The 137306-nt window shown below is 31.7% G+C and overlaps 21 protein-coding genes, 2 long non-coding RNA genes and 5 other non-coding genes across 40 annotated transcripts in view; 13 read left to right on the forward strand and 15 right to left on the reverse strand.

Moving 5' to 3' along the window:
• The first annotated feature begins 9775 nt into the window (after nt 1–9775).
• LOC114180246 (uncharacterized) lies at nt 9776–16538 on the forward strand. 2 transcript variants are annotated; one of them, XM_028066540.2, is made up of 7 exons: nt 9776–10200; nt 10746–10946; nt 11046–11151; nt 11373–11493; nt 11640–12389; nt 13186–15067; nt 15735–16538. In XM_028066540.2, the coding sequence occupies exons 2-7, from the start codon at nt 10751–10753 to the stop codon at nt 16163–16165; spliced, it is 3486 nt and encodes a 1161-aa protein (XP_027922341.1). In that variant the 5' UTR covers nt 9776–10200; nt 10746–10750; the 3' UTR covers nt 16166–16538. The 2 variants fall into 2 exon arrangements, with proteins under 2 accessions (XP_027922341.1, XP_027922336.1); XM_028066535.2 differs by having other exon boundaries at nt 9777–10200; nt 10643–10946.
• A 1635-nt stretch (nt 16539–18173) lies between these two features.
• LOC114195548 (uncharacterized) lies at nt 18174–24178 on the forward strand. Its single transcript, XM_028086093.2, has 5 exons — nt 18174–18660; nt 18907–19063; nt 19539–19589; nt 19786–19878; nt 23726–24178. Exons 1-5 carry the CDS (start codon nt 18554–18556, stop codon nt 23795–23797), a joined length of 480 nt encoding a protein of 159 aa, XP_027941894.1. The 5' UTR covers nt 18174–18553; the 3' UTR covers nt 23798–24178.
• An 835-nt stretch (nt 24179–25013) lies between these two features.
• On the reverse strand, nt 25014–31828 carry EMB2421 (FAD/NAD(P)-binding oxidoreductase family protein). Of its 5 annotated transcripts, none has more exons than XM_028048841.2 (12): nt 31684–31828; nt 31134–31404; nt 30608–30690; nt 30395–30530; nt 29720–30207; nt 28534–28581; nt 28127–28301; nt 26938–27050; nt 26746–26842; nt 26390–26609; nt 26047–26194; nt 25014–25778 (listed from the first exon to the last, which is right to left on the reverse strand). In XM_028048841.2, the coding sequence occupies exons 2-12, from the start codon at nt 31333–31335 to the stop codon at nt 25377–25379; spliced, it is 2112 nt and encodes a 703-aa protein (XP_027904642.1). In that variant the 5' UTR covers nt 31336–31404; nt 31684–31828; the 3' UTR covers nt 25014–25376. The 5 variants fall into 5 exon arrangements, with proteins under 5 accessions (XP_027904642.1, XP_085531942.1, XP_027904651.1 ...); XM_085675816.1 differs by having other exon boundaries at nt 31134–31291; nt 31684–31698; XM_028048850.2 differs by having other exon boundaries at nt 31578–31686.
• Nucleotides 31829–33381: 1553 nt separating this feature from the next.
• URE (urease) lies at nt 33382–39117 on the reverse strand. 4 transcript variants are annotated; one of them, XM_028085190.2, is made up of 19 exons: nt 38975–39117; nt 38705–38838; nt 38434–38507; nt 38239–38284; nt 37822–37927; nt 37283–37428; nt 36971–37081; nt 36674–36837; nt 36193–36571; nt 35998–36106; nt 35654–35793; nt 35389–35526; nt 35217–35308; nt 35000–35129; nt 34770–34928; nt 34350–34514; nt 34002–34136; nt 33832–33903; nt 33382–33713 (listed from the first exon to the last, which is right to left on the reverse strand). In XM_028085190.2, exons 2-19 carry the CDS (start codon nt 38828–38830, stop codon nt 33492–33494), a joined length of 2514 nt encoding a protein of 837 aa, XP_027940991.1. In that variant the 5' UTR covers nt 38831–38838; nt 38975–39117; the 3' UTR covers nt 33382–33491. The 4 variants fall into 4 exon arrangements, 3 of the variants coding, with proteins under 3 accessions (XP_027940991.1, XP_027940981.1, XP_085531947.1); XM_028085180.2 differs by having other exon boundaries at nt 38911–39058; XM_085675821.1 differs by having other exon boundaries at nt 33382–33709; nt 33828–33903; nt 38705–39058.
• Nucleotides 39118–41158: 2041 nt separating this feature from the next.
• Nucleotides 41159–46399, reverse strand: LOC114177670 (ankyrin). The gene is made up of 4 exons (XM_028063123.2): nt 45997–46399; nt 43638–43913; nt 43363–43500; nt 41159–42927 (listed from the first exon to the last, which is right to left on the reverse strand). Exons 1-4 carry the CDS (start codon nt 46312–46314, stop codon nt 41374–41376), a joined length of 2286 nt encoding a protein of 761 aa, XP_027918924.2. The 5' UTR covers nt 46315–46399; the 3' UTR covers nt 41159–41373.
• Nucleotides 46400–51963: 5564 nt separating this feature from the next.
• On the reverse strand, nt 51964–53806 carry LOC114180516 (OVARIAN TUMOR DOMAIN-containing deubiquitinating enzyme 4-like). 2 transcript variants are annotated; one of them, XM_028066833.2, is made up of 5 exons: nt 53640–53806; nt 53168–53289; nt 52958–52998; nt 52345–52443; nt 51964–52272 (listed from the first exon to the last, which is right to left on the reverse strand). In XM_028066833.2, the coding sequence occupies exons 1-5, from the start codon at nt 53662–53664 to the stop codon at nt 52107–52109; spliced, it is 453 nt and encodes a 150-aa protein (XP_027922634.1). In that variant the 5' UTR covers nt 53665–53806; the 3' UTR covers nt 51964–52106. The 2 variants fall into 2 exon arrangements, with proteins under 2 accessions (XP_027922634.1, XP_027922631.1); XM_028066830.2 differs by having other exon boundaries at nt 53619–53805.
• A 1648-nt stretch (nt 53807–55454) lies between these two features.
• LOC114183089 (U-box domain-containing protein 45-like) lies at nt 55455–60448 on the reverse strand. Its single transcript, XM_028069946.2, has 6 exons — nt 60147–60448; nt 59233–59326; nt 58779–58964; nt 58494–58601; nt 56913–58072; nt 55455–56402 (listed from the first exon to the last, which is right to left on the reverse strand). The coding sequence occupies exons 2-6, from the start codon at nt 59290–59292 to the stop codon at nt 55610–55612; spliced, it is 2307 nt and encodes a 768-aa protein (XP_027925747.1). The 5' UTR covers nt 59293–59326; nt 60147–60448; the 3' UTR covers nt 55455–55609.
• A 7913-nt stretch (nt 60449–68361) lies between these two features.
• TRNAL-UAA (transfer RNA leucine (anticodon UAA)) lies at nt 68362–68444 on the forward strand. The gene has a single exon. It is a non-coding gene; the product is annotated as a tRNA-Leu (tRNA).
• A 1004-nt stretch (nt 68445–69448) lies between these two features.
• On the forward strand, nt 69449–72306 carry LOC114177308 (uncharacterized). Its single transcript, XM_028062596.2, has 6 exons — nt 69449–69612; nt 69947–69994; nt 70072–70178; nt 70789–70823; nt 71743–71827; nt 72028–72306. The coding sequence occupies exons 2-5, from the start codon at nt 69992–69994 to the stop codon at nt 71808–71810; spliced, it is 213 nt and encodes a 70-aa protein (XP_027918397.1). The 5' UTR covers nt 69449–69612; nt 69947–69991; the 3' UTR covers nt 71811–71827; nt 72028–72306.
• Nucleotides 72307–72874: 568 nt separating this feature from the next.
• LOC114175020 (nuclear pore complex protein) lies at nt 72875–76375 on the reverse strand. The gene is made up of 9 exons (XM_028059780.2): nt 75769–76375; nt 75616–75669; nt 75269–75328; nt 75064–75174; nt 74158–74223; nt 73961–74047; nt 73596–73697; nt 73355–73504; nt 72875–73198 (listed from the first exon to the last, which is right to left on the reverse strand). The coding sequence occupies exons 1-9, from the start codon at nt 76198–76200 to the stop codon at nt 73076–73078; spliced, it is 1185 nt and encodes a 394-aa protein (XP_027915581.1). The 5' UTR covers nt 76201–76375; the 3' UTR covers nt 72875–73075.
• Nucleotides 76376–78582: 2207 nt separating this feature from the next.
• On the reverse strand, nt 78583–80661 carry LOC114191658 (F-box/kelch-repeat protein At1g67480-like). The gene is made up of 3 exons (XM_028080974.2): nt 80593–80661; nt 79637–80506; nt 78583–79476 (listed from the first exon to the last, which is right to left on the reverse strand). The coding sequence occupies exons 2-3, from the start codon at nt 80164–80166 to the stop codon at nt 78849–78851; spliced, it is 1158 nt and encodes a 385-aa protein (XP_027936775.1). The 5' UTR covers nt 80167–80506; nt 80593–80661; the 3' UTR covers nt 78583–78848.
• Nucleotides 80662–86951: 6290 nt separating this feature from the next.
• Nucleotides 86952–89885, forward strand: LOC114162472 (small ribosomal subunit biogenesis GTPase RsgA 1, mitochondrial). Its single transcript, XM_028046385.2, has 5 exons — nt 86952–87844; nt 88438–88653; nt 88744–88938; nt 89029–89222; nt 89595–89885. The coding sequence occupies exons 1-5, from the start codon at nt 87209–87211 to the stop codon at nt 89776–89778; spliced, it is 1425 nt and encodes a 474-aa protein (XP_027902186.1). The 5' UTR covers nt 86952–87208; the 3' UTR covers nt 89779–89885.
• A 1310-nt stretch (nt 89886–91195) lies between these two features.
• LOC114165152 (large ribosomal subunit protein uL22y) lies at nt 91196–93816 on the reverse strand. Its single transcript, XM_028049836.2, has 7 exons — nt 93680–93816; nt 93552–93588; nt 93325–93365; nt 91882–92112; nt 91695–91797; nt 91558–91625; nt 91196–91477 (listed from the first exon to the last, which is right to left on the reverse strand). The coding sequence occupies exons 1-7, from the start codon at nt 93680–93682 to the stop codon at nt 91415–91417; spliced, it is 546 nt and encodes a 181-aa protein (XP_027905637.1). The 5' UTR covers nt 93683–93816; the 3' UTR covers nt 91196–91414.
• LOC114165396 (small nucleolar RNA snoR74) lies at nt 92399–92530 on the reverse strand. Its single transcript, XR_003599701.1, has one exon. It is a non-coding gene; the product is annotated as a small nucleolar RNA snoR74 (small nucleolar RNA).
• LOC114165403 (small nucleolar RNA snoR74) lies at nt 92628–92760 on the reverse strand. The gene has a single exon (XR_003599702.1). It is a non-coding gene; the product is annotated as a small nucleolar RNA snoR74 (small nucleolar RNA).
• On the reverse strand, nt 92858–92990 carry LOC114165388 (small nucleolar RNA snoR74). The gene has a single exon (XR_003599699.2). It is a non-coding gene; the product is annotated as a small nucleolar RNA snoR74 (small nucleolar RNA).
• On the reverse strand, nt 93088–93219 carry LOC114165393 (small nucleolar RNA snoR74). Its single transcript, XR_003599700.1, has one exon. It is a non-coding gene; the product is annotated as a small nucleolar RNA snoR74 (small nucleolar RNA).
• Nucleotides 93817–96937: 3121 nt separating the features above from the next.
• Nucleotides 96938–100877, forward strand: LOC114175533 (ELMO/CED-12 family protein). Its single transcript, XM_028060289.2, has 9 exons — nt 96938–97116; nt 98293–98402; nt 99178–99246; nt 99461–99576; nt 99676–99730; nt 99880–100000; nt 100179–100226; nt 100326–100420; nt 100560–100877. The coding sequence occupies exons 1-9, from the start codon at nt 97041–97043 to the stop codon at nt 100656–100658; spliced, it is 789 nt and encodes a 262-aa protein (XP_027916090.1). The 5' UTR covers nt 96938–97040; the 3' UTR covers nt 100659–100877.
• Nucleotides 97821–98867, reverse strand: LOC114175541 (uncharacterized). Its single transcript, XR_003602862.2, has 2 exons — nt 98706–98867; nt 97821–98155 (listed from the first exon to the last, which is right to left on the reverse strand). It is a non-coding gene; the product is annotated as an uncharacterized LOC114175541 (long non-coding RNA).
• LOC146889032 (uncharacterized) lies at nt 99127–99535 on the reverse strand. Its single transcript, XR_014996670.1, has 2 exons — nt 99399–99535; nt 99127–99326 (listed from the first exon to the last, which is right to left on the reverse strand). It is a non-coding gene; the product is annotated as an uncharacterized LOC146889032 (long non-coding RNA).
• A 3369-nt stretch (nt 100878–104246) lies between the features above and the next one.
• Nucleotides 104247–108620, forward strand: MAP65-8 (microtubule-associated protein 65-8). The gene is made up of 11 exons (XM_028049641.2): nt 104247–104630; nt 104721–104924; nt 105304–105555; nt 105659–105871; nt 106054–106209; nt 106284–106443; nt 106549–106700; nt 106794–106881; nt 106972–107045; nt 107798–107872; nt 108021–108620. The coding sequence occupies exons 1-11, from the start codon at nt 104547–104549 to the stop codon at nt 108297–108299; spliced, it is 1737 nt and encodes a 578-aa protein (XP_027905442.1). The 5' UTR covers nt 104247–104546; the 3' UTR covers nt 108300–108620.
• A 207-nt stretch (nt 108621–108827) lies between these two features.
• On the reverse strand, nt 108828–109575 carry NF-YC13 (nuclear factor Y, subunit C13). The gene has a single exon (XM_028049657.2). It carries the CDS (start codon nt 109549–109551, stop codon nt 108976–108978), a length of 576 nt encoding a protein of 191 aa, XP_027905458.1. The 5' UTR covers nt 109552–109575; the 3' UTR covers nt 108828–108975.
• A 152-nt stretch (nt 109576–109727) lies between these two features.
• Nucleotides 109728–113301, forward strand: LOC114178223 (mitochondrial import receptor subunit TOM20-like). Its single transcript, XM_028064012.2, has 6 exons — nt 109728–109927; nt 110363–110441; nt 110560–110729; nt 110823–110870; nt 112518–112601; nt 112940–113301. Exons 1-6 carry the CDS (start codon nt 109829–109831, stop codon nt 113063–113065), a joined length of 606 nt encoding a protein of 201 aa, XP_027919813.1. The 5' UTR covers nt 109728–109828; the 3' UTR covers nt 113066–113301.
• Nucleotides 113302–119626: 6325 nt separating this feature from the next.
• Nucleotides 119627–121683, forward strand: LOC114193880 (cytochrome P450 78A5-like). Its single transcript, XM_028083851.2, has 2 exons — nt 119627–120635; nt 120722–121683. Exons 1-2 carry the CDS (start codon nt 119673–119675, stop codon nt 121328–121330), a joined length of 1572 nt encoding a protein of 523 aa, XP_027939652.1. The 5' UTR covers nt 119627–119672; the 3' UTR covers nt 121331–121683.
• A 3616-nt stretch (nt 121684–125299) lies between these two features.
• On the forward strand, nt 125300–129680 carry SSP5 (SCP1-like small phosphatase 5). 4 transcript variants are annotated; one of them, XM_028086940.2, is made up of 7 exons: nt 125300–125499; nt 126285–126455; nt 126726–126862; nt 127193–127289; nt 127409–127906; nt 128520–128857; nt 129212–129680. In XM_028086940.2, exons 2-7 carry the CDS (start codon nt 126290–126292, stop codon nt 129425–129427), a joined length of 1452 nt encoding a protein of 483 aa, XP_027942741.1. In that variant the 5' UTR covers nt 125300–125499; nt 126285–126289; the 3' UTR covers nt 129428–129680. The 4 variants fall into 4 exon arrangements, with proteins under 4 accessions (XP_027942741.1, XP_027942748.1, XP_027942755.1 ...); XM_028086947.2 differs by having other exon boundaries at nt 125320–125499; nt 126262–126455; XM_028086954.2 differs by having other exon boundaries at nt 125323–125499; nt 127432–127906.
• Nucleotides 129681–130499: 819 nt separating this feature from the next.
• LOC146889033 (meiosis-specific protein ASY1-like) lies at nt 130500–131726 on the forward strand. Its single transcript, XM_085675855.1, has 4 exons — nt 130500–130816; nt 130917–130973; nt 131358–131454; nt 131560–131726. Exons 1-4 carry the CDS (start codon nt 130814–130816, stop codon nt 131652–131654), a joined length of 252 nt encoding a protein of 83 aa, XP_085531981.1. The 5' UTR covers nt 130500–130813; the 3' UTR covers nt 131655–131726.
• Nucleotides 131727–131780: 54 nt separating this feature from the next.
• Nucleotides 131781–135981, forward strand: ASY1 (DNA-binding HORMA family protein). Its single transcript, XM_028080457.2, has 18 exons — nt 131781–131814; nt 132019–132145; nt 132238–132307; nt 132407–132448; nt 132704–132832; nt 132915–133025; nt 133115–133157; nt 133238–133279; nt 133454–133578; nt 133713–133725; nt 133816–133892; nt 133992–134093; nt 134519–134669; nt 134809–134888; nt 134971–135028; nt 135219–135370; nt 135464–135601; nt 135718–135981. The coding sequence occupies exons 1-18, from the start codon at nt 131796–131798 to the stop codon at nt 135769–135771; spliced, it is 1533 nt and encodes a 510-aa protein (XP_027936258.2). The 5' UTR covers nt 131781–131795; the 3' UTR covers nt 135772–135981.
• A 1091-nt stretch (nt 135982–137072) lies between these two features.
• The window catches only part of LOC114162097 (REF/SRPP-like protein At1g67360), a 2093-nt gene continuing 1859 nt past the window's right edge, over nt 137073–137306 (forward strand). Inside the window, exon 1 of the mRNA XM_028045877.2 lies at nt 137073–137306. This exon is cut by the window's right edge and continues 15 nt beyond it. The gene's annotated coding sequence lies outside the window, so the exon portion shown is untranslated.

The raw sequence follows: 137306 nt of genomic DNA on the forward strand, positions 1-137306 counted from the left end.
GTGGGGAGCTGCTTAAAACTTTTCGTACAATTTTTTAAAATTTCTTTATCAATCTTTTTTTTGTTATCATTCAAAGGGATGCACTTCTTATGTACCACAAATTTGATTATAAGTTACGAAAATCATCCCTTATACTTGCATTAGGTGACTGGATTGAAGAGAAAATAAGTCAAACCAAGTAGGAAAATAAGTGGGACATAATATACAAATAAGTGGGAAGCAACATATCACTTTTGTACAATTATTTAAAATTTACTAATAATTTTTTTTTTATCATCCAATTGGATGAACCTCTTATATACCCCGAATTTTATATGTTACACAAATCAACCTTATTGTTTGAACTAGGAGGCTGGCTTGAAAAAAAAAAACAAGCAAAATCAGAAAGTCAAATAAGTGGGGCGTAATAAACAAATAATTGGGAGTTACTTAATACTTTTCGTAAAATGTTTTAAAATTTATTAATCAATTTTTTTTATCCAATGGGATGTATATCTCGTGTACCCGAATTTTATGATAAATTACAAAAATTAACCCTTATTGCATGCACTAGGTGGCTGGCTAGAAAAAAATATAGGTCAAACCAGATAGACAAATAAATGGAGAATAATAAATAAGTGGAGAGCTACGTATTACTTTTTGTACAATATTTTAAATTTAATTAATCAATCATTTTGCGATGTAGCTCTTATGTATCCCGAATTTTATTATAAGTTACAACAAAACAAACACTTATTGTTTACAATAGGTGGCTGGCTAGAAAAAAAAAACAAATAGGCCAAACCAGATAGACAAATAAATGGGGAATAATAAGTAAATAAATAAGTAGAGAGCTGCGTATTACTTTTCGTACAATATTTTAAAATTTATTAATCAATCTTTTTAGGATGTACCTCTTTTATGTTCCCGAATTTTATGATAAATTACAAAAATTAACCCTTATTGCTTGCACTAGTGGCTGGCTTGAAAGAAAAAGTAGGTCAAACAAGATAGGCAAATAAATGAAAAATAACAAATAAATAAGTAGAGAGCTGCATATTACTTTTTTGTACAACATTTTAAAATTTATTAATCAATCTTTTTGGGATGTACTTGTATCCGAATTTTATGATAAATTACAAAAATCAACTTTTATTGCTTGCACTAGGTGGCTGGCTAGGAAAAAATATAGGCCAAACCAGATAGTCAAATAAATTAGGAATAATAAATAAATAAATAGAGAGCTACATATTACTTTTCGTACAACATTTTAAAATTTATTAACCAAACTTTTTGGATGTACCCTTTTGTTCCTCAATTTTATCATAAATTACAAAAATCTACCTTTATTGCTTGTACTAGGTGGCTGGCCTGAAAAAAAAAGGTCAAACCAAATAAACTAATAAATGGGAAATAATAAATAAATAAGTGGAGAGTTGTGTATTACTTTTCGTATAATATTTTAAAATTTATTAATCAATCTTATTTGGATGTACATCTTATGTACCCGAATTTTATGATAAATTACAAAAATTAACATTTATTGCTTGTTCAAGGTGGCTGGCTAAAAAAAATAGGTCAAACCAGATAGACAAATAAATAAGGAATAATAAATAAATAAGTGGAGAGCTCCATATTACTTTTGGTACAACATTTTAAAATTTATTAATCAATCTTTTTGGGATGTACCTTTGATGTACTCAAATTTTATGATAAATTACAAAGATCAACCTTTATTGTTTGTCCAAGGTGAGTGGCTAGCAAAAAAAATAGGTCAAACCAGAGAGGCAAATAAATGGAGAATAATAAATAAATAAGTTGAAAGCTGCGTATTACTTTTTGTACAACATTTTAAAATTTATTAATCAATCTTTTTGGCATATTACTTTGCGTACAATGTTTTAAAATTTATTAATCAATTTTTTTTTATCATCTAATGGCATGTACCTCTTATGTACCCCAAATTTGATTATAAGTTACAAGAATCAACTCTTTTATTGCTTGCAGTAGATGGTTAGGTTGAAAAAAAGAGAGAGGCAAAACTACATAGGCAAATAAATGGGACGTAACAAAAAGATAATTGGGGAGCTGCATATTACTTTGCGTATAATGTTTTAAAATTTATTAATCAATTCAATTTTTTTTATCATCCAATGGCATGTACCTCTTATGTACCCCGATTTTGATTATAAGTTGCAAAAATCAACGTTTATTGCTGGTACTAGGGGGCTGACTTTAAAAAAGAAGAAGGAAAACTAGATAGACAAATAAGTAGGACACAAAGAACAAAAGGTGGGGAGCTGCTTAATACTTTTAGTATAATTTTTGAAAATTTATTGATCAATCTTTTTTTTTATTATCCAAAGGGATGTTGTTCCACAAATTTGATTATAAGTTACAAAAATCCCTTATTACTTGCACTAGGTGACTGACTTGAAAAAAAAAAGACTTAAAATTAAAAGAAAATAATTAGAAAAAACAGGAGCTGACATGTGACATGTACGGTTAAAAAACGTTGACTATGTAAATACAGTTAGTAAAAATGACTATATTGATCAAAATTTGACAAAAATAAAGACCTAATTGAACACAAAACGAAAATGATAAACAAACTGAATAAAAATAACAAAAATAAGGACGAAATTGTATATTTAAGTTTTTTTTATGTCACATTATTTAATAACGTTTCTATTAATTTGAATGAAGAAAATAATTGAGTAACTTAAAAAAATTAATTGTAATTTTAAAAAATAATGAAATCAAATTGAAAAAAAAAGACCCCTAAAAGTCTTTCCACTCTTTTCTTCAGAGAAAAAAAGCTTTATGCATTTCACAGTTTATAAATAAATTAATAATTAGGAGGTCAATTTTGTTTATCCAAATCAAATAAAGTCATTTAAGAAATTTACGTGTGAAACCGGGATTCTTGTATTGAGTCAAGATGAATAAAATAAATAATATATAAACAAATTTACAAATTTGTTATCTCCAACAAAAAAAAATTGAGTACAAAACTAAACTTTAACTATTGTTTACACTTTTTCGAGAAGCACATACTTACAAACAATGTATAAGAAGAGGAGAATGATGACAAATTGAAAAAGATATTTCTTTTGGAAGATCTATGATGCAACCATGCGACAAAAGTCAAATTTACATTTATTTGCATTCGTGCATAAGCAAAATAGCTTTATCTTATGTCAACATCGATGACCATTTTTCTATAGAAATATTCTTCTGCCATCATTTTCGTTTTTGTATTAAATATTTTCCACAACTCTCATGTTTAAATGTTGAACTAGTCGAACTAGGAATCGCTGCGCTACAATCGCAAAGTTGAAAAACATGTTTTGTTTACTTGACTACTACTTGTTTGATGTTTGTTATACATGTTAAACAGGGTTTTGCATCTCAAACAGTATTTTTACCTATTTTATTTTATTAATGTATATTTAGAGAGTTGTGTTGGAAGTTTCGTGTATTTTATTAATGTATATTTTGAGAGGTTATGTTGAAATTCTCGTATCAAGATAAGACAATTTTATAGTATATATATATATATATATATATGGGGTGTAGGTTTAAAATTTACTTCTAACATGGTATTAGAGTCATTTTTTAAAAAACTTATCCTAGAGAGATTTATTGGACATTTTGTTTCACCCTCACTGCTAACGGACCACCCATTAATTTCTAGAGCACGAACATTTTGTTACATGTTAAACTTCTTCTTACAAGCCAGCCGATTTTGTGGGATTGAGTTACGCTTAAAGCCTATTTCTAATATGGTATTAGAGTCATTTTTTAAAAAACTTATCTTAACATTTTATTGGACATTTTGTTTCACTCCACTACTAACCACCAATTAATTTCTAGAGCACGGACATTTTGTTACATGTTAAACCTCATCTTACAAACCCATTTTGCGAGGTTGAATTATACTTAAAGCTTATTTCTAACATGATATTAGAATCATTTAAAAAAATATATCCTAACGAGATTTATTAGATATTTTGTTTCACCTATGATTGACGGATCACCCGTTAATTTATATAGAATACGGAAATTTGAATTTAGAAATTATTGTTTTTGTTTTTTTCCTTTTTCCCCTGTTTTTATTGAATCAAATGAAGAAAACACATCGTTATCCAGTGGCAACTTCTTCAAATAGTTGATCATAGCACCGGACTATTTAAGTTACCATAATAGGTTTTTGTGGCAAAGAGGGAAAAGATGTCAAGTCTTAATCATTAACTATTCATCGACGCATATTTCACAGTCTCATGATAAAGGAATTTTTTCAAACTGAATTTTCAAAGGCTTTGTCCCCTCCATAATTACCCTACAAGCATAATTTTATGCTACACGTACCCTAATTTGTTCACCTATTTGTACGTAGTTTTGATAGATGTATGATTACATGCATAATTTATTATATATGTTGGACAATAAATATAAATAAATAGAGAGATAAATGAATAAATAAAAGTGTCGTATTTATCACAAATTATTATTATTTTTTGTCTCCGGAGGCACCTCTTCCTCACTTTCTCTCATTTCTCATTAAAACTTCCTCACTTTAATGAATACAATAAATTTATAATATTTATATTTAGATATTAGGCTTGGATTCATAACAATAAACTCTAATGACATTTTTCAAAAATATATACTTTCATGAATAATGTACACATTTTTCATACTTTTAAAATTGCTGTATAATTTCGCTATCAATATCTAAATTAATTAACTTCAGAAGTATACTTAGTTGTATAATATGTTTAATTTTTACAATTTGTGAAGAAAATCAATAGGCCTATTATGCTTATTTCGGGGGCAATACCCAACTCATTATAAAGTATATATATATATATATATATATATATATATATATATATATATATTCTTTTGCGTAATTTGTTTAAAATTATAACAAAAAGCTCTGGTTTTGACTGTTTTTTTTTTTATTTTTATTTTTAAAATAAACATGTTGATTTTTTTCTGGTGTGTTTAATCTCAAAATTAAAAAAAAAAACAAAAACTTGTTTTTTTTAAGAATTTTTTAATACTTATTAAATAAGCAATTTTAAAATTATATTTATTTTGTACATTCTTATTTTTTAATGAGATTAAATATGTTTTTGGTCCCTTAACGTTCAGTGAATTTTGTAATTAGTCAATTTTGAAATTTTAGACTAATTTAGTTATTCATGTCTCGAAATACGTGAATTTAGTATTTTTAATTCAATATTATTAGGTTTATTTGATATTTTGTATGTATTTCAGGATTGTCTTTGAGTTGTTTATACTATTTGACATATTTTTATTTTAATGTTAAATCAAATACTATTATAAAACGTGCTTAAAATATCAAATAAATTTAATAAATTTTGATTAAAAAATTAAATTAACGTATTTAAAGAAATTCTAAACTAAATTAATTTAAAATTTTAAAATAAATTAATTCTAAAATTCACTGAGAAAGAAGAATTACCTTATCGTTTTTAATTTAAACAAAATGAAAGCGTTTGAATCATTGGCACGTAGCCTTTTAAGTTCCCTACAACACGTATGAGTCAGGTCAATGATAACTATGTTGTTCTTCTAACTTTTTCCCACACTGTCCCACAAAAATCTATCTACTCTCAAACTTTCCTGCTACAATTGATTTATCGTTTAACACCATTTGGGCATTATATAAAATACTATTCTAGTTTAGAGCAATTTTAACTTCAAATCAACTAATTAGGACATGTCACTTGATTATTTGACAAACCCATCATCATTATTCCACTGACTGTGATAGTTCTAACTTTTTGGTGGAGCTTTAGTTTTTTGATTCATTATCGTATGTGCTTCCTCTCACTGATTGGAAATAGTTAAAATCATGATTATGTGTTTTTCAACTGCAATAACAGTTCTTAAATTTACAAGTATTCTGGTTGGAAGTGATACATTGGTTTGTCCCAATTGATAATTGGAACATGTTGTTCTGCTAGTAACTTGATTTGATCTTGTCCTTGTTTTTGGAAAAACAAAAGTTGATAATTTAGATCTTTGACTCACACTAATTTAACTGTTTTTTTTTTCTATTTTGAAAATAATAATATTTATTGTTTATATGAACTTAAACTATTTAACTGACTTTTTCTTATAGTGAATAAACAAAACTAAGACCTAACATAAAATTTAGTATATTTATTACATTAATCCAAAACTAAAATTAAAGTTATTTTTTTAAGGTTGACACTGAATATAAACTTATAATTTAAATAAACCATCTAAATTAACTTAGAACATATATAATCCCTGTCCAACTATATAAGTTAAACGGTAAATATAACAATTAGAATAATAAATTCGATTTATTATTCCACAACTATTCTCACTCATGGTTATTTATTACCTCACTCCATAACAATCCAATAGAGTAAGTAACATTCACCACACATTTAATACAGTTTCTCAGTTTCCATTTTTACGCATGTGTTTTTTCTTTTTTTTTTTTCATCCATTTTCAGATTCTGGGGGTTTTGAACGTGCCAAAAATCTGTCAATGTAGCATTTATTGAATTTGGTGTGGAATTCAATAATTTGTCCCAAACTTCATTGTAATCAATTCCAAGTCTTATTGCTTGTTATGTGCAGCCACTGTATAACGACAGATTCCAAATTTTGTTTTCAGATTTGGAACATATAGCAGACATCAATGCAACGTTTCACATCCTTCGCATACCACTCTATTATTTTAATTTCTAACAAAAAAAACAAAAAAAAAACAGTGTCCTATGAAAATAATCTTTTATTAGTTTCAGGTACTCATCCTCCTATGTTCTCAGAGAAAAATAAAATATAAGGGTCATGTTCTATCCTCTATAATATCAAACAATATTTTAACTCATTTTTTTTTATTCACTTTTAACTCATCACTTCAATCACTATTAGATCATCACATCATATCACTAAAAAAAAATGATATAATAGTGATTGAAATAATAGATTAAAAGTGGATAAAAAAAATGGATTAAAATATCATTTTTCAATATCAAATATCATATTCTACACTAAATACATGCTTAAAACATCTTCTATAATATCAAATAAGTTACATGTTACTTTAGAAAACTTGAAGTGAAATTAAAATTTATCTATAAGTCCAATTTTGATAAGTATTACTTTCTAAATTTAAAAAATAAACAAAGATAACAAAAGAGTAATAAATATTTTTACGTGTTAAATAATATTTCAGATTAACATTTGAGTTAAAACATGTTAAATGTTATAATAATCTCAAACATTAATCTGAAATACAATTTGATATATCTAAAAAATTTAACTCACTTATGTTAGAATAGTTATATGTATTTATTGTTATAAACTATAAAGCAAATCCAATCAAAATTTAGGATATAAAGAAATTTTAATTTTATATCAAAGTTTAATAAATAAAAACATATTTAATAATTTTACATTCTTTAACTAACGCCCTACTTAATAAAAAAATGTTAACAATTAATAAAACTATATTTTGTTTTAAATAGACTTTAACTTGAAAGGAATGTGTTGTTAGATTTTATTAAAATTCATTTTATTATGAAAATTAAATCAGTGGCATTGGTGTAAAATTGATAAGCAAAAAAAAAAAAAAAAAAGATAACTTTATAAAAACTAATCATAGAGTAAAAGGAAGAGAGACACTTAATGATGGTTTTGAAAATTACTTGATAATCCTATCCAACCTACTTTAAATGCACTTTATCCAATTCTTCATATTGTAAAACTACCCTTAAGCTTACTTGTAATCATAATTGTTACCCATTGCCAGCAAACAAATAATGAATATCACGAAACACACCAAAAAGTGTATCAACAATACCTTTCATCTACTCTACATCTCTCTACGTGAGGAAATGGTTCTTTCTACACGTCACTGTTGAGCCAGAGCACAAAGCAACTTGAACATGAAGATATTTTCATACAATTCACTAAAAAAATTGCATGCTATTTTCCAAAATAATAATCAATATATTTTATTTTAATTTCATACAATTGGGTGAACGACTTTTGTATGTTTAAATGTCTTTGATTGATTGGTTTATTTTATCTGCTGTTATGGCCAATTATATTAAATTACGTGTTGCTTGTATTTATGGTATTACTAATAAGATACATGTAAAGTTTAAAGTTTCTTAATTATGTAGATAATTTATTCACAGGAGTAGTATAAGTAATTTGTATATATATAGTTGTTTATAATATTTTTCATAATAACTATTATTTTTTCATGTTTTTTATCATTGTTTGTTGTGATCCTCACCTTTTGTTTTTGTAATAATTTTTGTATGTAATAACTATTGAGATGTCAGTATATCTAAGATATCATAATACAATAATAATTAACATAGACTTGTTTGGGAGTTAAAAGTAATTATTTTTCTTTTTTAATAGATTATTTCATATAAAGTTTTAAAAATATTTTCTAACTTTTTATAATGTTAATTGATATATACCAAAAAAAAACCTTTATTTTTGTTTCATATGTTAATGGATAAATTATATTACTTCTCCATAGCAATATTATAGTTAGAAAATAAAATTATATGCTTAAAAAAACCATGCATGTAATGATTGGTTAGTTTAGTTTGTTTCGGCTCACATTTTATATAGTATAATCCAAAATAAAATATAAAAGACGTGTTTTTTTTTTATATGTTCCTCAGATATTATTTTATCTTGAGTCAACACAGTATGATAAGTTCAGTAATATTATATTGCCAAATTATGCTTCATGTTATTATAGTCTCTAGTTTTTGTTTTACTATCTTTTGTTGTTTAATTGTTATTACAACTAACGAATGTTGGCACATTAATATTAATTGGACTGATCCAGCTGATATTGTCCTTAATGGTTTAGTTGTTGCTTACAATTATGTAATATATATTTATATATATAGTATTTGCCAAAAGATGTTTTGAATATGATAAATGTAACTAACGACTGCAAAATAAACTTTCATGTATGAATATTTCTCTCCCATTTCTTGCTGTGAAAGAGAATATTAAATATTGGTATAGTACTCGAGTTGTTTAATTTTGTAGATTTTTTTTCTCATATGAATGCTAATTATTATTATTGATTTGTTTCATGTACCGACATAAAAGTAGATGAAAAACGCAATTTCGATTAAAATGACATTAAACTGTGTTTAAACATAGTCAGATTAGGGTTCTATATATTGATTTTTGTGACACAGTAAGTGTGAAGTAACTTTTTTTTTTGTCGCGCGATAACATCTTATTTCAACTGTTTTATAAACTTTCCTACCAAATTCTAAGTATGCAAACACACGTTGTTCTAACTAGTTAACTAACTTTTATACCAACAAATTCCAGGTATTTTAATCGACTCAAAAAAACAAAGTGTGTTCTTTTTGACTATTTCCCTTTGATCCTATTTCTTCTCTAAATCATTCTTAATTTGATTGTTTGACTCTTATGTGTGGGTGAAAAAAATAAACCAAATTGATCACAACACTGTCATCACCGTCATACTTTGATCTCTATGAGCCATTTTTCCCGAAACAATTATTAGAAAATAAAAGAATCTGGATGAAACTCTTAAAATAATGATTACAACAGTTAGCAACGCTAACTATGCTAACATATATAATTACATGTATTTAGTTGCCTAAGTAAAAATGGTGTATTTGATTAAATTCCTAAGTTTATACGGTTTATATTAGTCACGTATCTAACTTGATTTGGGAAGTATCTTTGTTTAACGAAAAAGGATTAAAGAAAACTAAAAAGAAAAGGAAAAGGGGTAGAGAAAGAACTTGGATGCTTGCTGTTGAGGGAAGCAGCGAAATCCAAGGACAACAAAAACAAAGGTTTTGGGTATTATTCTTCCACTCTATAATTGTGAGTGTTTTTTAACAGGGAGAGTTAAAGAATTTGGCAGGGGGAGAGAATAATGGATCAAAATTTTATTTTTATTTTCACTTTGATGGCGTTTGTTGCAACCGTTGGATCATTCTAGTTTTCGATCTGTACTTTGGTCGCTTGGACATGGCCATGAATGCTATAGATCCGAGTGTCTAATACAACATTCGTCGCATTGTAATTGACATTTAAGCTCTGTTTTATCTTCGAACTTGGGATCTTAAGCGCACTCTTCCACATTCCACACTCTTTTGCAAGCAATTTTGGCTTGGAAATTTGGTAAGTCAAGCTCAACTGCCACTACTGTTACTCATTACAGTGCTCAATTTTACTACCTTGCTTTCAACTTCAATGGCGGCTTGGTGGGTCCCAAGCTTGAATTTTGGGTTTCAATTAGGTTCCTTTTTAACTCTGAACCCCACAATTGGGATCTGTGACTGGGAAATGTTTTAGGGTTTCTGGGTCAATTTGATTTTGGATATTTGCTGCATATGAATTGATTGAATGAATGCCGAGGAGGCATTGCATTTTAATGGTACAGTTGTTGCCACGAGTCACTATTTTAATGTGCCGAATTTGCTTTCATTCGTCTTGACTCTGATGGCAATGTGTATTGGGTATTTAGGGGTGCTACTAATCTAATCTAATGAACCAAGAGAATATTGTAAGTGGGTAATTCTTTTCTCGCTGAATTGATGGTTGGTGCTTAAATTTGTCGTAGGCTTGAGCTTAATTATGGGTTGCTCGTTGGGGTGTAGAAGGTTTATTGTTTTGGCTTGTGTGGAGAGCTTGGGGTGACACTTATGTGACACTGTATTTGGTAGTGGAGATGCCACCTTCCCCAGCATTGAGATTCTCTCCAGGGAGAGAGCCAAGAGCTGATGGTCACAAACGTGGGCGCAGTCTTGAGAGTGGATTGCTCTTACGGGAGAAGGATGATGATCTTACTTTGTTCAATGAAATGCAATCCAAAGAGAAGGAGAGCTTTCTGCTTCAGCTGACCGATGATTTGGAGGACTCATTCTGTAATTTTCTTTACTTACATCATACGAAGAGAATGTTTCTATTTTTGGTTGCTGCTTTTGGCTAACATTCATGCATTTTTTTTTTCTGGGGTTATACAGCTACAAAGTTGAAACATATTTCTGATGTTAATCTTGGAATCTCCATTCATGGCCGAGGAGAAAGCAGCGAGTTGCTTAATGATGGTGACAAGAACGATTACGACTGGTGGGTCATTTTTCATGTTTTAGCTTTACTAGTAGATTTCATTGTTTAATGTGCTCAGAATATAAAATTCTGATTCTGACTGTATCCAGTTACCTGTAGTTCTTGCTGTTAGTTATTCAAGTTTCTTGATTACAAAGCTTGAGACTTTGTTGTGAATCAGTTTATTTCTGATCATCACCATTTACCTCACTGATGTCATGTCTGTACCATTCATTTTGAAGGTTATTAACGCCCCCAGACACACCACTGTTTCCTTCGTTAGATGATGAGACATCACTGACTAGTTTTGGAAGCAGAGGAAGGCCTCAGAGTAAACCCATTTCCATATCAAGATCTTCTACGGTGAGCTTGAATGCATTTATATTGTTATATTCGATCATGGTTGTGTCTTTAAGGGAAAAAGTCCTCCGAATTTTTTTCATCTCAAAAAATGTAACTGTGCTTATATACTGATCATTCATCATATGTTCAATGCCCTCCTGTTTTAGATGGATAAAAGTCACAGAAGCAGTAGGGGCAGTGCAAGTCCAAATCGCTTAAGTCCATCCCCTCGATCAGGAGCGAATACATTGCAATCGAGGGGAAGGCCTTCATCAGTGCCAAATTCCAGTCCATCCCCAAATGTGCGATATGCCACTCCAACGAGAAGACCATCTCCACCTCCAAGTAAGCCCATGACACCTGCTTCCAAGCATTCCACTTATACTCCCCGTAGGATAAGCACCGGCTCCAGTGGTTCTGTTGTCTCATCAGGAGTTAGGGGAACTTCCCCAGTGAAGACAAATCGTGGAAACTCTGCATCACCAAAGATAAGGGCTTGGCAAACTAATATTCCTGGCTTTTCTTCTGAAGTTCCTCCCAATCTTCGTACATCATTGGCTGATCGACCAGCATCATATGTGAGAGGTTCATCTCCAGCATCCAGAAATGGCAGGGACTCTGCCTCCAAATTCAATAGGCAATCAATGTCTCCAACTGCTTCTAGGAGTAGTAGCTCTTTTCAGAGTCATGATAGAGACCAATTGAGCACACGCAGCAAAGGTTCCATTGCATCATCTGGAGATGATGATCTAGACTCTCTGCAATCCATCACAGTAGGTAGTGTAGACAGATTAAGTTCAAGAAGGGGTGCTTCATTTTCAACCAACAAAAATCCTACCATCTCCAAGAAATCAGCCAGGATTATGTCCCCAAGTTCAGCTCCTAAAAGATCATTCGATTCAGTTATCAGGCAAATGGTATTTTTTCATTTTATCACTTAAAACAACTTCCTTGGTTTGTCAGTGTTATAAATGGCAGATGGTGGAATGTGGCAGAAGGCCAAAATTCCTCCATATAAACATGCCATTGCTGCCAATGACGGCATGGAAATGCCATAGCTGGTCTCACTTCACAAATTGCCTATGGTTATTGGCAAAATGTCCGCCATGACATTCCACCATGGGGATTATGGGATTGCTATTTAACAGCATTGGTTAACCGGAATCGTGAAGTGTGTTTAATTTTCATCAAATTTGAGATTTAGTTCCTTTTAAAGCATTTTCCCCATGTTTCTGCCGACCCTCTGTCTCCACCCTCCTATGCACAACATCGAAAGTTGTCTGATTCAACTTTCTTTTGGGACTGCCAATCTTCAAAATATTTACATTTTTACCTGTGCTTTCTATGCTTGATTTCTAGTGCGTGCATGTGCTATCTGCATATATTTTTAAATTATATTTGATTACACAAGTATTCCAAAGTAATGGCTTCTTATTAAGTTATCTTCTATCTTGTTTGAGGATATGCATACGAAATAACATATTTGCACCAAGCATAATCATTATATCAGGGTTTTTTCTGTTGGTTGACACTCTGAAACCTCTGCTGATCCTTGTAGCAAAGTCAACACTTGGTTAACATTAACCACGGAAATCTGGATTTCTATTGGGTCTTTTATTTGTGCAACTCTCTCAATTATCTATTGCCATGATTAATAGTCAAATTTAATAAAAAATACTCAATTTTGTTAGTTACCGTTAAAATGCTATGCAGGATAGAAAAACTCCTCAGAACATGTTCAGGCCACTTCTATCCAGTGTTCCGAGTACAACCTTTTATGCTGGAAAAGCAAATTCTGCACATCGTTCCCTTGTATCCAGGAATTCATCTGTTACAACAAGCAGCAATGCGAGCTCTGATCAAGGTACAACCTTTGCACTGGACACGGAAGGGAGTGAACATAATCAAGATGATATGACAAGTGAAGCTGATAAGATACTATATCCTGATATGCATGAAGTGTTTGTCTTTGATAAGGTTGATGCATTAAATGCAAAAATTGAGCAAGAGATTAAAAGGGAATCAGTACATGTTATGCAAAATGAAACCACAGACCCAAAGACTGTTTTAGTTCCAATTGAATTTGCGGATTCTATATCCCACATTCACATTGACACTAGAGTTAATGAAAGTTCAGAAATTTCACGGGTTAGAGGCGGCATTTCTGATACTGATAGTTTTGAAAATTCTGCTCGCTGTTCTTATTGTGGTTGTCGTTATGAGGTCACTAATAATCCTGAGAAGAATATTGGGCTGTGTCCAGAATGCAGCAGGAAAACCTCATTGTTGCGAGTCTTCTTCCCAGAGACAACTTTGGCAGTATCTGAAGACACTCCATTGATTGCAGCCAACATTCCTAAAGAAGAAAAAACATTATCTGAAGCAAACCAATTGGAACTGCCTGAAGAGACTAACGTGGTTAACTTAAGGTTTCCCTATGGTGAGCAGGATGCTGAGGAAAGTCAAACTTCTTGCAGTGAACTAAAGCAGGATCACTCACAAAACAATTCTCTTCCAAATTCTTTGGGGGAGGGAGGCAGACAGACATCTGGCAACCAGCTAGAGATTAACCAATCAGGAGTTGATTACAATAAGCCTAATAATGGATTTGGGGATAAGCATCACTCAAGTGATCGCCCTAATTTGAATGTGGGCCCCACAGAAGGCACTGGCATTTCTCTATTGCTGAAAAGGACTAGCAACAATAAAGGGCCTGTTGTTCAGAGCAGGAGTTTTACTGCCACAACCATATCTTACGATGATCTGTCTCTTGCTAGAGACAGTGTAAGCAGTTTTAGAAGCACAAGACCCGGTAGTTATTCTGCCTCATCCTCAATTGATCTTGGCTCAACTAGGCAAACAGACTTTCGTGTGCAAAGGCAGTTGAGTGGCAGGAAACTCGATGTGGATGGTGGATATGACTTGAGAAACAAGCCTCCAAGCACTGCTTCATCCTTTTCTGGAACTTCAAACCATTCTCGCCATGAGTTAGGTCTTGCAACTCAAGAGACAGGCAGTACAGAATATGGTTTTGTAGAGGAGGTATCTCAAGTTTTTCAAGAAATGCCAGCTTTGGCAAACACAATGTCAGAGATAATTGATGCTTCTTCCATAGATTTAGCTGTTGAGGAAGATGAAGTTGAATGTGATGATAGTACTAGATTGAATAATGGTTGCAGCTCAGAATTATTAAGTCAGGCTACTGCTGTCCAGTCTGATGACAATCTAGTCACATCAATTCCAAATCATGGGGATTGTGTGCCACATGAAAATGTTGATGATTGTCCAAATAATGCCAAGGATGTCTCAGACACAGAAACATCAGCCAAGACTCCAGAATTATCCAGTCAAGAGAAACATGATGTACAGAATTCCGATGTTAATGAATTGGAGGCTTTGGTCACAACCAACTGTCCCCCTATTACAGAAGCAGAAATAGAAGGAGAAAACTGTTGTGAGAATATGGTTGACATGGTTAATGGTGACCTGTCAAAGAGGGCTGATGACTTTAGGGAACCTTCTGCTCAAAATCCTTCCAGTGATTCCTGTCCCACTTCTGTTTCAGAGGTCAATGTCTCCGAGTCCCATGGCTTTGGTATGATATCTACATCTACTGTATTAAAGTTTCAAATGAAAGATAGTATTACATTTACTGATAACTGACTGAGATAAGAATAATAACTTCTCACGCTTCTCTTTGAACTTGTTTATGAGGACGCCATACATAGCATAAATTTTGAGCAATTTTCTGAGATATTAAAATATGCAGAATAACAATCTAATGTCAGTTAATCTGCTTTGTCTCGAACAGATAGTTATGATTTTTGGAAATGTTGATTCATTTTGTGCAATGTAAAGTGAGTGGTGTATTTTTTGCACTTTGTATTCTGATACTCATTCATGTGTTCTGGGCACTTTACAGGCAGTTTTATTAGCCTAGTTTCCAACTTCTCGGTCAAGAGTAAGGCTTTCTGTGGTCTTTCTGGCTACTTTTTGAAAACAGCTTGCAATTTTAATTTAAGGTCATTTTACTGAGGATTCACCGGCAACGTAGCTGAATTTATATTTTCATTGTTGGGGGAACCTTAACTTGTATGAAATTCATGGAGCAAAGAACGCCTTTTTAGTTTTCTATCGCTTAAGATATTCTTCCTCTCTGTGTACATGGTGCCTGCAATATATTTTATCAGATGAAACTTTCTTAGGAAAAATATTTGTATGTGTCGTCCAATATCTAATAGTTCTTCAATGCTTTATGCCAGAGGGATCAACAGTTACAGTGGAGTGTCAAGGTGCAGGCAATACTAGGAGCTTGACACTTGAAGAGGCAACAGACACAATCCTTTTTTGCAGTTCCATTGTGCACGATCTTGCATATCAGGCTGCGACATTAGCAATGGAAAAGGAATGTTCCAACCCATTTGAGGGTTCTGAACCGACTGTGACCTTTTTGGGAAAATTCAATTCTGATAGAAATAGTCGCAGCCGCGCTGTCAGCAAACGCACTTCAAGATCCCAGAAGACCAAGATCAAGCAGAGGAGGGTGGAAACTGATGTCAAAACTCATTCTGGCAAGGCTGAGAATGATGAAAATATTGGCGAGTCTTTCACACACAATGTTGGGCTTCCTAACAAAGTAGACAGTATGAAGCCCCCGAAGCTGGAATCAAAGTGCAATTGCATCATAATGTGAGAGGACAATGTCAAAATTGTGCCTTCAATTCATGGCAGCATTTCTGCACTTCCTTTTGGCCACACATGGGAGATAAACCAAGTGCTTGTGCATTTATGGTTTTAGGTTGGAGGCTGTTTGGGATAATAACCACTGCCAATTGGTTTGTGCTGGTTCTAATATATTTTGTAACAAATGCCAAGTTGTGTTTGACATAATTGTAAAGTTATTTTTTTCCCTCCTTATTTTTGTTGGTAGGCCATAAGCTAAAAGGCATTCTGGAGGACTATGATGATGTGCCCCCTCCACTTGCTGCATTCTTGTTTGTTATTTTCATCTCAACTAGTGATCCATCAAAGCAAGTGTGAAGTAGAAGCATTCATATTCATTGTTACATTGTTGCTTGTCAATTCCTATTCTTTCTGACTCAAGTGAGTGAACAAAACTTCACGTGCAGGTTTGTCAGTGACACGACACTCTGTCACCACATGAAGATAGATTGAGATCCATTCGTGTATTTGTTTTTTCATGCACCTCTCTACCCGACAGAATAGTAGCATTTGACAGTTACACAATTTATCACATAACTTATTTTGAGAATGAATATATTAAAAATGAATAAATGAAAGAGGGGGGAGGGGGGATATGCTATTGTGCCCCTAAAATTAGATCAAATGTTAGAAATTATTAAACACAGTAATTAAATTTATAAATTATTTTAAAACAAAAACATTTAATTTCTTTTAATATTTTTATATAATAGATAATCTTAATATTGGGTATAACGTCTTAGCTAGTTCACATAGCAAATACAAATATGAGTGTATAAAACTGATTTGGAGGAGAGTGAATAAATGAATTTGAAGATAAAGTTTGCGAATGATTTGATAGACCTGACAGAAAGATATTTTAATAAATTTAGTGGTAAGATTAGATATTTGTCTTTAAGATTAAAATGAATAAAATACAAGATGTAGTTAGTTAAAATTAGTTTTAAAAAAATTTGGATGAATTTTTTATATAAAACTAATAATTGGTGTAATTAATTTAAAATAGAACATGAATGATTAAAATAATCTTAATTAAATATTGGATTATAGTATAAACAGTACTATTATTAATTAATTATTTTTGTCATCATGATTTTTATTAGTATTATATTTAAATATTGTATCATTTTCTCCATTAATATTATTTTTAGATATTTTATATTTTATTATTATTATCATTAAACTTATTATTATTATTATTATTTTATTGGTATTAGTTTTATTTTTGTTATTATGAGTATTAGGTATTGTGTATAAAGAGTTGTAAATTCAAAAAAAAATCAAAGGTCATTATATAAATTCAATAAGGGATAATGTTATCATGACTATCATTTTTTATTCCAGATCTTTACTATCTTCATAGTTTAGTGTGGGTCATTGATTAATGTATCATTATCTTTTTCTTTGAAATAATCAATTACTCACATTAAACCACATCAAAGAAATAAAAGATGAGAGTAAAAAAAAAATATTCATCTACTTGTCTTAAAGGAAAAAAAAATCTCACATCCCTCACTTCAATTCTCTCCATCATTTACCCAAAAATCCATTAAAAATAACAAACATGTCATCTTCATTCACATTTTTTTACAAATAGAATATCCATAAAAGGAAACAAGGGGTAATACAAGCTAGTGAAAACATTTATAAATAAAAATTGTCAAAAATTATAGTTTATGTATTGAAAATCACAGCAGAAATACATTGATAATATTATCCCATAAACACTCTAAAGTTTAATGTTCACAGGATATTTGTCAACATTTTTATAAAATAAAATACCAATTTGCACACGAACATTGTATTGTATGTTATTTATCCGTCGTGCTTAATAGTGTCGTAATTAAGCAGTGCGGAATATAATTTATTATTTTTCATATTGAAGGTAGGTAGCAACTAGCAACTTGCCATAAGAGAAAGATAACGAATTTTTCTTTTCGTTGAAACTATTTCGTCAATATTTTCTAGATGACATTTGGTGGCATGTGTGTCTTCTTTTCCAAGAACTTTCCATTATATGAATTTCCAAATTCCAAATTTTGGGTCAAAGCAGAATAAGTTGCGTTGCGGAAAAGTACTTGCAAGAAGAAAATCATAAAGAAAAAAAGAAAGAGAGAGAGAATTAAATGCATAGCATTGGAGGGCCTATTCTTAACGTAATCGAACAAGGGAAGCATATTCAGTTGAGAAAGCTGAGCTGAGCTAAGAAAATAAACAATTCAGAATTCGGAGCATATTCAATTCCTGTTTCTGCTTGCGTTTGCATGTAACATTTCTCAAAGGAGAAAAAGGAAAAACTGCAATTAATTTGTTTATTTATAAACAAAAACAATTTGACAAATAAGCAGAGAGAAGGGAGATGGTTGAGGTGTCAATTACGACGTCGTCAATAATGCACAATTACCCTCTCGTTTCCGCCATTGTTGCTTTCGCCCTCGCACAAGCCATCAAGTTTTTCACTACCTGGTTCGTTCGTTTTGTTTTTCCATTTTTTCTATCGTATTTCACGAATCCAGTGTCGAATACAATAGTTTAGAAAAAAAAATGATTTCAGTTTCTGGTTGGTCAATGATGTGTGAATTATGAATCTCTTTGGAAGAATTAAATTATAACAGTTGAATTGCAGCTATTTGGCTAATGATGCGTTTAATTGAGGGTTAATAATAATGATAATTTTTTTTTCTTATTGTTATGATCATGGTTAATATGTAGGTATAAGGAAAAAAGATGGGATCCGAAGCAACTTGTTGGATCTGGCGGAATGCCTTCTTCCCATTCAGCTACTGTCGCTGCTCTTGCCGCGGCAATAGGGTTCCATGAAGGCTTTGGAGGACCTCTTTTTGCGACTGCTTTGGTTCTAGCTTGTATTGTATGTCCTAGTTCTTCAAATCAATCATTCTATGGATATTTCATTCTTCTTTTCAAAGTGTGATGTTATAATGGAGATTCAATCTATTATTTTTCTTTTATCTCTCTGCTCTTAGGAAGTGGACATGTAAGTGTGGTTTGCATGATTCACGTTTGGATTGGTAGACAATAGGGTCAAATGGAATGGAATTGGTGCAATACATTCCATTCCATGCCGTTCAATTGTCCTCTAATTTCCCATTTCAATTAAGAGGAGGGCATGAGTTGGATATTTTTTATGTTCCACCATAGAATATAAAAATAGCGAAGTGATAACTTTCTTTCCTTTCATTCCACTCGCCCTTGAATGTTCAAACATAGTCACTTTAAGAAAGGATTTGATGTCCTATACATTGACTAGATTACACAGCAAGAAACTAATTGTTAATGACTAGCTTATGGTTGAGCGAGTTTCTGATATGGGATATTACTGGCAGGTGATGTATGATGCTACTGGTGTAAGATTGCAAGCTGGACGCCAGGCAGAGGTACACTCTTTTCCTTGTTTTACTTGTGTGCACCATATTCTGTCACATGTATTTCTTTCATGCCAAACGTGAGAGTCGAAATGCCACAAAGCCTTTTCTATTTGCCTGTGATTCCAGCAAAAGAGATGTTTTAATTTTTGTTTGGTTGGTTTCCATTTGTTTCTTTTACCGAGTTTAAATGGTTGAATTTTTCCAGATTTTGAACCAAATCGTGTTTGAACTTCCTGCTGAACATCCTCTAGCTGAAAGCAGACCACTCCGGGAACCACTTGGGCATACACCCCCTCAGGTTCACCATTTTTTATTTGTTCGCCTGTCATGATTATTTTATGGATCTTGGTCAAAGGAATTTAGTGTCATTTGCTTGTTTACACTCTTGATAGAATGACATTATTCTTTGGAAAGCTGTTTAGTATAAACATAAGGGATTTTTATTCATACTATGAAGTCTTTTGTTGATATGTAAGGAAAGCATCAGAATCGTAGATTTAATCAATGGAAATCAATCGGAAATGTACTTTGATCTGGTGTAATTAGGATCTGATTTTATTTCTTTCTATCTTTAGATTAGCTTTATAAGAAAGAATCTTTCCAGATAGATATTCAATGGGATTCTTCTCTGATATTTAGGCAGATTTTTCCTTGATATTTAAGCCTACATTAATGTAGAGTATTAACTTCCTCTCCCTATTTATTACTCCTCTTTGAATTAATTTGAATAAGGAAAAATATTCACTTCTCTGAATAGTATCAGAGCTCGATTTGAACCATCTCCAGTCTCATTGGTGACCCAGCCATTGAAGGAATTAAAAGCCTACTTCATGAGTTGCAACAAGGTGAATTTTCAGTCCTTGAGTTTCTCTCAGTTGACATTGGCAGAAACTGGATATATATGAAGAAAATGAGTGGAACTAAGTGGATGAGAAAAATAAGTATAGAGTACTGGTGGAGAAGGATAGAATCTATAATTGTTTATTGGGGGCTTAATAAGGATCATGATGAAGTACGTGGAATGATTCTGGGAATCAAGCCACTTGCAAAGGACAAGGAAATATTCTAAGAAGTGAGAAGAGAAGAAATATCATGTTGGGAGAATCTATTCCAATCCCATTCCCTAAAAGTTCAGAAATGGCAGCAAGATGCAAGCCATTATCGTCCAATACACAAGAAGAATTGTCCTTGGTGCGATGGTTGCAAGAAAAGTGGTCACACCAAGGACAATTGTTGAGACATTTATGGGAAACCTTCGGATGCAAAAGTGTTCTAAAACCAGGACAACAGAGGTAATGCAAGAGCCTATAATCATTAAGATGCAAAAGAACACCCTGGAGCATCTTCATTAAGCAAAGAACAATAAAAACTTTGTAAAAATTTCTCCTGTAATGGTGAAAAGTTACTCTTTGCATGCTTTAAGCACTAGCAAAGGAAAATAAAAATCATGGATCATAGACTTAGAAGCCTTAGATCACATGACTGGAGACATATTTGTGTTTGAAAATTACACCTTGTCATGATAACTCCACAATTTGAATTGCTGATGGTACCCTTTTAAAAGTTCTGGGTAGAGGAAGTAATTATTTTAAAGAATATACACTTTAGACTCAGTACTTTGTGTACCTAAATTGGACAGCAATTTGCTCTCTATTAGCAAACTTATGAAAGATTTGAGATGTGTTGCTAAATTATTTCCTAACAAGTATGAATTTTAGATTTTTGAGTCAAGGAAGATGATTGACAATAGTAAAGAGTGTGCATGACATTATCACCTATGGGTTGACGACTCTGAAAGTGAACCCAAAACCAACGTCTGCAATTTCTCAGAGTAATGAAAATTCTATAATGTTATGGCACTATTGTCTAAGCCACCCTTTGTGTATTTGGAAAATGTTTCCCTCATTATTTAATAAAAATCTGAGGAGTTTCAATGTGAACGCCAGTTATCTAAGCATATACGCAACACCTATTTACCCTAACCATATAAACCCTCTCATTCATTTTCCATAATTCATGTTGATGTATGGGAACCATCCTGAATCAGCAACGTTACTGGCACCAAATTGTTTGTTACAATCATTGTTGGCCAATAATAGTTACTTGGGTATTCCTTATGAATGAGAAGTCAAAGGTATGGTCGATATTTGAATATTTTCATAGCATGGTACAAACGAATTCCAAACCATTATAAAGGTAATTTGAATATTATCAGTCAATGTTGAGTTCCTACTTTTAAGACACATAGAGTTATACTCCAAAGCTCTAGTGTAGATATGGTTGGGAAAAGGGGTTGCAGATAAAAAATAGACACATTTTGGAAGTACCCATATCACTTATGTTGGCTACAAATGTTCTAAAACAATTTTGGGGAGGAACTGTCCTTACTGAAACCTACCTCACAAATAGAATGTCTTCGCATATTTTGGAACTTTAGCACCCTTCACTCCAAACTCTAGACCTTCTTTCCAACTAGTAGGATTTTCTCCTCCATTCTATTAAGCTTATTTGGATGCTCAGCCTTTGTTCACGACATAAGCCCTCACTGCAACAAACTTTAACCAAAATCCATCAAATGTGTTTTCCTTGATTATTCACTTAACATAATGGATACAGGTGCTACTTTCCCTCAACGCTAAAGTTTTACAACTATATGGATGTGACTTTCTTTGGGGATCAACCTTATTATCTCAAAGTTGAAATTCAAGGGAGAAGGCATTGATTTCAAATGAACTGGAAGAACTCCAACTCTTTGGATTTGAGACGGTTGAACATGCCCTTGATGCAACACCAACAAAAACACCACCAACAAATACCAGAAATACGGAGCTTATGGAACCAATAGCCATTTCAAATGTAGAAATTATAGAAACAACAGTTATCTTGAAACCAACAATTACAACTGTTTCAAAACTAGTAGCTGCACCTGATGACAATTGAAAGGTTTACTTTGGGAATAAGGCTCGATTTGGAAGCCAAGTGAATCACCTAATCATATGAACTGGTATATGAAGAGACTTTTGCACCAGTAGCCAAACTTAATTCAATCTGAGTCATACTGTCCTTGGAAGCAATTTAAGTATTGAGCAGGTTCCATCATGCAACCGAACAGGATGTATTCTGACTAAAGCTCTCTCAAGAAATACTTATGGAAGCATCAGTTCCAATCTAGGAATGATAGATTTCTACCACCCAGTTTAAGGGAGAGTGTTAATAATAGTCAAGGAAAGAATCAGAATCATAACTTTGATATACGGAAATCAATCATACTCATAATTTGATTTGGTGTAATTAGGATCTGATTTTATTTCTTTGTTTTTAGATTATCTTTATGGAAAGAATCTTTCCTTATATTCAGTGAGATACTTCTCTGATATTCATGCTTAGATTAGTGTACAGAATTAATGTCCTCTTGCTATTTATTATTCCCCTTTGTATCAATTTGGATAAGTAAAAGTTATTCACTTTTCCGCAATTGTTTTTATTAAATAATAATTAGCGTACACCATGTTATTTACTCAATATATAACTGCGATTGCTTAAAAAAATTAGGTTATGATCGTGTTAATTTTTGTCTTTTATGAACATCTGAATCTATGTTTTATCATTTTATATTATACTTTTTTTGAAATGTTAAGGGCTGAGGTTTTCCTTGTTTTTAATACGCTATTTCAGTACCATCAGGATTCTATTATACTCAAAATATCTGATATAGTAGTATAAGTGAATGACGAATCACACCATACAGAGATAAGAATGTGCCAAAACTATGGTTTCAAGTTATTACAAAAAAATAGTCATTACAAGATTGTGGCCTTCTCTTTGGTACACAATTTGGACACGCTCTGCAATACTTTTGGTTTGAATTATTTTCAGTTCCACTTATCTCACTGAATCTCACTCTCTCATCTCTCTGAATATTAGACAATCCAATTTATAAAATCATTAGCAGATAAGGCAAGTACTTTAAATTTGTTATATATTTTATAATTTATTTTGAAACAAAAAGGAAGGTCAAGTAGGTAGTCCAGTCTTTTAAATTAATGGTTTCCATGATCCGAAGGTTTAAATTGAGTTGATATTCATTTCTTTGGGACTCTTTAATTGTTGGTTTTCTTTTTTAATATTCTCAATACTTACTGCAGGTTGTTGCTGGTGGAATACTTGGAATCATAACATCAGGTATTGGTTATGTAATAACCATGGCTAGTACCTGAAGTTGAGGATTTGTTGTTGACATCCCCAGAGGACCCTTGTATAGGAATCAAAAACACCAGTGTCTTCTAGAGCCTTGTTCCCTCAGATAAAGTCTGACATGTGCTCCTTCATTCTTATCCCAGCCCGCAATCACTTAATCTTATTGTCATTTCAACAGTGACGATAAATTGAATTGTATTGATTACACTTTGATAGAATGGAAGTATGTCTTATGGGATCATTTCTTAACCCTAATATATGCTTCTTAGCCTGTTCAGTTTTAAGAATTTTTGGAATGGATTTATCTGTAAGCATTACTTTAAGTCATTTTCTTGCTGTTATCCTGGTTATATACAACTCTTGTGATATTACAAATGCTTTTTTTCTTTCCTCAGTCAAAAGTAGTCTCATTGGTTATGACTTGTGAATATGACGTTCTTTCAACCTATTTACGCTATCAATTTACTGTATTTGTGTTTGGAATAACTTTCACAATGCTCACGAATTACCTTCCCACATGATGGTTTTTATTTTTTTTATTTTTTTCTGGAAATGAATCCCAATTTGGCTTTTGGTTACAGTGCCCCCATCATTTCTAATATTTCTAATTGCGTCAATAAAATTTCATTTTTACCATTTCTAAATTGTACAATCCAAAATTATTTTTTAAAAGTAAAAAAATGACTTTTTAATAGTTAACCCAAAGTCTGGATTTCGAAATTCATTGTCCAAAAGCCAAAAATTACTTCAATTATGTGTAATTATGAAGGTGCAGGAAGAAACAGTTATGTTCATCTTAAAGCACGCAAGAATGTTGCTTTTGGTAAGGTTACAGTGCCCCCATCATTTCTGATATTTCTAATTGCCTCAATAAAATTTAATTTTTACCATTTCTAAATTGTACAATTCAAAATTAAATTTTAAAATTAAAAAAAATGACTTTTTAATAGTGTAACCCAAAGTCTGGATTTCGAAATTCATTGTCCAAAGGCCAAAAATTACTTCAATGATGTGTAATTATGAAGGTGCAGGAAGAAACAGTTATGTTCATCTTCAAGCACGCAAGAATGTTGCTTTTGGGAAGAGGTTTTTGCACTGTCATCTAAACATCGCTTGACACACACCAGATGTTATTAGAATCGTATAAATCAGAAAATAAAATATGAAACGGTTTTCAACCCAATGAATGAAACGGTAATTTGTAGTCATTCTCTTATTCCTGGTAGCAGCGTCATATGGCCATCAAGGAAAAACCACGAGTAATGGTAGCATTCAACGAAAATTCCATAAAATACACCGTATCCTGTGCAGGGATATAAATTTTAAAGAGAGACACTTCAAATTAGGCTCCTACCATTGAAGATCAGAGGAACTGAACGGCCAAATGTATGCTTCTAACCCTTGGAAAGTTGCTAGAACGTGTGGCCATGACCATAAACAGTTGAATAACTTTAAAAAGAAAAGTATTGTTAAAAGAATCAATACAAATAATCTGTGTATCTGTTTATTTTAACAGTGCACTCCCAGTGTAGCAGAAAAAACCCTCTGCATTTTGCTCTAGGATCCCCAGCAAAAAATCATCTTGTGTATTTGTTTATTTTAACTGTGTTCTCCCAGTATTGCAGCAAAAACCCTCTGCATTTCCACTCTAGGATCCTCAGCAAGTCCTGAACTTGTACGCCAGGCAATATGTTCATCAGGTCTAACTAAAATCGCCCCTCTGCTCGTCATGTTACACATATCCCACCAATTTGAAGTGGATGACTGAGCTTCAATAACATCTGCATAATTCTTCCAAGGTGATAATGATGTTTCACTTCCTTTCTCAAGTCCTTCAACAGAATCGGTAGACCAAAAAATACACACTTTCAGAGAAATTTCTTGTTCCTCAGCCACCTTGAATGCTTCACGAGCTAGATGATAAGATTCCTCCACAGGTGCGATGATGAGAACGAATTCAACTTTATCCCCTGACACAAGATCCAGTGTAGAAATAGTCTCCTACAAAACATCCTTACACTTTAACAAAAGAAGAAACTTGGCGTTTTAATCAGTAAACATCCAGTAGCTAAATCTGAATAACTATAAAATGAAAATTCAAAATTTTAAGGGAGGCAAAAAATAGTTTATTTAAGGTGAAAATTACTAATAATTAGTTTTTAAATAAAAGTAAATAATAATGTCTACTGGAAGGAAGACAAAAGAACTCTCTAATCATTTACATTAGGATGAATAGTCATGGATAATATATGTAGACAGTGCCACAAACCTCACATAACGGGTTTACTTTCACAAACATATGAGGCAATCTTGATCCTGGCTGGGCTGAAGGGGTGTAGTCCCTCCGACGCCCTGTTAGTACTTCTGGGGGACCCTCAATGTCATTACTCTCAGGCACAAGTGCTCCTTGTAGGTACCTAAGTTCAACAGCTGAGTTATACGTCCATCAAATGGATATTTTATAAATGATTCTCTAATAATAAAATTGATCCAACTGACTAATATGAACAAAACCTTATAAATAAATGAACAGATAGAGTTAGAGGAATATGTGAATAGAGGTATATAGCTCAATAATACAAAATGTGGAAACTAATTATTCACAGTGATACCTAAAACCAAGATCTTCAGCAGGGAACTGAAGTTGAAGGCTTTTTCCTTCTTCAAATATATGTTTTAGCTTAGCCAACCTTGAGGATCCAAGAGGGTTACTTTCATTTAGGACAAATTCTGAGACCTGTGCACGACCGATTCCAAAAATTCCATCCAAAGCTACCTTCTGAAGTCCGGATGGTAAGATGGAACCAATCCCATTAACAATAAATTGATGTACTGCAATTAAATGAGGACAAACAGTTAAATTTCAGTTCATTAGCAATGGAAGTGTTGAGCATCGTTCTTTGTAAGATTAACAGATTGATGATGAAGAAAACAACAGAAAATCATTAAATACGGTGATTATAAGTACCTGTATTTGCAATAGTTGGATCAAGACCAAGTGCAGCAGGAACAGACATGGCAGCTTTATAGTTTTCTAGACTTAATCTTGTATTGAATAAAGCAATCTGGCAATAATAGACAGCAACCAATTTCAATCAGTTTATCTAACGTAAAAAATTATACACATTCAAAAAAATGTAACAGGAGATAAAAGCACTACCGGTTTACGTTCGATTTCATAGGTATTTAACATTGAAGTTGGGGCAATACCCTTAATCACAGAAGCAATTTTCCAGGCAAGATTATGAGCATCCTGAATGCCTGTATTCATTCCTGGCATATCACATCAATATACTATGTCAAATTGCTTCATCTAAACTGCATCAACAAAAAAGAGTTTGAATCCAAAAGCTGTGATATGCCACTTGTTATGGTTAACCACATATTTGCTAGTGTACTTTATTCAGTAACTTTAAAAATAATATACAGGACTACTGCTACAAATATTTTTTGAAACAAACATTATAAAAAATATCCACATACTGACTTTAAACAAGTACATATCATGTGGTTAATTCATCCTGAGTACATGGATATGTCTTAGCTTCGTTGAAGCCCCAATAGCACACATCTAACTAGTATTCACTTGAGACACTAGATATTTACAGCATGTTTATTATTCAACTTTTCAATTATTGATTTCCTTTCCCATATTGGATTGGATTCCTCTTCTTTTCCTTAGGTGTATTTGAGGGTGGAGGAGTTTGTATGGTAAAGAGAAGGGTCAATTTTTCATTTCTAAATTTGGAGAATTATTAAATATTTATACCAAAAATTAAGGTATGTTTTTAGAAGGGCACATGACAATCTCTAATTTTAAAAACATTGTGAAATATGGAAAAATGACAACACCATGCCCATAAAAAGAAAGTCTTACAATTTGAACTTAGAGTCTAATTTAATTTCACAAAACCTGCTTGTAAGATGAAAGTTATCCAAGCCTTATAATACTAGTTAAGCTATATCCCTACCCTTTTAAGCCAAAGGCATAAGGAAGGTGTTAGGAATTTGCCTTAACTGTGGTCACTCCTACCTGGCCTCTATAACTAGACATATGACTTAAGTAGAGCTCAGAAAGCATGAACACTCATCACCTTATAAAGCAGTTTTGTACTTTGATGGGTTTGAGTTAAGCCATAAGCCTAAATTCAAAGAAAAAGATACAAGCAAGTTCTGCAAATGAAACATGAATCTGTCTCTTGATGTGACACTATCATGCTCCTAAGAAAAAAACAGGAAAAGTTCAGATTCTGCCCCATTTTGCATGGACCAAAGGTAATATTAATACAGATTACTTTTACTTATACCATTAGACATCTACTATCTGCAATGAAGATAAAGCAACTAACCAAATCCACCAGCAGGAGGAAAACGATGAGCGGCATCACCGGCAAGTAATATACGGTTGCCTCTACATATAAACCTCTCAGCAACTTCAGCATGCATGATCCATGGTTTTATATCTATTACATCTACATCTCCAAACTCTCGACCAACAAGTTTGCTGATCAATTTCTCACATGCCTACTATAAATCAAATATTACTTAGATAAACGTCTTATGCTTAATCATATCAAAAGGAATGAATAATATCATGCATGTTAGTTTTTTACTTTATATGCATACTACAACATATTGCTGTCCTCCTACAAATTCTAAATTTTAATGTCAAGACAGAAATTTTATCTATTATATTATGATTATGACAAATTTATTGAAAAAAGGGTATAAACCATCTTTGATGGGTGAATGATACCTTTGGACTGAAATCCTCAATTGTTTGCTGAGGTGGATAAAAGGGTATCTGCAATCATATAATTTGAATCATATATTTGATTCACAATAAATCAGTTGAAAACAATAGTGACATTTTTACAATTACTATAAAGCCTATCATACCCATATGGCACAATATCCATATCTCACGGGTGGATCTTAGTGAAGGCTATAGATGGAAGATTGGGGATGAATCTAACATAAAGGTTTGGGCTGAACCGTGGGTGAGGATGAGGATAGGCTTGGGAAGGCTTGATGATCCACTCCAAGATAGTGAATACTTAATTGTCAAAGACATTATGAACAGGGAGCAGAAAGTATTGGATGAAAATGTGATACAAGTTCTGTTTGACAAAGATGAAAAGAAAGGATGTGTTGAACACACACTGTACAAGTTGGTCAGGGAGGATGCAAGGATTGGGCTTGGGAGAACGATGGAAATTACATTGTTAAGAGCGCATATAACCTGTTCCAGGAAAAAGGGTTGAAGCCACTCATCTGCAAGTGGATGGGAATTGGATGACTATTTGGGATATGAAAATACCACCTAGGAGCAAGGTGTTTCTCTGGAGACTATCCAGGAATGTTATCCCTACCCGCATGGGCCTTAAAGATAAAGACGTCAAGTGTCCTGCTATCTGTCCTGTTTGTGAGGCAGGGCTTGAAAACCCTTGCCACCTGTTCTTTTGTTGCTGGGAGAGCCACGATTGATGAAAAAAAAAAAAGAACAACTGTCATGTGGGATTGTATCAGTGCTGCTGTAATGCCCAGCGGTCTACAGCAGATATTGTGTTTCACATTCTGGATAGATTCAACCTTGAGCAACAAGCTATATTCAGAAATGAAATGTGGGAAAGAAAGAGCAATCCGGATTTTCAAGTAATCTATATGGGAAATCAATTTCTGCCTGAATGAAATCAAGCACTTGCAAAGGCAGACAACAGAATTGCCCTGCAAATTGTGCAATGGTGTCCCCCAGGCCAAGGGATCATAAAATGTAATATTGACGAGCGTTCAATGAGAGACAGGGGATCAGTAGTTGGGGCATGTGCTGTAGAAATGAGAGACAAGCTCAACATTCATCATCACACTCTTACTTGTATTTACATTTTGATCATTAACGATATGAGAAGTACAGATTCTGTCAGAAATAAAGCATAACATACCTGCAATACAAATTCCCCTTGCCTGAGATCATGCGCAACAAGGACCCCGATAGCTTCAGTGTTGAAGATAAAAAAAAGCATACCAGGATTTTCCTCAAGCAAAAACTGGCCAAGGTCTCTGCTAAAGAAATGGACACTGACAAGTTTTTGCAAGTCCTTCTCACCTCTCATTTCTATTCCTACAAGCTTTCTTACAGTACTACCTGCACCATCTGTGCCAATAAGGATGTTACAGTGAATATTCTGTTCTACACGCTTCCCCTTAATGACAGAAGACGCAGTTACTGTTATAAAATCATCACTGGCATCAATGGATACACACTCGTGGCCCATCATTATTTTCTGTTCACAAGACTGTTCATTCCCTTCCAAGCTTTCAGGTGTACATATTTGAAAGCCTAGATTTTGAAGTTGCTTGAATAGTAACATAGTTAGCTTGTACTGTGAGAAGTGTGAAACGGAGACTGGGCTGACAACATGCTCAAGATCTGATAACAAGTAAAAGATATATGAATATTCTAAAGCTCAATATTGACAAAAATGAACAAATCATGCAGTCTGTTTGTTGATATACCGCATATTTTGAATGCCACATTATCAAAACTATACTGAAAATATATATCTCCCTATTGCTATGACACCAGAAATCGACTCTCATAAACTATGGAATAGCACCTTGAGGTTGAATGTGATCTACAGATCCAAGAATTGAACCAGAGAGGGAAGTACAATATATAAATTTCCTCCATAAATCTACTGGTGGTTGAGACCTTTGAATCTCTTCAACAAGGCCATCAATTTTGCGGAATATCTAAAATTGCACCACTGATCAAAGTAAATCACAATGCTCTTTTGGAAATAAAATAATTTATCAGAGAAATTTTTAACCTCCATGGATCGATTGTTGATAAAGTGTGCTTGAGGATGTTTAGAAAATGCCTTGTTTCTCTCCAAAACTGTGCAATTAACACCTATAAGAAAAAAGAGATACAAAAATCATGAGCAAATATCAACTTGAATTAAAGCATAGGAGTAATTGTATAAACAGAGGATTAACATGTATTGGAGCTAATTGTCAAACCTACTATTAATATCTTATGTAAATAAGTAGTCGATACTACTATCACATACAAACATGTAAGTATTTCATGTAAGCAATTAGATAAAATATATACAATGCGCTGAAATTGCATAATTTTTAAAAACTCAAGAATCAAATCTGCAATTAAAATTTTATAAGGACAAAAACTGCATATTCATAAGACTACAGGGATCAAAAGTGGATTTAAACGAAAAAAATACATGAACAAGAACAGTTTCCTAACACGCACTTTAATGTCAGATTTACGACAATAGAATCCAAAACATGCAGTTGTATCAATCAATAGGAATGCCTTTACCATATAGAGTCTACCTAATTTTGTGAGAAGAATAGAGAGAACAAGACCCACAGGTCCAGCGCCAATGATCAGAACTGGATGCACCACATCATTGCCATTAGGAACTCCCTCCTTTGAGAATCCTCTCCTTTGCATATGCTGAAGTGCGTAAAGTCTAATTCGAGTTTTGTCCCTAAAGGGGTAAGCATACCGTCTTATAAGCCTTAGAAACCCCATGACACTACAATTTAAAAGCCGGGCTCAATTGTTCTCCAAGAACAACAAGACTCAAGGCTTAAAAGTAATCTGGAAAAAGAATAGCAGAAGAATCATGAACAAGCTAAAGTAAAAACCTCACTACTACCACAAGCTATCATCATAATAATCACGACATTAAACGAAACAGTTCACGTCATTATTTGAATCACGAGGGTACTTGTAACAGCACTGAAAATGAAAGTAAAAGACAATTGAGCTACCAAGTTTCCAATGAAACATTGTCAACACACAACACTCAGATTTTCTATGATTCAGACATTGTATCAAACATGTTATGGAAGCTATAGAGCCAAGCAATTTGACTACCTTACTCCTTTCTCACAAGACCACGTGTTTACCCCTTTTCGGTTTTCGCTGCTTTGTAAATTGGAGAAGGGTAACCAAAATGTAGAGAAAAGTTGATTACACCGTTTTCCAAACTTGTTTAATAGTTTTCTGACATTCTTTAACAAAAAAAGTTATTAAATTCTACAATAATTTGTTACAAGTTGAATGAGTAACAATTTATGATTGAATGAATAAAAGTAACCAGGTATGTAAGACTATAAAACCTTTTTGTATTTTGATTTTGAAATGACATTTTTATTTATTCACTGGGGGATTTGTTAAGAAAGTCTAATAACAGAATTTAGAATTATGGTGAGGAGTGTCTCATTAATACATTTTATTTCTTTTAAAGCTGAACACCTTTAAATAATAAGATTTACACTAAATTGATTTAATAATCATTTTTTAAAATAAAATAACATGTTATTAACTTTTATAAAATCGATTACTATATTTTAATGCATTGTTATTATTTAATTTTATTTCTAGTTCCTAAATTTAGACTACAAATTTTGATTCCAAATTTCTTTTATGAAATGAGTTTTCCTCCTTTTTTTAAGTCCGAGAATTAGGAATGGTAAAGTGTATTTTGATTCACGGTCCAATATCAATTCACCCAAAATTTGATAGGTCATATTGATATTTTTAACCCACTAATTTACTTTGGTCTATCAACTTTTTTTAAATTAAAAAAATAATTCAAAAGATTAATTTTTCATATCATATTATTTAAATAATACAAATATATAATAATATTTTAAATTAAATTATTAACGTTTAGAATTTCAAATTCAATTATTAATTACAATAAAATAATTTAACATGTAAAAAAAAGTTATTTTAAATTATATCATCATATTAATCAATTAAAAACATAACAAAAATTTGATGTGTTATATATATATATATATATATATATATATATATATATATATATATATATAATTATAGAAACACAAAAATTAAAAGAAGTTAACATATGGATTCAGAGACTATTCTACCTATCCTACTAAAGTGGACCAACCCACATATCTCATTTTTAGGGGGTCAATGGTCAAAACTGACCAAAATGACTATCCATACCAAGTATAGAAGTTTCTCAAAACACAAACTAAATTGAATAAAATTTTATTAAATTTTCAAATAAACGAAACAAATAAAAAATAATGGAATCTAAACCTCAAACAATCAAAAATAATTATTCATGGAAACAAGTAATTATTTCAACCACTTGAACAAGTGTAGAAACCTCAAACAATCGAAAATAAAAATAATGGAATCTAAACCTCGTATAAGTTAAAACATCAATACCACCGCTCCCTCCCCCGGCGGGACATTTCAAGCATGAACAACACTGAACATTTTGATTGTGTTGATAAAGTTAGTTTTACTAATAAGCTCAACAATAACCTTAAAATTTGGATTTTTGACAAATGGTACCGCAAATCGAATGTGCTCCTCCATAAAAACCAACACACCATTTTCTCTTTGCAAGAGTGAGCATTAAAATAACCACAAGTGCTGGTTTTAGTCATTTCAGACTTAAAATAATAATTTACTAAAATCATGCCATTGGTTATGAGTTTGTAGGGACACAGTAATTTGTCCGATCAAATAATTAAAAAATATTTTCGCCTGTCCCAAATGAAAGTTCTAGATGCAATCATGCACCTAAAGTGAAAGAACCAAAAAAATTTATTGATTTTGAATATCTATCAGCATGATAATGTTCATGCTTACTTAATGGTTCTTTGAATAAAATTGTGGATTGCACACGCACTTTGAGTTTAAAAGAGGAAGTAATTTCTTGAAAGAGGAATAGTCTTGGCTGCAGTGCAGGTGAGAACCTCTCCATCTGCTGTAACTGTGTATGTTTCGGGATCCACAGTGATTTCTGGAAGAGCATTATTCAGTTTCATGTCGAGCTTGGTGAGTTTCCTTACATTTTCCACAGCTTCCACTCTCTTGTTAAGTCCATACAAAGCTTTTACCCCATTGGCCAAAGCTACCTGCGTGTGACAGAACAACATGTGATGTGAATTTTGAAGAGAAACGAAACAAACCCGCATAGGTCTCATGTTGTTTATGCACAAATCCATGAAAGAGAAAGAGGGGGGTGATACTTGCCTTGTTCACAAAAGCAATGGAGTGTGCACTACCAGCCTTGCCAAATGCACCAAACATAGGTCTCATAAACACCTACAACAGTTTGTTTCCTAGTTTAGTTGAAGAACTTCTATTTATAGATTGATAAAATTAACTTTTTTATAACTTTACAGAAGTGTGATTTATATTACTGGTTCAGGTGTTGGAATGCTTGCATTTGGGTCACCCATGTTAGAATATGCAACCTCACCACCTTTGATCACCATTTCTGGTTTTGCTCCAAAAAATGACGGCTTCCATAGTACAAGATCAGCTAACTTTCCCACCTGCAAAACTGGACCTAAATGAGGGGCAAGATGATAATAATACTATTATAAGGATCAGGTTTATAGCATAGCCAAGTTGATATAACAATTTGATGTAGATAACTATGAGAACAAAAAAAGAGTGTAGTATTTAGATGCACAATAGAAAGCTATCAGTTTTCTTGGAAAATTCATGTTCAAATCGATAAAGCACTATGCATTCAAACATCATACCTCAACTGAACCAACATATTGCGAGAAACCATTTGCTATAGCTGGGTTTATAGTGTACTTTGCAATGTAACGTTTGATCCGAACGTTGTCATTCTGTTCACCAGGTTGCAGTGGTCCTCTATGTGACTTCATTTTATCCGCAGTTTGCCAAGTTCTGCATATCACCTAAGCAACAAAATGATTCAACAGTATGATTTATCTATTTTATGAATATACTGTGAAAATTCAGGGGTGTCATATTAACAACTGTAAGAAACGAGTGCATTGTTCCACAGACACTTTCTGCACAAAAACAGTAACAGAGACCTGAAACCAAATTGAGAGAACTTTCACTCGTTTACTGGATTTAATTTGCCATCATCAACAATCATTCTGTTTCATTTTTCATAATTAATGAGCACAACTAAGTTAAGGAATGACCTCTCCAATTCGACCCATAGCCTGTGAATCAGAAGATATAATGCTAATTGCGCCCATATCATGCAAAATATCTTCAGCAGCAATTGTTTCAGCCCTTATTCTTGAATCTGCAAAAGCTACATCTTCTGGAATATCCTTATCAAGATGATGGCACACCATCTGTATACATCATCATCATGAGTGTAAATTAAGGAACGAATACACTATTAGATCTGTGATTTATTTCATACCAACATATCATGATGCTCATCTATGGTATTAGACGTATAAGGGCGCGTTGGATTTGTCGAAGATGGCAGAACATTCTTCACACCACATACTTTTATGATATCTGGAGCATGGCCACCACCTGCACCTTCACTGCCAATAAAATGTTCGAGGAAAATCCAGAATCAGCCAACTTAGACTGGTAAGCATATCCAAAAATATCTTTAAGTTAACACATACCTGTGATAAGCATGAATAGTTCTTCCTTTAAATGCAGCAATAGTATGTTCCACAAAACCAGATTCATTTAAGGTGTCAGTGTGTATGTTAACCTGTTATAATACAAGTTCATGATCAAAATCAAAAACAAATAACACAATTAAATAAGTAACTAAGTCAAAGAAATTTGTGCCTGGATATCATATTGTTCTGCAACAGACAAACAAGTGTCTATTGCAGCTGGTGTAGTTCCCCAATCCTCGTGCAGCTTCAATCCCATAGCTCCAGCGCTGATTATGTGATGCAGTTCATCAGGTTTGGCACTGTTCCCCTGAAGAAATAAATGGAGGATTTAATTAACTTCATACATACATCAAAATTTTCTACATAGACAAACAAAAAACTCAGAACAAGCATTATATATATATATGAATAAAACAGAAAGAAAAATAACAGACTTTTCCAGTGAAACCAAAGTTTAAAGGCATGTCATCTGTTGATTGTAGCATCATTTTCATCTGATTTGGAGCTGGTGTACATGTCGTAGCACGTGTTCCATCAGCGGGTCCTGTTCCTCCTCCCACTAATGTTGTGATACCTATATACAATGCAGAAAAGGACTGAATCAAGAAGTGTGTTTGTAAAATAAGAAATTTGGTTGTTACTGAAGTTTTAATGCATAAAAATGTGGCATAATCACAACCAAATTGTCTCGAACAAATTGCAAAACTTTCATGAATGCAATGCATTAAATGTTTACTGCACACTCTCAGAATAAATTGCTTCAAGTTTTGAAACTTACCACTTGTTACGGCATCATCTACTAACTGAGGGCATATAAAATGAACATGACAATCTATAGCCCCAGGTGTCAAAATCAAGCCCTCTCCAGCAATAACTTCAGTATTAGCCTAGATATGAGGGGTGTTTTGTAAATTGTAAGTGGTATCACGATAATGAGAAAGGAATTCATTTTGATATCTAGAAGGGAACTTACCCCAATTATCATATTATGAGATACATCATTCATAATGTCTGGATTTCCTGCTTTTCCAATTGAGAAAATCAATCCATTTTTAATACCAATATCTGCTTTGATAATTCCAGTATAATCAATGATCACAGCATTTGTTATGACAGTATCCAAGGAATCCTTAGGTAAATGACCACATGATTGACCCATTCCATCTCTTATGACTTTTCCACCTCCAAAAACACATTCATCACCATACACAACAAAATCTCTTTCAATTTCAGCAAACAAATCGGTATCACCGAGACGGATTTTGTCACCACTTGTAGGACCATACTTGTTGGCATATTCCTCTCGAAGTATAACTGTAGTTAATGAATAGTCTTCTCCAGTAACACCTTCCCTGAGAAGTTCATATTCTGGTGAGAAATCTTCTCAGACATGGAATTGTAACACATTTAAGAGAAGTTATATAATAACCACTTAAAAAAAAAATATCTTAAACCTAGCATTTTCCTCTTCTACGTGCCCAAATCCCCTTGTGGTCACAGCCTCCATGGCTGCAATGCAATTGGAATCATTAACTGGACCATCAGCAATGTTATTACCTCCTCTGATGACTTTGCTACCTCCAATGCTGACAAGTACAACACTTTTACATTCCCCTGGCTGAAAGATTAAATATTTTTCAATTAATCATTTGTAATATAATAATTGATTATAATGCAAAAACTCAATGAACTACACATTAGAAATTACTCTGGTAAATTTGAAAACTGGGATCAACAAAGTAGAATTTCACCTCAAAGCGTGTGGCATTCCCAGCGGCTATGTTGAGGCGCATGCCATACGCTTTCCTTCGATCAAAGGTCAAGTAAGGATTTACTTCAATAAAATGATAGTGGCTTCCAACCTGAAATTTTCAGAAGTGTTGTGAAATGGTTGCTATTTTTAACTTGTTTTTATGTAGGAAAAGGAATCAGCTAATAGATTAGCTGGAATATTTAAAACAAGTAATTTTACTATGTTATATGGAAAAAATGAATTAATCATTTTAAAGCAAAAGAAAAAAAAAATGATAAGGTGCTGCTAGGTGCAACACATAGGCAAACACCTGAATTGGCCTGTCTCCATTGTTGATAACTCTAAGAATTATTGCACGCCTTCCAGGGTTAAGAATCAGATTTTCACCTCTAAATACTATTTGTCCTGGAATTCTATGATCTTCTTCGTTCTCTGTAAACTTGTCAAGTGAAGGTACTGTAAACACAGTTTCCACACAAGAGAAATACAAATGTTAGTTAGAGGCTTCAATTTACAATTTGTGCTTCTGTATGTGAACTTCAAAAATTCTGAAACCACATGATAGAAGATCGCAAAATTTCAATCTGAACATTGTTTCACTATGGATATATAACTCACTAGGATAGGTTATAAATAATGACTCTGATATCATGTTAAGAAGTAAACTTTAAATCTAACTCAATTCCACAAAATCGACTTAATGAGATTTGCGTCCACTTAAATATGAGTTGATACGGGACTTCCAACATAGAGATATACATTAAGATTTTAAGCAAGTTTCTTTTTTAGGGAAAGATTATCCAAAAAAGTTTGAAATCATTTACGTTTGACTACAAAGTAGAGACATACCCGGAAGAAAAGAACCAAACAATGCTAGTTCAAGGTTTCCATTCTCGCAAGCGATTGGGTCATGAATGGTCACTAACTTAGTCCCATCACGAAAGGTGGCTTCAACCTACATTGAATTTCACTTAAAAACAGGATGCCAATAACATGTGACAAATTCTTGGTGAGACAACATAATTTATAACAAAAATTGAGCTATATCCTTTTCAAGATTTAATATCCAAAATAGAGGTTAAAGGGGCCATAAAAATAGTTTTTTTGAAAATGAAAAATTATTTTAAAATTATTATTCTTCGCAGGAAACGTTGAAGACCTCTTGTAGTAACAAATTGAATGATTATCTAACTTCATGCAATATGCACAAAACCATTTGGGAAAGTGTTTTGTACGGTATAACTACGTTGCCACAATGACACATACCTGAACACTTTCCACGAGATGTCGAACAGCTGGAAGAACTTGTTTCCTGTTAAAGTATGAGATAAATTTAGGTCTGTTCTAAAATAAAAAAACGGTTCCCAGTTTCTTTTCTAGGGTATTTAAAGAGAAAAAACTATAATCCAGCAAGTGCAAAACAAAAATAAAACACCAGAAAATGAAAAATTAACACAGTACCTTCCCAGAAGTTCTCTCCCAATGGACATTAACTGTGCAACACTCTTCTCACCATCACGAACAAATTCCAAAATCTATGCAACACACAAAAGATATAGTACCATACAAACAAATTAAAATAATTTCTAAAGGATTTTCAGCAGATAGAAAAAAAAGAGAAACTGTGTAACAGATAACCCATATTTTAACTTGGAATTAAAAAAAAAAAAAAAAAAAGAGAAGAAAAATTAAAAGGGTTGAAAATTTACACCAAAGAGGAACAGAAGCAAACCTGTGTTGCTATGAGAGCCACAGTTTCAACATAATTGAGTCTTAAACCACGAGCAAGACGCTTCTGTGCAAGGTAGCCAGCATTGTGAAGGTCTAGTTTCTCGATCTCCCTTGGACTTAGTTTCATTTTTCAGTCTTAAACAGAAGAAAACACAGAAATTAAATAAAAATAAAATCAGAAAAAATTACTGGGTTGTGAATGCTAACTAGAATCATGAACTCGAAGAAACATGTTTATGGATAAGAGCAGCCCAAGTCTTATGGTTCTTACGCCGCACTTCACTTCAAAGTGTAAAACATCACAGTACTATACTAATGTGATCAACAAATTTTTTGTTTGTTTGACGAGGAAGATGCTAATATAGTATTATGTTTTGTCCAAGTGCAATGTGGCATCGGGAATCAGAGTAAAAAGTAATCGACATAAAAGACAAATTTTCTTTTGAAATGCCACTGGTTCAACTCTTTTGAACTTAATTTTTTAGTTATTAAAAATAGGATTAGCGAATCAGATAACTGCCAATAGTTGGTGGGTTATATAATAAGTGGACAGTTTAGTTGGTGGGGGTTTCTCGGGTGTATAACTGTACTTTTTTTCATTTTATTTTTTAGTAATAAATATTTAACTGCTATATGGTTATCACTTTATATGTCTTTTTTTTTTTACTTAAAATATCTCTTCTACTTTTCATATTATTTGATTATCTATTTATATGTGATTTCAATTACATTAGAGTCGTGATATCTCCATCGTGAATCTCAAATTTAATATATAACTTTAACATCATTTACTTATTGAAAACAAATATGGTTACAATTCATAACATCTTATATAACATTCATAACATTGTATATTTTCATTTATATATATATATATATATATATATATATATATATATATATATATATATATATATTCAACTCAAATTAAAGGTTAATAAATTATAATTACAATTAATTATTCATTAACGTATATAAGAGTATCAAAATACAATATATTAATTAAACAAAACAATAAAGTGAGAGATAAATAATATTTGACAATTAAAAAATTATTCTCTTAAAATATATAAAATTTTCTCTCACTCAATAAGCACATGAGTTGCCAAATCAATTAAACGCAATATAATTTGACTATCAACTACTTCGTTCATCCCACCACCAAGTAAGCATATGTTATAATTTGCTCATCTACCAGTATGGATGACAAAACGGGCTAGAGCCCGTGTTAAAAGGAACGGATTGGGTTAAAGAGTTCAATCTGTTAGCCCGTTCTGGCCCATCTTGTCCAGTTCGTTCTGATCTGTTGGTTCGTTTTAAAAAATAAAATTAAATAAAAATAATTAAAAAGATTAATTTTTTACATTATATATTTTAAATGTATGAATATATAATAATATTGTAATTTAAATCATTAACCTCTACAAATTAAGTTTGAATTATTAGTTATAATTGAATAATTTAATATGTAAATTTAATAATTATTTTAACTTATCTAATTAAAAACATTAATTAATCAATTAAAAGTTTAAAAAATATTTTATTTGATTAAATATGACTTTAATAATATTTTATATGTATATATAAACAAATTTAAAAAGTAAAAAATTTGAAAAGAAAATAAAAGACTTTTAAAAAAATATAAAAAAAAAAGAAAAAAAGAAACTGGATGGCTCAGTCCAACCCAACCTGTTAGTCCGACTCGGCCTGTTAGCTCGTCCTATACGGAACGGGTTGTGATTATTGGTCGTTTCTATTTGATGGGCCAGCCTGACCCGATCCGTTTTTGACAGACCACATACGGGTCGGGCTGACCCGTTTTGCCACCCCTGTAGTAAATTTTGGTTAAACTAGAAGTTTGGTCTTGTAAATTCCACCCTTAAATTATAATTTTGTATCATTATATTAATATATATTAAATCTCACTTAAAATAAAATAATTAAATTATTGATATTTTAAAATATTTTGAAAAATACGAATTATATGTGATGATTTTGATCTATATAAATAAGACACGAAAAATTTTATACTAACATTAATTTTGTACATAGGTTATATCATTTTATATGAACTTTGAAAATGAAAACATGATTAAATAAAATCTATTAAATAATATAGTATTTACTAAAAGTTTCACCAATATAATTATATATTAATTTGGACATAATATCTAAATAATTTTGTTTGTTGCTAGTAAATGGCCCTTTAAAATAAAACATAACGGTTAAAAACTCTAGGGCATGTTTTCTGCAACAACTTTCTAGTTTTATTCTTTAATGAAGTGATTTAGTTTAAATTGTGTTAATGTTGTTTCAAGTATGAAATAAATCATGTTTAACTTTTTTATTTTTATATTTTAAAACCTTAATTTTAAATTTTATTATGTCTGTATTTAAATTTTTGTAAAATAATACTTTAGTATATATACACACACTAAAAATAATCATAACATCATTGGAGAGGATAATCATAAAATTGAACCTAATTTTACTAATGTAAATACAATCTACTTTTTACTTTCTATATACTCTAAGATTTAGAAAATTCTCTTTTATCATTTTTCACTAATAACATGGCATTCTATTAGATGTTTAAAGCTGAGATGGATATACATGTAGAACACTAGTACTTCCACAACCTTCTCCAAGTGTTTTTTAGCCATGGTCCCTTCAAACCTCACGAGCTCTTCTACCAGAAATGGCTTCTCTAGTTACTAATTGAATCCCCCTTACCCACAAATCAGCCATTTCAACCCCACCTTCACACACAAAATGTACCTGTTTACCTTTTGTAGTAACAACATAGAACAATCCTGGTTCCTCAACATCAAACTTCCTCCTACGATTCCATCGAAACTTCTCACTAGGTCCAACCTCAGCCTCTTTACAAATCACATTTCTCTTACTTGATTTTCCCCAACGTAAGATTCCAGCAGCACCAATCATCTGTAGCAACTTACCATGAGGTGAACCTTTGCCACACTTTGTATGCTTCTTCACACCAGCTCCACCCAAGACCAGTTTTCTAGCTAGCTCATCCAAAATCACACGTTCAGCATCATTTCCTGCACCATTTTCTCTGGAAAGTGAAAGGGCTGTCTCATGTCTCTCGTTCTCAATATCACATTCGGCTCCATGTGAGATCAAAAGCTCACACATTTCACCATGGCACCCTCTTGCTGCTAACATCAAAGGGGTGTATCCTTCACCATCAAAAGCGTTTACATCGTACCCTTCTTTTAGTAGTTTGTGAACAATGTTTGTGTCTCCGTAGCATGCTGCACGGTGGAGAGGGTTTGCCTCAATTGAACCATCGTCTACCCTTTTGAGTGCATATTCAAGCATCACCTTGTGGAACACTTCACTATTTTGGCTCACATCTACGAGGTTAAGTGCCGTCAAACCATACTTGTTTTTAAGCGTAGTCACGTCAGCCCCTGCATAAAGAAGCAACTTGAAAGCCTCCACGTTACACACTACTGCAGCTATCATAGCAGCAGAAAATCCATTTGCATTTTGCTCATTCAGATTCATGTTCCCATTTTCAATGAGTTTCTTCAAGCCCTCTATGTCATTTGCACGAGTTGCAAATAACAAAGCGGAGAATCTAGCGGCATTGCTTGATTTAACAACCTTCCCGGCTCTGATTATGTCTGATATCACTTTATGGTAGACTTTAGTCCACTGGACAAAGTTTGCAATTGAAGTTGCACAGTGATCAGATGAATTTACAATTCCCAAATCAGCACCTGCTGATGCTAACACCCCAAGGCACTTCTCATGTTTGTTCCTTGTGCAGATCATCAGTGCTGTATCTCCACATTTTGTCTGGGAATCCAAGTTACAGCCACCATTAATCAGGCACTGAAGAATGTTGCATGATCCAACCCGTGCAGCAATGTGAAGAGGGTGCTCCTTGGTTTCTTCAGTGGTTTTCACAGTCACTTCTGCATCAGCACCGTTGTTTAGAAGAATATTTACAGCTTTTTCGTTGTTACAAATGACAGCATGGTGCAAGAGACTCCTCCCAATGTGTAAGCTATTAGGTGAGAGATGGCAGAGCAGCATATGCAATATAGCACCGGTGGATTCAAAATACTCCACGGCACACCAAGTGATTGGATAAGCCTCAGCTAGTCCAACACCTACACGAAATTCTTCTCCTGTATCTGTGTCCCAGGACCATGCCCCCAGTTTGACCTTCATGTCAAGCCTCACTCCAACCTGTTTCCAAAAGTATGAATTATCATGATCATACAATAGAAAATAAGTGTACTTGATGCCAAAATATGACCAACACAATTAGATTTGTATAAAGATCGGTAGATTATATAATCAATTGAACCAGTTGCAGAACCATCATAATATCCCATATGGTAGCAGTAAAAGGTGATGCTTTTAATTATGCTCTTTTCATTTTCATATGACAGAGCAATTCGGTAAAATTGCCAGTGATGAATACATTTTGACCATACAAGGGTCTCTCAATCCATTTCAAAGCTAACAGACATCAAACATGGATGAAGTTTTCTGACATTGTAACGACACAACCAATATTAAAATAATAAAAAAGACTTGTTAATCAACACCATTATTGCTTTCAGAACCAGACATGTTTTTTCCATGTGAAGGTTACTTATGCAAGTCAGAGAATCCCACCTGCAACAGTAATCTAACAACATCAATCTGCCTGCTGACCACAGCAGCAAATAATGCATTGCAATCAACATTAGCATGAAGAAATGGCTTTGAAGATTGAAGCAAAGTCCTATCAATTGCATTGGCATCCACTCCATGCTGCCAACATATAGAACAGTGTCATTCAATAATCAAATATAATCTTTTGCATACATGAGGAGCTACATTACCACATCGATTATTCAGAAAAGAACACACTACACAATCCATATTATTATCAAGCAGAATGGTGTTACCTTGATGAGTACATCAACAACCTCAACGAAGCCTCTGCAACAGGCAGAGACAAGGGCATGAACTGCAACCTGAGGACGAATCATGTTGGATTGCATGAGTAATTCAACAAATCTGGCCCTCCCCAAATAGCTTGCTTCCATTAGAGCCTCCTCGCATGCAAGTTGTGATGCCCCAGCATTGATAAGGACCTCCAACACTTTTAGATGCCCTTCTCTCACTGACGCTGTTGTGGCATAGCCCCGGAACATTCTCATATTTACATTAGCTCCAACATTCTATCACATGAAAACATCAAAACTAAGTTTATTACGAACGACATAACAAAACTTAAAGCGTGTCTCTTCTTGTTTCATCCACATGAAAAAGATCTACCACATGAGCTACATGAATAAATACTTTCTACTATTACTAGCTTGATTTGCTTATCAGGGTTTTAGAAGGAGATTGAATTGAACACTCTGAGATGAAACATCTCGTTCCCATTCTGTTGCCTCTAATCTCTCTCCCGGTGCACTATTCTATTCCATAGATTGCTGATAAGATCTAATGTAAGGGGACAAGAAAAGACTTCAAACTGCATCATCACTAACCAACCAAGATGTCATGGACTAACTTAAAAACTGTAAGATACAATCTACTATCAAACACATGACACCACAACTAATATTTTAGAACTTTTCTGTGATGTCAGTGTATACAAATATTCCAGAGTTCAAAAGCAAATTTATGGAAAATAAATAGACAAATTAAGGATATTGTTCCAACATCGCCCTTAGAGTAATGCCAGACAAGATGTACGACATATATTGATGAATATCTCATAACAACATTTAAATGTGTTTTGGTTCAAAAAGTTTAAATGGAGTTTAGCGTTAGATAACAAGATCAAATTTGAGAGCTGACCTGTTATCCGAAAGAATAAGGATGAAAGATACTCCCAACGTAGATAAAAAAAAACGTCAAAATCAACCGAACCCACAGTTTTGCATTTCTTTAACAAAATTAATGACATTTTGTACAAAAGTTTAATTTTGCTAACCTAATTAATGTTTCATGCGTAAATTTCACATTTGACATCGCAAATGACTCCTTCGACTTTCAAATTTCGCGAAAAGCATATTCAACGGTGCGACTCTATGCACTAACACTAATAGGGCAAAAGAATTTACTCTATCATCCATCACGTAAATTAATACAAATCATATTTTTCTAATAAATAAATAATCAATAGTACAAAAATTTCTTCAAACATAATACATAATAACTAAATTTATCCAGACCCTACGGAATAGTCACATGCCTCCATGTGACTACAAAAATTAAGAAATGAATGGAGAATTATATATATTATATATACATATGCATATATATATATATATATATATATATATATATATATATATATATATATATATATATATATAATAAACAAACGTTTTAAGTTTTAAAAAACTAAGATAAATTAGGTGTACACTATATTTTGAGCCTTATTGAGGGCTGAATGCATTAACCGCCAAAGGAATTCTTCTTTTACCCTTTTTCAACACATGCATGAAAACGAATGGTTACTTTCTTATCTAACTTGATTAGTGCAAGCTGAAATTCACTTTAAGAAATTAAATATAATTTTAGTTTCGGTTAAAGTTTTGATTTTGGGAATGTCAAAAGAAAACTATTATCTACATATTAAAATCAGTTTTCATTCCAATAAAATAATATATTTTTATTTAATTTTTTTTATAAAAAAACATTAACCTAAATCTGAAATATGTTTTTTTTTTCTTTTTAACATTTATTTTAAAATAAATAAAATAATAAAATTTAGGAATGTCACGTGATACTGCAAACGCCACTTTGTCTAACCTGGCATTGTGATTTTGTTCAGCACAAAAGTTAACGAGAAAAATATTATAATAAAAACTAAAAAAAAAAAAAACAAGTTGGTTTTAGTTCATAATTTCACAAAGAAAATCCAAAAGCTTTTCTAACAAAAATCAAAAATCAAAAAATAAAATTATCTATGCTCTTAATTTGGCTTGGTTGCGAAAATTGAAAAACTGGTAAATAAATTAAACGGAAACAAAACGAAAACAAATCGCCGGCATTAGCACTTCCAATCTCACATAACGCAAAAGAAGGCACTGAAGTATCAACAAAAACAACAGCGAATATTTGCAAATACCAAAAGTGAAAGCACAATAAAACTTCGCCACGATTTTCAGAATCGCGTTTCGAGAAAACAAAACAAAACAAAAGGACTGTCGGAACACCTTCATTTGGTTGTGTCGAATGCTTCGACGTCGTTTTAAGAAACGTATCACAACAAAACACAATGAAAACAGCATCGAGAAGCGTTACCAGAAGCTTCCGAAGAAGTGTCAAATTCCCTGTGTGCGCGGCCAGGAACAGAGCGGTGAGCTCGGTCTTGAACTCCTCGTACGCCGAGTTAACTCGGTGAGGCGACTCGTCCTGCAGCACGATCTCCGTCGTTTTGGACTTAAACGACACCGTTCCGACAAAGTTAACGTCGACAGAGGGATTGGCGACACAGTCAAACGCAGCGTCGGTGTCGCCGTAATACGCCGCTTCTACGAGACGCTGCGAAAGCTCCGTTTCATAATCAACGGGAAAAACCTGTCTCCGAAGGCCCGAACCAGAATTTGCCAACACCATCATTTCCTTCTTTGTTCTTTTCCTCGGAACCTACGAATTTTCGTGTTTTGTTTTGTGAATGAATGTTGTTACTTGCTGTAACCAGGTACAGAGCAGGGACTGCATGTTTTTATATGCAAAAGAAACGTTTCGTTTTACTTTTAGGAAACTCTGTTTCACTATCTGAATAAATAAATAATTTTTTAATTTAATTAAATAAATCAATTACAGTTTGTGTTTTGGCTCGGTGTGGTTGAAATATTTTGACGTAGTTATGGGAAAATTATTTGGTAATTGGTTGTTGCAGCTACAATTTTATCCCATTCTCATTATTTGCGATTGGTATACCGGTTTTAAATCAATGTGGAGGCTAATCAGAGTTTAAAGAAATATTTATTATTATTAGAAAATATAATTACCGATTTGATATCCAAATTTTTTTTAGTTAAGTTGGCATTGTTAGCTCCAATTTAATGAAAATGATCAAATTAAATTTTTTAGATAAATGAATACTAAATTGAACAAACAAAAAATATAGAGATCAAATCGAACTTAACCAAAAAATTAGAATAACAAATAAGTAATTATACTTTATTATTATTATTATTATTATTATTAATTAACATATTTTATATGTACTATGTTTTGCTTAATATGATGTTTTTTTAGAAAATAATTGCTTATTTTAATTGTTATTTTATCAAATTAATAATGTATTAATTTTGTGTTGAACTACCTTAATCCATGATTAATTCATTAAAAGTAAATAAGTAATTAATCACATAAATTAATTTCATTTCTTAATACATGTGTCAAAATTTTAAACATGATATAAATAAGGTGGAATAGAAGGTATATGAATGTATATATTGCTGATAAATAATTATAATGAACGAGTTTTTCCTTTATCATTTTGCGTGATTAATTTTTTTTTCATAACTTTCTTTATTATTTCGTGATTTGATTGTTCTGAATTTATTTCAAGCTATATACTATATTTCTAATCAATGACTTTTCTTATTAACTTTCACAATTAAGTTTACCATTAATAACAACTTTATGTTCTACAAGACTTTCAATATATATATATATATATATATATATATATATATATATATATGGGATAACAGCTGGATGCAATTTTTTAACTTTTTATCCTTTAGTAAAAAATTACGGTTTCAATTTGATATTTTAGGGTTAGTAAAAATATTTACTATATTATTAAAGTCAAATTTTTATTCTGAATAAGAAAACATAAATTACATTTATAAAATTGTGTTTAAGTGTTTTTCTATAAACTTATTGTAAAATATCAGATTTTATTTAGTTAAACAAGTGTAATGAGTGAATTACCAAAATCCAAACAAGTTCATTCCTAATAATATAAAAGGTGGGGATCTGAGCTTTAAAATATGTATTTAAAAGCTTCATTAAATTGCACATATGCATCCTCTTACAAATATAAGTAGTTAAAGTTACCATTAATGATATGTTAAACCTTATCTCATTCATATTTTATGATTTATTATTTTCCTTTTCAAATGATCATCTTTATTTGTTAGTATTTTTCTTTCTTGTAAATTTAACCATTTCAGAACTGTATTGTGCTGTCTTCATTTTCTTTTATTTATTACATAACTTTTTATATCAATAAAGAAAATGATTAATGTATTAAGACTAACATTGTCTTGATTATATTAAAGTACGTAGACAATATTACGTGTATAATATCGAAATTAAGAAAGAAGTAAATTATTAAAATTTTAGTGAAGTTGATATACACCTATTAAGGTAAGATATTCATTAGAAAAAATAGATTGACATTTTCAACCATGTTATTTATTTATTATATACTTATTATTCATATCATTTTTTCACTTTTTCAGACAGTTAAAGAAGAGAAGAGAAATGTAAAAAATAATGAGATCTACGAAGGTCTCAACCACATAAAAAGAAAAGACATAGTATCGTAAAACCATCAACTATTATAACATATTTCGTCACTTTTGAGATGTCATATAAACTATATTTATATAATTAATATTTGTTTTTTTTTTGGGAATTTTTCGATTTTCAAATTTACCTTCTATTTTTTCTATCCAACAATACTTGCAGCTTTTCTTATTTCAGAGTTCAGTTGACCATAAATTTATAAAATAGGATTTTTTAAATTGGGTTAAGTCATTAGGATAGAAGACGACATTACAAGTAAAGTCGTTATCCACCCAATCGATTTCTATATTTTTTTTAAAAAAAATAAAAAAACAAAGTCGTCCTTACACAATATCAGTGCGATCTTTGTGTGCATGAACCTGTGCCTATGAACATTAATTGTGCAGTGCAAATTGCAGCAACGCATGCCTCTGTCAGCAGTTTTGGACAAAGTAAAGTCAGTATTAAAACGGTTTCCAATATGAAATCGTCACCACTGTAGTCGATTTCTATTTAATGGCCCCATTTGACAAAAAGAAATTGAAGAGACCAATTTTTACAATTTTGACTTCAAATACATTCTCAAATACAAAAAGAAAAAAAAAGTCAATACTTGCTTTTAATTAACATAAGTTAGCCACATGGAAAAAGAATAATAAAAAATATTTCTTAACAAAAATCAATAAAGATGGAGTGAATGACTATTTTAATAAAAAAACCTTTATTTGAGAAGTATCATCCTACTATATAAATAATCAAATTATACTTATAGTCCTGCTTGGTAACAAATCACAACTTAAATTAAAGAAGAAAAAGTATTTAACATTGAATAATTAAATGGATAGAGATTATATTTTATACGCAAAAAAATGGGTATAACTACCTATATCTCTGAGTCTATTAAATTATTTTTTTAGGACAGACAAAAGTTAAAAAAAACATATATTTATTTAAAAGAGTTAAATAACTTTTTAGATTTTAAAATGTAAAATTATCCCAAATTTTGATATAATTATTAAATTTTGATTTAATTTGGTTTTCAAATTTTAGACATAAATAAATATAATCCTCTTGATCTAACTAACATTTAATTTATTTATACAATGTAATAGTTTCAACTCAAATATCAGTTTATAATGTTTAACACAATATATATATATATATATATATATATATATATATATATATATTAATTTTCTAAATTTGGATAAAAAATATATTTAAACTTGCGAAAAACTATGAACATATTTAAATATTTTTAAATTACAATGTACTCGTACATATTTTCTATTGATTTTTCTAAAGTTAATTTTTAAATTTTGAGATTTGTTTTTCTTTCGATAAGTATTTATGTCATTATATTACGAAATATTTTTATAAAATTAACCACCTTATAAGCATAATGTCAATGTATAGATAAAATAAAATAGTTTTTATTACCATATAATAAAAACTCATGATTAATGTTTCTCTATGTTTTCACTATAAAAATCAACTATTTATTTCACACATTCGTTTTGAAGTAAAAGAGAACGTAAAACTATTTATACTTTGAATACATTACTTGTTTTCTTTTAACCTATCTGGTTGATATATTATAACAAGTAATTTTTGAAATATTGAGATGATAAAAAGGAGAAAGAGATAGGTGAAAGGAGACAAGAAATGTGGATGTTTTTCCAATGCAAAGCATTTTTCAACATATGATAACACCATTTTACCATCTTCATCACCCTAACCGGATTTGGCCTGCATTTCTTTTCTAACAATGCACCACTAAATCAAATAATAAAACCCACTTAAGCTTTTGACAATGTCATTATTTTATTTTTTATCTTTCGTACAGTGATTCTGACAGTGATTAACAAATAATCTATCCACATGCCTTATTTCGTTGATTAACAACTAATATATATATTTCAATGTTTTGCTATGTTTTTAAGAGAACAATGGTGGTTTTTACTTTGTTTTGTTAAAATTAATTTTAGGTATTTTCTGGGTTTTTACTTTATAATTATTTTTAACCAGTGGAAACTCCTATGTGTTTTTCTTTTGTGAATATATTTTTGTATTTTTTATCGTAAGTGGATAGTTTAGTTTGAAAAATAATTAAACTTAAATAAATAGTCATTTAAAAGGTAAAATATTATGAAAATTATTTTAATTTTAAAATGAATACATTTAAATAAATGTTCACTTAAAAAAATTTGTGTATACGACAATCCTTCAATAAGATAATTATTTTAAGTTAAAAATGATTAAATTTAAATAAACAATATAAAAACAATAAAGTAATTAGTTTTCAAAAAATAAAATTTGAAAAACGTTTAGACAAAAATCTCATCTATTAATGATATAAATAATATTTTAAGTAAATTCATAATTTATTTTAACTTACTAATTTTAAAAAATAAATTAACTTCTCCATTGAATGTGGGCCTGATTAAATTTGATTGCATGCAATGTCCAAGCAAGGCCCATTAACATCTAAAACATTGCTAACTGAAATGTGTAGAGGCTTCTCTCTGCACCTCCAAACACTCTTTTTTTACCTCAATTTTCTTTTTATTTTTCATTTTTCCCTTCAGTTAAAATAATTAATTTTTTTCTCTTTAAACGACCCACCTCAAGTGTTTTTTTTCAAGAGATCCGGTTCTTATTTTGTTCTACAAAACTAAATATCCGGTATTTGTTTTAAAAGTTTTTTTTTTCGATATACCGAATGTCAACATTCGATATATTTTTCTTTTCATATATACAAAAGTCGATATCCAGTGTTTAATTTTGTTTTACAGATATCGACATCCAAAACTTTAATTTTTTTGAGTTATAGTATGTCATTCAATAAATATATAAAAATCATATATTAAAGAGTGCAAGATTATCTTCTTTAAACGTTAGATTGTCACCGAGGTGTATTCACTTGAGGGGGTTGATTTAAAGGAGAAAGATAATGAATTTGAGTTGATTAGATCATGAATTTTTTGTTGTTTACTTGAAGAGAGTTAGAGGTGAAAGTGAGTAAATTTAAGAGTAAAGTTTATGACTGATTGAATTGATTTGATTAATTAAAGATTAAGTTTAATGAAAAGAAAAATAGATTATCAAATTACCCTTGATTTTAAAAGTAGTATAAAATTAAAATGAGAAAAATTACAATTATTTTAAAAGAAGTATTTAAATGAATAAATTAAAATAACATATTTTAATAATAAAATATCTATAAAAAAAATAAAATTAATAATTACTTTTTGAACTTTATTTTCTTATAATAATTTTTAAATTTTTGATATTAATTGTTTTTTTTAAATATCTTTCTAAAAGTTAACCTGTGTTGTGTTGCAGTATCAGATGGCAGCATGAAGACAACACTTTAGGCTACACGTGAATTACTTCCATAAAAATCAACACGAAAACAAAAAAAAAAAATTAATGGAGGATATAATCGTAATGTGACTGATATAATCTTCAAATCTTTTCCAAAAAAAAATTAATGGATAATATAATCGATAATGTGACTGATATCATCTTCAAATCTTCATGAGAGAGGATGAAAATATAAATTAATCCCTCTATTTCTTTTTTTTCTCCGTCCCTCTAATCCATTAAAGTGAACAGACCCTCAAGTTCACAAGTAATGGTGTGTGACTTCGAATTTTAGCGGGTCATATATGCACATTTTGTATTCATGGTATTCAGAAATTATGTGAGACAACATTATCATCATGTCACTCCATATCATATAAATTGACTAATAACTCTATCATTCATAGTATTCATTGTATGATGTAGAATTTCAATTAGTTTCCACAAAAGACATTCATATATAATAATATGTGCACATTCTCAACAGTTAGAGCAAGCATGAAGAATATCAAAGCTAGCTAAGACTGCACATAAGTAGAGGAACACTTCAATAATGCATCGTAGTGGCCATAACCATGATAAATAACTCCAATAGGGTTCTCCTTCCCATATTCCTCACCGTATTCAGCTATAACTTTAAGGTTACTCGAATTCTTATCCTGCATCACCACTGTTATTGGCATCCTACAACCACAACCATTATTAGAAAATTATCATAATTTGGAACTCATGCCACTTAGAAGAAATACACTTAACTGTAAAACATGTGAGGACATGAGAAGTTCAGGTTCTCCTCCCCATATGTGAGGTTTTCTCATCTGTACCGTATAGGTCTCAAAGTCACCTTCTAGAAACCTGTTTTACAAGTTAAAAACACAAAAATGCCTGCATGAAACTTCAAAATTATATACCGCTACAAGTGAAAATAAATTTATATTTTAAGGTTTTAGGTTAAGAATGATGTAAATATTTTATATAGATTAGATTGAAATCACATTTAAGTAATTTCTTCCTTTTGACTTTGTGATAAAGACGTGCATATAAGAGATTAATACTAATTTCAACTCAAAACTTAAGACGATGAGTTTAATGGTGGTAGTATTATGTTGTTTTTATCACAAAATCAACATGAAAAGATTACATAAATGTGATCTGAACCGAACTTAACCCACATATAGTATTAACTTCAATTCCAACCTAAATCTTACAACAATGGATTAATGGATATTTTTTTTATACCGTGATCAACTTTTTCATTTTTTTTCGAAACAAGACTTAAACTCATATTTGAATTCTCAAAACTTAAAACTTATATGAAGCATATGAAATTAGAAGATTCAGATGATTTATCATTTTTTACATTACTTACCACTCTGTGTCTGCCCTCCTCTTGATGAATTCATCAACAACCTACAGAAAAATAAGATTTGATGTTTTCCCAAATTGGGGTCAGAATAGATCAACGTGAAACAATCAATTTTGACGGAGGATATACATGATCACATAATTTTGAGCTGAAAACTAGTCACAAATCACAATCTATTTGCAATTTTCAGTTAGATGGGGGAGAAAACAGTACTTTGGCTCTAAGTTCATCTGCAAGTTCTTTTTGTCTACTAAGACTTGGAGATGGTTCACCTGATCTGAGGCATGCACCATACACCACAGCCCTAAACAAACATCTACCATCTCCTGGAATGCCTGCAATAATGAATATAATAAGAAAAAAAAAAATGCTGCAAGAAGTTCATCATAACAAATTTTCTATTGTAATCTTGCAGCATGCAGTGATGTATATGCATACTTTTCAAGTTCAGAGAGGTTACTCCTTTCGATTTAAAATTTGAGTGCCATGAATTACCACCTTGCAGTTACTGTGTACTAAAAAAACTACAAGTAACAAACCAACACCATAATCATTACCTTTTATTGAATGATACTTTTGTAAAAAAACTGATCAAGTATTACCGTTCAGAAGCAATTCAAGCAGAATAATAAAGTAGCAACAAAATGAAACTAGCAAAACATACGAATTATTGGGAGGTTGTTACCGAGCGATTTTTCTGTCTGTGGCATCACTTGGCAAACTAATGCCAAACCAGGTACTGCATAAATTAAGAAAAAGAATAACAGTATATTGCTGTTGTCTTTTTGAGTTTTTTGGAGTGTGGATTATCAGGCATTTCCTCCAAACTTTACTACTCCTTTTCATCTATTCTTTTGCTTGATTTGTGGCATAAATTTCAGCACCACACTGCAGAATCTGGTTCTTTTTTTCTTCTTTTTTTCCCTTTTAACTTTTTCTTTATACCCAATTCATTCTGCCAATAATCAAACGTTTCAGAAATCAATGGAACAGATTTTTTTTTTTTTTTAAAAATCCTGCATTTTGTTTTCTTTTTTGGCTGAGATCTCTTTGTGGCCGTGAAGTATTGACATTAGTGTTATTCATTGTACCGTGTGTTTAGCTTCACAATAGAATCGTCCAAATGTTGAGTTAAAGAATAGATTCTCCCTCTGTATTTGATTTTGAATTGAGACACTTTAGATAGAAAATATATATATATATATATGGAATTTTATAATTGACTTGTTTTTAGAATTAAAACTTCTAAACACTATTTACTTAATTAAAAATCAATGTTGATATTGCTCCCACAGACACACACATTGAACACTAAATCTGTTTTAGTCTAGTAATTGTAAGATCTATGTTTATTAAGGATTAATCTAATGATTTCAGGGTCGATTTCTAAAGTAGTGTTCGTTCAATAAAAATCAAATCCTACCAACGCATTAATTGTTGTTTGTAAGGTTTTTTTCTATACAAATCATTTTCCTGAGAAAAAGAAAAAGAAAATGACACGTTGGTTGTTTGAGTTGTTGCTTATTAGATAAATGCATTTTGAGTTAACATTTGAGTGTCACTGTGATGCCCGTCACGTGAAACTTCTTCAGAATCGAGTAATGATTTCAAAATTGGTGGGTGGCTCACACTAATTGCCAAATAATACAAACTCTGCAGCAAGAGATATTGAAGATGTCGCTTTGGTATTACACGTTTTGATGGAACTATCAACCAAACTGGTTGGACCCCCCAATAATTTGTGGACAAAGCTCTGCAACAGTGTGAATATTGGAATCCTATTATTCTCTATTGATAAGGAATCGGTTCTTTGGCCAACACCTTTGTTTCTTGTCTTGTGTGAAGTTCTTGTATTTTGTTCTTTATTTTGATAATTTAATAATTTAGTAATTTGTAACTTTAGGTGAAGTATAAAATGTTTCACTGAGTAATATGCCATAAAAGAATTTTCTTTTTCCGGTGAATATCAGTAGCTGATGTTTTTTATCGTGTTTTTAACTGTATAGAATTTTAGTGTAGTAATGAAAAATTTACCTTAACTTCGTCGCTAATTACCTATGCAGAAAACTGTCAGTTATTATAACTGTACATGCTTTTGCGAACAAGTCCCCACTCCATCGTCACTAATCATATTAAGGTAGTTATGCGTTTTTCTAAAAACATATATAAAACCCAATTCCCCGCCATAAATGTTTTTGTTTCTTTTAGGATTTCTGTCAACATTATGTCTTAACAGACAAAAAGAAACAAATCATTTTAGTAGTTAGAAAAAACCAAATCAAAAAGATACCTTGCAGCTGGCACACTACCAGGCGAGTAACATAACATGCAACAGCATCTATCATAAGATACTAGTTAGTTTCTTTGCACTGGTTTGTTTCTTCGACGTTAAGACATAATTCAAATTTACCTCAACTTTTAAAAGGGAAATCTAACTCACGAAGCTGGTTGAAATGCAAAAACTCTCTTTCCCCGCAAGAAGAAAAAAATGAGATCGATATTAAAAGATGGATGAGACAAAAACTCCCATAAATAACACATGCCTGTACATCTCATCTTTGGGAACCAAAAAGTAAGCAGCACCCGTGGAAACGGGTGAGAGGGTGAAAAGCAGGGCCCTAAAAGTTAAGAATCGAACAGAAATTTACATGAGACTTAACACTGGGAAACAGAATAGCTCTTGCTTTTCCAGAGAAATCTAAAAGCTTTCCCTACCACCTTTTTTCTGGATATTGATTTACATAGCGGTTTCGTTTCAGGAGGAGGCATAGAGAAATCACTACTTTCAGGTTCACATTGATTTGTGTTAACAGGTGAATGGTCCCGTTGTCGCTGCTCTCGGAAGACTGTCAAAAGTTTCTGAGCCTTTTCTCTTCCTCTTGATGTTCCATTTACCGATAATGCCACCAACGCAGGGATAACGCCTTCTTGCAGGACCATCTCACAGCATTCCTCACTCCTGTTACACAAAATTAGAAGACAAGAGGTAGCTTGCTCCTGCTCCGAGAGCTTACCGGTATCCAGCGTGGAAGCCAAGGCACTTATGAGTGCAGGAGCCAAAATCATTTGCTCTCTTCCTGGTGGAGAAACAGCCAAATTTATCAAAACAGCTAGGCATTTTTCTGTCAAAGCGCAATCACCCTGGTTTGCAAGAAGGGATTGTAGGGTTTCAATGATGCCAGATGAAAGGAGATGTGGAATGTTGGAGGACAATGTAGAAAGGTTATAGAGTGCATGGAGGGAATCTATCTTGCACTGGACTTCTGTCCTGGCGTGAAGAATCTGGATAAGGAACTGGACAGCCTGACTCGTACCAATCACGTCCTTGGCTTCTTCAAGGCAAGAAAGATTCAGATACAGGGCGGCTACACAACCATGGGAACTAGTTTTTGATATCATTTCTTCCAACAGCGACAAGATTCCTGCTGATATCATAATTTCCTTATTTCTGTCGAAAAAAGAAAAAGTGGGCAACCTTGTGTTATTAATGATTAAAAAAATAAGAGTAGACATTGAGCCAATTACATTAATTCTATTATTTCTCAGCAAACTTCATTGCGACATGCTGACTAAAGGGATTATCAATTTTCATCATACACTTGTGCACTATGCACGTCTTCTGTGTTTTTCTACTATGATAACATTTACAAACCAGAAAAAGGGATTTTTAATTTTCGAAAATAAGTTTAAAAGGTTTTTCTGGACCAATGCCACTGTATTTTACTGATATACAGGAGGTCAATCGAAAATGGCAGCAGCTGATATATGGGTTAAAGGCTATTTGAGGGCGAGAGGAGGAGCAAAAGTTCATTTTTTTGTGATACTGAAGATTTTTTAACCAAAAGAAAACAAAGCAATTATGGTATGGAATAAATGCAAGGTGTCAATTTTGAGATAACATAACTTTTAAGTTTGTAATTGCATTAAAAGCAGTTATACTTTACCATTCAATACACACCTGTTGTTATTCACAGCCAGGTTGAACAGAGCCATGGCTCCATTTTCAAGAGCCGTCGCATTCCTTTCGTGCATGGCTGATTGCAGAAACTGCATAAGTGCATCAACAAATCCATTAGCCCCCATAAAAATCCTGGCTTCCTCATCATCCCGCAGCAACAGCCTCAACTGTTCAACTATTTTGCACTTCCCCTTCCAATCGTCCCCTTCTGACAAGACTTTAAGAAAACTAAGATACCGTTCATGATCTTCCTCTTGTGCAGAAAAGTTCTCAGCTGCATTCCCCCTCATTTCCTCTGAGATACCACTCTCTTCTACAGGAACAACTTTGACACCCTTCAACTTGCAAGAGCCAACACTGTTTGCAGATCTTGAATTTGTGGATTCAGTATCTGATAACGCCAATCTCCAGTAGTTAAAATCAACAGATTCAGGAGGGCCTTCAGGAATAGGAACTCCATTATGTTCACACCAACTAGCCACAAGACCCTTCACACAGTAATTAGGAGTCAAAGAAAGATGTGAAAGTTTCTGTTGCGTCTTTGGGCAGGTCGTGTGCCCATCCCTGAACCATTTCTCGATGCAAACCCTTTCATATGTTTGCCCAGAAGCAATTATAACAGGGTCAATCATAAGTTGCAGAGATATTGGGCATCGTAACTCTTCAGGCAAAACGAGCATCTGCCCTGATTCCCTATTACTTGACTTAAAGTTAAAGGAACTAAGTTTTGAAAGCTGTCTGTCAAAGACATGACAATGACCACCAGTAATGCCATCCTCAAGAGATCTCTGAACAGTGGGAGAACAAGGCTGAGAACCCTGAGAATCATATTCATCAGAGAACTCACTTCTAAATAATTTGGAATATTTCCTCATAAGGTGTAAAAGGTAAGCAATAATTGATTCTTTCCGCTTGTCATCCTCAGCTCGAGCTCTTTCAATGAGTTTTTTAAGAGATCTTCTTTCTGCAAGTGCGGCTCTTGAAGAAGTGATTCCAATAGTAGTAGCAGCTAGATGAAAGCATTCCAGTTCACTACTGTCATTAGAGTCACTAAGCTTTCTTCCCTTTTGAAGCAATGCAATTAAATCATCCCCGACTTGCTTCTCTGATGGATCAAGTGCAAATACCGTATTTGCAAGTTCATTCACAATTTCATCAATCTGAACAAATGCCATTTAAAAAAAAAAAAAATCAAACTATGAAGATGACTTAAAAAGTGTACCATTTTGCATGTGCATGTGTTTAGATAAAAGTGTCAGAATGCTAAGAAAGCTGAATTCACAGTATTGCAAAATAACATGGCTTTTGAATATTGTGTGAATAATACGTGAAAGCTCGTAAATTAGGTTTCCCCTTGCTCAGATAATCAGAAAGCAATTAGCAGGGAAGAATAAAGGTGTTTACTTAATAGAGCCGGAATACAGGATCATGAACCCAGAATGGGGGTTACAAACATAAATATATATATATATATATATATATATATATATATATATATATATATATATATATAGAGAGAGAGAGAGAGAGAGAGAGAGAGAGAGAGAGAGAACCATATGCCATATTGTTGAAACTTCTCACCTGACAACCAATAGATTGAGGAACAATATCTTCTACCCCTTTAAGACTATCCTCAAGAGCACATTTAGCCTTTTCAAATTTTAGAAGAACAGAATCCGCGGTTATAGCCTGCATCATAAGTGAAGTTATTTATAAGATACTCCGCAAAATGTCTTACACATCAAATAACCTTCTCAACCAACATAAAATAACATGTAGGAAGAGCTAAGGTAAATTACATCTGCTTCACCCGCCAGGAGACAAAAATCAGAGAATAAAAGTGGAGTTGTACAATAATAATCTTACCAAGTAAAGTTTACTACATTCTGAGCAGTGCTGAAGAACATTCTTTGCCTTTTCTAAGGCTACATGCAATGAGCATAATGCCTGAATTCCAGATTTGCTCCTAGGCCTAGATGCTTCTAAAGAAGGAAATAATAACAATATCTTGCAGAGTATTGCAGAAAGAGAATTGCACATTTCTCCATGTAACTGCACAAGGAAAAAAATATATATTTGTTAGGTGATAGGTTACATCTCACTAAAGTCACACATTAAAACAAAATTATTCAAATGAGCTTCAAATAGTGTCTGTATCCAAAAAGAAATTGACTAATACAAAGCAATTTGTCTCCTTAGTTATACCATAGTATAAACACCTAAAACAACCTAAGTACTTGTTTTACAAGGTATTAATTTAAAAAAAAATAGCATAAGAATCCAAAACAACTTTTCAATAATCAAAGATATATCATCATACCTTGGCATCGCTTGCTGCAAAAAGATTTTCTTCAACCTCGGCAAGATCCATTATCCACATTCACTGTATAAACTTAGGTGCTAACTAACCTCAACTGTATAAATTAAGCAGGATCAAGAGGGTGAAAGAAATAAAGTTAGTAGAGTAGGATAAAAATTAATCCTAAACCAGTTTAGAATAAAAAAAAAAAAATCAGCCAAACTGCAGCAACCAACTAACTGAACATTCTACTACCAAAGTAGGTAGCAACTTCTTCAATCTTTTTATTTATACGCAAAAACCATAAAGTTTCACGCTATCTTCCTCACAAACAAATTTTAAAAAATGGTTGTTACGACTACGCATTCAATTTATGCAATGAACACGCGCCAAAGTAACCGAAAAGGATAAAGTCAAATCAGTGAGGAATTAGATTTGGTAAACCCGCTCTTAAATTTAAAATAAACAAATAACTGTCACTTTCTGTTTTCAGCATTTTCTCTGCATCCAAATAGACCACAAGACTGGTAAGATATACTAAACAGGAGAAAAGAATTTGTCGACATGACATCACCAAAAACAACACACCAACAGCTAAAATTCCACAATACACTGAATTAACACAAAATTGGAAAACACAACCACATCAATTGAACATTATTCCATCGACAGGAGAAGAGAAACGTCGATTGAAAACAAATTCAGGACGTTCAAATTTAAAATATAGATTTGTGTTTTCATAATTCCCGCAAAAACCGCGAACACACAATCACGAACTGAGATCTTCACTCGAATTGACAACACCGAGGCACCAGATCAGCTTCGGCGATAGAAATCGAAAAACATGTTAATCGTTTATATTTAATCTTCCGAAAGAGAGAGAGATTCAGAATCAGAGAGAATTAGTTAGGGTTTAGGAGAAGAGAAAGACGCACCAGAAGAAGAGGAGAGAATAGAGAGAACAAAATGAAGCATGTGAAGGCGAATAAAAACGCAGGTTCTTAGATTAGTAGAAATCGAGGATCTGTGAGCTAAGTTGGTTTTGGAGAGAGACAGGTATTGAGGTTGAAACCAAACAACAAATAGTTGGGAGGAAGAGGACAGAGGGGACAAAGGGAAAGAGGAAATGCAAACGCAGAAGAATGTGAGAGAATAGATCACACGTTACATTTCGCGATTTCCTTTCCCTTTGAACCTTAACAAACTCTGCCAAATTTTTTCATCAAAATGAAAAGTTTATATGCTTGTAGTTTTCATACTTTCGTCAATCACTACTATTTTCAACCCGAAATATGAGATATAGTTTATTTACGTTTATTAATAAATTAATTAGTTTAACTAATAATTCATTTCTAGTTATAATTTTTTTCTAAAAATAATATTAAAATTATCGGAACTAACTGTATTTTTTTTCGCTTCATCACTTTCCATTTAAATAATGATTAATATATGTGTTCGTCTAATAGTTTTATTTTCAGAATAAAAGACAATCTAAACATATATTTATTTTTCTTAAAATATTTTTAAAGATAAAATTGTGACAAAATTTAAAATTTTAAAAAATAATATTTCTGAGATAATATTTTAAGATGTCACTTAAGAAACTCAAGATCGAACGGAAATGGACATAGCTATATAATTTTTAAGAAAGATAAAGAAAAACACACACAATCACATATAAAATTGTAATACATGTTTTTCTCAAAAAATTTCATGTTATTTTTGTCTAATATTTAATAGATTTGAAATAAAATTTAAAAAAAAAAACATCTATAATCCTAAAAGTAAGACCAAAATAATGAGTACTTTAAAATATGGAGATTAAAAACATAAAAAATGAAATAGAATGATTAAAATTGTGAAATAAGAGCTAAAAGAAAATAAAAATTAAATATATTTTTTTCTTTTAACTTATTAGAATTAGTATTTTTCTAAAATATTAAATAATTTAACTCTCAATTTTGTAAACACGTGGATCTAATATTTTTAATTAAATTTTATTGAATATATTTGACATTTGAACGTCAAACAAATTTAAAAAATTTGATTTAAATAATTAAATTTATACATTTTTAAAGATAAGAGATTAAGCAAATTTAAAATTAAAAAAAATTAATTTTTATTTTTATTAAAAATTAAGAAACAAAAATCATATTTAAAAAAAAACAACTAAGATAATAATTTAATTTATTCAATATTTACGAACCAGCATAACTAAATTTTTTAATTAAATATAATTAAGATAAACATAAGTTGGGGACAAAATTTGGCTTTTTAGGAATGAAAATAATGTTGTTTCTCTCTCCCGCTTCACCGGCCGACACTTGCCGACCTCCATGTTTGTCGCGTAGTGAACCTGTCATTTGTCGTGATAGTTGCTCGGTAACAAAATTGTCCCTTTCGTTGCTTTTTTCTTTTCAAAAATAACCAAAATCTTCAGGATCTATCCGACAACTACTTTTTTTAAGACGTTGAGTACACAAATAATGGATCAAAAAAATATCTCCTTATGTTTATTCTTGTAATATCGTTTAACTGTTTGTAATGTCAATACTACGTTCCTAATTCGCCCTTGTTTTGCACTCCAACGTGATAAGGCGGTGAGCAAAATTTGTCTCCACCGTCGCATGGAAACTTGTGAATTCAATTAAAAAATAAGCATTTTCATGTGCTTCTTCTATTAAATTTCACTCAAGTTTTTTGGTATTTAATTAAGCCATTTTTTTCTTTTAACTGTTGTTGGATTAGTTTATCAAGTACTTTGTGGTGAGGAAATGTTCTTCAATATCTAAGAAAGTCTAATCTCTAACCATCACGATCGCTGATGTAATGTCTTAAAATAGCTTAATTTATAATCTATCTATCTATAATAATAAAAAGGGATTTCTCTTTTTTATTCACATTTCATAATATCCATTTTATCCTTAATAATTTTAAAAATTAATTGTTTTATAAATAATTTATTTTTAATTATTTTTCTATAAATCTCTTTTGTCTTAAATTATCATTTAAATTTTCTTTTTACATATCTTATTTTTTTATAATTTTATATTTAGCAACTATATTAAAAATTATATATTTGTTGTTGATCTTAACTTTTTATAAAATTAAAAAATGCAAATACACAGGCGCTATTTTTTATTTTCCAATTTTATCCTTAATTATTATTTTAAAAATTAATTATTTTATAATTAGTTTATCTTTAATATTTTTTATTTTTTCATTTTGACCGTTATTCTAAAAACCTTTTTTAACAGTTATTTTATTTAACAACTATTTTAAAATTTATTATATATATTTTAAAAATAAATATTATTGATCTTATAAAAATTAAAACATGCAGATACACAGGCGCGACAACGCCTGTGTGTTCGCTAGTGTATTTAATATATACTACGGACAAAATAAATAAGTTTAACTAGTCGGATGGTATCTATTTTGTTCGGATATATCACTTTGGTACTCACTTTTAAAAATGCGTCAATTAAGTCCTAATTTTTAAAAAAATGCATAAAATTGATCTTTTCGGGAAAAAAAATTATTGATGTTGTTAACAATATTGATATTTAGAATAATTTACAAATTTAAGTATTGATATTTATATTAAAATTTAGTGGTAAAAGTCATTAATAAAGTTAACAGAGTTAATAATTTTGTTCTGAAAGGGACCTAATTGAAATATTTTTTCAAAAGTTGGGACTCGATTGACATCTTTTTAAAAACGGGTATCGAACTGATACATCTGAACAAAAGTGGATATCATTCGACTAATTAAACCAAATATATAAAATCGAATGTTTTTGCTTTTTCTCTTCGTCTTTATTTATTAATAGTTATTCTTTTATTTGTTATCATATATTTCACTTTATTTTTAATATATATAATTTTAATTTAAACATTAGCTTAATAACATTACAATATTAAAACATTAACTTAATAACATTACAATATTATTATTACTAATATAATATCACGCATATTTAAAAAATCATACACACAAGTACGATAGCGCCTATGTAATATCATTAACAATAATTATGTTTTTATACATGATAATCTATTATTTAAAATATCAAAAAATATATACTATTAAAATAATGTCTTTAAAAATAACAGTACATTATCGGATAATGTAATATTTTTTTTCAATCGAATATATATTTTTATATTTTTGGGTTATATGTTTTCTTCATCATTTTCATTTTTCACTTGTTCTGTTTTTTATTTTTTATTTTTTTGTCCTTGTTATAGTCCCAGATGTCTTAGGTTCAAAATTTTATTAATTTACCAAACTAACCAATAATACTCACATCTTCTGTAAATTTTCTATTTACTGTTTCACAAATTAAGGTTTAATCTTCAATACCGTCGCACGTTTCAAACTCATCTGCGAGGATATTAAAGAAACTCCATTTTCGTGTGGTAAAAAAAAATAAAGAAAATAAACAAAGATAAAACAAACAAAATAAATAAAATAAAGATCGTTTGATCGAACAGAAAATAAATGGAGAAGAACAATAATTTTTACCCCAATATTTTTTTTATTATATTAAACAGTATAAAAAAATCGTCATTTGTTTGATTTTATAATTTTACGCCCTCATTCGTTTTTTTTTTCTCTCTTTCTTATGTCTGAAACAGTGAAGTGGATCTTTTTAATGGCAGCAAATTTCCCACGTAGGAGCATGAAAGAGCAAAGTGAGCAGAAATTAGTGTCTATATATTCCAAATGTGGGCACAGACCATACCACATTGCAGTGATTTTAACCACAAATATCACACGAATCCGTACGGATGGTGCGTTTGTCTTTACATTCATGAACTTTGAGAGGTAAAACTTTCAAATCATCATTTCTCCTACCCAATAATCGACTCATCACATACCTATAATTTGAACATAAATAATTACTAGGTTCAATGGTTATAGGAAATTTAAATTTAATTTAATATTACAAAATTACCTTATATTATAATGATATTTTCCCTTGTTTATATACTATAATTTAACTATTTTAATTAATATAAAGAATTATTTTTCACACAGAAAAATACGGAATGTAAAAATAAAAAATTCTCATAAGTTATATTGACTAAGATATATTTTTAATAATTTTATAAGTTATTAATTAAATGAATTTTGTTTTTATAATTGGCATGTGATCTCTAATATAGAGATGACAAAATGGATTAGTCTAACATGTTTTAATTTGACCCGTCAAAAATAGGTTGGATCACATTGACTTGTCAAACAAAAATAGATCACTAATAAGAACTCATGGATTAACATGTTAAATTATACTGGTCCATAATTTTTTTTTTAATTTGTTTTCAATTTTTTAATTTGTTTACTTTTAAAATTTATTTAAAATTTTAATTGATCAGTTAATATTTTTAATCAGATAAATTACAATAATTATTATATTTACATATTAAATTATTTTATTATAATTGAAACTTAATTTATAAAATTAGTGATTTATCCTATACCATTAAAAGTTAAACCATTAAATTTTAATATGAGAATGTGTAAATGTTTATAATATTTTAAGTATTAAAATCTAAAATATAAAAAGAGTTTAACTTGGAATTGATGTAAAATGCAACACTTTTAATGATTCTTTTTATTTCAAATGATCACGTTGTAATATGAGAATAACATATTAAGAAATATTACAACTACAATCGGGGGCGAATCTTAGTGTATTAACCGGGTCATGTTTCCCAATTTTTTTTCATATATATATATATATATATATATATATATATATATATATATATATATATATATATATATATATATAATATTATTTTTAAATTTTAATGTATTTTATGTATTTAATATTTTAAAAATATTTGTAATTTTATCTTTGGTATAAGTATGTCTTTAGTAGATGAAATTTCATACACAATTGAAATTTGTTAATATTTAAAATTTTAATATATTTGTGTTCTTCGATCTTAAAAATAATGGATATAGATCATTTTAATCTAATTATACTTTTTTTAAAAACATTTTAATCTAATGTTTTTTAATTTGACATTAAATTCCAAAAATTAAAAATATACTTAATTTTTTATCGTGATATTTTCAAAATTTTGTTTGAAAAATCGTCACTGATTATTTTTTAAACATATTTAAAAATAAGTTTGGTTAACTTTGGATATTATATTTTTTAAATTTTTAAAAGAATAAAAAGTTTGTGGTTATGATGAAGTCAATAAAATGCTTTTATTTTTCTCATTATTTGATATGATAGTAAATTTAAGTCTAATTTAATTATTTAAAATAAATTTAGTAATATAAAATTCATGTTTATTTATATATTATAAATTTGTTTTATTTTTTATTTTATAATTTCAATTTTTTAAAACATAAAAAATAAAACAAAATCTCTATTTTTGCCTAAGTCTATTGAGTAAATTTGTTCTTATGTCTTTTGACTTTTGACTTTTCATTCATCTTGAGGTTGTTTTGAAGCTTTTTTTATTTGAACAACAGAGACCGATAAAACAAACCTCTTTCTCTAGACAATGTTCACTTAAGTGACACTCTTAATGATGAAATTTTGTATAAATGAGAATTATATATTTATGTAATTAATAAACATAGTGTGGATCTTATTTTATGATGCATATTTTGTGATAAGTGGTAATCTGAGCATTTTAAAATGTATGGTTGAACACATATATGCGGTTTTATAATATACATGTATGTTATGTGTGCATACCAAGTATGATATTGTAGCAATTTTTGAATATATAATAAAAGTACTCGGAATGATTGTATAACATTAAACATGAAACTTATTAGCAAACATAATTATTTCATCTCATATAAATTAAGATATCTTATAGTAATAAACTAAATAAAGTTATTATGTGAGAATTTTATGATGAGGTTAACTTTTACTACTAGTATTTTTTCGAGAGTTAAATTTTAGTGTGTAGCTTTTAACAACTGTTATTGTCTATAATACAGGATTTCGATTATCATCTTAAAGTATTAACTTTTTAAACTTATGATCTCATCTAGATCCATATAACTTTCTTTATCTAACGTTAGATGGCATTTGAATGTCTTTTCAATAAGCATATGCACACACCGGAATCCATGCCTCAGGATATGGATATAAACAACATGCTTGTATTAAAAATTCACAAAAATAATTTCAGATGAAATTAATTTTATAAAAAATAGTTATAGTCATTAATTTATTTTAAAAAACTTATACACCAGAAGCCTTGTTTAGATTCAAGTGTTAAAAGAAGACTTATCGGTTCAAGAAAGTTGTGACATATACATGAGTTCGTTCAGAGTCCAAATTATTTATTGATTTTTTTGGTGTTGTCTTTTGCTGAGCATTAAATATATATTATGTTGGTATTTTAAATATTTTTTTAATATATTTTAAAATTTAAAAATTAGTGATAATCAGTGTATTATGAAGACACAATAGATAAACAATAAAAAAAAACTCAACAGAAAATCCAACTTCGTCCAAACACTATATATAAACATAAAAATCACCATTGCTATTAGATAAAATATGTTAAATGCTATGATTAATGTTTCTTTAATGAATGTGATATTGTTAGTACAGATGCTTTAAGCTTAGGAAATTTTAACCAATTTTTTGTTATGATATTCTATTAATATTTTTAATGCAAATATATTTATATTGTTAATAAATGGAAAACGATATTTAGATATCTTTAAGTGGCTACTAATAGTACCAGAGCGTCTGCCAAACATTCCACTTAAACATTCTTTTGACATACAATAATTTAGCAAGATACATTATATTAATTATTCATATATTCATTATAACGATTTTAATAATATATATTAGACAAGTTTTTCTACACACAAATTAGATGAGTTTATTAATATATATTATATAAGTCTCTTTATTAACTTATTAGATAAATATTGCAATACACATTAGCCGAGTATATTCATACATTGATTAGATGAGTATAACAAAAATATTAGACAGGTCTAGCAATACATATTAGACAATTTTTTTCATATATATCGATTAAATGAGTATAGCAAAAAATATTATATGAGTAATTTCACGAGTCTAAAAATGCACATTAAACCAATATTCTCATATATTGATTAAACTAGTCTTATAACACACACTAGATAAATTTGTGCATACACTGATTGAATGACTTTAGCAATATACGAATATACGTTAGATGAGTATGAGTTTGTTCATACACATTTTAGATGTGTCTATTAATACACATTACAACTCTATCTACTATTTGATTAAACGAGTCTTACAATACACATTAGACAAATGTGTTCATATACTATTTTTTTATTTTTGATTTCTTTAGCGATTTTTATTTACGTGATTATTTAATGAAATAAAATTTAGTAAAATGTATTTTACTTTTATTCCTTAAGATAATATTATTTTAAAAAATACATATTTATTAATAATACTAATTGTTTATACTATTATATAGAAAATTGTTTATCTACAAAGTTATTTCACAAATTATAAGACTCTAACAATACATATTATGAATTTGTCAATGCACTTATTGTTTAACATACAAATTATACCAACCTATTCATATACTGATTTATATTTTTAGTGGGTCTACACTACATATTTTTTCATATCTTTTATATTTTTAGAGAGTCTACTTTATAATTTTATTGTATATTTTTTCATATCTTTTATATTTTTAGATAGTCTACTTTATAATTTTACATATGTTTCATTCTTTATATTTTTACAAATTCTACTATTTATATTTTTATAAACATGATAAATTTTTAAATTGATAAATAATTTTTTAGATCAATTTTATTCAAAACTTAATTATAAACTTTAAAATATTTATCATGCCTTTTCTCGGTTTCTATTTTTTCTTTTAATAAAAACTCAAACAAACATAAGTTCATATAAAACTAGTTATATATAGAAAATATAATTAATGAGAGAAGTAATAAATTAAACAAATAAAATAATAAATAATCCGCGTTCTGTTTAAATATAATGTATATGTTATAAAATAAAGAAATTTAACTATCATTGAAACCTATTTATTAATTGATTTGTTTAATTGATGAAGGACTAAATAATAATAAATAGTCTAATAGCTTCAATTAGTAACTTCAATAAACAAGCTGGTTTGCCCGAGAGGTTAAGGGGGAAGACTTAAGATCTTCTGCAGTCAACTGCGCATGGGTTCGAACCCCATAGCCAGCATTTTAATTTTTTTTTCAGATGTCTAATAATGCTATCTAATAATAATCACTCAATTAATGAGGAGTTAAAGTAGTTTAATGCATTAAGTCAAATATTATCTATATTTTCTTTCTTTCTTTTTCATCACTAACCTCTCTTTATTTTGTGGTTTGATGACATTTCTAAAAGTATCAAAATATAGGTTTAAACACCTGACATAAAGAAAATAATTTAATTAACATATACTTGTTATTTATATTGATTTATTATGGTTATTTAATAATGTTTTATAAAATTTAGTCAACATGCTTTTACCTTTACGAAGTGAAAATAAACCCTTGAAAAAAATAAAAGATATGAAGTACGAAATAAAGAAAATAACTCAAAATTAATTTTTTTTTCAATTCCACTTTATTCTTTTAGAATGATTTTATTACAATAGGCTACTTTTCAAGAAAATAAAAGGAAGAAATAAGCCATAAAATAAAGGAATGAATTATGGCTCGTATTTTATTTATTTTTCTTTATTTCATTAAAATTGTTTTGATAGATTGAATTAGTATTTATATAAAGCAAAAGAAAAATAACCAGTGGGGGCTTAAAAAAATATAGACTAAAATGAAGTTTTTAAAATATTGAGACCAAGTTTTAAAAAATATAAATAAAACGATGAATTAATATTTTATTTTGACCTTGTTTATGCGGTTAAAATACATATTTACTAACATTTAACTTTACAAAATTAAAATATGATGGACAAATATGTTTAAAAGAGTCATATTAATATAAATTTTATAAATGTAATATTCATTTAATATATACTCAATATAAAATGATTATAAGATGAATAAACATAAATTACGATTTTGTGGTTTGGACAGTATTCTCTCAAATTCTAAATAACCCAAGTTCAAACATTACATGTCCTTAAAAAAAAAGAAGATATTAAAAATATAATTAGAAGATAGAAAGATTATTGTATTTATTTTAATTTTTTTTATAAAACTTTATTCTTTCACAAAATGAAAATAACCTCTGAGAAAAATTAAGGGAAGCCACGAAGTAAAGAAAAGGACTAAAGACTAACAGAACCATAAGGGTATTCTTCCGGCGAAGAACAACGATTTTGTCACCGGAAATTCTAACGCTCACATTTCTTCTGCCACCGGAACTCACAACTTCGACTCGGGTAATTGATTGATTCGTTTTTTTCTTTCTCTGCTTTTAATTCAAATCACTGTTTTTTCACTGTTTACGCTGCTTCATCGTTTTTTCCATCTATAACTCATTTTACGTAGATCCATGTTTGATTCAGCTTTGACCTATTGTATCCTAAATTCTTAAACTCTCAATCCTTTAGCTATTAAGGATCTACTCGTTTCGTTATTGTTCTTATTTTTAGGGTTTGCTTTTTAATTAAGTTTCGTGATTGAACTTGATTTAGACACTGTTCAGTTACTTGCACTATTGCATATTGTTTTGGATTAGAGGCCTAATGTGATTGTTAATGGAATCTTCTGTAGGGAGGGAGGACGGTGAAGATTGGTAAATTGTAAGAATACGTTGAGATGGTGAGGAAACTGAAAGTTTTGAATCGTTGTGATTTAATCCGTGGAATGTTTGCTCATTGCGTTGTGTTATGTTTCAGTCCGCGCTTTTCAATTTCCACTCATTTCTAACTGTGATACTTCTGGGGATATGTGCCTGCACTTATTTCAAGATGCAGTTTCCGGCAATCCTAGATCAGAAAACTGGGTATGTATGTTTTCATCTCTTGCCATGAGTAAATATGAGCTGTAATGCATATACAATTTAAGCGTATGTTGACAATGCTTCATTCGAGTAGCATAGCTGTGGGGCAGAGTAGGTCTTATTTTCAATATTGGTTTTGGTGTACTGTTGTTTCTGGTGAGCAATACCATCATATGCCATGTTGTTGTGCATGTTTGGATTGAAGACAATAAAGGGAGATGAAGGGAAGGGAAAGGAAATAAAAGTTTACCTCGAACCTTCCTCTTGTTTGGGAGTTTATGAAATGATTAAAAGAAAACGGGGGATTTTCATTTCACCCACGAAAAATCCTCGCCCTTGCTAATTTTTATGAACGTTTTAAAGTTCCTCCAAAAGTAATTTTGAACATCCGGGATGGAAAATTTTTGTTAACATGCATTCTTTTCCCTCTCCCTTCCTTTTTATTCTCAAGTGTTTGGTAATTTGTACATCTGAATTTTACATGTTCAAAATTCAATGTTTCATAACGTTTTTACCCTTGTTCCATTAGACGTGCAACTTGCAATAGTTTTTTTCATCCTCTATATCAGATATTTAGAACTTGCTGACAAGACATATATGCTTTTCCTGACAGGTTTCGTGGTTTCTTCTGGAAGGCGGCGAGAATAGGTAGATATCCCTTCTTTGATTTGCTACTACATTGTTATTGTTTACATATGCTTTTGAATGCACTTTTAAATACCTTTTTTATTATTATTATTATTATTATTTAAGCATTGGAAAAGAAGAATAGAACCCTAGAAATTTTCGTTTGATATCTTCTATGATGGTTTTTTTCTTTTCCCCCATGTGATTAATACCTTAACGGCACCAGATTTTTCAAGTTTAACATATTGAATTAATTGGACCAAAGAACATACTTGTGTTGATGACTTGCCCACTGGCAGCGGAAAACTTGGGGTAAAGGATGAGTAATGCAAATAGAAAAAATTTGGGTTACGGTTCTATCCTCAATTTACTTATGTACTACATCGTGATCATGCCTTTTACAATCTCAACCTTTTTTGTTAGTATGCTTTATATGTCTGTCATTTTTATCGTTCCTTTAGTTATTATGAAAAATTATTCTCAAATATTATTTCAAAATTCATCATTTTGATGCTACTTGTAATTTTCATAAATCTTCTTTTGGTTGTGATGGAACACTCATTCTCAATAGTTATAGGTCCTCGATTCTTTGTGAGTTTTAAGATGCTATATTACAGTGTCATTCCAAAGCTGTTTGTGGCATGGGCTACTAGATTTCTAGCTTGGCCATATAGTTCTTCAATTTGTTGCTTCACATTTAGTCCGGTACCAGCACGTTTGGTATGTTGTGGAATAGAAAATATGCAACAAAGTAAGTGAGAACAAAAACATATTCAAATCAGTTGCTCATTATGACCTACTGTGGAATTTTTACTCCTTGTGTTGTCTACATGTAACACTTTCTGTCTAGGTGTATGGCCCCTTTAGAATCATATATTTCATGAGATGTGGAATTTAATCACTGATATTATCTTGATTGTACACGTGGTTGCTAACACAGGTGAACGGTTAAGCCCGTGGGTAGCTGTGGGTTGCTTTATGATGGGTGTTTCAATAATCTTCTTCTAAGCTTTGTTTACTCAATAGTAAGTTATTATTCTTTTTCGTGTGCCCAAATATGATATCTGTCAGAAGCTAATGATGAGGAATAAATATGCGTAATGAGGAATTTTCTGGCGTACATCAAAATATTAAGAACAGTTTCTAAGCCGTATATAGAAATGACACCTCCTTTCATTGGTAATTGTCGTCAACATTAACAATTTTGAAATTTGATGGATTGCAGGGGCGTCCATTCTATGGGTCTACTGCAGTTTTATTCGCAAATTGCAGATCTACGACATGAGAGTTTGTACTTACGATTTCATCGGAGCCCTTGACACAAATTTGTTCCACCATATTGTTAATTATTTTTTCTTTGTTGTTGAAACTAAGTGGAGTTTTTGCCATTAATCCCCATAGTAGCATCACTACATGAAATTCAAAATGCTACTTATGATGGGGGATCGTGCTAATGCCGATAGCTTTGTCCAAATTTTATGAATATGATGCCTTCGAATCTGAATTACGCTGCCAATATTATACTAAATATATATAGATTGCATATAGCAGCTACACATTGACGGCGTGAATACTTTTAATGATGAATAGTTGAACACTTTCAACAGAATTGAAATGATGGTGCATTATTTTGTTTAGAAAATTATAGATATTAGAAAAAAATTGTAGTTTTTTCGAAAATTCTAAATTAAGAATGATTAGTGTCACACGTTAACTAAAAACTGAGAGTTTTAAGGATATAGTTTGATTAAGCATGATAAATAGTATAATTAAATAATATTTTATAATCTGGACCAACTCAAAAGTACCCACCATTTTCATATTTGTGGATTTCTTGTCATCACCGCAGGTAAAAGTTTCGATGTAAATCATCACTAACTGTACTTTTACACTAATAGAAAAATATTAAAAATCTTATTTCAGAAATCTCATTTCGAAATTATGTTTCATTAATTTCCGAAAGTTTGTTACAGAAAGCTTTCAAGCAAGTAATCTGAAAATCACTTTTATGAAAATAAAATAACCATTACAAAAATTATGAGTGTACCAAAAAATGATGGGAGCGCAGGAAGAAAAGGCCCAATCCACTTCCACTTGCATAAGTTTTCTCTGCCGATGGGAAGTTCCACCAGAGCAGCGGAAGTAGTACATTATATTTTAATGAACTCTCGTTACATTAGTTCCCACTAGTTACCAAATCATGATTCGTTAGAAAAAAATATATAATAAAATGTGATACAGCGCAAGAATGGTCTAGGTTTTCTAGATAAAATTCAAATCAAATTCTCATTTTCAATTCTTCCTGTGTCATCAGTGATCATAATCTCCATATCCCGTATATCTCGTTTCAGAACACCACCAAGTCTTGCAATGGCCTCCATTTGCTGTTGTAAAACCTGTTCGCACAAAATAGGGCATGTTATATTGAATTCTTTGAATGTATCATGAGCACTATCTCATACAAAAAATAATACTTTTTAAAAAAACAAAAAAGGAAAATCAAGAATCAAGATGTTAAATAATAAATCTCTCTCAAATTGTTTTCATCTCACCTCCTGTAGGTCAGCAAGACTTTGATCATGAATTTTGGTTGAGCCTGGAAGGTAAACGGAGCCACCAAATCCATTGCTATTAGCTTTAACACGAGATACAGTTAGTAGATTTTGTACCCTTCTAGACAGTTCCGCTCCAGATCCTTTCAGCTGTGAGATACAGAACATATTTCCATCATATAAGTTCTATCTCCAGAACCAAAGCAAAAGGGCAGAAAATGGTCTTGGATAAAAATTTTACCTGTCTAGTTACTGTGGCTAATTTCTCAGCAAGTTCAGCTTCCCCTTTCGTCAAAGGTATGCGGCAGCCTTTTCCCTCCAATGCCTCCACTACTCTCATTACCTTCAAACACAACATAGGCAGATATACTTAAGGAGCAACAAATAAAAATCTAAAGCTCAAGAGAAGCTAATTCATCAATTTGACTTGCAGAATATAGATGTAGAGTCGGGGCATATAATTGGAGGGGAACAGTAGAAAAAATAAGATATGTAAAAACTTTATATAACTGCTTATTACAGTAGCTAATTCCGTGCAGGGCGAACCAATTCATACTACAATCGGGAAAGCAGTTTCATTCACAAACACATAGCAGTTGTCCCTACTCTTAAAAGACGTTGCTGGAGAATTTGTTCCTTTTGTTTTAGTCTTTGAATCCAAGGAAGAGTATCAGCCTGAAAATGTCTTTGGAGCTGCAAAAGCATCAAACAAATGGAAAGAAAAATCAACAACAATGCATGATAGAAAAACCAGTATCACACATTATCACTGCTCCGAGTCCAAGCAAAGGGGAGAGCAGTACCATTTTAACATTGCTTTGGGTTATACGCAATCTCTCTGCATCAGAAACAATGACTTCATCTTGTATCTACATGACAATGTCAGAAAAAATGTATTCTCAAGGCTAAGATTATATCCAATCCACGTAATTCAACAACTTTTATAACAAATATTGAACTATTCTCCCTTCCTCACATCAAATATTGACTGGTGGATACATCCAAAAATTCAATACTCAAAGCATAACTTAATAATGTCTACAAAAAATGTTTGACACATTTGATTAAGAAACACTTATTCTTTGTCAAAATCTTGGTCCCCAGCTAATCTTATAAACAACTTTTGTATATAAAACGATGTTCACTTGTCAGGTATCATCAATGCTAATCATGTGCACTAAATTTTGAAATTGATGATCATTTACACGAGATATCTAAACACTGAATTACAGAAACTGGTCAAAAAGTTCCAGATAAACCTTCATTTAATAGAAAGATCATATATTTAAGTTACTGATACTATTCTAGCAGTTAACCTATCAAAATCTAATCATTTCTACAATATACAATCATTAGAAGTTTATGTTTTGTTTGGATATCCAATGGCATGCAAAATGGACCTAAGTACATAAAATGAAATAAATTTGTCATTAGTGTTTCAATATTATGTGGTGGGATGGAAGAAAGTTATCATTTAATTGTTTGGGAAGTGTAAAAACAGGGTAAGGAGACCAGGAAACAAGTTTCATCCCACACCCCAAATTTGGAAGGATTAAAACCTGGCATTAGATGGAATGAATAGGAACTTGGTATAGCTTCCAAGTTTAAACAATTAAAACAATTGCAACTAATGTCATGTCATTCCACTCTCCTTTATTCTATTCCTTTCTATCAATTCAATTCAATCATAGCTTAATAAAGCTTCTTACCTTAAGGCGTTGCGAAAGATCCTTAAAACCCTGGACAAGCTGTGGCCACAGACGTTCTCTATCTGCACTGTCCATACCTTCAAGCTTCCCCATTGCCTCCGCCCACATGATCTACCAACCATAAACTATTCCCACAATTAGCCAGTGCTAGAAAATGGTAAAAGAAACTCCCAACTACAATGTTTACTAGAAAAAAAAAACTTACGTCTGATACACCAGCAGGCTTCACTCTAAACTGTGGTTCCGTTACACTGAACAACAAATGCTGAACAACACAAACACACCAATGTGAGAAAAAAAAATGAAGACCAACAAGTGCAATTCTAGAATTCACCACATGGTATCAGAAAATACTACTGATAACGCAGACTTGGACTTGAACCCTAATTTCAAAATTAGGAAGAAAAAAAGATGCACATAGCATGAAATACAAACCCAAGTATACATTAACTATGCTCATTGCACAAACGGGGCAAACACTAAACAGAATAATAACTTGACAAAGGATATATTTTGTATTTATTTATTTTAATTTGACAGTGAGGACGATACCTTGAAAGCGTACTTGGGGTTTCCAGGATCTTCCTTGTAAGCATCAACGATTGTCTTGTGGCACAACATGCAAACACAAAATTAATCAACGAAAAAAATGCAATAGCGAAAATTCGAAAACTGGATTCTGGAAGGAAAAAGAGAAAAAGATACTTGAACATCGCGATCGGCGAGAGAGAAAGGAACAGGTGCCACGTTAGCCATCTGAGTGGTTAATTGCGCATTTGGGAAAGGCGAGGGTTGCGGCGCTGCGAGGGAACTTTGAAAGCCGAAAGGAGAAGAAGTTGGTTGTTGTTGAAACAGTGGAGTTAGTTGTTGTTGTTGCTGCTGCTGTTGTGGTTGAGAAGAAAAAGGCGTGGACAGAAGGGAGGAACCGAAGGCAGGGGTAGAAGAAGCGCCAAACGCCGGTGTCGAAGACGGGGTTCCGAATGCTGGAGTAGAAGAAGGGGTAGCGAAAGAAGGGGTTCCGAAGGCGGGGGTGGAAGAAGGGGTTCCGAAGGCTGGGGTAGAAGAAGGGGTTCCGAATGCAGGGGTTGAAGAAGGGGTGCCAAAGGGAGATGAAGAAGGTTGCGCGGAGCCAAACATGGTGTTGTTGTGAGAGCGACGATAGATTGTGGAAAGAGCAAAATGGAAGATGAGATTGGTGTTGATTTGTCCCTCCCAAGTTCAAAGAAAAAAGCGCGGTCGAGTGCGTGATGCAGTGCACAGAAGGTGTTCGACGAAAGGTTTTTTTTCTTTTTCTTCTACCACTGATAGTGATAGTGTATTGACAAATAAAATAATATTTATGAATATATATATATATATATATATAATTAAATATGTTTTTAGTCCCTTAACTTTCAGTGAATTTAAAATTAATCTATTTTGAAATTTTAGACCAATTTACACCTTTATCCTCAAAATATGTGAATTTAATCATTTTAATCAAAGTAGATTTATTTGATGTTTTGTATGTATTTCAAGATTGTATTTAAGTTATTTATATTATTTGACACATTTTTGCTTTAATGTTAAATTAAATATTATTATGAAAAGTGTTTGAAATGTTAAATAAATTTAATAAAATTTAATTAAAATGACTAAATTTATATATTTTGAAAAATAAATGACTAAATTAATTCAAAATTTTAAAATAAATTAATTCAAAAATATACTAGAAGTTAAGAAAAAACATATGGAGTTAAAAAAAGTCTAACAAGTAGGATCGATGCTTTTTAATTTACGTATATTTTAAAATTTAAATTAAATTAAAAATACGGAACATGCGATATGTAAAAGAAAATTTAGTAAGAGTATGGATATCTAGGTTAAAGAATAAGTTGGCCCAACATCACATCAGACCGGAGCAATCACGTTTGGGCCGAATTTGGTTAGTCCAGACAATTTATCTTCCTTTTATATCTCGTACTTTCTTCTACCATCCTCTGTAATATGAAAAATATCAAAGTATTTATGAAATAACATCTCAATAAGCAGTTAAAAACTATATTTTAGAGATTGCAACCAACGTTTCAAAGTAATCTAAAACTATTTCAAATTACATAATTTCAATTACGGAATACAATTTGAAGAAATATTTCGAAAATATTTTAAATTGTCTAATCTAAAATACGATTTAAAAAAACTATTATAGATTATCTAATTTATAGATAAATATATAAGTGACTTACGGGAAACGTGTAATTCAAGAGATATTCAAATAATTTTATTTAAGTAGTACAATTTAGCATAACTCAATCCTACTAAACTCATTTAATAATATGAATTTTGTCTAGTGCCTTAAGTCTTGAAACAATAAGTTAGAAATTCAATTTTTAATATGATATCGAAAATATTCATAATCAAGACTTAAATTTATTATATCATCTACTATTAAATTCTTGCTGATTCTCACATCCGATATTCTTGACATACTAAAAATAATAAAGATTCTAAATTGATTGAACATAAAATCAAAATATAAGTGAAGAATTTTACTTTATAAGATGAGGTTAAGCTATACTAAAATGTGCTGTCTTATAATATAATATTATAACATAATTTAGTGAATAGGTTTGACGGAACCCGACATAATAGACCAAATAAAGTTGACTTTGAATAAATTTTTAATGACTAAAATGAGATACTTTATAAGTAAACAAGGATATTTTAACAAAGACACTATAGTTATGGGTGCCAACCGTAGGATGAGATGGAGGAAGAGAGTGCAATTAGTTATTTCTATTTATTTATATATAGAGGGGAGGAGAAATATATATATATATATATATATATATATATATATATATATATATATATATATATCATTGCTTTTAACCTTTTTATTTTATATGACTGGGAGCATAAGCCACAAAATAGTCAAGGGTTGTTAGGTCAGATTTGGATGAAAATGTTCTTTACATTATTATTTCCTCTTGGATAAGAATAAAGAAACATCACGAAAAAAAATATAATTTGCACCTGCATAATTTTTATTTCTACTTTACTCCTTTATGGATTCATTTTATTAGATAAAAACTAAGGAATTTCATATTTATATAATTTGGTGTTTATACATTTTCAATTTTTTCATTAAGGTATAAGTCGGTGTAAAGCCAGTTTATATTGTTCATTTTGCCATCACAAAAATCATTATATAAAATTTACTAACTTCTAAGAAAATTACCAAAAATGATTTCTTATTGATTGATGTAACACGTTTTTATATGGACAGTAAATATTTATAAATTTGTCTCAATCAATTGAACAATTCATGTGAAGTGAATTGTATGGTTGAAATTCATTGGGCTGTCGCTGTCATGTCTGATATTTCACCCAATATGCTCAACTTATTTCCGTCTCAGTCATAAAGTTTGAAAACCAACCAACCAAGTGCACCAACCTCTTAGTATTGGATAAAAAATTCTAAAGCTGTCACTTTTATCAAACTAAAAAGTCCAAAAGAGAGTAGCTCACCCACCACAGTTTTAAATACTGCTAACAAAAGTTCATTCATCATCACAAGACCAAGGGAATTAATCCCTCACACTCCATCATACACACAAAGGGCATTCATGAAAATGCCAGAGCCAAGTATCTAACAGCCACAGACAAGAAAAAAACTACATAAAATGTGAGGGACACTCACCTCAATAAGAGAAGTTATTACATGTACGAGGTCATGTGTTGTGCAAAGATTGTTTTGCACCATGTGACATCCGAATCAATCTTAGTAAAATGCTGCTATGGTTTCATGCCTTGATTGTTACACAGTACAAGCACAAACCAGATGGTCTTATGTCACAAGTTCGCCACTCTGACCCCAGAGCTGCATTCGGATCATACAACAATGTTTGATGAGCATGTTCTGCGAGCAGAGGGAAGAGCAGCAACTTGCCATCCAGCATCCCAAACCGAAAGCCAACACTAGTGCTCCCTGTCAAAGGAACCGGTACCATTTCCCATGAATTGTCCTCTGGACTGAATATAGCCAGCTTCCGCTGGTTCTTCCACTCTATGCAGAACAACTTTTTTCCCACTACTGCATGAGCTGTGACCATAACACAGCCATTCTTAATCTCACACCAGGTGTGTCTCTCAGGGTTGTATATATCAACAAACTTGGAGTTTCCAATGGTGAAGCTTGACCTTCCACCCATCACATAGAGCTTACCCTCAAATCCACAAGCAAAACAACCCCATCTCGGACGGCGAAGACTCTCTATCAGTGTCCATTCGTCAGTATCTGGATCATACACCTCAGCACTGGACAAACTGTCTCCATTCTCCCCATACCCTCCAACAGCATAAACCAGACCATTCACTTCAGCACAAGCAAAGTCATAACGAGCCACATTCATGTTCGACAAACTGCTCCAGCTGCAATAGCATAGTAGAGAATGGAGCAAGTCAAAACAAAATTAAAACACACACACACAAATATACCTATGACATAACAAACATTTATGTTTCACAAGTTAGGAAGAATAGGTCCATCACATGAAACAATTTCTAGGTAGAGTGCTTAAGGAAACCATACCTATTGAGGCAAGAATCATATTGGTGAACCTCTGCTGAGGCAGAGGCAGTTCCTTCAAGAGCTGAATAACCAGCCATAACAAGAAGCTTTCCATTAAGAACCACCACTCCAAACCCAGCCTTTCCTGGACCCGGCATTGGTGGGAGAGATCGGCATTTACGACCGAGACAATCCACAACCTCCCAATGACTTTCCTTTTCTTCACAGTCTGTTGTTAAGAAATAGAGCCATTCCTCAAGCATCCCAGCCAATTTTCGCACTGTGGTGAATGCTTTGCTTTGAATAAACGATCTCCATCTCTTACAGACACCCCCCATAGCAGGGAAATTGGAACGAGGCACAAGTGCCAGACAATACTCGGCCACATCATCAGGCAGCCCAGGTAGAATTGGGCTATAATCTTCACTCAGTGCTTCGGAGAAGAAACAATTATCACTTTGTGAAAGAGTTGATTTATCTTGATTGGTCAAATTGGTGAAACACATATTTGGCTGGATAAATCTCTTCTTTCCAACAGCAAGATCAGGCATTTTTTTTTTAAACCAGCAATTATACACTAAATATCTAGAAAGTTTTTAGTAGAGATCTTTCAACCAAATAGTGTGCAAATGTGTTACTGAGAAGCATGTAACTAAAGAAATTCATAAAATCCTTCAACAATTGGGATTCTACGAGACCAAGGCATGAACGATGTTGCAGAACTAATCACTTGAGCAGTATGAGCAGATGATTTTCTATGCTTTGTCCAGTCTGATTCAAATTCCATAACAGTTATTATTCTGCTCCCACTGTGATTCTTCTTAATTGTCTTCTGCAAATTGTTTATTAAATTGCCTACGCTGTATCCTCCCTCACACATTGCCCAGACACCTATCCAAATATGGCAAAGATGATCATATTTTGAAGTCAAATGCAAAACCTAATTAAAGCTAATCAACAAAATTAGAAAGGCATACCAGAGTAGGCCATAGAAGTTGCCGAGACTTAGCCACCGCAAACTTCCATTTTCTTCAAGTTCATATAGTCTGAAGGAAACAAATAGGATTTATAATAAGAAAAGTTCACATAAGAGTAAGAAAAAATTGAGATATAAATATCAAAGTGAGAGAAAAAGGTTCAAAATCTGCAGATTTAATGGACAAAAATGCATATCAGATATTAGCATAACACTTGATCTAAAAAAAAAAAAAAACCGAAGTTAAACAACAAACAAAGACAAGCTTCCAGTGTTTTCTACAAATCTCAGCATACAATTAATTACCTACCAATTAATATTTAAACTAACGATAAAAAAATACAATAATGATAAATTTACCAGCACCTGTTAACTTTCTAAAATGAATAAGAGGAATCAAATATCCTATACCTGAAAAAAGAAAAATCCAGAAGCACAGACAACCACCAGATCTGGAATTAACCAGCAGCTAATGAAGTAATTCAGATTGTTTGACAATAAACACAGCAGGTAACAATCTGGAAGGGGAAATATTACAATCTATTCGGAAATTCGATTTGATTTATAAAATGAAGCATCACAAAACTCCAGAGCCTAAAAAATTATGAATACACGCATGTTTCATTTCAGATAAACAACATAAATAAATAACATAAACAAATAGCAGCGCTCGGAAGCTGAAAAGTTTGTAGCAAGGTTTCGAATACAATAACAAGGAAGAGATTCAAATGTTCGTAGATCTGTAGTAGAGAAATGAAAGCAGAAAACTAGAACAGAACAAAATAAAAAGAAAGAAAGAGAGGAACTAACAAAAATAGAAGATCGAGATTCAGAAGAAGAGAAGTTGTGAAGGTGAATACATAGAAACAAACAGATAGAGTGTATGGAGAAGGTGCTAAGAAGAAACAAAGAATATTTATAGGATTAGGAGCAAAACTGTAGGAGAGAAAGACACTCACATAATGCGACCAAGTCAAGACCAGAAAATGGCAACGTAATTAAACCAAACCAAGCTTAGTCTGTTTGTGTTGGTAAGAGGTTGTGTTGTGTTGTGGTTGTGTTCCGGAGTTAGAGGAAAATAGATTATTTTATAGTGCCAAACGAACAATAACCTCGTGTGGTAACATTTTTGGTCAAGATATTGTTGCGGTAATTGATCAATCAATGGTGGTAAATGTTCTGTTGACAAATTGTTACTCTTTAGGTCAATGTCTTTGATTTTATTTTTGTTAATAATTATATTTAGAAAAATAAATTTTTTATTATTAAATTTTGACAAATTTTTTTTATAAATTTATTTTTAAGTGATTTTTTCATTTCTTTATTTTTTATTTTTAATATTTCAAAATCATTTAAAAATGACATCTCATGTTATAAGATAAAGTTGTCAAAATTTAGTAGTCAAAATGTCATTTTCTATTTATTTATGAGTATAAAAAAATAAAATTGTATATAATATAATTGATTTGCTGACCTGTTACATTGTTGGTGATATGCACGATTCGTTGTCTTTATCTTTTTAGAAACTTCCCAAAATAGTTGTGAAATGCAGTAAAAAAAGTCATCGTGATCTTAAAATATTGTGTGGGTCATATTTATAAGAAAACGTTATGAGAATTATTCTTTAATTATTAAATAGTTAACAAACGTGAAAGATATCCTTGAATGTGTAATTCATCATTCAAGTTAGTTTTTCGTAGAAATATTTTTTTCTAACTAATGCTCTTTACTTATTTTTACTAGAAGAATTGTTAAAATTTACGAGCGTATTGAAAAATATTATAAGAACATTTTTTATGTATCTATTGGAGTTTTATTTTTAATCTCTTAATCAATGTCGTGTTCTTTTTTAACATTTACAAAACTTTTATTAAATTAAAATGAATCATTTTATGCAACTTGAATGGACAAGTATATGCTTATATGATTGACTCACGTAGGGTTATTTTATTGGATTTAGAAGGACAATGATACATTGAAAATTAAATTTTGACAATTTTTTTTTTATAATTTAAGGTGACATATTTTAAATAGTTTAAAAATATAAAAAAATGAGAAAATAAAATATGGAAGACCACTTAAAAATAACATATTAAATTATAAGTGAAAGTTGTCAAATTTTAGTTGTTAAAATTTTATTTTCTAATTTAAAAACTCGTGTAATAGTTTATGTAACATTCAAATAGTAATAACAGTGCATTATTTGTAAAGAAGAAAGAAATAAAGAAAGTGAGAAATAGAAGGAGTTAGGTTGTATGATTTGTTAGAGATATAAATCTAGTAGAGTGATGAGTTAATAAGAAAAAATATATTTTTACTAGAGGATAAAAATACACAGGTTTGATTAGTATTATGATGCAATGTTACCTTTTTAAAGTCTGATTTAAACTATATTGTAATTTATATAAACGTTATCTTAATATTTAATTAAATAGGTAAAGTTGTTAAAATAAAAACCATTTTAAATAATTTAGATTCTAACTATTTTTGAAGAAAAAGAAGAATGGATTAATAATATAAAATCTTAACACGAACTTCCAGTTCCAAAATATCAGTGACGGAGGAGGACGAATGTTTTGGGTAATGTTTAATTAATTCATTTGGTTAAATAAATGGCAATCGAATCAGACAAAAAGAAAGTGAGAAATGAGACTTAAACGTGCTCTTATTTTTTTTAATTCCAATTATTGCACCATTAAAACTAAAATAAGAGTAGCTTTGTATATTAAAACATGGCTTACCTAAACATTAAGAATTCAGAATTCCAAGAACTGCAATTATTCTTTACTAATCTGGATCTCTTGCAGATGCTTTACAACTATACACAAACACAAACTTATCTTAAAAAGAAAAAGGAAATTCTTAATTTCATATCTTTTTACACCAAACAAAAAAAATATATATCTATTAATTAGTTTATATTACTTTTTATTTTTATAATTTCCATATTTAGAGGAATACTAAGAATGCTTTTAAGGTGTGTTTGTATTAATAGAAACTCCCTACCATTTCAACTACACAAAATAGAGATTTCTTTATGAGGATTATTTTCTGTGAAACACACACCTAAACTTTTTCTTTTAATATTTTTTTCTGTTACAAATTAAATTGATTAAAACCCGCCAATTTTAGTGGATCACAATAAATTAAAATTAATAAATATAAAATGCTTTAAAAAGAAAGTGTTAAAGACAATACTGTCTGAATCTATCTTTTAATTGTTTGTTTTCTAATTCAATCAAAAAGTTTAAAATAATTAGTTAATGATTTTTTTAATGTAATTTGTTTCTCTCCTTTTTATTTAAAATACACGAATGGAGTTTACTTAATACTATAAATTTTGTTTCACCACAATTATTTGTTAGGTGTTTCTATGGTGAAAAGAAACACAACACATGAGAACCTCTTATTTAATCATACTCGAAATTTCCATAAAACCATTGATATGATTAAGACAATCCATTTTGATGTTCAATTCTGACAAATAACATATTCTGTGATTATAAGTTATACCAGAAACAGAACCAAAACAAATAAAGAATCAAAGATATTTGGTGTGTTATTGGGACGTGCCACTAAATCAAAACCAGTGGCTCCAAGAATCGGAACAATGTTCGAATTTCAATGTTTCCCAGGTTAGGGTTTGAGTAATTGGAGAGCAACCTAGGCCTGTCACTGATTCTACGGAACAGAACACCACACGTGTTGCAGTTTTGTGAAAGCTAACTGGGATTATTAATCAAGCACTTTGTGCAAGATCACTTTGGTTCTTTTGAAAGACAAATTGATATGGGAGTACTTATTATTATTATTATTATTAGTCAATAAGAAAAATAATATTATAATTTTTATTTTTGATGTGGTTTAATATGTATTATTAATTAATGTATTATTATTTTTTTAATTAATAATTTATACTAAATCACATTAAAAAAAATAAAGAATCAAAATAAAAAAATAAAAAATAAAAACTATAATATTATTTTTTAATCATCAACTAAGAATACAATTTTGTTTTACTTATTAAAAGCATAATAGTTCACATGTCAAGATTTAATTGAGAATGGACCTACTTAACTTTTATAGTAAAACGATTAAATATCATTTGAAATAATTTTTCTAATTAATTGTCCTACTAAAGATTTTTTTTTTTTTGAACTGTGATTCGCCACAAATCACCTTTATTATGGAACAATCATGTAACCTGCGAGAAATGATCGCAACATTGTGATTTGTCATCTTGTTAAATATTTTTAAAATAATAATTTTGCAAATTAATCAAGAGATAATATATATTTATTTCTTTCAAATTCACAAAAAGCTAGAGCAAAAAGGTGCAGCGTTCACATCAAATCCTATCATCTTTTTGTAAAGCTTTAATCACTAATGATTATATTTATAAAGTTTATATGTTTTAGTTTTAACTGGAACTTAATTGCCCCAATTCTTATAAACACTTATTTTAACTTGTTTTAGTTCATACACTTTTTTTTTACCTGGCTACTGATACAAGTGAAAAAAATATTTTCGGTGTAAAACTATTTTTGTCTCAAATAAAAAATAATTTATTGACACTATTTTACAATCATTAAACATTTATGTATGGATAAGATGATCATCAAAAAAGTTAAATTTTTGTAATTAAAAGGTAAAGAAAGATGATATAAATATGAGTGTAAAAATATTTTGGATATCAAAATATTGTTGTATTGTTTTAAAAATTAAAAAAAAAAATTGGATAACATTAAATAACCATTTGATATTTATCAAAAAGTAGAACAATAATAAAAGTAATATTTTTTATTTAAAAAAAAGTATAATTTTTTTTAAGGTGTCAAATAACAACATTTTTTGTGTAAAAAACTTATGGGTGTCAAAACATATGTTTCAAGTGGAAACAAAATTTATCTCACACTATTTGACACTTATGAAAGAGTAAACGTGTCAAAAAACATAAATTTTTGTATTTCAAAATTAGACAAAAAAAAGTGAAATGTAGTTAATAGTGGTGTAAAAGTGTAAAAGTAATTTTGTTGTCAAAATGTAACTGTCCTAAATGAAAAATTGTTATTAAACATCATTTTACAACAATTGAACACCTATGTGCAGGTAAGATGGTAAGTAAAAACTTAAATTTTTATAGTTGCAGAGATAAATTGAAAAGTAATAAAGGGTGATGTTAAACGAATGTAAAAATATGATTTGGATATCAAAACACCGTTATCTCAAATTAACACAAAAATAATTGATAACATTGGACATCCATTTGACATCTATTTAGGGGTAGAATATTAATAAAAAAAATGTTTTTTATTTGTATAAAAAAAAGAAAAAGGTAAATATTACACAAATGAGTCAAATAGGTGCACAAAATATTTTTATATAAAAAAATTTGTAGGTGTTAAAATATATTTGTTCCAAATGAAAAAGATTTTATCTTACACCATTTGACACTTATGCAAGGGTAAGCATGTCATAAAAATGTAATTTTTTTCATTTCAAAAATAAAACAAAAAAGTTAAATACAATTAATAGTGATGTCAAATGGACGTAAGAATAATGTAAAAATAGCTTGGATATCAAGATGTCATTGTCTCAAATGAAAAATAGTTATTTGATTATATTTTACAAACACCTATGTGTGGATGAGATGGTTAGTAAAAAGGTAAAAATTTTGTAACTACAAAAATAATTTTAAAATTAACAAAGGATGATGTCAAATGAATGTAAAAATATTTTAGGTATAAAAATATCACTGTCCCATATCGTAAAAAAATTGATAATATTGGACAATTATTTAACATTTGTATAAGGATAGAATAATATTAAAAAAAAACTTATTTGAAAAAAAAAGTGAAAATTACATAAAGATGTAAAATGGTCGTAAAAAAATTTTAATATAAAAAGTTTTTGGCCGTCAAAATATCTTTCTTCCAAATGAAAAACACTTATCTCACATTTTTACATTTTTTGCCTTATCATCAGTATCTTGTTTTATTTTATATCCTACATACATCACTAAAATTCATGCTAACTATTTATTTTTATATTTTTTTTAACAAAGTTTTGTTGAAATTTTTTTGATAATAACGAAACTTCAATGTATGAAAAAAAGATTTGATACGATTTAAAAAAATATTTGATATGATTTGAATAAAAATAAAATAAAATATAGTCTGTGTTAAAAAATAAATTTCGTCAAATTTTATTAAAAAACTTATCAAAATATCACGGTTGTAATTTACACTAAATCAATATTACTTTTTCATTACATCACCTTCTCAAGAAAGAATAAAGAAAAAGAGGTAGCCATACTGGCAGTAGAAAACTCGACGTCGTTTAAGAGACAAAAAGCGTAGTTGATAGACATGCCTAGAAGATAGCAGAAGAGGTACCGTCGTTTTGTCTTGTTAGTGTGGTTTTTAAACGTCGTTTCGATAAAGAGTGCCCAAAACGGTGACGCTGATGACCTTCCTCTCTCTCCGTTTCCACGAGAACAGAGTCGATAACACTGTGAGCTCAAAACTGTGACTAAAACTCTGTAACACAGAACCACTTCCGATTCTACACTCACTCAGTAGCTACACTGATAGATTCGTTTGTTCCGTTCCATTTCTATGTCGTTGGCATCATCATTCTCGATGCTCCGGCACCGCGCGGTGGCTTCCGCCGCTCCTCTCCTCCTGCGCCGCTTCCGGTCACTCCCAATTGCCGCCCGGCAGCAGCAGAACCCTAACAAGCAAGCCGCTCCGAGCCGCAACCTTCTGAAGGCGAAAAAAACGTTGAAGGAGTTTTCCTCTCTCGCCCCTGTCCTCTCCCTGGAAGACAGTCCTCCGCTCACGGAATCACAGGCCATCGGCGTCGTGGCGGCGTCGCAGGCGAATTTCATGCGCGTCATCGTTCCCGAAAGCGACCAGCCTCCTTCTTCTTCTGGAAGCTTCCGCGGGGTGGAGCTTCTCTGCGTGGTGAGGGCGCTGTTAAAGAAGATTAAGCGCAGGGTCATGGTCGGGGACAAGGTTCTTGTCGGTTCCGTGGATTGGGTGGATCGCAGGGGATGGATTGAGAACGTTTTCCACCGATCTTCTGAGATTCTTGACCCTCCCGTTGCCAACGTCGACCACCTTCTCGTTCTGTTCTCGCTCGAACAACCCAGGCCTGAACCGTTTACCCTCACACGCTTTCTTGTTGAAGCTGAATCCACCGGAATTCCTCTCACGCTGGCACTCAACAAGACCGAGCTTGTGGATAAAGAGGTGAGGTTCACGCGCTATGCATTGTCGTTGTTTGTTCTGCCGTCATAACTATGACTTGTAGGCAGTGTTTGAATAAATTTCCCCCAAATCCACAAGAATTAAAATGAATTAAGCTTCTTGCAAGCTAAAATCAATTTACTATATACTGTGTTTGGATTCAATTTCCCATTATCAATTCCAATTCCATGTTGAATGCCCAAGCAACAAATAGTAGCCACTTTTTTCAAAATTTCAATGTGATTTTGTTTGGGGGGAAAAATTGATCTTTTTTGGCTATCCAAACACGCTAATAGTCTTTTGTGTATAGTGGATGGAAAGCTTTGCTGAATGTTTGGACTGAGTCTGGATAGAAGTTGAGAAAAAACACTAACAGGAATTGGAATGCACATTCTTGAATTTAAAGTCACAAAATGAAGAAGAAAGAATTTATTGTTTTTTTGGAGGAAATGTGCTTTTGAATCCTCATTAATAGAATCCACCTGATGGAAGAAAGCATTTTTTGCCCAAGATTTCAGTTGTTTCAAACTCGCAATCCAACTTTTACTACATTATGGTCTAAAGCAATTGCTTGATTTTGCTTATGTTCTTCATAGATCATTAGTTCGTGGAAGGCCAGGCTGCGCAGCTGGGGGTATGAGCCGGTTTTTTGCAGCGTTGAATCTGGACATGGACTTGATCTTCTTGCATTCAAGCTGAGGGATCAAACGACAGTGATTGTGGGGCCTAGTGGAGTTGGGAAGTCTAGTTTGATAAATGCCCTTAGAAGCAATCCTTCTGATGCTGCGGAAGGGGAAAATTGGTTTGAGCCTGTGGGTTTTCTTTGTTTTATTCTCTTTTTTTTACCTCTACCTACGAGACTTTGATGTTTGTGTCACCCCTGGATGCGCTTTACTTTTCAGATTTCTGGAAGCAAGTGGCTTGAGGATCAACGCGTTGGGGAGGTTTCCACGAGAAGTGGTAGAGGAAAACATACTACTCGCCATGTCTCTTTGCTTCCAATATCTGGAGGGGGGTTTCTGGCTGATACTCCTGGATTTAACCAACCCAGTTTATTGAAAGTGACAAAGCAGTCTCTTGCACAGACTTTTCCTGAAGTCAGTGATGCATAACTTGTATTTTAATAAATCCAGGGATAACAATGCTTTTCCTGTTTGATTGATCTTATCATCTTTCTTCTTATTCAGATCAGGAAAATGCTCAGTGCAAAGGAGACTGAGAAATGCTCATTTAAAAATTGCTTGCATCTGGGAGAACCTGGGTGCATTGTGAAGGGAGACTGGGAAAGATATTCATTCTATTTTCAACTTCTGGATGAAATCAGAATCAGGGAAGAGTTCCAACTTAGGACATTTGGAACTAAAAGAGAAGGGGATGTAAGGTATGATGAGCCTTTGTTGATTGCAAACCAACGCTATCAGTTAATTGGAAAGTATGATGCTTTGATCAAAGAGTTCAATTCTGGGATTTTTATCCTTTAGTAAAATTAACATTTTTTTTTGCAGTTATTGTGATTATGAGGGTTTTACTCATTTTTAAAAGCTGATTCTTATACTTTTACATGTTAATGTATATAGATACAGACATGAAAGAAGCTAACAAATTGCATTTCCTTATTGAAGATTGTGGGGAAAACAATAAATTTGTGGAAATACCAATAAGTATTTTTCCTGTAACATGTAGTAATGCAAAAAGGATCTCCCACGGATTATTGGTATGATATTCCTTACAAGCACCCTATAATCTTTTGCAGGTTGAAAATGGGAGATATGGGTGTTCAGCAAGCGGAACCACGGTTGGAACCTAAAAAGCACAGGAGACAATCTCGGAAGAGGATTAACCAGTCAATTTTAGACGACTTAGATGATGATGACGACGACGACATTTATGAGGAAAATGATCCCATTTTAAGGGCGCTAAGGGATGAAAACTCTTAGAATTTGGTTAGCCCCCAAACTTCTCATTGTAAATAGTCCCTTTCCATACGATGTATCTCGGAGTGAGCTAAGTTCCTATCAATGAAGTTCATTTGTGTTTTGCTTGACCCAGATCTCTATCAGGTTGGTTCAATTTTGTTTATAGTCCATAAAAATGTCACCGATAATACACTTTCGAATTCTGATAACGGAAAATGTTGAATCTATCCACAAATCGGAGTTGAAGATACAGTTACGATTATTCGAGACACCGGTAATACTAAATGCGATACCCTTAGATATTGTTGTGGGTTCATGCATTTGTAAACATGTAGGAAATTCATGCATTTGCATCATACTTTAATACCCACAACGGTCACCACCATGGCCCCTGCTTCAAGAATACAAAATGTATCTCTTGTCTAATTACTTACTAATTTAAATTCAAAATTAACAATATCTCGTCACGCTTTGAATTTAAGCTTGAACGTTGGAGAATTTTTCACAAATAAAACATCGATATTTTTTCACAAAAATAACACAAGCTCTCAATAACATTCTATCCAATATTTATTCGTATAATAGTTTTTATCTATTTTTAAATAAACTTCGACTTTTAAAGAGCCAAATTCTAACACGAGTCAAAATCCCATTTTTCAATAATAATTATCTGAATTAAGTATTTCTTTTCCTTTTTAATTTTCAAAATAATAAAAACATAAACTACAAAGGAATAAATGAAATGATTATAATATGAAAAAGTGAGGTACAAGAAAATAATGGTTACAAATAGAAAACTGGACAAATTGTTTTTAATAAAAGGCTTGTTTAAAATGAAATTTTAACTAGAATATAGTATATAAATTCATCTTCAAATGATATTTCTCTGAAAAATAATTTGTAACACAGTTTAAGTAAGCGTAATTTTTAAACATTGGTAACAATTATTTATCACAAACAATGCCATAACATTTACATAGAACTCGAACGCTCAAATCAAAAGTATACGTCAATAACTACGGTCTTCAACTTTTACAAACAACTTCGGCCGATTTGACATTTAAAAAAAAATAAAATACTCACTGGTTGATTTGATCATTGATCCCCTCAACATTAGTGGATATGACAATATATCCACAAATGAAGTTGTCTGCACTCCTAAAATGTAGACTTGTTTTCAAATCCTTCTAATACAACACCTCAATTATTCACATTCTATAATAGTAAAATGTAATCTTTATTAAATTCCCTAAGAACTCAGCTAGAAATATGATGTCTAAACTTCAGAAAAACATAATACTGAAGAGATTTTAGAAGAACAAAATCCATACAAAACTCTTTAAAATATATTTAATTACAAGAATATAAAAATTACACCAATGAGAAGGGATGACGGTTCGTCACAAACAGAAATAACAGATTAGACAGAAGATCAGCATTAACGAAATAAAATCCCAAATAAAAATACCTTTTGAATTTTAAGTACTCAATTTTTGCATGGTCAATTAACTAAAAACATAGTATGCTCAACAAAAAGTGCTGTTCAACATTCAAATGCGGCTCATCACAAATATTCAAATTTAAAAAATGAAAACGATCTTCAAAACTGACATAATCTAAGAAGGTGAATCCCTCAATAACTAGCATCAAGAGCAATTTAAGATGAAGCCCCACTACGAAGAGCACCCTTCTTCTTGCTAGTTGCCAATTGTGTCTCCGGCTACAATACCAAAAGTAAATAATATTTTAATACAAAGAAGGAAATCAAGATAATGTCAACAGAGAGATGGGCACTGTTACCTCTTTCTTCACAGGCTCTTCCTTCTCAGATAATATCAGCTCAATATGGCAGGGAGATGACATATAAGCTGTAAAAAACCAAGTGTGTTAGAAATCCATTAGAACAAAAACATCTATAAATAAGTTCAGAAACATACGGTTGATTCTTCCATGGGCTCTGTAGGTGCGGCGTCTTTGCTTCTGTGCTTGATTAACCTGGATATGAGAAATATAGAGAGCATCTACATCCAAACCTTTCACCTGTGGCAAAGCAATAAGTTAACGACCATAAAAGTTAACATTTATTTACATGGTAAATCAAATATAATAACAAAAAAGACATACTTCAGCATTACTCTCGGCATTCTTCAGCAAATCCAGGATGAATTTAGCTGATTTGACGGGCCAGCGTCCTTGTCCATTGGAGTGTCTGTTTTTGGCCTGAGCTGTCCTCCCAACACCTCTGCAAAACCGTCGGAAAGGGATAGCTTGTTTGTGGGCCAACACATCCTCCAAGTATCTTTTAGCTTTAACCAGAGGCAACTTCCTGATGGCAAATGCAGTCTCCCTAGTGTTCTGTAAATGAAACAGAGAAACATGAGAATAAATTAAATTATACAACTACTTGCTGATGGCAAATGAAGTCAATCACTAATATTTAACATTGATAAACTAGAATGTAAAACATATAAATCAAAAGCAAAGGTGTTCATATGCTATAATGTTCAAAGGAACCTACTCATTCAAGGGAATTTCCTTCAAAGTATAACAATATACTTTCAAATAAATTTTACAAAATCTATATTGGGGAAAGTTTTATTTTAGAGCATATTCAAGGCGTAATATAAGCATTATTAAAAGAGTATGTTCCATCATTTACTGAACCTTTAGTCACAACAAAAAGACATAGGTTCACCCAATAACAATGGAGAATATTATATCCCTGAAGTTTACGAGAGGTCAGTCAACACAACTGCCAAACCCCTGCTTTTTTTCATCAGGTTTTTCACATACGGCACACAACATAATGGATATGCACATGAATATTACATTCAATACCAATGTTACATCATTTACTGAATATTAAAATAATATGTTCCATCATTTACTGAACCTTTAGTCACAACAAAAAAAACATAGGTTCACCCAATAACAAGGGAGATTGTTATATCCCTGAAGTTTACGAGAGGTCAGCCAACACAACTGCCAAACCCCAGCTTTTTTTCATCAGGTTTTTCACATACGGCACACAACATAATGCATATGCCCATGAATCTTACATTCAATAACAATGTTGCATCATTTACTGAATATTAAAAGAATATGTTCCATCATTTACTGAACCTTTAGTCACAACAAAAAAAACATAGGTTCACCCAATAACAATGGAGACTATTATATCCCTGAAGTTTACGAGAGGTCAGTCAACACAACTGCCAAACCCCTGCTTTTTTTCATCAGGTTTTTCACATACGGCACACAACATAATGCATATGCACATGAATCTTACATTCAATAACAATGTTACATCATTTATTGAATATTAAAAGAGTATGTTCCATCATTTACTGAACCTTTAGTCACAACAAAAAGACATAGGTTCACCCAATAACAATGGAGACATTTATATCCCTGAAGTTTACGAGAGGTCAGTCAACACAACTGCCAAACCCCTGCTTTTTTTCATCAGGTTGTTCACATACAACACACAACATAATGCATATGCACATGAATATTACATTCAATTACAGATATTAGGGGTAGTGCAAGGGTAACAAATCAAAGTACCTTGAAATGCACTCTGAGGTCTGCGCCCCTTGCCTTGCAAGCTGCAAAAAAATCATCGCACAAAAGCATATTATTAGTTTAATTAACCTAAAAATCAACACTAACAGAAAAAATCATTCTTGTTCGAGGGAACAAGCACGTAAAAAATAAAATAAATAACTAGGGCAAAACTCAAATAGAATGAAAATCACAATTTTGCAAAATAATGAAAATGAAAAGGAACTTACACTTGGTGGGATTTTCAGGTTCTCTGGAGTACTTCACCTGAGAAAAATAAAAAATACACAGAAAGAGAAAATAATGAGATCTGACAATGAAACTCGTAAGAAAAACCTGAGAAACATTGGTCACTTACCATGACGGCTCTGCCTTCTTCTTCTACTTCTTCCGCGATTGAAGAAGAGCAACTGCTGAAGGACGAAGCAAACTAGGGTAAAGTTTAGTGCTGAATCGCTTTATATATAATGGATAACTGTATCGGAACTAGTAGGCCTGATTATGGACTGCAACCAGATCCGGCCCAAATTAACTACGATAATATGTAAAATAATTTGTCTCTTGGGCCGAACCTATTCAAGTCCAGAATAAGAAATTAAATTACTATTAACAAAATTATAACTTACAAAATAGTAAAAATGTTGTATTTGCGACCTTATAGTTATTGGAAAGTAATAGATATAATGTAAAATTAAAATTATAACTCAAAATAAACTCATAATAGAGTGTTTAAACATTTTCACAAATAATTTATCTCTTGGGCCGAACCTATTCAAGTCCAGATTAAGAAATTAAATTACCATTAACAAAATCACAACTTACAAAATAGTCAAAATGTTGTATTTGTGACCTTATAGTTATTAGATATAATATCAAATTAAATTCATAACGCAAAATAAACTATTTGTAAATAAAAATTATTTAATTTTTGGAACTCAAAACACTAATTTCACTTTTTTTAACGCAGTGGAATAAAAAGAATCTATAATTATTATAATTTCATTGATAATGTAAACAAACAACACAAACACATCTGATTTAAAATATAACATGCTTGTATGATGAGATTTCATAAAGTGGAAAAGAAAAATCTCTTTACGTTATAGATTAATATATTCAGTAGAGCTGGTAAAACGGATAATCCGGTTCAATCCATCACGGATTGATGATTTAGTGAGTCAATCTAACCCGGTTTACTTTTTAGCGAGTCAAGAAAGATCGAACCCGGCCCGACCCATCACGGGTTGGCGGGTTAAACGAGTTGACTCACGGATTCACTTAATTAAAAAAAATACAATTTATTTTTTTTCAGTTAAAACCAAATTATAATTCTAATTAAAATCTACATAAACTTTAATACAATTTAAATACAAACCAAAATCAAAATAGTACAAATTATTTTTGTGTTAACTAAAAAAACAACCTAACATGACCCAAATGTAAAGTCCAACTTGATAAAAAAACACTTGTGTGACCATTTTATCTGCGGATTGGTGAGCTAATCCGACTCACCACGGATTCAACCCAGATGAGCCGGGTAAAAAATCCGTATTGAAATTTGTAAAAAAAATTTAACCCAACCCGACCTAAATCCGTGGTGAGCCGAGTTGACTCACAAATTCCAACCCATTTTGACAGCTCTAATACTCAACATATATTTAACAAACTATTATTTCAATACTCTATTAAAAACATCACTATTATAAAGGTATGTATAATAAAAGTTACATATACCATCTTCAAATATATTCTAGCAGTAAAATGACCATAAGTATCAACTCACATGGTAATGCAACTTTTTTTTTTTTTAAATAACTAAGTAATAGTTATAAATTTAAAAGTAGTTTAATTGTTCTATTGCTATTTTAGACATCATCGTGACTTAACAAAAAACATACAACAAGATTTTTTTTTTTTTGCTATTTTTTTGTATGACAATTCTTTAGTTTTTTTTATAGTTGTTAGTTTCTAAATTGTATTTTCTTGATAAATTTTAATTTAGAAGTTGATAATCATTCTCACACAATTTATAATTATTATTTTTGTATAATTTGAGTATAATAGAATAATATTACAAATGTATAAATATATTATTTATTCAATAAGATATCATATGGTATAATATTCATAACATATAATTTCACAATATATCAATCACAATGTGGATTATATTACTCTTTTAATCATTGTTCAACAAGGTAAGAGTATATATTTTTATTTAAATACCATATATTTTTCATCTTAAAAGGCAAACATTACTAAAAAGACTTATATTTTTTGTCAATTTTGTTTTAATTTTTTTTTAAATTATTTATAAATTTTGTTATGAAATTTTTTTTTCAGAAAATTGCTGCTAAATTCTTTACAAAATATTTTATATAAAATATTTTCAATACCAAATTTTATAAAAATAATTTCGAATTTTATAATTTTATAAAAAATAATTATTCAAAAAAATTACATGTTAATTTAAATATTAAAAAAAATAACAGAAAAAATAGTATTTCTTACAAATTCTACTAATAAATTTGGAAGAAAATTTCCATTCGTAAAATTTTAGTAGTAAAGACACCTTGATAACTATGTTCATATACATGCAACAATATTGGTTAATACAAATCTTCCTCCTCAGAATAACAGGTCTGGTGTCTCTCCAAGTTCATCCTTCCCTGTCACTTGAACTAACATTAATACAATATTGCTAGGAATACTTTTAATATCTTCAACTCATTGTTTATAATGTCATAGTAAGTAGTGTTAAAAAAAATAAAAAATTAATGACTGTCAAAAGATGTTTTTTTCTACTGATAACGACCACTCCTGCACGCAAAAATAAAACCTGAAATGATATTGAGTGATTAACGAGAAAAAGATACTCTGGTTTTCAATTCAAATATATTAAAAAATTAAATATATAGATATATTTTTTATACCTTGAATAAATACATTTTTTTGAAAAAGTAATTAACATTTGCATTTTGATTCATCTTTAGCCATTATATTTAAAAATATTTTACAATTTAATAAACTTTAAACTGAAAATTAATATAATATTAAAACATTTTTTATATTGAGAAAACTAATTTATTCGTCTTACTAAATATTCTCTTATTCTATTTTATTTATCTGTATTTATTTAATAAAAACAGTATTAACCTAAAATATGTCAACATAAACTATGTACGTGAATCCCTTGTACACACCAAACACCAATGTAACAAATTTTTTCTTCTCCCTCGTGTTAGTTTTGCACCTTGTCTTTTAAAGGATAAATTATATTTTTTTTAGCTTTGTTTTCGAGATGAGAATATGGTACATATTTGCACACAGTTGAATTTTTCTCTAAAAATATTAACTAATTAGGTGCTAGGGGATGACTATCATGTTACTTAGATGAATTTAAATTAGATTAAGATATTAATCTTTATCTTGATTATGGGTCTACAGATATAAAACATTTAGAAAATAAAAAAGTAAAAAAGCTGGAACACAGTGTGTGAATAGCGCAAATGACTCGTGTCTAATTTGGTAAAATCGAGAGGCAGAAGAGACAAAGTTGAGTTCGAAAAAGACAGGTAGAGTAATACAAGAACACTTTTGTTCTTACTTCCTAGAACAAGTACTAGAGTACCACCATCATCATCTAAATCAATACCATTTCTCAGATCCCAGAAACCAGAGCATTGTTATATTAGTTTCACTACCAAGAATCACATAATATGGGTCTCCTTAGGTTCAATGCCACCTTCATTCCCCTTTGTGTTTCTTCTCCTTCCTCTCTTGCTCAGACTTCAGGTTTTCTCATTCACCATTGTTCAATATTATTTCAATGATTTGATTATGTCTGGTTATTGTCATCCTGTAACAAGAAATCATTCATGCAGTTTCATTACTGTCTTTATTCCATTGTATAATATTTGATCAGAGCTTTATTTCAATAATAAATAGACTAGTGTTGCAGTAAAGCATAAATTTTAGATTTTGTGATGTATAATTTTATTTTCAGAATAGATTTCAGTTAAGCTAATTTGTCGGATTTCCCCCATTATAAACCATGTAAGTTAGGAGCCATGCATTGGGGATAACATTGGGTTTTGAGATTAAAATAATAAAAAAACAATGTTTCTAAAATTTGAAGAATCCAATGTTACCAAACCAAAAAGAAATGAATATAAAGAGGTGGTAATAAATGAAAATCTGAGTCGAATTCGGTGTTTTGAAGAGGACACGGTTTGTTTGTTTCGTCACGTCAACAATCGTGAGGGTCCACTGAGAGGGGAACATGTGTGAAACTAGTTAAACCAAACTACATAGGATAGGAATTAAGATTGCTATGGAGTTGTTAGTTGTTACAGTGAGTGAGGTCTGGTCTGATGTAACAAACAAGATAGTGGGAATGGTGGGGGTGGGAAGTTACCAAACCAAAAGAACTGAACTAATAACCGGTCACGAATACAAACACAGAAAATAAAAAAACAGTATAGGCCAAAGACAAAAGGAAAACAAAAAATGAGTTATTTTATTGGTCACATGGAAAGGATAATAAAATGTATGACTATGTAATGAATCTTGATCTTCCCACGTGGTCGTATAGGGCCCTGTAGGCCCAACATCACAGCTCACGGTTTGTCTAAGTCATTTTGCTTTTTTCTTGGTCGGGGCAAAACACGACAATTTGCACTGTTCCAATTACCACTCTTCCTTCTTCGCCATACGCAACTCCCATCGATTATGTCCCCTCCAAAGTTATACGGTTTGGTTCCACCCAAAACACAACATTCTGCCACATCTCTGCCTTATTGATTAGTGCATTTGATTTGGTCATGCACTGCCTCTGAAAAAAAAATAAAAGAAGATAAAGTTAAGATATTTTTAGTTCTTTTCCTCAACCAAGTGCATTGTGGTCTTGTTTGAGAAAGGTTAAAAGAAGAAAGGGTTGAATGGGGAAATCTCCTGATTGGTTGTATACAGATAATGCAACGTGTGGCTCTCCTGCATGGATTGGTAAAGGACTCACTTGTGTTTGCTTCAAGCGAAAGGGAAACTGTCAACGATTCTGCATCAGTTTGACCCCCTTACAGGTTCGTGGTTTTACTCCATTCACTGGTTGTGGTTTTCTACTTAAGTAACTGCTGTATCATTTTTAAGTTTTTCTTTCAGTTTCTGGGTTAGTTCAGTTTTAGTTCATGAGACACATTCCTCTATAAAATTACTCTCATAGTCAGAGCATTGTTAGATTTACTTGAACATGTTTTTCTGTTTTGTCACTGAACAAGCTTGAATGCTAGCTTTCTGCTTTATTTTGTGCTGATGTAAATGTTCATTTAAATTAGAAATCCTCCTTTCTTAAGTTACAATTGAAGTTATCAAAGTTGGGTTTTTACCAAATTGTGTTTCTGTGTGAGTTCAAGAAGTTGAACTGTTTGCATATTGTCCCTTTTCGTACACTTCTCAAAGACTGCAATTTACAATCGTGCAACTGTGTCAATGACAACTTGTGGTGTCTGTGGAAATATTTTTCAAGACAATTTGAGAATAACAGGAAACATTGGAAACAAGCAAACTGTTAATAATTTTCAAAGCTAATTTAAAATTTGATCATAGATAAAATTTATAGTTATTGAAATCTTGTTTTGTATTTGAGAATAACTGCAGAAACAATTGCTGAAAATGCATTGGACATTTGTTCCCTCAGTGTCTCTGTCTTTTTTTTACTTCTCATAAATGATTCAATATTTTTTTCCCTTCTATATTTTCTTGTCATGAATTCATTGAAGACCGAGAGCGGTGAGGAAAACAAGAAAATGAAATTGAAAAACTAATTCATTAAGCATCAATCTGTACAAAATTTTGTAGGAGGAAAGGCTAAAAAGACTACAGCGCAGAATGAAAGTTTACTTTGATGGTTCCAGGCTTGATCACCAGGTATAACGTAGTTGTATTATTCTCCTCTGTATTGGTGTAAGCATTGATTGCTTGAAGAACTTGCTGCAATCCTATTTTCTCTGAAATTTATACGAGCAAATTGCATCTGAAATTGATGGTCAAAACCAAATTAATCACTATTGAAATCTTACCTATTCACATATTTTTAGCCTTCTTCTGCAAGATACTCATCCGGAATTTCTTTCAAGAACAGGAAGCGTTGAGAGCTCTGTGGTCTGCTTCATTCCCTGGACAGGAGCTTCAAAGCTTGATTTCTGATCAATGGAAAGAAATGGGATGGCAGGGTAGAGATCCGTCCACTGATTTCAGGTTATATTTGTGTTTGTCAAGTTATCACCCTCTTTTAATTTTTCTCTGCTGTTTCTGCTCTTGACATGTTCATTTCTTTTGGACCAATTTTGTGAACAGAGGAGCTGGTTTCATTTCATTGGAGAACCTACTTTTCTTTGCAAAGACATTCTCAGTAAGATTCTGAACTATCTCTTGGTGACACCATTTCAATCTCAGACTCCCAAATTAACAAATACTCCGCATCATGCAAGTGTTTTTGCCCAACTTCTGCCAAAAATTGATTTATTTGCTTATGCTCTTATGTCCCTCTACATGTTGCAGACTTCTTTTCAGCGCCTATTGAAGGGGCAAGGAGGAAAAGAAGCTGTTTGGGAGTATCCCTTTGCTGTTGCTGGCGTTAATATCACATTTATGATTATGCAAATGCTGGACCTTGATGCCAGTACGTCATCAAAACTATTTTGAACCTAGATGTAGTTCTTAACTTGTTATAGTAACACTCACCCAGTTAGAGTTACACGAGTCTTGTGGCCTAAGTCTCCAAGAAAACTAAACTAAACAGAAATTGCCATCTTAATTACAACAATATCTCTAATACCAAACTGTTTCTTCACTTGCAGCCAAACCAAGGACTTTTGTAAGAGCAGTTTTTCTACAAATGCTTTCAGGTTAGAATCAGCAATCAGCAATCAGCAACTGTTTTGAGATATTATCTGATCTGTTATGGTATTTACCTCAAAGTTCAAACTGTTATCATACATTTGCAGAGAATGAATGGGCATTTGATCTGCTTTATTGCGTGGCATTCGTTGTCATGGACAAACAATGGCAGGAGAAAAATGCTACATACATGGAATTTAATGTAAGACTCCATCATGCACTTGTTAATCTATAAAAGAAAGCATAGTTTTTGAATAGTTAACAGTAAAATGCAATGTGTTATCAGTATGATACATAACCTGTGTAGATTATATTCAAAGGGGTTTCTATTATTATTGCAGGATGTACTGAAATCCACGCGAGTTCAGCTAGAGAGAGAGTTGCTGATGGATGATGTTCTGCGGATTGAAGACATGCCTTCTTACAATCTTCTTTGTTGACAAGTGACTCAATTGGTTATTCTCTTTCACCGAAGCACAGTTTGTGTACATGCATCCCTGTTCACGTTCTCTTTATGAATCCCTTCCCTTTAATCTGTGACCATTAACTCGTAATTTATTCTCGTCATTCCTCACACGATAGCTCTAAATCAAAATGAACACTACTTCTTGACTAATGAGTAATGAGAAGTGCTGAAGAATTTTGCACATTTCGGGAAAGATTTGAATCTTCAAGTTGATTCTACGAGATTTCTCTTTGAGGTTTTGGCTAATAAGTGATTGGAACCCTAGATTATGGTCATCTATCAATTGAATCAATCACTGTAGCTAGTTTTCTTTTGTCGCAATTGAATCAAAACCTAGAATTTTATTGAATCAAACAAGTTCATTGCATGCTAAACCTACAATTTTAGAGTTTTGTTGTACCTTGCTGCCAATTCTTCAAGAGCTCCTCCATGTGCACACAGGTCCTTTCTTATTCTGGTATTCTGGAAATGTTAGAGTGTGTGTAAACAAAATTTATTCTTGATAAAATTTAAATTTAAAACTTTGATTCCAGTTAAAAGTTAATGTTGAAACGATGTCATTTATGTTTGAATATTTTCATTATGAAAGCAATTTAGTAGGAAAATTCGGTATATTTTTTTACTCAGCACAAGTAATTCTAAATTGTTTTAATTCAGAATAGACTTTGGACTAAAATTAATATATTTTTACTGATATTTGAACATGATTTAAAAAAGTCCAACTTGAAACTGGACAAGAGCTTAATTAATGCACTCTTGCCGACATACAAAAGTTTCCCAAATGGATTTTGATAGAATTTAATTGTCATAAATAATAGGTTTAATGATTTGAAATAATTTAATAAATAAATTTCAAAATGATTACTATGACATTCGACCATTTCAATATATATATATATATATATATATATATATATATATATATTAAATCAAGTAATGATATTTATATCATTGGAAAATTATCCTGTAAAATTTGTGTTTTAAATTCTCCGTGAATAATGAATGATGAGATACACGTAATATTTCATTGGACAGAAAAATACATGGAGTTTTTACTTCGTGAACTTCACTTTTTCTTGCTTGGTTTCCTTTTGTTATCTATAGTTTTTTCTTTCCATAATATCTTGAATACCCTAAAAAAATATACCCATGATTATTTCTATAAAATATTTGTTCATTTTCTTATGGTTAAGAACCTTATTTTAATTTTTATAACACGAATTGTATACTGATGAAGGGAATCATATCTTAAAAGTCAAGGGTTTTTCATTGAATTCAACCGTTTAGTGCTGATAAGTCAACAGGTTATTTGATTAGCTATAACATCTCTTTCCCTAAATAATTTCTATCCTCCAAGACAATGAGTGATTTTTTCTTTGACCCTTAATATAAAAACGAATTTTTCTCTGCAAAAATACAGCAGTATCTTCTGGAATCAAGACTCTACCAATAACTGAGTCACACAGAGTGTGGTTATTTAATCATCACATAATTTGTGCACCCTGTTAGTTTTTCAACTCAGAAAGAACATTCAACATTTGATATTAGAACATGGTGTTATTGAAGCATGTTATTCAAGTGCCATGACAATGCACGTGCTATGAAACAATCGTCGTGTGAGTCTAAGTTTTTCATTAAATAAAAATAAAAAAGTTGAACATCATATAAAAATTAAGGTTTATAAATTTATTGTTTTAAAATTTTAGGTTAAGAACAATATCAATTTCTTATATGTGAGTTGGACTCATGTCTATTGGTGTTAAATCTCCCAATAATCCTCTCTCAAAATATTCAACAACATGTCAATAAAATAAAATATAAGTCTAATTCATAAAAAAATTTAAAACACTTCTAACTTGAAATATTATAATAATAAATTTATTAATATTTTTTAAGATGTACAACTTTTTCATCTAATTGTCGAGATTTAGAAAGATAGTATTTTGTTATTTCTAGAATTTTTATGACTCAAACATGATTGTGTTTGTAAATAATATACGTAACTTAAAAAAAAAAAAAAAAAGGTAGAGAATGAGTGTTAATGATTGCTGTGTTCCCATGCTTGAGGAAGTGGAACCAAAGTGTAGCGTAAAATTCAGCTTAGCTCGCTACCAGTACATGGGAGATTTCTGTCATTATCATTTACCAGCAACTTGTGTTCTTCATCTCTGATATGTTATCAAGAGTGTAAATATTTCAGAAAAGTACACATTCCACCAATCACAAAATTAATAACCATCTTTTAAATTAAAATTTAAAACCCAAGTTTTAAGACATTGATGTTTATTTTTGGATATATATGTTGTGAATTGTGATGCTAAACCAAGGACAAAGTAGGAATATTATATTTCTTTCACCTTTTCATTTTCTTGTACCCTCTTTAGCAGGGATTAAATAAACAACTTAAAAGGAAATGTACATAATAGTAAAGATTCTATAGTATTACCCAAAAAGAACTCAACAATCAGAATCTTTAGTTAATCGTATTTATGTGTATAACAGAAAATGAAAAAGAAACACCAACAAATCTCTACAATAAAAATTTTGCACATGCAAACAATTTGTTCACAGGTTTATACTGTACATAGGTCAATCTGTAATGTGTACAACACATGTATACGTGCAGCCGTCGCATGCAAATGATATTGCTTAAATGACATCATCATGATTTGTACTCATATTTGTTTCTTTATTAGCCCATCAGTGTGTTAAAGCAAACTCTTGTCTTCCTTAAACCTTATTTTTGGGTAAAAGACAGAATTGATCTCTGCTATTATTCGTCAAATGTTGTCACTATACAATGATTGACATAATATTATTCAAAATCCATATTTCTGTTGATTGGTTCATGCAGATTAACATAATATTTCCAATAAAATAACGTGACTAAAGTTCGGTGCTTCTTCAAATGAAATTCACCAATTATTCAATTATGTAGAAGGTGGCTTCTATGTTTTATAATCCATAATGTACATCCTTCTAACTTGTTATATAAAAGAGCAAGAACCACGAATTTATATAATTTTTAATAATTTTAACAAATACAAAAAGTGTACTGGAAAATGCATTATTAATATATTTTTTCTCCTTAATTTGATTAAGAGTAACTCCAAGGGATGACGAATCTTAAGGGTTGTATTGTCATTCATGAATGCAATATTCTGGTTTAATAATTTCATCTTTATGCCTTTCGTCCTTGACAAGATACAGCTCAGCTTTACTTTGTTGCTGAATGGGTTAGAACGTTTTATTCAGAGTTTTTATTAGAACTCACAATATACGTGATAATGATGGCGTACTAAATTCAATCTCACTTCTGAAAGCTTGCAAGAAAAACAATCATCTTTAAATCCATTAGAAAAGGCAAAAAATAATTATTTCACACTTATCTATCCCAATCAAGATCAGCATCATATATTTGCGAAAGATAACGTAGGAATCAAGTCCTAAAATATAAAAAGTGCTCCACTTGACGGAGCCTGGTGCAAAACACATTTCACATCTAACATCACTGAATAAGGAAGTCCATCAATTTTAGGTTCTAAAGACAGAGACATAAATGTAATATGTAATACAATTGAAGAAATAAATAAAACAGGTGGAGAAGGAGGGATAAAGGTAAAGCCTGAAGGATCAAATGACTGGTTGATTCTTGAACCCAAAGCTTACATTACCCACTTCTGCCATCCTTGTCTTTTAAGCAAAAACTAATACCAAATGCAAATACTATCCCCACTCACACCAAAACTTCTTTCTCAACATTCATGAATTTTGCTTCTTCATTCAGTTTATTATCCAGGACTCTCTTTCCTCAGTAGTCTCTAACTAGTTTGATCTATACTGAAAGGTATATTCAGATCAAATGGGTTCATTCCAGACACCGATTGGAATGAGAAGTTCCACATTGCTGGAAACTTCGTGTGGGTTCCTGTTACAGGAACTGCAGGCAAGAGGCATATTTATTTCATATGTATTATGTCTGTGTTTTTATAACTCCTCTTACATATCATGTTTTTCTTATCTTGAATGAATTTAGATCATATGGGATGAAGTTGGAGAAGATAAGTTCGAAAGGGAGAAGGTTCTTCTGGATTTGGAGCAGGAGTGCCTAGAGGTTTACAGAAGAAAAGTTGATAGAGCAAATATATCTAGAGCTCGTCTGCATCAGGAAGTGGCCGAGGCAGAGGCTGAATTTACTCACCTTCTTTTGTCCCTTGGTGAACGATCTCTACCTGGACGGGTATTTATTCCTTTTAATAACCTGCAGTTGGTAGTTAAACAATCACAACTAATAGCAATGATAAGCAAATAGGATCCTATTTGACACCATCTAAAATGAACATGTTCTAGTTAATTAGTGTCAGTTACAAATTATTGATTGAATAGCATTTATGCTTTTAAGTACCTCTTACTGTTCAAATTCGACACCATCTTCTATTATGAGATAATTTTGAAAAAAAAAAAAATATTAGAAAATAGATAAGTTGCTGACCCAACCTTAAGGAAGCAATACAATATTTGCAAGAGAATCTTCTTAAATGTGACTTCCATAATAATATTTATGCTTTCCACAAGACATCATGAATCAGTGTGGACTGATGGCAGTACTTACTGAACAGCCGGAGAAAAGAGCAGGTTCACTAAAAGAGCAGCTAGATTCAATCACCCCAGCACTCCAGGAAATGCGGTTGAGGAAAGAAGAGAGGCTAAACCAGTTCCGAGGTGTGCAAGGTCAAATTCAAAAAATTTCTGCAGAAATTGCTGGTAACTCAGACAATGAACCTTCAACCATTGTTGTAAATGAGAATGATCTTTCACTAAAAAGACTTGAGGAGTATCAGAATGAGTTGCAAAGACTTTACAATGAGAAGGTACCTTGACGCCATTTATGTTTTTTACCCATCATTGATTGAGAGGGGTGGTATCCTTCAAAATTGTGACATTTCAAATAATTTCTTGTGATTTCATTTGAAGAATGAACGACTTCAGCAAGTAGAGAAATACATAGACATGATACACAGCTTGTCCACGATCTTGGGAAAGGATTCTTCTGCAATCATCATGGAAGTTCATCCAAGCTTAAATGATTTGTGTGGAATAACAAAAAATATAAGTGACACTATCTTAGATAAACTCAATATCACAGTGGAGTCCCTCTTTGAAGAAAAGAAAAATCGGCTGGACAAGGTAGAATACTACTATTTTTTTTTTTAAAGCTTTTCTGTTATTATTATGAGAATACTAACCTGGTGGGTGGCTATTGTAAAATAACTACGTGAGAGGCTTCAAGTATTTCAGTATTTTTCCCTTCACTCATGTGCTTTCCATTTCGCTACTTTGTCATATTCTTGATATATTATATTTTACAGCTTCACCATTTAGGCAAAGCACTGTCAAATCTATGGAACCTTATGGACACACCATATAGTGAGCGACACCCATTTTCTCATGTAATCCATCTGTTGTCACTTTCATCAGCAGAAGTAACAGACCCGGGAAGTCTTACTCTAGAAATAGTCCAGCAGGTAGGTATCTAACTTAAATGATCCACAAAATATCAGAAACTAAATTGTTTAAGAAACCCGTAACTTTTTACAAGACTGAAGCTGAAGTCAAGAGACTGGATCAACTAAAAGCAAGCAAGATGAAGGAGCTATTCCAGAAGAAGCAGGAGGAGCTGGAGTTGATATGCAAGAAATCACATGTGGAGATTCCTTCAAGGGAAGAGATGAACAATATAATTAAACTCATAAACTCAGGTGAATCTAAGAAACTAAGTAATGTGTGTCAATTCCCTTTCAAAAACTGTACATGCTTATGTACTTTAAAACATCAGACTTGAAATTGACTTACATTTACCACAGGTGAGATTGATCATTCTGATCTCCTCTTGAGCATGGATGAACAGATATCCAGAGCAAAAGAAGAGGCTTCTAGCAGGAAGGCTATCATGGAGAAAGTGGAGAAGTGGATGCTGGCACGTGATGAGGAGCGCTGGTTAGAAGAATATAGCAGGGTTAGAATTTTCATTTGAACCTATCTTTATATATAGGTTTAATTAAAGGATAAGTTATCTATAGTATATTTCATAATCCAAATGTGCTATCAGGATGAGAATCGATACTCAGTCAGTAGAGGAGCTCATAAAAACTTGAGGCGTGCTGAACGAGCCCGTATAATGGTCAGCAGAATACCAGGTAAATTTATATACGATTAAAAAACATAATTTAGACCAAAAAGCTGCAAAACCCCATGTACTTACTTACAAACCATGATTGCGATTCCAGCTTTGGTAGATATGCTAATAAAAATGACTAGAAGTTGGGAAGAAGAAAGAAACAAAGTTTTCTTGTATGATCAGGTAAGATATCTTACACTCAGCAACACTTTAGAATATTTATGCTCAAAAGGTATAGAAGAAACAGTCTAAATAATTCTTATAAGAGAATACGTGACATTTTGAATATTCAAAAAACATCCAGCATTTATGCGAGGCTAAATAAGTGTGCGTAATGAATCTCATCTATAATATATTCCATGATGTTATAGTCGTACACACTGTTAGTGTCTCAGATAACCTGATTGATATCAAGTATTAAAACAGAAAACTTGCCGGTGCCATTCTATGAACAGTTTACCTTTATCATATAATCAAGCCATTTAATATTAAAGATTGAACTTTCCCTTAATAAAAACAATTAGCATACGGATACACATGGGAACTCCTTATACAGCCAATGTCAAATTTTCAACTAATGGCGGTAAATATTTTGTCATACGAGCAATTAATGAAATTCTAGCATCTACTATCATGAAATGTGCCGCATCACAAACTCAGTCAAACAAGTAACTCCATAAACCATCTTATATAGCAGAGTTAGACCTCAGAACCTCACAAAAATGATAAAAAAAAAAAAAAAACTAAGCAAGATGCAAATCATGCAGAAAACTTCTAAACTACTAGATTTATTTATGTTGACCTGAAATGGTTTCAGAAAATGTATCAATTTCTTTACTCTTGGTCCAGCATATGCGTTTGTGAATTCCCTTTTAATAGTATGATGCTGTGGTTTGTTGATTTGATAACAGCATAAACAAATGATATCTACGTAGGTACCACTGATGGCTATATTGGAAGAATATAATGTGCTACGACGAGAAAAAGAGGAGGATATGAAAAGACAGCAGGTGTAGTACAGTGACAGACAGCTTCATACATCAGTTTGAACATCAAATTCTGGTTTAAATTAAGTTGTTTGTGAAAAGGTTCTTGCCACGTGAATTGCTATGCCCTAACAACCTTATCCCCACCTCGTTTTTCATGTTTGTTTTTCAGCCTTGGGAAAAAAAGAGGATCCAAAGCCAAGTAGTTGAGCGAGAAAATACTTATACGTCAAGACCCAGCACCAGCAGTAGACGTCTTCCAAGTAGAAGCTTGAATGGAGCTCTAGACACTTCTGTGATCATAAACAGAAGGCTTTCTATGGGAATCCACCAGCTGCCACCCAACAGCATAAACTCAGGAAATCAAGGCGTGTCCTTCATTAAGGATGGAAGCAATGCTTTAAGGAAAAAGATTTTTGGCGACCCTGCCTTCACCTCTCATATGCGATGAGGCATCATCTGCAGTGTCAACACACGATATACCCATTTTCCCCTAAAATTTCTCTGTCATAAACCTAGATTTTGACAAAAATTGCTTCAGAAACCTTCCTTTCCAAGAACACTGTTGTGGACCTGCAAAAAAAATAAGCATGGAGATTTTAATGTACTTGGGTTTCTAATCTTAAGTTGCCGTTTCATTGTTTCATCTTGCAATTTCTGCATCGTGTATTCCCGTTTCAGCCCCAGGATAGCAAGATGCATTTCTTGATGTAGATGTACTTTAATCACAAAAATAATCTTACAAATTTGAATAATTATAACTATTCTTGTATTCACGTTGCAACACATTGAACATGATTTCACAGTGATAAAAAAATTCTCGTTCAACATGTTCTGAAAGGTAAAACTGCTCCCTTGCACAGTCGCTATATAATCTTTGCCAACTACAAAACTGCAAAGCAAAGTTGGAAAGGATCTGTTTGGATACGAAGTCAGAAGAATTTTTTAGCGCTGTTCGACCACAAAAAGAAAAAATATATTTAATACAAACAAAAACTATATCAATAACCGAACAATCTTGATACATAACTAATTACAATCCCTCTTTCGCATTGTTAAATGGTAAATGTTATATCTGATTATGATCGCATACAAAATCTTAATTGCGAGTATAAACAAACGTAACCCTAAGACTCATCTACCGGTACTGGCGATTGAACTTGAGATGGAACTTCCGGCGATTGAGCCTGAGAAGGAACTTCAGGCGATTGAGCTTGAGAAGGTATTTCGGGCGCTTGAGCTTGGGCAGGAATTTCAGACGATTGGGCTTGGGCTGGATTTTCAGGCGATTGAACTTGGGCTGGGTTTTGAGGCACTGGCTTTCGGAAAAACTGATCGATGCGACGAGTACCAGGCGGCGGTGCATCAAGTTTTGGCCGAACAACGGGCTGAGTAGGCCCGTCGGGTTTGGCGGGCCGAGACGGCGGCGGAAGATCGTCGAGGAGAAAATCCCTGGTTGGCTGGTGCCTCTTAACGGCCATTCTCAGGTGTTCCAGATTCACGGTCTTCCGTTTCTTTTCAATGGCAACTTTGGCAGATTTTTCAGCCAGAAATTGGAGGAACAACTCTGTGGAGCGCGACACCAGGAACAACGCTTCTGAACTCACTCTCTTCACATCCTTGTCCAGCGTTATGATCTTCTTAACCCGACTCTTCGGGAATTCGAGTTGAGCCGACACCTCGTTCTCTTCTTCCTCCGCCATAGTAATCTTTTCAACTCTCTCTTCTCTTTCTACGGTGAAGTTATAGACAGAGTTTTCAAATTGGCGGGAACCAGAAATTACGAGGGGTATTATCGTCTTTTGGACCACCCTTTCCCGCCATTCGTGAAAGAAATGCGAAGTGGGCCGTATTAGGCCTTTTTGAATTTTTGGCCCAGGCCCTGACCAGGTCAAGTCTTTCTCTGCGTTTAGTTTAGTGGAGTGCTGGAGTTTGCAGTTGCAGAGTCACGCGTTCGGCATTCGGCGATCACAGAACGGAATGGAGTTTTCTCAAGATGATTTCGATCGGTTACTGTTATTCGAGCACACGAGGAAGACCGCTGAATCAAACTACGCTAGGGATCCTCTTGACGCTGATGTACGTATTGTTCTTCGCTGACCTAATATTCCTTCCTTACACTTATGCATGTGAGTTGCTTTGATCACACTCGTGCTTTAGAAGCTCTGCATGTAATGCATGAAATGAAATTGTTTGTAGTGTCGTTTTTCTGTTATTAGGCAATGTCACATTGCATTATGTAATATTGGAACGTCAAAACATAGATATAATGAAATTTTCTTCGAACTAAACTTTCATCTCGGTGATTAGCGAAATGCATGTTTGGTTTTGAATTATGCAGATTAGTGAGGTGAAACTTCAATTGAATAACACGTAATTGGAAATTATGTTTATGGAGTTATGCGTTTTGAAATTTTGTAGTTTAGAGAATAGCTTAGGTTTATTTTTTTTTCTTACAGAGATAGCTGGAACAAAAGTAAATGTGTCTAAACTTGTATATGAATATTCATACAGAATCTGACCAAGTTGGGGGCAGCTTTGGTCGAGTTGTCGGCTTTCGAGAAGCCTCAGGATTCCAAGGCGATGATTGCAGGTATATCGCGTGTTAAATTGGGCGAAATTTAGAAGTGAATTTTTGTTTTCGCAAAGTGAGGGGCAAGTTACTATGATTGATTGATTTGGGTTTTGGTGGAAACCGACCATCTAAACAGATGCCATTTCAAAGCTGGAAGAGGCTTTGCTAATCAATCCAACGAAGCACGACACTCTTTGGTACTTGGGAAATGCACAGACGTCATATGGATTTCTAACGCCGGATATCAGTGAGGCAAAGGATTATTTTGGCAGGGCACATGAGTATTTCCAGAAAGCTGTGGATGTGGTAATAATGTGATTGCTATATGTGCATTCCTCTTTATTATTACATGCTGTTGCAAATCTAGTAGATACTTAATGGTGGTTTCTGAAATTGTAGGATCCTGAAAATGAGCTCTATAGAAAGTCCTTGGAAATTGCTGTGAAGGTAATGGAATTGCTATGACCACTTTATCAATATTATATTTGCACTTGATTTCATTCTCGTGTTCCAAACTTTACATAAAGATATCAAACCAGCTAAAACTACCTTGTGATGTTTGTTGTGACCCAATGAACGTTTAAATATGTTCTCAACATTTTTATTTAGTAGCATCAACTGTGTTAACCTTTTTTCAACTCAAAACATCATACCCTTCCTCAACTCCATAAGCATTTGTAAAAGAAAACACATCATTCAACAGCATGGTGGAAACACTATGAACCATGTACCAGACAATCTTATACACTAATCCACATTGTACAAAGCCTCAAATATCCCCTAAGCCATTGCTGGAGAAACCACATGAACCAGCCCTGTTTTCTCGTTTTAATCAAACCGAAATGCCACTAACTCATATAACCCCTGTTATCCAAACTGCAACATCCATGAATTATCCACAAATGTCAACCGACCCAGTCGTGAACCATCACCATGAGCAGCCATCACACTTCCTTACCTGCACCACTATACCCAAAATGCTCAGCTTTGAATTTTGATTCCATTGAAAGGCTCAACATCCATTGCCTTTTATGTCATTCATTCTTATTATTTACTTGTCAATGTATGAAAAACTTTAAGATTTTAGTGAATTGGGGGTTTCCGTAGTATGAGTAGTCAAAAGGAGAGATCAGGTTTTAATCTTGGACTTAACATTACATGTTTACTTAAGGGAACAATATTAGTTATCTAATATATTGGTTCTTTTATTTGTTATTGATTTTGTTGTAATCGCAGGACTTCTTTGAGACTTGAGTTTTTAGGTAGGTACATATCTTTTAAAATTACTGTGGAAAAATAATGATAAACAAATTGAATATTATATCTGTGTTTAGGGTGAAAACAATAAAATAAATTAATCAAACAATGCATGTAACTAAATTACAAAAAATCACATGACAACTTGAGAAGCCAAACCTAATTTTTTTTTTTTTAATTTGGTTTGTTTGCTTGTTTGCTTTTTTAATTTCCTACTGTGAGTTCTCCATTCCTTTAGAAAATACGTAGATGCAGGAATTTTCTCATTAGGCTATATATTATTTTCACCATTTGCATCTTTTGCGAATAATTATTTTGTTTCCTATGTTTTATGTTATTTTCAGCAGTAAAACGAATATTTAAGCTTTATTAATTATTTTTACAATTTAACTTTGGTTAACCATTTCTAAACGGGAATATCTTAAGGGTACAATGTTATAATTTTTCATCATTCCTTGGGAAAATTACACTTTTAAGCTTAATATCTATTTTTATAAGCTAGTTTTCAAAATATATAGAGAAAACTGATTAATAAAAAGTGATTCCTACTCTATATATTAATTTTTAAAAAAAAAAAGTTCTTAGTTACTTATTGTCTTGACACCCTCCATTATATCGGTGATAAAGCCTTGTGTTTGCTTGTGGATGTTTGTCATTCGACATTTCACAACCTTTATTCACATGTATGATAAATAACTCTTACTGGTAGAACAACTTAGGTATTCTTTCTATATGCAATCAGGGCAATTGCTTTCTTCATTCCTTTTTTTTTTCTGATAACATTGTTTAACTATATATTTTCTACTCTGACGGCTTGCTGTGAACCATGCTTCATAGGCCCCAGAACTACACATGGAGATCCATAATAACGAGCTTGGTCCGATGAGTAATGCGGGATCCTCTGCTACTTCAAAAGGAAAGGTTGTATGTATTGAAATTTTATTGTATTTAATTAAATTTAGTCTTTGTATTACATATGCTGATTGATGACCTAAAATCAACTTCAACCTGCTCTGTCTTGTTAATTGAAGTGGCTTCTTGATAATTTCAAAATGCTCAAAGCAGCTCAAATGGAGTTTTTGTTTTAGTTCTGTGGAAAAAGCCTTGTTTGACAAAGTTACTCATGATTATTTTGTATGAGATTATACGTATTCAATAATCTATAATGGATGGAGCATGTTATTTCCGATAATCGATCCATGTCTGCTTTAGCCTGTTTATGGATGAACCTTAATCATTCATTGTTTGTCTCATCTCAGGAATCTAAAAGGCAGAAGAACAATGACTTTAAGTATGACATATTTGGATGGATTATTCTTGCGGTGGGTATAGTAGCATGGGTGGGAATGGCCAAATCTAACATTCCACCGTCACCTCCTAGATAAACATTTTTCTTTGATGCATTATTACCTAAGAAATTGGTGATAGGTTTTTCATTTTAGACTGAAACTTGTGTGGTGTCAACTTACTGACTTATTTACCATCAACTTTTTTTCTTGCCGTCCAAAAGATTGGCTTTTTAAGAATGAGCTTTTTTGGCATATGTCGTTAAAGTCTCTGGATACTGATAATGGTATTTTGACACCTAATAAAAAAAATTGATACCCATTTGACGTTATCATCCATTACTTTTCACTTTCTTTTTTACTTTACAAGTACAAAAATTTTTAGTTTTGTTTATGACTATTTTACCTCATAAAAGTAGTGAGGGAATAACCTATATATTTTATTGTTGCAATTCAACAAAATCTCGAAATATGTGACATATGTGCTATGTTGGTGGAATGAAATGAATCCAACTTATTACTTTTAATTCATTGGTTTTATATTTACGTTATGAACAATGAAACCCAAACGTTACTTCACCAAATTTGAATAATGGTAAGAGAATTTTATTTCGGATGATGCCGTTTCAATTCACATGTATCCAAACATCTTTAGCCATCAAATTCTTAAATAATATACCAAATAGTGTTTGTTTTGGTACTTCGTAAGTGGGTAACTTTCTATTTTTTTTTTTTTTTAATATTAGTGTATTTTATATAACTTTTATCCTTTGAGATTTGCGGTGTCGGATAGGGACGTTAATTATTGAAAACATTTATGGTGTCCAAAAACTTCAAATAAAAAAATGAATGAATAATTTAACTTTAAAAATAGAACTGTAGCACAAAGTAAGTTCTTTATAATATAATTTTAATTTATATATTTAAAGGTAAACATATATATTTATACACTTAATATGTATCTGTTATAAATATGTTTAATAATATGGAATGATTACTTTTCTTGCGCATCGTACATGCTAAAATATACTACCTATGATTAAAATCCATTATAAATGAAAAGAATTCAATGTGATTATAATGAATAGTTTAATTATGATATAGGGTTATCTTTAGTTATTTAAAAAAAATAGATTAAAGTTCTATGTTACCATTTATATTTATTATGAAATAAATTGCGAAGAAATAAAGCTTTGGAGAGATAAGTCAGTGAGTTAAGGGTAGATAGAAACTAATATTTGTGCAAAAACGGACTAATATCATTTTATAATTTTCAAATAATACGTTAAAAAAACTGGTGGGAAAATGATATGTATATTAAGTTCTGTTAGACAACTTCCATGACCACTTTTAATTGTGTATTTCTTTTCCGTTTTCTTATTATTAAGACTTTATTTAAGAAAACAGAATCTTTTATAGAACATAACACCCTATTGGTAATGCACCTAACGTTATTGGTAATTGTTCTGATACTCGACTTAAACAAAAAATATACTAGCCTGTTCATATATTTGAGTTATATTAATCCACAAAATTTGTAATTGAACCATTATCAAACAGACACAGATTGTGTACTCATCAAATCGTACTTCAGATTGTGTCCACATCATTGATTCGGCTCAACTGGTTGAAAAACACTGTACTAGTTTTTTTAATTGATTACATTGCTTTTGTTCAACCGCTTCAACAAGCAAAGTATCTCTCAACCCTAATTAATTGATTACATTATACTTAATAAAATAATAATAATCCAACTTAATCCATAATTACCTCCAGAAAAACTTGAAGTCCTGAAGCCTTACAGAACTACATAGAACAAAATCTGAATATGACTCAAGCTGTTTGATTCGCAGTCGAATTTTAAATTGGTTCATCACTCTATGGTTCGTATTTTTGTGTAGTATGGTAACACAGGTCTGTCCATCCTATTTTGACTTGTCACATATTTGATCCGTAAAAGTAAATACAAATTGATTTATATAGTTCACTCCAAATTGATCTGTGTTCGGTATAAAAAAATTAATAAATTTATTTTTATTTAATTAAATTAGTGTTGAAAGGCTCACATCAACTAGAGATAAGTCAATTTCATAACATATAAGTGAAGTGCAAACCTTACAAGCCACTTTTGTGGGGTTGAGTTAGACTTAAAACTCACTTATAACATGGTATTAGAAGCCTAACCTAGCGAACTTTTGTTGACATTCTGTTTCATCCGATATCGGGCCACTAACGAATCACCCACTAATTTCTTGTCCCACGCATGAGATGAATATACCTCGGCGTGAGGGGGTGTGTTGGAAGTCCCACATCGCCCCCGTTTTATGGGTTGAGTTAGGCTTAAAACCCATTTCTAACAACAATTAGTGAAATTAATAATTTATATATGCTCACGTATTAAAATAAATAATATTCATAATTATATAATTTTTAATTTTTAAGTACAAATCAGTTGAAAATAAAAATGACTTTGAACTAAATTGAAACAAGGGAAAAAATGTGAATGAGAGAACTACTTTTGGATTGACCGGATACAAATGAACAAGCTATTTTTGGATAGACTGAATAAGAAATGTGAATGAATAAATTTCTCATAAGAGACACAAATGACATACTGTGTTAGTGTTAATGGAATGTAGAAATTTAAGTCGATGCGGACCAAATATAAATCATTGCTAACCCACAAGTACTACAAGTTATGCATAGGGATGACAACGGATCGGATCAGACACATATAGTACTTATTAACAACCCAACCCACAATAGAAAAATTCCGTTGTTACCCATCATGTTACCTGTCAGGTTACCAGTTAAAAAAATACTTGCGGAAAAACTACAGATACCCACAAATATTTAAAAAATATATATTTTACAAGTTTTTTAAATAAAATTACAAAATAAATATAAAAATAAATTTAATTTAATGTAATAAAATATATATTAAATTTTGATTTTAACTAAACGTAACTTAATGAAATTTATTTTTTTAGCAAGTAATATAAACTCAGGTACGGATAATATGATATTCTCACACAATCTATTTATGAACAAATATTAAAAAATATATATAAATAATAAATACTCACACATATCTACTGTATTTTATTTTTGTAAATATCCGGAAACATATATTTTTTTTATCATCCTAATTATACAAGACAAACCTTAACAAATTATTATCCTAAAATACTCCATCAATCCCTCGTTTTTTTCTTGCAAACATGCGATCCACCCCGTTCAATCCGTAATTCTTTTTTTAAAGAGGAAGAACGGTATACAACACATCCATTCATGGCCTCAAGGTCCACCACTTTCTTTTAATGGTAAGAATAATTTGAGGTGGCAAACTTTCATTGGTCACCATGCAATTACTCATAAGGGAAAGCAATCTAATTGGTTATGTATAATGGCCACTAACACACATCGAAATTGGTGTACGTACGTGTCTAACGTGTGCCCTATGATACACCATGTAACGTTAAAACATCAAAAAGTTGCATAAAAAAGATTCCACTTACATTAATTTTCTTCTCCTAAGTTTCTTCGAAATTGTGGCAAGCAATGTTTTCTTCTATCTCTTGGCAATTCTGCAAAGACAACCTCCTTTATTTGCTTTTTGTACTACTTAATACATTTTTCTTTCGAGATTGGATTTGCGTTAATGCTCTTTTCCTTCACCATGGGATTTAATAATCATTATAATCACTTCATAGATCATTCATATGTATTTGGTGCTTTCATCCAATAATCACTTCGTTGCACAAAGTATCTATTGTTAGTGGGTGTTCTAAATTTTTTATATTTATTATGCTATTTGAAAATGACCATTTCAATTCAGCAAGAACAATAATATTAATAATAATTACTCGAGTGACTAGATTCATAGGCATGGGCGGAGCCACGCTTTCTTTAACTTATTTATAGATAGAGAGGGGTCAATATGTTTTATCATTATTATTATATTTTTTTGTTGAAAGGTGGTAAAAGTTACTTGCTTAACTTTCAAGTTGTTTTTCTTTTATTGCATGAGTTGTACTTTTCAATCATTTAAATTTATGTAACGTGAGAAAGATTTTGGATTTAGATGTTATGGATGAAAAGAAAAAAAAAAGAATTCAAGTAAGAGATTCTAATAAAAATTTGATAAGAGAAATCATGAATTTATGGTTTTCCTCGACTTGAATTATGGATGGAAAAATGGTTGGATCGGATTGATCCGTCATCATGTAGGAAGATTAACGGGTTAGATCATGCTGGGCTGTTAGTTTTTTTTTTTAACTTTTTTAATTTGTTTTCAAAATTTTAAAATTTATTATATATACTTTTATTTATATATACTTATAAATTAATATTAAAAACATATTTAATCAAATAAAATATATTTTAAAATTTTAATTGATTAGTTAATCTTTTTAATTAGATAAAATAACATAATTATTACATTTACATGTTAAATTACTCAATTACAACTAATAATTAAAATTTAATTTGTTAGTGTTAATGATTTATATTACAATACTATTATATATTTACACATCTAAAAATATAATATAAAAGATTTATCTTTTTAACAATTTAAATTTTATTTTTTAAAAACAGATTGGGATGGACCAGAACAGATTGACGAATTAAAATCTTAAACACAACCTGTCCCTTTTAATATGGACTGACAAGTCAACCTGTTGGGTCTAACCCATTTTGTCACCTCTAACTTTAATAAATGGCATTAAACTGATAGAGAATAACTTTGAAGGATCTTTAATTAACATTTACAAGCTTAATTAGTAGCTTATTTATCTCTTAAACAAGAGCATTCAATAAATTAGCCACTATATATATAAGAAACATTTTTAGAATTTATTTGAAGTTTTGTTTATCAATAACGTGTTAATAAGATATACAACACACGTATTCAAATGAGAAAAAAATGTTTAGGTTTGATTACTATATTTAACAAATTAAAATGAAAAAGTTATATATCCACAGTAATTTCTCCAAAAATAAACTACAAAATATTAAACTATTAATAGCTGACTGCCGCACTGTCTTTCAATATTCTCCAAAAGCCACCAAATAAAGAATTAATTAACACTGTTATTTCCATCAATTAAAAAAAAATTGTTATACTTCCCAGGTCACTAGGGTATCTATTAGCTTTGGAAATTTTTATTGTACGGATATGGAACCAATGTTATAATATACAACAAACTTACCTCAAATCCTCAACACATATAATCAACGATTACCATTTCAGATATTTGACATCAGAAATGCCATTATTAAACTCATAACAAGTTAAGTCTCAAGCTAATAAATTTTATTAATATTCAAATATTTTATATATTTTTTTCCAATTCATAAATAGAATGAATCAAATAAAAATAATTGAAATTTGTCTTGAAAATTTGAAGTTCTTGGTCTTGATATAACTAAATGTGATCACTGTGATGAGATTAAATTCCAGCGTATGATCGTGTGTGAAAATAATGTAATATGGCATATTGTAAAGTGTGATTTCTTTATGAAGTAAAGAAAAACAAATTATATATGCCATACAGCTTGCGCTAAAAGGAGAATCTTCGGATACATCAAGGATAAAGCTGTTTTTTTTTTGCCATGAATATTATATACCTGGACACTGTTTATCAATGTTGATTTTATTTCATCATGTCTCTACCTGCACACTGTTTCTGTTTTTTGGAAAATTATTCATTATCTTCTATTTTTTATTTTCTGACGTGATTTAGTATCGATCATTGATTTTTATGAAAAAAAATAATAATAATACAATAATCAATGATTTATACCGAGCCACGTCAAGAAATAAACGATAGAAGTCAAAAAAATAGAAGTCTTAATATTTGTTTTCTTATGAAAAGAGTGGGCAACAAGATGATTAATAATGCACAAGTGTTGAAGGCGAAGAAGAAAATCTTGGGTTAGTGAAGTAGAAAACACATACATATCTCCATTATAGTTAGTTTTATAAGTATAGTGGAACGAGAATCCTTCCCATGATGTTTCTGGGTTCTGTCTGACGTAGATTACGCTTGCTCTATATCATAAGCAAAACCATATATTCTTTTCGTAGCAATCGATCTTCTGCAGAATATCACACACCCCAAATCTATGTATATAACTTTAAAAAACTAGATAATGCGACTTGATGCTATTTTTCTGACATGCGAATCGCAGTATGAGACCATTCAACATTTTATATATCTCATCTTTTCCCTCTAAAGCATTCAATATCAACCATGCATCCACAAATAATCAAACATCATTAACCTTATTAAGCTCTAATCTAATCATTATGTGCTTCATTAAACTCTCGTTAATTGCCATTAAAATATTTTACGTCCTAATCCTTAGGCTAAGGCATCCAAGCGGGATGTCAACGAGACGGGTAGGGTACGGATAATAACTTCAAGTATCCTATTTATTGGATAAATATTCGTCTCGTACCCGTATTCATATGTATTGGATATCTATTTTTCTATCCATTACAGGTTTTATTCGCGGATACCGGTGGTTATGGATATTTTTAACTTCCCTAGATATGAGAGGTTTAACTTAACCATGATTATCCAATTAACCATAGATAAAACTTAACCTTAACCACTTCACTTCACTTCCCATGGAGTCTATATATACCATGCATTGATCCACACACATTGCAACCCAACAAAATCTCTCCTTCTTAATCATGATTCCAACACTTGAAACAATGTTCCAAAGCACCTTCTCTTTTTCTTCTTCTTCTTCTTACTCTTGGTCCCTCATCACTCTTTTCCTCTCAACGCTACTCACTGCTCTTGCTATCTCCTTCAACTACTGGCTTGTCCCGGGGGGGTTCGCATGGAGAAAACATCAGAACCATTACAAACACCATGCAAAACCTCCCGGCCCAATGGGCTGGCCCGTGTTAGGGACCCTGCCTGAAATGGGCTCTCTGGCCCATGCAAAACTTGCTTCCATGGCCACTTCGCTGAAAGCAAAGAGGCTCATGGCACTCAGTCTTGGAACCAACCGGGTTGTTATCAGCAGCCACCCGGAGACCGCGAGAGAAATTCTTTGCGGGTCAGGCTTCTCGGACCGACCCGTTAAAGAATCGGCCCGAACGCTGATGTTTGAGCGGGCCATCGGATTTGCTCCGTATGGGACATACTGGCGCCACCTCCGTAAGGTGGCGGCCACGCACATGTTCTCTCCGAGGAAAATCTCCGATCTGGAGAGCCTCCGGCAAAGAGTGGCGGCTGATATGGTGAGGAAAACGTGGACGGAGATGGAGACGAAAGGGGTGGTGGAGGTTCGAGGGATATTACATGAAGCGTCTCTGAGAACCATGTTGGAGAGTGTTTTTGGAATCAATGATAATGGTATAGAATCAAAAAGAGAAGAGGTGTTGGGAGATATGATCAAGGAAGGGTATGAGTTGATTGCAACGTTTAACTGGGAAGACTATTTCCCCTTCAGGTTTTTGGACTTTCATGGCGTCAAGAGAAGATGTCACAGATTAACGAGTAAGGTTAAGAGTGTGGTGGGTGAGATCGTGGAAGAAAGAAAAACATGTGAAAAGCTGGTCGGAAAAACTGATTTTCTGAGCGCTTTGTTATCGTTGCCGGAAGAAGAAAAAATAGGTGAATCAGATACAGTGGCTATCTTATGGGTAAGTAGTACTCACAACCGCACGTGCTAACGTTAACATTTTCCAATGTTTATGTCTCGTATTGATCATGGGTATGTTTTGTGCAGGAAATGTTGTTCCGAGGAACAGACACAGTTGCTATTCTTCTGGAATGGATTATGGCCATGATGGTGGTACACCAAGATGTTCAGGTGAAAGCCCGCCAAGAGATTGACACGTGCATTGGCCAAAACAGTCACGTGCGAGACTCCGACATTCCGAATCTCCCTTACCTTCAAGCGATAGTGAAGGAGGTGCTTCGATTGCACCCACCGGGCCCGTTGCTTTCATGGGCTCGTCTCGCAACCCATGACGTTCACATTGACAAGGTCTTAATACCTGCCGGCACAACTGCAATGGTTAACATGTGGGCCATATCACACGACTCGTCCATCTGGAAGGACCCGTGGGCCTTCAAGCCCGAACGATTCATTGATGAAGAAGTGTCGATCATGGGTTCAGACATGAGACTTGCACCGTTCGGTGCGGGCCGCAGGGTGTGCCCGGGCAAAACATTGGGCTTAGCCACTGTTCATCTGTGGCTCGCAGAGTTTCTTCACCGATTCGTATTGGTTCCGGCGCATGTGGATCTTTCAGAATGCCTTAAGCTCTCTATGGAAATGAAAAAGCCGTTACAGTTCAAAGTGATTCCTAGGTACAACACCACTAGCTCTTGAACTCAACTTAGTAAATCCATGCACAATAAAGGATATTGTTGTCCAAAAAAAATGTGTTTTATTAAGGTGGAGTTGGAAGTTATGAAACACTGTATGAAAAAAAATGAATAAGTACAGAGTACAAGTTCGAGATAAACTAACTCGTGAACCGTGTGTTATCTTATTTTGAAAGTACAGGATGTTGTTTTAGTAATATCAAAACTCACCCAATCACTCACCGGATGAAGGTTTTGGTAGATCTCTAGTTGAATCACACCAACCACCCCATATGTGTAATGAAAAAATATGTATGTATATATTATTCTGTGTCGTTGTTTAATAACAATAAATTTGGATGGTTTTTTGTGGTAAAACTTATCATCAAAACGTTACTATAAGTAATGGATAATGTTGGGTATCATGAGATCGAGAGAAATCAAAATAATATATTCCAAATTTATATATATTTTAAAAATTTAATATCAAACTCCTCTTTTTTATTTATAATTCTTTAAATCTTAAAATATTTACTTTAATTTAATGCTTAGATCTTTAGTATTATGCTTTTAAAATATATTAAGAATTCAAAATATGTAAAGAAGTAAATCACATTATTTTTATTTTTATATAATTTTTCTTATCATTTCTAAATAATGTATCTATTATTTTATATATATATATATATATATATATATATATATATATATATATATATATATATATATATATATATATATATTAAAAAATAATAACATATAACAAAAAATTGATAGATGTAATTATAATAATTAAAAAATAAATATATGATAATCACATACCAACTAAAAAATGACATATATAAAAAATACATAATACATTACTTTTTATTTTATATTAATAAAAAAAATAAATATATAAAAAATTCATAAGATAGAAAGATATTATTTATTAAATTAATATTTCATTAATAAATTAGACAAAAAAAATTATCTTTTATATTTTTAATAATAAAAGAACATATAAGAAATCAAAATATAATGAATAAGTTTGTGTCTAACTTCTTTTTTTCTTTTATAAACAAAAAGAAAATATATGAAAGTAAAATTAATATAATATGAAAATTATTCAAAAGATAATAAAAGATTACATAAAAAAATATTTCAATAAATTTGTTTAATTTTATATTTTATCATTTATTAGTATTAAATGTTATAATTTATAAAATAAATAAACATGTTCATAATTTAATTTTCATAAATATATATAAATATATATGCGTAGTCTTTTTAGAAAATTTTGGGAATCAACTAAGATCCTCGCCATCGAATGGATCAACATAGAGAAAATTATCAATCTTGCTACTTTGTGATTAAACTTTTTTACATTTTTTTTTCTTCTAATGACTCAACAATAACACACGTATTTGTGTGCATTTAATTGGAGTTATGTGATGTGTCTATTTTATATTGATTGGATTAAGTAATTGTCTGTCAATGTCCTCATCATAGTTTTGTTTTTTCCTCTGCCAAAGAATCTCTACTTTACAATATTATGCTTAAAATGGGAAAATACTGCATTCTACACACCGGAGTGTTTTAAGCATTACAAACAAATTTGATACTCATTATTAAAGCAATTCTCAAGTCCTGATTGGGAAATTTTGAAATACTTTTGAGAAATGAGTTTTAAATTTGGACTGTTGCAAAAGTTCAGTAGGAATAACATATTTACGAGCTTAGCTTTTACGTTGAAGATTCATTATTATGACTTTTTCCTTTGATCTATTTGGTTAAAAATAGATAAGTTTAATGAGAGATGAGTTTCTAAATTTAATATCTGTAACTTTTAAGTCAAACTCAATTCTTATTGATGAACTTTTTAAGATATACGTCCACTTATATATTATGAAACTATTTTATTTTTAATTAATGTAAAACTTCTAACAATATTATATATTTGAATAACAAATAATATAACAACTTACATAATTCAAAAATTCGATATCATAATTATCTTATACTAATAAAATACACTAGATGAAAACAAATACCTTGAATAATATATCTGAAATAACAAATTTACAACTAATCAAATAATAATAATAATAATAATCCCTTAAAGATTAATCAACTCGTTTAAACTCTCTTCAATTCGAAATTAAGTAAAAACATACCATCTTCAAAAGCTGACAATAAAATTCTATTATTTACTCTAAAAAGCCACAATAACTTTAATATATAAATATTGACTTAGTTCCATAAAAAGAAAAGCTTATAATTCATTTATATTTATATGTTTCAAAGTCAAAGTTTAAAGCTAAATAGATAACTTGTAGCTTGTAAAGATATATTTCACATAGTCTGCAAAATCTTATTAACGATTATTATGAAATACGAAATTCCAGTTAATTTTATTTACAAACTGGTCTCTTAATTAAAAAAATGTCACAGAACATCGAATATCATGTACAGAAAAAAAGAGTTCATTTTAAAGTTTGTAACAAATTATATATATCATTTTAAAGCACATTAAATGCAAGTTATTTTGTAAGTAATTTTTATTTTATTGTTTAAAAAAACAAAATTATTTTTTTAACAAAAAAAGTTAATAAATAAATATTTATTTAAAATTTAACCATGTAATTACATTTTCTTACACTAGAAATATAACATCATTTAAAAAAAAATACCCAAAGTTATATTGTCCTTTTCCACCTAATATCATTTATGTTCTCATGATACTTGATATTGATGACATATTTAAGCAGCAACATGTCACATTAAATATATTTTAATATTTAATAATATCAAAATTGATTGTAGACAGTGTATAAATATTTTTTATGTAATAAGAAATAATTAAAAACACTTAATAGAAAGATAAACTTAAAACCTATTTTCTCACATAAAAAAATTGAAAAATTCCATTAAAAGAAACACAAATATATAGTAAATTTTCACCTCATAAGACAATAGTAATCAATTTAAGTACGGATGAGAAGATATGAAAGAATAAATAGATGAAACCTAATGACTAACTTACTAATAAAATTTTGTAATAACATCAAATGAACTTATAAACTAATAAAAAAAAGACAAAAAGAACAGATTAAATATATGCATAAGCCACTATTCTCATAAAGTAATTATACTAATTTAAATATCATACATACAAATTAAATATAGGATGCAGTATGTTCTATCTAAATTATCTAACAATACATAAATTTAAACCATACCAATTCAATAAATTGAGATTTATTTAAAATTGAATTAAGACTCACTCTTATGCTCTATTTAATAGAAGGATAAATAATAAAAGAATCAGGTGTGCGAGAAAAAAAAAAGACAAAAAAAAGGTGAGAAGATATTGTTTAGTTGAAAAAAAGTAATTAAATAATACATTCGACAAATTAAAAGAAAAAATACAATCAGTTATTTTATTTTATAATAAATTGTATATTATTGATTTTTTACAGATTATACAACATATTTATTCTTACTATTACTGTTCATTTTTGCTCACTTGTAAAAAAAAATGAAAAGGTTTTTTTTTGTGTCAATGATAAGTTGTTAAAAATGTAGGAGTTTTCAATTTTCTTTAAACTTCTGAGTGAATGGAGGGAAAATACGTCTGAAAATTTGATGAAATTTGAAATCACTTTTGAAAATTTTCACAATATGAATATCAAAGAATTGAGGTATCTGTAAGCAATTTTAGGAAATTTGAGCGTGTAAAGAAAGTAAATTAAGAGAGGTTCATACTAGGAAAACTTGAATCTGGTTTTGAAATTCAAAATAGCACTGGCCATGTGGTCACCACCACGTGACAGCAAGAATGTGAGTCTCACTCTCTCAAAACTGCAAAGATATTTTTGATGAAAAGACACATGTTGGTCCAGATGAGCGCGTGACTTCCACTTGATCAATCTGGCAAGTGACACAAGAGAATAAAGAATCATTTGAAATATCGGTGGACAAGAATAAATATTTTTAATTACCTTGTTTAATCATTTTTGTTCTGCATTATTATTTATCAACACATCCCTTTGTGCTGCAAAAAATAATTTTCCATCCTTGATTGTTTTCCCTCTCACTTTCTCATTGGAGGGAAAACATCCAAAAGAAAATTTCAGACAGGGAAGGATATAGCTTCTCCTTCAACCACTGAACAAATCTAGGGTTTTAGCCATTTCCTTGAGCTCATTTTCTGTGAGTTGATTCTTTCTCTTTCTTTTTGTTCTTTCATCTGTTTTTTCCTGTTAAAGGGAAAATCACTGTTAATGCATGGGCTGCTTACTGCGAGAGTTCATAGCATTTGATCTCGGTACCAGGTTTATATGGTGTGAGCTGGAGCTTATTGGGTTATCACATGCCTGTTGCCATAACTGTTATGTTTTTGGGTCTGTTGCGTTTTTAGGGTTTTGTGCGATTTCAATGGAAAGCTTCACAATTATCTGCCCCTTGTTCTGTTCCATGCTCGGAATTTGGATACTAAAAATCCAATTTGTGTTGGGTAGTGGATTTGATATGCTTGTAGATGTTACTGGTTCCAGTCATTTCTTCTTGATAGTTTAATGGAGTTCTGGGGACTTCAATAAAGAATAACTAATTCATTCATTTATTGTGATGATGTATCAATAGCTGTTGAAAATTGGTTTGGTTGCATTGGAACGGATTTTGAGTGTGATCATGCTTTTTCTTTTCTGCTTTTAATTCTGCCTGATATAAATGTGATGAATTATAGTCCCTTGCCATTAGGAGTGTGAATTTTGAAATTGCAGCTCTGAAGTTTTTAAGTCATTATGAAGATTCATCCTGGTTTTCAGAAGAAACTTACAAAAAGTATTTTTTGGTGTTGAATTTTGGATCTAAAAAAGGATCTTTGAAATTTGGTTCCTAAATGCACTGTATTAGGGTAGTCTTTCTGAACCTGTTTTTGATGCTTTGATTGTTTTCACAAAAATTAATTAGCTCACCACATATTCTTGTTGAAGTGGATATGCAAACTAAGAAAAAAACTTCTAGGCGAAATGCCAGAAATGCCAGTCAAGATCGCAGCAGTCCTAAGGTTTCTAGATCACAGAGGAAGGTTTCTGAAAATGGACGAGCTGCTGAAAAGAAAGTGACAGACCTAATTACATCATCTGTTAGAAAGAATAAATCTTGTAAGTGCCATTGATTGTCTGACAGATCTGTTCAGTTTTTTAAGATAATCTACATCAATTTTTTTTTTCTTATGTCTAATTTATCTTTTAATTTGTTTGCTATGATTTCTGCAATACATGACTAATAACCATGTTGCTTTTTTTATTTATTTATAATTTGAAATATCAGGTATAAATATATTATGTTATGTCCAAGACGATATGTCTTTGAGCATTAAGAAACTGTGAAATTATCTGATTTTACTTCTCATCTTCATGGTGTAACTTCAGATAACAATCTCGAGAATAAAGCTAGAGAACCTGTCCCCTCAACAGATTTGAATCATGAATACGAGTTTATGGACAGTGGGACTTCCAATCTTTGTTTGGAAAATGATACAGTTGATGGTGTTTCACTGGATTTTATGGTATTTTAACTATACTGTCTTTCTACTTGTCTTGGTCTTGCTGTTTTACTTTGTGTGTGTTTGGGTGCGCATGCTACTACTACATAAGTCTCTCTTTGTTTGATAGTTGGTTTTAATCTCTTAGACTTCAACTGCACAATGACTCAGTCATTTGGCAATGTATCTCAAATATAGTGAATTTAAGGTTCTCATGTACACTGAGCATGTTTAATATAGATCCTTTCCGACAATTGAAGTGATGATTTGAAGGGATTTGATTTCATGTACACCTGGGTATTGTTAGTGAATTATTGTTTTTCTTTTTCTAAATGTTTTGCAATAATGCTTCAGGGTTGTAACAATGAAGCTGCACATCTTGAGTCTGGAACTATATTTTCTCCTGGTTTTCACTTATCGAAAAATCCTGGAGGAAAAGTTGTTGATAGAGGTAAATGGCATTGTATCATTTTAATCATTCTTAGCTTTGGATTTCTTTTTCTATTTTCCATGAAATTTTCCTATATTTTGAAATTAATTTTTAATCCCCTTTTTTTTGTTTCTATCTAGTTGATTTTATCAAAATTTTTCAGAATGAAGACCACAAGAGAATTTCTCCATGCCAAGAAATAAAGTCACCACAGGAAGATACAGTAAATGGTCCTGGCAGTGAAGACTTTGACACTGCAATGGAAATAGATATGAACAATTCATCCAACTTCTCTAATTCAGGGAGCTGTGGCAATCAGATGCATGCTTTAGGCACAGAAAAGGTGAACGGTTGCAATTCTGATTTTGATGGAAATGGTCTTTCCATGGAGGTTTCTGCCATATATCTTGCCATGAAAAACTCAAAGCTAGAATGTGTTGATGAGCATGGTCAGGATCCCATGTCTTCTGAAATATGTACAGAGGAGGATGAGTTCGAGGATTTTGATGATTTTGACCCATACTTATTCATAAAGACCTTACCGGACCTGTCAACAGTGGTTCCAACTTTTAGACGATTGTTGTTACCTAAGCAGACACGTAGTTGCCCTTCTACTACTCTTGTTCTGGATTTGGATGGTAAGAAAAAGTGTGCTTCAGAAGTTTTTCTTCTTCCTTTTTTTTGGGTTTATATATTATGGATGGTTTGTCCGTTGCAACAGAACCTATGCTAGTGTTCCGTCCATTTCTGTTTTGATGTCCTCCATTCCAATGTCCTTTTTCTTATCCTTTTTTGGGGTTGTCTGTCATTAATTTTGGCTTTGCTTTCTTATTTTACTATCATTCATTTTTTTATGTTGTTTTGTTACTCAGATTCTTTAATTTAATGTCAACACTAAACATCTGCAAGTATAGTTTCATTGGACCTATATTAAAGTGGTTATGTGGGGGTGAATCATCCATCTTGGTGCCATATTAAGGTTGCTGTTTAGTGACTTTTTTGTTGGTTCTTGCTCTTGGCTGACTGTCCTCCCCTCAGTTAAAGCAGTCTTTTGTCCTCAAATTATCATTCTATTTGATAAGTTTGCTGGGGTCTGTAGGTAGAAACATGCTTTTTATAGTGGAAATTCTAAAAGTGGTTTATTCTTCTACCATGTACCAGGTTTATTTAACTATTTTCATTTTCCTTTTCTGTTGTGCAAAAAGAACTTGTTGTCAAAGCTCATTTAATACCATATTTTTTACTCTGCAGAAACTTTGGTGCATTCTACCCTGGAACCATGTGAGGATGTTGACTTCACTTTTCCTGTTAATTTCAATTGTGAGGAGCACATTGTCTATGTTCGCTGCCGCCCTCATCTCAAAGATTTCCTTGAGAGAGTTTCTGGTCTTTTTGAGATTATTATATTTACAGCCAGTCAAAGTATTTATGCTGAACAACTTCTAAACGTTCTTGATCCAAAGCGGAAGATATTTCGTCACCGTGTATACCGTGAGTCCTGTGTTTATGTCGAGGGGAATTATCTCAAAGATTTAACAGTTCTGGGTCGTGATTTGGCACACGTTATAATAATTGACAATTCCCCACAGGTATGCCTATACGTTCTATTGCCTAAGACCAACTTGCTCTTCTTATGATCAACATTTGTAATGTGGTAGTTGCATACGGATATATCTTTGTTGTGAAATCATGCTAAAACACCTCAATAGAAAAGAATTATCTCCTGACTAATGGTTATAACTTTTAGTTTAGTAGCGCTATATATCATTTAAAACACTAATATATCTTATATATCTGTTAACATGGCATGAAATTTGGTAATGACTTGTAATATAAATTGTTACCCTTTTATTTATAGGAAAAAGGTAATGAACATAGTTGTTGAAAATACCATGTTAAAGGTTACTTACTACTTCTTCTGCTGTTAATTTTTTTCCACCTAGGCATTTGGATTCCAGGTGGATAATGGAATACCGATTGAGAGTTGGTTTGAAGATCGTTCAGATCGAGAATTGCTTTCATTACTTCCGTTTTTGGAGAGCTTGGTTGGTGTTGATGATGTCCGGCCACTAATTGCAAAGAAATTCAACCTGCGAGGGAAAATTGCTGCAGCCGTGCATCCTCTAAACACAAATAGAAGAGATTTCTTATCAGAATGAATTGTGAGTTATAGAATATCGAGGAAGGAAAGTTATAGCATTCTTGCACTATGATTTTAACTTTAGCATTTTCTTTGTTGTTGAAATTGTAATGATATTCAAACTCTGAACCAGCAAAAAGAAAGGGGGATGATGAGAATGTAAGCATGTGTCGAGAATAGAAACCGATTATACAAAATAACTTGTGCGGCGGATACATGCTTCTTACTCTCCTGTTAATAAAAGTTCCCCAATTATTTTTATTTAGCACAAATCACTCTTTTGACGAATGAAATTGTAATGATATTTTAATGTTTTACACACTCTATGGAAGGTAATTATAGGGATACACGAAGAAATATAACCTACGTGTTTAGAACTCCACATAAATAAATGGATGTTGTTTCTGCTCAAAATATCGTTGTGATGCAATGGAAAGAAATTAGAATCACCAACCAAGAAGTATAATGCTAAAAATCTATAGCTTTTGTTCCTACGCATGTATAGAGGAAGGAGTAGTTAACAAGTTTATCAATTTTTCTCGTCAAATTCTTTTAATTTTATTTAATTTCATCACAGTAACTTCTATTTTAAGTTTTTCTCATTCAATTTAATTCTTTTTTATCCTCTTCTCTTCAATTTTTATTTATTTATCTATTTAATGAACACGCACTTACTTTCACCACCCTCTTCAATGATGGAATAAGTGCTAGCGACCTTTCTTTAATTACACCCTTTCTCCATTTTTCGTTCTTCGCAAATCTCCTACTGATGAAAAAAACAATTACTATAATAATTTTGTGATTCCTTTTTTTTTTATTCAATAAATTTTATCTCTTCTAACGAGGTTTAAATCTATATTAGGTTTATTATAATTTTGTTATCAAGTATTTATTTGTAAAAGTAGTTATTTGCAATTAAATTTGTTATCTGATTATTCACAAAAAAATTAATTCTACACCAAAGATATTCAATATTAATGCGGAAAAATATGTTAAAAGTTTTACATCCATTCAAAAGTGACAAAATTATAAGATATATTGCAAACTCAATGGCGTCATCTAGACATTTATGTAGCCCAAGTATGATAAGGAACAAAGGAAATTAGCGTTTGCAGAGAATTCTAGGCCTAACAAAACAAACGAAGCCTACGATTTCTCCTTTTTCTGGCGCCAACTCGCTCACAGAACTCGCGTGACTCAACAATAACAGACTCTGAGAAAAATTTTAACGGCAGTGAGTGCCAACTTCCGTGGCGCTGCATCGTATCGTGGCCCCTAGCTACATCAGATTCGGCCTATAAATATCACTCCTTAGCTTTCATTCCCTCCCGCCACATTCTACATTCAAAAATTTTATAATTTAGCACACTCTTCTCTCAGTTTTTTTCTCTGGAATTCAGATACCATGGTGAGACGAGAAGCCTCTTCTTCATCTTCTTCTCCTTTCTCTTCTTCATCTTCTTCCTCTCCCTGAGTCGGTTTCTTAATTTTCCATTTCGTTCTTTCAGGTCGTTGCGCAGAAAGTCAAGGAAGCTGAAATCACCGAGCAGGATTCGCTTCTTCTCGTACTTAATTACGCGTTTTAATATAATATTTCTTAAACAGTAGTAATCTGATGCTTTTACTGTTTTCGTTCGAGTTTTCTCATTGTGCTTCCAATGCTGCATTTCCTTTCCTGTTGATAATTTATTGCATTAATGTATTTTAGATTTCTTCAGTACATGTAGTTTGCAATTTTATATAACAGTAATATTTGTTTTGTTAAATTCTGCACCTGAGATTATTTCGTTTACACTATATATAATGTTTGCCGTTCCAAGTTTAATTTAGTTAAGTCGTATGGAAAAATTGTAGATCCACATTTTACTTCAATTTGATATGCTTTAGTAAATTAATACAGAGTCTGAATCACCTCACTTTCATTATCTAATTGAAATCTCGTTTGCAAGACGAGGAATCTGCTTCGAATTGCCATATTCAATATCAGTTATATCAGAGGACTATTTCCTGAGAAGTATTTCAATGATAAGTCTGTTCCTGCTTTAGGTAAAGCCTGTCTAACGCTGCAGTCTTTTTCCTATACTTTTCTACAGAATTTTCTGATTTTTTTTGACAAGTGAATTTCATCTAAATCTATTCGTGAATTGACAGAGATGAAGATAAAAAAACTAATGCCATTGGATGCCGAGTCTCGTAGACTAATTGATTGGATGGAGAAAGGCACGCTTGAACTATTGTCAAACTGAACTTCTGGTAGAAGATTGTGTAGCTTGCAACGCGTGTTTCATTTGTTCTATCCTATTTCTTTTGCAGGGGTGTACGATGCCTTACAGAAGAAATATCTGAAGACGCTTCTGTTCTGTGTGTGCGAAGCAGTAGACGGACCAATGATTGAGGAATATGCATGTTAGGCTTTAAGTCTTTACGACATATGATCGAATTCGGAATTGTAGTTAAATGAATACCGCATAACTTTTTGTTTTAACGAAAGAGAGAATGGCATCTAATTGTTACTCTAAGGATTGCTATGATCAAATGGAAAAAGCTGGAATCTAAATTAATTTATCTCGAGATTTTGTGGAGGACTCAACAATCTTGTTTGCCGCGCAGTTTCCTTCTGCTATTCCGACTCTGACAACCAAGAGGTTTCAATGAATATCAGCCGAACTGGAAACAAAAAAAGCCGGGGGGCCTTCAAGTGTAATTCGACTACAGAAATTACTCCCCAGCAGATGAGGTTGATCGCAAAAGAAAATATAATTTACATCTGTACCGATCTTATCATGTTCACTCACAATCTAACTAATATAATTTATATTCGATAACTAGGAGTTCTGCGTGTAAAATGATCCGTACTCTGGTTCAGTTGATGAGAACTCTGGAGAAAATGCCAGAAGAGGTAAGTGAATAAATTCAAAATGCTTTGCTTAATAATTTGGAATTGATATATCTTCATGCTCAATTATTGGAAAATCTGACTTCTGCGTTATTTCCTCAGCGTACCATTCTGATGAAACTCCTATACTACGATGATGTGACGGTATGTGTTTTTCTTTTTTTATCGTAAATAGCAAATCTCGGTTCCTTTTATCTCTTTTATGAATTTCTGCATCGACCAGACTCGAATTGCTTTTTGGCCAGGTTGTTGTTTAATAGAGAATGGTTAATGACGTTGGTCATGTATACGCAACTGTGAACATTTCTATACTCTGTTATGCCAAAACCAAAGGCTGACTTATTTATATACAGGGTCGGGGTGATTTCAATATAACTTTTTTTTTTTTTTTTCCTGCAGCCTGCTGATTATGAGCCTCCTTTCTTCCGGGGCTGCACAGGTGAAGAAGCTTATCATCCATGGGAGAAAAATCCTTTGAAAATGGAGGTTGGGAATGTAAACAGCAAGCACTTCGTATTAGCTCTGAAGGTAATGGAAGAATATCGTGTTTACAGATAACGTTTTAAATCTACAAAAGTTTCTGCCCATTTTTTCCTCTTCAATTTTATAGGTGAAGAGTGTACTCGATCCTTGTGAGGATGATAACGAGGGAATCCCGGACGATGTGAGCAATGGCGATGATTCAATGCAACAGAATGAGTATTATGATACTGACAGTGAGGTAAATGGGATGGTGCTTGATATGACCGAAACTTACTGACATGCGATTGAGACAACCATCTAATTTAAATGAGATTTTACAACTTTCAGGTTGATCTTACTCAAGGGAATCGATATGTAGTTGCTCCAATAGGTAACTAGTATCATTTTTCTTATTACTGCACAACTCCATTTTCTCCGTTGTTTTCTTTTAACATGTAACAATGATAACAGATAAACAGCAAGAACAGGAAGACAATAGCATGATTGATGAAGGTAAATTTTATCATTACGCTTGTTTATATAAACTCAACCCGGAGGAATCATATTTGATCTGTCTTTGTTAGTTGACAAAGTAAAATACGTTCTTATTTTTCCTAGTTCTTTAAAACTGTTAATTCAGTTACTAGCCTGTAACTCTGAATATTTAATGATCTATGTTATGTTCAGACAATACACAGGATCCGGTGGAAGATGAGCAACAGCGGGTCCGGATCAAGGAGTGGATCAACTGTTGTCACCGTGACACCATTGAACTTACTGATGTTCTATCGAATTTTCCCGACATCTCCGTGGTACCTATTTCCCCCATGAATATCATAACACTGTTATGTTTTTCGTTAGCCATTATTTTATCTAACTACAAATTTTAGTTTCTTTTCTCATCTCTTGTAAAAAAATAATATCAATTGAGTTGTTTTACTTTCAGGTTCTAACTGAAGGTAAGAACGTTAAAAATGCTCGAGCTGTTCGCAGAGTTTATCAGTTGCAAGCTTTATTTATCTTTTCCTTGATTTTGATTGGTTCTTTAGAGATCATGGATAAGTTTGTTGAGGAAGGTGTGCTGTTGAAGATAGGGAAGGAATCCTACGCCATTAACAAGGACAAGGTTGACTTTTTTCTCAATTGACCTTCACCCTTACCCATTTTCCTTGTTCTAGTAATCCATTCCCTTATCAACCTCTTTCTGATGAAATTGCAACGTCAGAACCTTCAATATGAGTTCACCATTGTGAAAGAAGAAATCGACGGCCAACTTCCTAAAGTCTTTGACAAAGCTTTGCAAGTTGAAGATCGCTTATACATGAAAGTGAGATTTTATTTTTCCTCATATTTTTTCGTGTTTCCTATGAGGATCTTTGACTCTTTGCTGACTTGTAATCTGTACAACGTTTGTTCACAAAGAATGATATGGAGCTCAGGTACAGAAGTGATGTTTCTTTGGTCTAAGTAAAGTACCTCTATATCGATTTGAAATGAATTGAGCAAGATGCTGCTAGTATTTAGTATCATAAAAAATACTAAAGACGTTACTTACTGTGAACTATCTCTATCTTTCAAAAAAACATGCATCATCTGAAGCATGGAAGGATGGAGTTTGTTATCTAATCCGTACAGTAGAAGAAATATATTATCACGGACCTCTTAAATTGATGACTTATCATAGTAGTTGTTTAGTCAAATGACAGTTTCTTTACGTTATAATATATCCCAAGTTATGAGTAAATATCGCAGGCTCTCTATCATGCTCTTCCGATGACGCACGTGTCAATCAGTAAGATTCAAAGTTTGCTTGAGGGAGAAGTAAACCAGACGGCAGCTCGAAAGATAATTGATAAAATGGTGCGGGATGGGTTTGTGGAACCCAAAGGCAGCAAAAGATTAGGTATCAAATTAAGTGGGGATTTGGTTCTGCATGTTATACGCTATTATTTGATGTGATTTAGGCGCACTCTCTTATTGTGGAACCAAAAACACATTAGGGAATAATCATTCTGACTTGTTTCGTGGCTGCTGTGCCTCAGGGAAACGTGTAATCCATTCTGAGTTGACTGAAAGGAAATTCATTGAAGTCCAGAAAGCTCTAAGTACTACGGAAGATATGGTAACAACTACCGAGTATTTGTGGTTTATATCACCATTTTTTCCATGCATGTTGACAATTTTCACGTTTGTACATTTCACAGGATGTTGATCACTGTGAACCAAATAGCAAGTCCAAATTAACTGGTTTTCGTTTAAATGGTAACGTATTAAGGCCGTTAATGTTTTGACATTCCAACTCCGTAGCTATTCGATATTGGAACTATACCATCTGTTTAAATATAAATTAGAACAGTTTGTGAAAAGTGGAAATATGGAGGTCTTCTATTGTATCTTTCTTTCTAAAAAGACTCTAGCCAACTTAAACCATCGTGTTCTTCTTGTTGATCAGGAAACAACCATGACGTTTCTACATGTGGGGTTCTTCACTCCATTGGATCAGATCTAACCCGAATGAAAGTGACATCTGAGACAAACACTGACTCCGGGAATGGACAGAATACAACAAAGGCAAAAGAGCCCGGAAACACCCCCATAAGCAGGGTTGAGGCTGGTTATATTGATTAAATTTCTATTTTCTTTATAGTCGGATATTGTGCATATACAACTTATGTAAGCTATTTTGAAATTGTACAGCCTGTTATTTCAAGAGAGAGTTTCGCGATAGGTAAAGAAAATGGAAGAACAAACGGAATTGCAAATCAAGGGGACGAAGGCGATACAATTATATGCAGTAAGTCTTCCCAAGAGAAACGGTCAAGGAAAACTAGCGCGGTATGTTGTGGCTTCTTTATACCTTACACAGTGATATTATATTTTCTTTCTTTGATTTGGACATGTCAGTAGCCTGAAAGTAATTTTCTTCTTTTGCTAATTTTAATTTTTTGTAGGTGAAGGAGCCTATCCATCAAAATATAAAGCGACAGAGATCTGAGGTCTTGTGAACCTCAATCTGGACCCCTCAGTATTTGTGGATAATACAGTTACAGAAACAAACTTGTACACGCCTTCAGCACTATCATGTATGGCGTATAAAATAAATATTTGGTAGTAGCAGTTGATGCAATGACTTCATAGCCCACTGTTTTTCATTATTTGCTCACGTCAAATACTACTCTATTCAAGTAATGATATGTAAATTACTTTTAAATACAGATACTTAATTCATATTCTTTATCTTCTTTCCGTCCCATACACGAAAGGAAAACCATTTTTATGTTCTTATCTCATTATATTTATTTGTTTATTTTGTTTAATGTCAAATAGATGAAATGTGCTCATAAATTATTTTTATTGCTATTCGTACGTTGTATTTCTTACAAATTTTATTTGATGAAAGTTGTCCACTACCTTACCTGATCTTTATTCAGTCGTTACCTCGTTCCATTTCATTTAGAAGGACCACAATTTATGTAGATTATGTTTTTTATATTTTGTCGAATACTTATCTGACCTCTAACTAGAAAAATTAAGTCCATTGAAATTTTAGGAAGGTATGATTTGAACAATGGCCTCATAAGAACTTCAAATTTATGGCCAGAGTTAAGATAATAAAAAAATACAATTTGGAGAAATAAGTTACAAACTATATAATTAAAATTTGAATGTTGATAATTATAATTAGTGACTTCTTTTCATCTTTATTCAATTTAAAAATTGTTAAAGGTCAGGTTAGTGATAACATTTAATGTTTTGGAATTTAATTTTAGAATGGAATAATTTATTGTTTTCATTTTCGATTAATTTTGGATTTTATTTTCTGTGATTAATGAATTTTAACATAAATCTACTTTGTTGGATAAAATTGACTTAAAAATGTCTTACATTTGGGATAAAATTATTTTAATTTAAAATTAATTACTTAGTATTATGATATGAACATTTCCATATCAATCTATTCATCCGAATGTATTAAAAAATCTCTTGCATGACGTGTAGATCGCTTGTATAAAAGCCTATTTTAGTGTATTTATTCTCATAACGTTTATGCAGTTAATTTTATTTTAAATAATAGAAGTAAACCATAATTTTAAAAATTTAAATACAAAAATCACACCAAAATTAAAGGTGTGTAAAAATATTTGAACCATATAAATCAACTTTAATTTTCATTAATATCAATTGCAATCGTAAGGCTTAATGAGTTTCCAAGTTAAGTTATTGATTTGACTGGTTTGTGTTCTGTTTGTGAGTCTTGACATAAATGTAGATCCCGGTCGCTCCACTCCGAAGAAGGTTCTCAATTAGCAAGGAAGTGCCACGTGGCTTCTGGAAATAGGTAGTTTGCCCTAGAAAGATCCCAAGGAGTCGGTCCGAACGTAGACCCCACCCTTTGCATGACGAACACAGAGACGTGTGTATTTGATTCTGTTGTGCCATGCGATGAGATTTAGATGCGCATAATATAAGTTGCCCTACCATTACCCATTTAAACCAATTGCCATCAAACAAAGTTCAAGCTTTTCTCTCCGACACCGTC

This window comes from Vigna unguiculata, chromosome 1 (assembly GCF_037176805.1).
Source record: "Vigna unguiculata cultivar grain cowpea cultivar isolate G323 ecotype 2 chromosome 1, ASM3717680v1, whole genome shotgun sequence".
Taxonomy (NCBI): Eukaryota; Viridiplantae; Streptophyta; class Magnoliopsida; order Fabales; family Fabaceae; genus Vigna; species Vigna unguiculata.

What these genes read in the sequence shown, in the direction of transcription:
- EMB2421 (XM_028048841.2), bottom strand. Translation starts at nt 31,335, where the DNA reads ATGGGGTTTCTAAGGCTTATAAGACGGTATGCTTACCCCTTTAGGGAC. An exon ending in TATTCTTCTCACAAAATTAG is followed by an intron (nt 30,691 to 31,133) that starts GTAGACTCTATA and finishes TTTTTCTTATAG; the next exon opens with GTGTTAATTGCACAGTTTTG. An exon ending in TTGAGGATTTCAGTCCAAAG is followed by an intron (nt 28,302 to 28,533) that starts GTATCATTCACC and finishes GATTTATAGTAG; the next exon opens with GCATGTGAGAAATTGATCAG.
- LOC114165152 (XM_028049836.2), bottom strand. An exon ending in ACCTGAAAATCCCACCAAGT is followed by an intron (nt 93,366 to 93,551) that starts GTAAGTTCCTTT and finishes ATTTTTTTGCAG; the next exon opens with CTTGCAAGGCAAGGGGCGCA. An exon ending in AAGAGCCTGTGAAGAAAGAG is followed by an intron (nt 91,478 to 91,557) that starts GTAACAGTGCCC and finishes TTGGTATTGTAG; the next exon opens with CCGGAGACACAATTGGCAAC.
- LOC114178223 (XM_028064012.2), top strand. Translation starts at nt 109,829, where the DNA reads ATGGAGTTTTCTCAAGATGATTTCGATCGGTTACTGTTATTCGAGCAC. An exon ending in CCTTGGAAATTGCTGTGAAG is followed by an intron (nt 110,871 to 112,517) that starts GTAATGGAATTG and finishes CATGCTTCATAG; the next exon opens with GCCCCAGAACTACACATGGA. An exon ending in CTGCTACTTCAAAAGGAAAG is followed by an intron (nt 112,602 to 112,939) that starts GTTGTATGTATT and finishes GTCTCATCTCAG; the next exon opens with GAATCTAAAAGGCAGAAGAA.
- SSP5 (XM_028086940.2), top strand. Translation starts at nt 126,290, where the DNA reads ATGCAAACTAAGAAAAAAACTTCTAGGCGAAATGCCAGAAATGCCAGT. An exon ending in AGGAAAAGTTGTTGATAGAG is followed by an intron (nt 127,290 to 127,408) that starts GTAAATGGCATT and finishes GTTTCTATCTAG; the next exon opens with TTGATTTTATCAAAATTTTT. An exon ending in TAATTGACAATTCCCCACAG is followed by an intron (nt 128,858 to 129,211) that starts GTATGCCTATAC and finishes TTTTCCACCTAG; the next exon opens with GCATTTGGATTCCAGGTGGA.
- LOC114175533 (XM_028060289.2), top strand. Translation starts at nt 97,041, where the DNA reads ATGGGTCTCCTTAGGTTCAATGCCACCTTCATTCCCCTTTGTGTTTCT. An exon ending in TTTTCTACAAATGCTTTCAG is followed by an intron (nt 100,227 to 100,325) that starts GTTAGAATCAGC and finishes ATACATTTGCAG; the next exon opens with AGAATGAATGGGCATTTGAT. An exon ending in CTACATACATGGAATTTAAT is followed by an intron (nt 100,421 to 100,559) that starts GTAAGACTCCAT and finishes TTATTATTGCAG; the next exon opens with GATGTACTGAAATCCACGCG.
- NF-YC13 (XM_028049657.2), bottom strand. Translation starts at nt 109,551, where the DNA reads ATGGCGGAGGAAGAAGAGAACGAGGTGTCGGCTCAACTCGAATTCCCG.
- LOC114195548 (XM_028086093.2), top strand. Translation starts at nt 18,554, where the DNA reads ATGGTTGAGGTGTCAATTACGACGTCGTCAATAATGCACAATTACCCT. An exon ending in ATCAAGTTTTTCACTACCTG is followed by an intron (nt 18,661 to 18,906) that starts GTTCGTTCGTTT and finishes GTTAATATGTAG; the next exon opens with GTATAAGGAAAAAAGATGGG. An exon ending in CTTTGGTTCTAGCTTGTATT is followed by an intron (nt 19,064 to 19,538) that starts GTATGTCCTAGT and finishes TATTACTGGCAG; the next exon opens with GTGATGTATGATGCTACTGG.
- LOC114191658 (XM_028080974.2), bottom strand. Translation starts at nt 80,166, where the DNA reads ATGCCTGATCTTGCTGTTGGAAAGAAGAGATTTATCCAGCCAAATATG. An exon ending in TATGATTCTTGCCTCAATAG is followed by an intron (nt 79,477 to 79,636) that starts GTATGGTTTCCT and finishes ATGCTATTGCAG; the next exon opens with CTGGAGCAGTTTGTCGAACA.
- ASY1 (XM_028080457.2), top strand. An exon ending in TGGAGAAAATGCCAGAAGAG is followed by an intron (nt 132,308 to 132,406) that starts GTAAGTGAATAA and finishes TTATTTCCTCAG; the next exon opens with CGTACCATTCTGATGAAACT. An exon ending in TATACTACGATGATGTGACG is followed by an intron (nt 132,449 to 132,703) that starts GTATGTGTTTTT and finishes TTTTTCCTGCAG; the next exon opens with CCTGCTGATTATGAGCCTCC.
- LOC114180516 (XM_028066830.2), bottom strand. Translation starts at nt 53,664, where the DNA reads ATGCCACAGACAGAAAAATCGCTCGGTAACAACCTCCCAATAATTC. An exon ending in AGGAGGGCAGACACAGAGTG is followed by an intron (nt 52,444 to 52,957) that starts GTAAGTAATGTA and finishes CTTGTAAAACAG; the next exon opens with GTTTCTAGAAGGTGACTTTG. An exon ending in ATGTCCTCACATGTTTTACA is followed by an intron (nt 52,273 to 52,344) that starts GTTAAGTGTATT and finishes TTGTGGTTGTAG; the next exon opens with GATGCCAATAACAGTGGTGA.
- LOC114183089 (XM_028069946.2), bottom strand. Translation starts at nt 59,292, where the DNA reads ATGTGGATAATGGATCTTGCCGAGGTTGAAGAAAATCTTTTTGCAGCA. An exon ending in TTGCAGCAAGCGATGCCAAG is followed by an intron (nt 58,965 to 59,232) that starts GTATGATGATAT and finishes TTCCTTGTGCAG; the next exon opens with TTACATGGAGAAATGTGCAA. An exon ending in CTGGCTGTGAATAACAACAG is followed by an intron (nt 56,403 to 56,912) that starts GTGTGTATTGAA and finishes TTTTTTCGACAG; the next exon opens with AAATAAGGAAATTATGATAT.
- LOC146889033 (XM_085675855.1), top strand. An exon ending in AGCAGGATTCGCTTCTTCTC is followed by an intron (nt 130,974 to 131,357) that starts GTACTTAATTAC and finishes CTCGTTTGCAAG; the next exon opens with ACGAGGAATCTGCTTCGAAT. An exon ending in TAAGTCTGTTCCTGCTTTAG is followed by an intron (nt 131,455 to 131,559) that starts GTAAAGCCTGTC and finishes GTGAATTGACAG; the next exon opens with AGATGAAGATAAAAAAACTA.
- LOC114193880 (XM_028083851.2), top strand. Translation starts at nt 119,673, where the DNA reads ATGATTCCAACACTTGAAACAATGTTCCAAAGCACCTTCTCTTTTTCT. An exon ending in ATACAGTGGCTATCTTATGG is followed by an intron (nt 120,636 to 120,721) that starts GTAAGTAGTACT and finishes TGTTTTGTGCAG; the next exon opens with GAAATGTTGTTCCGAGGAAC.
- LOC114175020 (XM_028059780.2), bottom strand. Translation starts at nt 76,200, where the DNA reads ATGTTTGGCTCCGCGCAACCTTCTTCATCTCCCTTTGGCACCCCTTCT. An exon ending in TCCAGCAACGTCTTTTAAGA is followed by an intron (nt 73,698 to 73,960) that starts GTAGGGACAACT and finishes TTGTGTTTGAAG; the next exon opens with GTAATGAGAGTAGTGGAGGC. An exon ending in GTCTTGCTGACCTACAGGAG is followed by an intron (nt 73,199 to 73,354) that starts GTGAGATGAAAA and finishes TTGTGCGAACAG; the next exon opens with GTTTTACAACAGCAAATGGA.
- LOC114180246 (XM_028066540.2), top strand. Translation starts at nt 10,751, where the DNA reads ATGCCACCTTCCCCAGCATTGAGATTCTCTCCAGGGAGAGAGCCAAGA. An exon ending in GACAAGAACGATTACGACTG is followed by an intron (nt 11,152 to 11,372) that starts GTGGGTCATTTT and finishes TTCATTTTGAAG; the next exon opens with GTTATTAACGCCCCCAGACA. An exon ending in CTCCGAGTCCCATGGCTTTG is followed by an intron (nt 15,068 to 15,734) that starts GTATGATATCTA and finishes GCTTTATGCCAG; the next exon opens with AGGGATCAACAGTTACAGTG.
- LOC114177670 (XM_028063123.2), bottom strand. Translation starts at nt 46,314, where the DNA reads ATGATGGTGTTGGCAAATTCTGGTTCGGGCCTTCGGAGACAGGTTTTT. An exon ending in CACTTCTTCGGAAGCTTCTG is followed by an intron (nt 43,914 to 45,996) that starts GTAACGCTTCTC and finishes TTCATGTGATAG; the next exon opens with AATGTTGGAGCTAATGTAAA. An exon ending in TTGTTGATGTACTCATCAAG is followed by an intron (nt 43,501 to 43,637) that starts GTAACACCATTC and finishes ATATGTTGGCAG; the next exon opens with CATGGAGTGGATGCCAATGC.
- URE (XM_028085190.2), bottom strand. Translation starts at nt 38,830, where the DNA reads ATGAAACTAAGTCCAAGGGAGATCGAGAAACTAGACCTTCACAATGCT. An exon ending in GGAATGCCACACGCTTTGAG is followed by an intron (nt 36,838 to 36,970) that starts GTGAAATTCTAC and finishes TTAATCTTTCAG; the next exon opens with CCAGGGGAATGTAAAAGTGT. An exon ending in AGATGATGCCGTAACAAGTG is followed by an intron (nt 35,794 to 35,997) that starts GTAAGTTTCAAA and finishes CATTGTATATAG; the next exon opens with GTATCACAACATTAGTGGGA.
- LOC114177308 (XM_028062596.2), top strand. An exon ending in ATCCTAGATCAGAAAACTGG is followed by an intron (nt 70,179 to 70,788) that starts GTATGTATGTTT and finishes TTTTCCTGACAG; the next exon opens with GTTTCGTGGTTTCTTCTGGA. An exon ending in CTGGAAGGCGGCGAGAATAG is followed by an intron (nt 70,824 to 71,742) that starts GTAGATATCCCT and finishes TTGCTAACACAG; the next exon opens with GTGAACGGTTAAGCCCGTGG.
- LOC114162472 (XM_028046385.2), top strand. Translation starts at nt 87,209, where the DNA reads ATGTCGTTGGCATCATCATTCTCGATGCTCCGGCACCGCGCGGTGGCT. An exon ending in GGGAAAATTGGTTTGAGCCT is followed by an intron (nt 88,654 to 88,743) that starts GTGGGTTTTCTT and finishes TTTACTTTTCAG; the next exon opens with ATTTCTGGAAGCAAGTGGCT. An exon ending in AAAAGAGAAGGGGATGTAAG is followed by an intron (nt 89,223 to 89,594) that starts GTATGATGAGCC and finishes AATCTTTTGCAG; the next exon opens with GTTGAAAATGGGAGATATGG.
- MAP65-8 (XM_028049641.2), top strand. Translation starts at nt 104,547, where the DNA reads ATGGGTTCATTCCAGACACCGATTGGAATGAGAAGTTCCACATTGCTG. An exon ending in CTCTAGAAATAGTCCAGCAG is followed by an intron (nt 106,210 to 106,283) that starts GTAGGTATCTAA and finishes ACTTTTTACAAG; the next exon opens with ACTGAAGCTGAAGTCAAGAG. An exon ending in AATGGTCAGCAGAATACCAG is followed by an intron (nt 106,882 to 106,971) that starts GTAAATTTATAT and finishes TTGCGATTCCAG; the next exon opens with CTTTGGTAGATATGCTAATA.